Source organism: Ursus americanus, chromosome 6 (genome assembly GCF_024610735.1).
Source record: "Ursus americanus isolate L20-20 chromosome 6, mUrsAme1.1.p, whole genome shotgun sequence".
Taxonomy (NCBI): Eukaryota; Metazoa; Chordata; class Mammalia; order Carnivora; family Ursidae; genus Ursus; species Ursus americanus.
Genome location: NC_142132.1, coordinates 54,220,577 through 54,342,472, shown reverse-complemented (window position 1 = coordinate 54,342,472; position 121,896 = coordinate 54,220,577). Strand labels below are relative to the sequence as shown.

The window sequence follows — 121,896 nt, the reverse complement described above, 5'->3', positions numbered from 1 at the left end:
TTGAATTACTACCAATTAGACTTGTAGTATATTGGGGGGAGGTGAAGGGAGTTGGGACACCTAGGATCTCTTCTCAGCTCGATCCAGACCAGCATGTGACCTTGGCCAGGGCACATGGCCTCGGCGAGTCTGTTTCCGCACTTGGCATGCTTCCAGGGCCCTTACATCATGCCCCCTCTGACCCACCTCCTCTTGCACTACGAGCTTCCAAGGAGCAGAAGTCTCCTCTTGACCCCTGCACTCAGTGCCCTGTGCACTGGCACAGCCTGGGCGCCCCAAGATTGCGGACCCAGCAGGACAGGAGCTGAGCCTGCGCTGCACCCCAAGGCCCCGCCTCCACGGGAAAGCAGGCAGAGCGGCTGGGGGGCGGACTGCGAGGGGACAGGAGGTGAGTGTCTCGGGGCCAAGAGGGCGGGAGCTCCCCCTCCCCAAGCCCTGGCTTGAGCGAGCTGCCCAGTCGCCTCAGTCCTGTCTGCTGCGCCCCTGACTTGCCGCCGCCCCGTGGGCATCTCCCCAGCGCTGAGGGTCGCACCACCGCCAGGGGGTCCTGCACTTGAGCCCTGCCAAAAAGGGGCACTCCGAGGTGAGCCCCCACCTGGGCAGCAGGGTGGTCCAGGGCTCTGGGGGCAGCTGGATATGTCCCCCTCCCACCTGCTCCATCCCCCACACTGGGCCTCTGTCCAATAGCCTGATTCTCCTGCTGCCAGCCGGCCTGGAGGGGTGGCATGGGCCTGCTCTGTAAACCGGGAGTAAAGATAAAGTCATAGTTCAGGGCCATCTGCAGAGGCTCCCGGAGGTGCCAGGCTAGCTCTGGGGTGGGGGTACTACAGGCGGGGTGGGTCACGCACATACCACCACCCCCTTTTTGTCCTCCTCTGTGTTTCCTGCCCCCGGGCTGCTGCGCCTGGGCTCACTGAGAGCAGGGCTGTCCCCACACCCTCCAGCCCCAGGGGAGCCCAGGCTACACTAGCAGCTGCCGCAGTGTGCGGCACCTGCACCCGAGCCAGCCCCGCGGGCAGTGCTGTGCACACTTGCCTCATTTGGTGCTCGCAGCTCTACAGAGAGGGCACTGAGAGGCCCTGTCCCTTGCTTGAGGTCATGGCAACCCAGGTGAAGTTACCCTGAAGCTAATGAAGTGTAAGTTTCAGACCCTTCCAGGCCCCCCACCCTATTTTGTGTTTGTATGTTTGTATTTTCTTTTAACGGCTCCCTCCCCCAACAGCGTGAGTCTCAGGCCCCACAACAAGTGATCTCTCTTGGGTTCCTCCTCTGTCTGCTGTCCTCTGCCACGCTGCCCAGGTGTGTGTGTGTGTGTGCACATGCGTGCAAACCTGGCAGGGAGGGAAGGGCACCCAGACCTGGTCAAGGGGCTTCCATGACCACACTATGATTCTTGGCTTCCCGGTACTCCATACAGCCTGGCACCACCCCCCCATCACCCACCCCCTTTGCTTGCTGTGGAAGGAGCCAGCTTGGGCAGAGCCCTCCTGTGACCTGGGGCCTCTCTGTGGGGCTCAGTTTCCCTCATCGGAAGAAGGGGTGGTCATTACAGGGGTGACTACAGAAACCAGGAGGAAAGGCTATGGAGCAGAAGAAAGGCTCTGGAAAGCTGCTGGATCCTGCAGACCAGCCAGTGTCCTCCATTTGCCTGCATGCCCCTGCTCCCGTCAGCCCACACACCACGGTGCCCCGACGCCCCCTCTTTACAGCTGCCCACCCCAGTTCCCTTCCAGCTGCTGCATCTTCTCCTCACAGCCAAGTTGCTGATGGGTTCTGCCTCCCCACAATCCCTGCCCCCCGGGTCACTCTTCACCCCCAAGAGTGCTGTCCCCATGCACTGTGCCTGGGTTGCGGGACACGCTGCCCAGGTTCTAGCCCTCCTTGACCTCACACCAGCCTTTGGCACAGCTGAAACACTTCCCTACCCTTTGGGTTTTGTGCCACCCAGCTTCCCTTCCACCTCCCTGGTGATTCCTGCTCAGTCCCTGTCCCCAGCCTCCCTCCACCCCACCCCTACTCCGCTCTGATGGCTCGCCTCTCCTCCCACCTCTTGCTTCTCCTGGAGGCTTTAAAGCCCACCTGATACCCGTGGTGCCCTGCCCTTCTCTACCCCAGACCACTCCTCGGAGCCCAGGACCCTGATCCCCCGCCCACCTGCACATCTCGCCTGGGCTCCCTTGGGGCATCCTGAGCCCCTCCCCCCAATCCAAGACTGAGCTCTGCGTTCCTTCCCCACTGTTCCCACTTCACTCAAGCCCCTCCCTCGCCCCAGTTACTCCACCCTGATTCCTTCCACACCCCAGCATCCAATCCGATTCCAGCCCTGTTGGTTCTGCTTCCAAAATTGTCTCCAGAACCCTCTCTGCTGTCTGCTCCTCTCCATCTCCTCTGTCACCACCCTGGTCCCAGCCCCCGTCATCTCTCGCCTCGACAACTGCAGTGGCCTTCTTGCTGGTCTTCCTCCACTGCCCCCCGTAATCCACTCCTCTGGGGGGCTGCTGTCATAGAAGGGACTGCAGCACTTCCCTCATGAAGACCCTTGAGGATCAAATATGAGCTCCTGAAGCCCCCGCCCTGTGGGCCTCGTTGTTCTCTGGCTACACCAGCCTTCTCTCAGTTCCTGGGCTTTGATGAGCTTCTTCCCACCCCAGGGCCTTTGTCCCTGCTGTGCCCTCTGCCCGCAATGCCCTTTCTCCCACTCTGCCTGGCAGACACCTCTTCGGCTTTCAAGTCTTTGCTTAAATATGACCTCCTTAGGGAGGCCTCCCCCCACAACCCTGTCCAAAGATGAACCCCCCCCACTCCTTCCGAACACCCCATATATTTCCTTCAGAGCACTTACTGTCAGCTCTAGTTTCGTCTTTACTCATGGAGCTACTGGTTTATGTCTGCCCTGCCACCAGACTGTAAGCGCCCCCAGGGCTGTTGGCTTTCCCGTCTGTTACTCTGCATGTCTACACTTAGCACGTGCTAAGCACACCGTGGGCACCCCGGAGCTACCTGTTGTGAGGGAGGGGAGGAGAGGCTGGCGGCCGAGGCGGTCCTGTCGCCATCTGGCCAGCAGGTGGCCTCCCAGGACAGAGCTTCACCGGCGCTCCCGTCCAGGACCGCTCACCGGGTCCCAGCGGCTGAAATCTAAAAGGCGGGTATGGGAGCCCGCCTGCCCTCCACACTAAGACCGGTGGCTTCGTGTCACGGTTAGTTTTTAAGAGTTTTTTTTTTTTTTAAGATTTATTTATTTATTTGGGGGGGGCTGAGGGGAGAGAGGCAGAGGGAGAGGGAGAGAGAGAATCTCAAGCAGACTCCCCGCTGAGCGAGGAGCCTGACGCCAGCCCATCTCAACCCTGAGATGGAATCAAGAGCCGAGCGCCCAACTGACTGAGCCACCCAGGCGCCCCCCCACCCCTCCTTTTTTCGCCTCGTGGTTATTTGTGCCAACATCTCCTGCAGAGCTCTAGTGGCAACTTAAGCCAGAGATTGGATCTAACCCATTTTCCCCCTTGGTGACAGTACAGAGCTCCGGAACTAGTGGCTAGTGGGAAACAAGGGGACTCCGTCCTACGGAGAGGCCGTCCTCCTGGTGGTTAATGTGAAGACTTCGGAGCCCAGTTGCCTGGGTTCTCATCCTGGCTCTGTGGCTGACTCCTTGTGAGATCTGGGGCAAGTCAGTTCACCAACCTGTGGCTGCTTTTCTGTAAAAGTGAGACTAGTGCTTGCCTCATAGGGTCACCGTGAGACCGGAATGAGGAAATATGTGGAAAGTATTTAGAGCCATGCCTGGTGTGGAATGATCGCTCAGTGAAGGACAGCTCAATGGAACGATTCCTGACCCCCTGCTGGAACCCCCAACTGCAGGTGTGGGAGGCACTGCCCACCGTGGCCCTGGGCAGCCTCACGCACGCGCACACAGGGAAAAGTACAGCAACGGCACACAGCCCTCCCAGCCACAGCTCAGGCGGGCCGAGGTGCCTCCCTTTCCAGGACGGGGGAACCCAGCAGATGCCCTGTCACCCTCCTGGCACTGTGCCCCCTGCGCTCGGTGCCCCTGGCCTGACAGAACAGGTTGCCATGGCAGCGGGGGATGGGGCCTGCAGGGGGACAGTGGCTGGCCTTGGCCGAGCTCTCTGGCCTTTTAGAAGGGGCTGGCTTCCTGCCAAAGCACAGGCTCTCCTGCTGCCCAGACGTGCAGCTGGCTGGGGCAGCCATGGCCACACCCAGAGCCCACTCCAGTTCCCCCGCCCTGGGAACTGGGAGGCTGAGCCACCGCTCACCCTGGGCGTTGCCCCAGCCCCGGGCACATGCCCCTTTTGCCCATTCCTCACACTCTACTAGAAAGGTCTGGCGGGGGCCTTTCTCCTCTGCTCCCTGGTGAACCCCTCAGGAGTTCGGGTTGTGCCCAGCACAGAGTGGCCTGTCTGGCATGTTTGTGGGATGGCTGAAGACCCAAACAAAGGAATTCCCTCTCACCACCTCGAAGAGAGTAACGTTGCAAGACATAGTCTGACCTGCTCTAGAGATGGCCTGTCCAACCCACAAAGATTTATGAAGTGGCTACTGCTGTATGCCAGCCTTTGCTCTGGGCGGAGTCCAGATGTGAACCCGGATGGACATGTCGCTGCTCTCGTGGACTGACATCCTTGGAGGGGGGACGACTCGAACATCGGACGGTGATGGGTGCCGTGCCGGGGATTATCCAGGGCTCGGCAACAGTGAGGGACTGAGCGGTGGCTTCACGTGGGGTGGCAGGGAAGGCCGCTCCAAGAAGACTACTTTTGAGCAAAGGCCTAATCAGAAGGAAGGAAGGCCAGGAGGAAGAGCATTCTAGGAAGAGGGACCAGCCAGCGCAAAGCCCCTGAGGAGGTCCCGTGCTTGGCCCGTTGGAAGAACTCAAACAAGTTAGGCTGGAACTCAGTGGGTGAAGGGGCTGAGGGAGAGAACACAGTCCCAAGCTGATGCGCTTCCACAGACGTGTGCGTCCCTGTAACCCTTTCCCGGAGCAACAAGTGGAATGTACCCAGTGCCCCAGAAGGTTCCCTCAGCACCCCCCCACCCCAGTCGTTGTTGCCCCTCACCCAGAGGTGACCACTCTCTGACCTCGACCATCACAGGCTAGTGTGGCCGGTCCTAGGACTTCAGTTCGGTGGAGGACGTCTTCTCTTCTGCCACCTTCTCCTCTGCTCCTGGCTCCTCTCACTCACGGAGTCTGTGGGATTCACCCAGGGTATTGTGCGGGTAGTTATTCATTTTAGTTGCTGGGGTACTCCATCATGAGAGGACACCACAAGTTTTCATCTACTCTCCTCTGCGTGGCTATTGGAGCTGTCCCCAGGACTTTCTCAGCTGGGGTTGGCACTGGGGTCTCCTGGCCTTCATTGGCCTGATCGGTGCCCTGTGCTCCAGGGCTGGTACCAGGGAGAAGGGAGGGGAGAGGTGGCTTTGGGAACTTAGGGCCACCACCGTGGGGCTGTGTGGGGTCCTCGCCTCCCACACCCTAGTCTTCCTTCCTCAGAGCTGGACCTTGGGACCTTGAGGAGGCATTTGGTCTGGGTGTGGGGTAGGTGACGATTTTCTCCATTCCGTGGGCTGTCCTTTTAAAAAAGTTGTGGCAAAATACACATAATATAACATGGATCGTTTCAACCACTTTTAAGTGTATGGGACAGTGGCAGCAAGTACATCCGTACCGTGCAACCATCACCACCATCCATCTCCAGAACTTTCTCATTATCCCCCAATGGAACTCTCTACCCATTAAACACTGCCATGCAGAGGCTTTTGGAATAGTGGTTTTCCAAGGGGAGGCGGGAGGTGGCCTTCCCTGAGTAATCTGGGGGGAAGCCGAGAGGAAGTGAGAGAAGCTGGTACAAAGGGGTTTGCGGGGCAGCCAGGGCCCTGAGTGGAACACTCAGCATGCTCACCTCCAAGACCCTGCTGGGGTTTTCCTGACTCCCTGCACTGGGCTCTGGATTTCCTTCCTGCCCTCCCCAACCGCTCCTTCTCTCCCCCTACTGGCAGAGAGGGCATTTTAACCCCTTTGCTGCCTCATGCCTCCAGCAGCTCAGCACTGCACCCCCACAGGCTGGGAGGTGGCTGGTGGCCCCAGAAGGAGATTTGTCTAGAGGTTTCTAAACGTCGAATGTCAGCTAGGTGTGAGGTCAGAGCCGGGAGACCAGCTTCCTGGGGGGTAGGAGGCGTGCTGAGTGGTGAGAGAAAGAAGGGCCTCATTCTCTTCTTGACCCCCTTGGGGAGGAGCCTCCTGGGGGGTCTGGAGGTACAAAAATAGCTAAGGTTTCTTCTGGCTCTGGAGGTTCCCAGCAGCTTTGAAAGCCCTGGGGGTGTTAACAGCTGAAGACCCCCGGGGCTGGGGTATGAGATGGGTATTTCTCAAATATTTGAAAGAAAGAGGTACTTAGTAAAATGTGATCTGGTGGTCCCAGGGTGGGGGGAACAGGACCCGCTGAGGACTGAGGGGAGTGTCTGGGAAGTGGGTGTCAGATTCATGTTTGGAAAAAGAAGAAGGACATCCTGATGCCAGTCGCAGTTCTGCAGGGAACACTCCCTAGGGAGTGAGCTCACCGTCCCTGGGAGGATTACAGTCGGGTGGCAGTTTACTGGCTGGACACAGGGCTCTGGAGTGAGAGAGGGTTGGGGGCCATTGGGTGAGTTCCTCAACCTCTCTGTGCCTCTGTTTCTTCACAAAATAAGGATAGTAATGGGATATACTTTTCAAAAGTCAGGACGGAGGTCGTGGATATGAAGTTTGACACAGTGCGGAGCGCTTAGAAAGCACCCCGTGAAGGACGGGGTATCGTGGGGAGCATTCCTGGGTGAGGTGGGGGCTTCCGTTAAATCCTCACCAGGGATCCTTCTGCCCTGGTGTTCCATGGAGGGGAGCCATGGGGCTCATTCTGACAGAGTTCTGAGGTGTCTGAAGTTGGTCATCGGCCACCAGACAGGCAGCCTGTCCGCCTACTCACCACAGATGGGGTGTGAGGAGAGTGCCTCGTGTTTCTGTGTAAGACAAGAATTATTGATTCCATTTGACAGATGAGGCCAGAGAGGACCCTTGACTTGCCCAGTGTGGACGTGGTGAGGCAGGAGCTGGGCCAGGGGCTTGGGTCTCCAGAAGCCTGGCCAGGGCCCTGAACACCCGACCCATCTGAGCAGGGCGCTTTGGCTTTCCGCGGACCTAGAGGGGTTGCCTGACTGTCTGGCTGGGAACAGGGCTGCGTGAGGGGCACCAGGCAAGGTTTTGAAGGAAGCTTCCTTCAGACCTCAAGTGTGGGGTTCTCTGTCTTTGTCCCAGGAGAAGCCCCTGCCCAGGGCCTCTTGCGGATCTGCTGTCGTGGACAGAGCACAGCAGGGTTTGGCCTCAGGAGAGCCATCGTGAGATGAGTGACATCACCATCTGGGCCTCACTGCTTTGGGAGGTGGGAGTGGCAGCTGCGTCCCAGTTTGGCTGAGAATCACCGATGTGAGACATTCGAGAAAGCCCTTCATAACCCAAAAAGCATTTTCTAGACCTTGGCCCCAAGCTTGGCATATGGTAAGGACTCCGGATGACTTTCTTCCTTGTTTTCTCTGCCCGAATCACGTCTCGCAGTGGCGGCCGCTGCCGTGTGGTGGTTGCTGGGTGGGCCTGGCCAGTTCCCCACGAATTCGTGAGCTGCTAGTATATGCCTTGCCCTGGGCTGGAACACAGACGTGAACGCGGCCCGTTCCCCCGCCCTCGGGAGCCCACCGCCTAGCGCTGGAAGGGACAGGCGAGCCATGACCCATGGGTCACGCCGGGGCTGGTGGCCTGGCAGAGTGCTGCTCTGAACTGCCTTCCAGAGAACTGGCTGTGGGAGGCAGTAAGCTGACTGCCCCCGGTGGCACACCTTCAGGGCCCGCTGCTGCATTCACAAGCAGGCCACCAGCTCCGGGGCTGCTCCCTGACCGTCGCTGAGCCCAGCTGAAACACTAGCTGGACCACACTTGCCAGAAGGAGGACTGCTTTACCGGGCGGTCTTTGCTCCGGCCACCCCTCGGCCTGGCCATGATGCATTCAGGCCTGTGCGGGGTCTTGGGCTCTTCCTTCCCACCTTCCGTCCTGCACCCCCCCCTTCACAGGTATCAGGCCTGCAGGACACTCTGAATGCTCTCCCTCCTACTCCTGCCTCTCCACCCAGTCTTCCACAAGCATGGCCCCCGTAAGCCTCTTGCATGGCTAACTGCCTCGTGGTCTGCTTTCTAGTGGGTCATTACTGACGTCTGGTATAAAGTGGCACCCTCGCTTTGGATGGCAGGCCAGAGGGGGTCTCAGATGTCTCAGTCAGATTGCTGGAGCGCCGGGGCTGCCAGGTGTGGTGGGTAGAGAAAGGTGAGTTTTGAAGTCAGGCTGCTTGGTGTGAATCCCAGCTCTGCCCCCTTCCAGCTGTGTGCCCTGGGCAGCCTAGTTCACCTCCCCGAGCCTCAGTTTCCTCGTCTGCTAAAGGAGATGACTCCTGCCTCATGGGATGCAGGCAAGCCTTCAGTGAGTGCGTGTACACGGACTGTGACACAGAGGGAAGACTCAGTGTCTGTCCTTCTCTGTAGGAGGGACGACTGTGCAGAGGAGGGAGCAAGATGCCATTTCTGACTCTGCTGCGTCTAGCTCCAGAAAGCACCCTGGATTTGGGGGGGCTGCATGTGCTCCTCTGAGCCTTGGCCAGCACACTCTTTTTTTTTCCCCCCCAAGATTTTATTTATTTATTTAAGCGAGAGTAAGAAAGAATGAGCAAGAACATGAGCAGGTGTGGAGGGAGGACTCCCTGCTGAGCAGGGAGCCCCATGTGGGACTCGATCCCAGAACCCTGGGATCATGACCTGAACCGAAGGCAGACGCTTCACCGACCGAGCCACCCAGGCGCCCTGACCGGCATACTCTTAAAAGAGGAGTTGGCACCACCCGGCGCCCTATCAGCTGCAGGTGGGAATGTTGCATCGGTGCTGAGGGGTGGGGGAGGCCAGAATCCTAGCACAAGGGCAGGCGGCGGAGAGTTGGAATGGCCCATTGCCGCTGGAAGAGCGCCTCAGAGTTACCGGCCCAGTGGTTCCCAAACACCAGACAGGACTACAGCCTTAGAACCAGCCGGGGGCTTTCCCAGGCTCCGGGCCTGGAGACCCTAGCTTAGGACTGGAGTGGAGCCTAGGGGTCTGAGGTTGAACCGGTCTCTCTGGCGATTCAAATGCGCATACGGGCAGGCCGGGGGAACAGCTGACCAGTCCTGGCCCGAGCTTTACCCCTGACTGCCAGGACAGTGAATGCCTGTCTCAGATGGCCTGCGGGGGGTGCCTGGACGGGCCTTCCAGGCCAGCCGAGCTTCGGCGGCCTCCGGTGTCCGACAATATGCGTGGTGTGCCATTATGCTTCTGAGTTTGTTTTGGAGAGGAACAGGCTCTCATGAGCTGGCCTGTTTCCCTGTGGCTTTGAGCTGCCCAGGCCCACTGCTGGGCATCTCCAAGACAGCAAAGGGAGAGGGGGGTGGTGTCTGTCCTTTCTGAGAGGCCTAGTTCTAGGCCATCAGGGACAAAGGAGGAGACTGGGTCAGGTAGTGAGTTCCTGGTCTCTGGGAACAGTCAAGGGGAGGCAGGGACCACTACCTTTGGGGATTTCATACAGGGGATCATTCCCTGTCTGGCAGGGTACACTGACTGGCCCCTCAGCCTTTGTTCCTTTAAACTGCTCTTACTGCATCCTTTGTATGCTGATGCGGGCGGGGGTGAAATACTCCAGCAAAAGAGAAAAAAGAGACAACAGGAGATGAAGCAGGGACGGCAAAATCGTGACAGCTGTCCTATCCGGATGATGGGTACAGAGAGAGTGTACTAACTAGTCTCTGTTTTTGTGTATGTATAAAAGGTTCAGATTAAAAACTACAAAAGACTTAGTTATCAGAACGTGTCTAGATGCACAGGGTAAAAAAGTCTCCTGTACAGAAGGGTAGTGAGTGGAAGGCAAGTTGGTTGCCCTTCGTTGGGCCCCATTTCCCCTGCGAGCGCTGAGTCCCCTTCCCAGTGTCCCCTTCCTCAGCCTGCAGACACTGAGTGTGTGTATACAAATCTATGAGCTCACTTTTTAAAAAAATTATTTAAAAATAGATAACATATCCGTGTGGAACAAAATTCAAATGCACGGGAAGGTGTGCGGCAAAAAGCCTCCCTTCTGTCTGAGGCCCCAGCCACCCAATTTCCTGGAGACCACTGAAGTTACGGGTTTCTTACCTGTCCTTCAGAGACAGTGCGTGTGTGTTTATATATTCATATCCATTTTGCAGCTCCTAGAGTGTTAGAATATTAGAGATTCTGTCCTAAAATTTCTTCCCCTGGGTTCCCCCCCACTGCCTCCCCTCCATCCTTCTTCACTCAGCTGCAGAGTTGAGTAAATGGTTTTCCTGAATCCACAGCACCTTCTCATCTTTGACATATGCGAGGCTTTTCTCTTGGGTCGTTCTCTTTGTTTTATTTTCCCTTCATCTCATTCCTTTTTCTCGTAAGCGCCCATGGGCGTGTGTTTGAGAAATGTTTCACATGATGTACGTATCCTCACTTAAAAGGACTCTGGTGTTTTTCTGTGTATAAGCGTTGTTACTTTCCATCCATGGTATTACGTGGCCAGTCGAGCTCTGTTTCTTAGCTTATCCCAGATTACTGCATTTTCACCCTCGCTCCCCATTTCTGTGTGTATATCTGGATTGTTGGGTGTAACTCGCATAGGATTCCGTGGTTGGAATGCATGCAACTTACCCATTCCTCCGGAGATGGGCCCTGAGGCTGACCCCATGCCCGCACTGTCATGGACAACCCTGCCTTGACCGGCCATGTCCATGTCCACGTGTGGACCTCGCTCCCAGCTCCAGAGATCCTCTCCCATCAGCCCACATACGTCTGCCTCGTGTTTTAAGACATCGGCATGGTATTTCCTGTTTCTGGATGGGCAGAGTTTAGCTAGCCATCAACTCTCTGTCCGCAGACGTTTGGCTTGTTTGCAGTCGTTCACCACGGCGAAGCGTGAACACCCTCGTCCAGTTGTCAGTTTGTGCACGTGTACGGATGTGGGCGGAGCTCGGAGGTGGAGCCCCTGAAGTGGAGACTGTACGTTCGTCATTTGCATAGATGTTGTTGGAGAGTGTGACAGTGCCCCTTTCCTGTAGCCCCACCCCCACCCCGAAGCTGTCTTCTAGCACTAAGGTTCTTCGAGGCTCAGAGAGGGTGAGTGACCGGGCTGGGATGACACAGCTAGTGAGTGTTGTCACTGAGACTAGAGCCCAGGAGGCTGAGCCTGGGCTAGTGATCTTTCCCAGGCATCTGGCTGGTTCTTGTGTGTCTCGAGCTGCTTGGAGCCTGGAACCTTCCCTGTAAGTCTAGAAGCCTTGGTCTCTCCTCGAATGGGTCTGGTAAGCAAGCACTGCCCACAGGTCCAGTGAGGGGTCAGCCTGGGAGCTTGCCACACAAAGGTCCTGGGAAGACACCGTGTCAGGCCTCTGTAGCTCCCCTCACCCCTACCCCGCCCCCACCTCCCCTACAGCATCTTCATAAACGGCTCTGTCAGAGCAATGCATCCTTGGGAGCCCTAGCGGTGTTGCTTGGAGACAACTGGGCAACAGATCTGGGTTATTTAAAGGAGAGAGCGGGAGGGAGGGAAGGGGTGACAGCCTGTTTATTCAGGAGTGGATGATCTCTCTGCCGCAGGGTTTGGCAGACCCCCTCTCAAGCTCCCCCCACCTCCTGCCTCATTATTCCCAGTGTCCGGGGCCTGGGATTCTGCAGTGAGACCCAGCAGAAGGCCACTGGGAGCTCCCTTCTGATAGCAGTGGGGGCGGGGGAGTCGCTGAATGTTCTAGGGAGGCACCATGCAGGCGCTGGCTAGGGAAGGCAGAGGAGGGAGGACGGGAGGGCGGAGGAGCAAGGCCTCGGAGGGGCTCTTCTGGCGATGATAGGGGCCACAACTGCTACTATGAATTGAGCCTCCTCTCTGACAACTCATTTTTAGAGCTTTAAAAACACTGTCGAAGTAGATGCGACTCTTCCCATTTTATAGATATGGAAACAGAGGCTCAGAGGGGCGCAGGGACTTGCCTGGGGTCACACAGCTAACAAGTGGCAGAAACTGAATGAAAACTCAGGCCTGTCTGATGCCGAAGCTGGAACGAATTACTGTACGTGGCTAGAGTTGGCAGGGCCCTTGCAGGGCACCCACTGCATCCTGAGCTGACCTGGAAGGTCATGCTGAGTGTCCCCATCCCTGCTCCCCCAGCACCCGGGTCCCACTGCCCCCCTGCAGGAAACACCACACTGGGAAATGGTGTTTCCCTGGCTGCATCTCCCACAGGTCTGGGGGCACCTAGGGCGGGATGGGGTCTTGCTTATCTCTGTGCCCTGCGCCCAGGGTCAGGCGCATTGTAGGTACATAGAGAACATTGTCATAGGGAGCTCAGATGCCCAAGACAGGGTCCTCACTGTCACCCTGACGGCCCTGCAGAGCCCGAAGGACAGTGTCCTCCCCCGGAGCCTTCTCTGCCGCAGCTGGACAGACCTGGGCCCTTCAGCATTTCCCTGGGGCTGCGTTTCAGATCTGCACCCTCTTGCTGTCTTGCTGGGATCCAGCACCTTGGTTACTGGGCAGGCGTGGTCCGATCAGCTGGGAGCCCTTCAAAGCACAGGTAGAGTGGTGAAGGCCTCTGGGAGTGTGAGCATGGGGTATCTGGCCCTGTGTGGTCTGGGATGGCCCACTAGAAGGACGTTAACTCTTCAGTGCCCTAGCTTATAGACAGAGGACAGCTCAAACTGAGAGAGGCTGAATTCTGTTGAGTAGGGTGGGGGTAGGGAGGTGGGGGCCGAATGGGGAGGGACAAGCCAGGCGGGCGGTGCAGAGGGACAAGTCAACACATGCGTGGTCCTGGGCTTGTGCTGTAGTTGGCATTGTCCCCTCATCTTCCTCTGGACCCCACTGCAATGCTTCGTGCAGCTTATCACGACCTACCTTCAAACCCGGCCTCAGTAATTCCTCACAGTAACCACCGGCTCAGCTAAGTGTCATTGTTGTCCTTTTATAGATGGGCCACCAGAGGCTCAGAGGCCTCCATCATTTCTAAAGTAGCCCTGCAGTACCCTCTTCTAGACCCTTCTCTTGTGCTATTTTCTTCATAGCACGAGTCCCTCCAAAATGATCTTCCTTCTGTTTTTGTTTACATGTTTATCGTATCCCTCACCCCCACCTGACAAAAATGTCAGCCTCATGAAGGCAGGACTTTGTCTGCCTCATTCACGGCTCAGGGCCTACGACAGGGCTTGGTGTAGAGAAGGAGCTCTCTAAATGTTTGTTGACTGACTGACCGACTGACCAACTGACTGAATGAATGAAATATTTGTTGAATATTTCTCTCTTCTTCTGATGAAGCATTCTCTCTGTCCTTCTTGAGGAATGTTCTGGAGACAGAATGACCCTCCTCTCATATGTCCTGGGCAGTCTTCAGTCAGGCACTGAGTGGTACTGGGGGAAGGGAGGGGAGGTCCCCCTGCCCTTGGGGACAGCATTATCACACTGTAGATCACAGGTAAAATCAGTTTTGTGTACTGCAATCTGCAGAAACAAAAATAAACAGGACGGGATAGACTGGAAAGTATCAGGATGCATCACACACAGAAGGCTCGGCATTTTGAAACATGTTGTTGTGACACACACACGTTTTCATATCTCCGTGTAGCTGGTGGTCCCAACGTAAAATGTATTTCTTACTTTGAGTCTTGGTCACAAAAGTTGGAACCCGGTGTGTGAATCTCAGTCATGGGAGATGTCATCCTTGAACCTAGACCCGAGAGAGTACAGCCAATAAAATTAATGATCCTGCTGATAACTATGGTGCCAATTATTATTTTTTTAAAAGATTTTATTTATTAATTTGACATAGAGAGACAGCCAGCGAGAGAGGGAACACAAGCAGGGGGAGTGGGAGAGGAAGAAGCAGGCTCCCAGCGGAGAAGCCCGATGTGGGGCTCGATCCCAGAACGCCGGGACCACGCCCTGCGCCAAAGGCAGACGCTTAACAACTGAGCCACACAGGCGCCCCTATGATGCCAATTATTGAGCATGCTTCCTGTGCCAAGTAGGAGTGCTCAGGCCCAGGGCCCTGTGCAGAGGTGAGGGGGAAAGAGTCCAGGGCAGACAGAGATCCTGTCAGCAGGGAAGACTGCCTGGAGGAGGTGGAATGTGAACTCAGCCTTGAAGAACCCCTCTGCCCTGGCAGGTTCAGGGCTGGGTCAGAGTACAAGCTCAGGTGGTAGCAAGAGGTGCCATCAGTGAGCTCTGGCTGAGTGCCAGGCCCCCCTTCATTCCTCCAGACACTCCTGGGAGGCGGGAACCACTCGCACCAATTTACACATGAGGAAAATGAGACTCGAAAAATGTGGGGACTTTTAGGGTAGGGAACATTACAGAGGCTAGATCCAGGGCAAGTCTGTCCTGCTCAAAGCCCGTTGTGTGTAAGGCCTGGGCCGTACATGGAAGGGGTTCTGAATCGAAGAGGGGTACTGGGTCCTGGAGATGGGTCAGTGGGCCTGGAAGGCCTGACAGGCGCAGCAGGATCCCAGGCAGCTAGGGCAGGTGGAAATCGGTCTATGCTGGGACCCAGACAGCAGGTGTGTGGTGACCTGAGGCTCAGAGGACACCTGGCTCTGGGGGGAAGACCGCAGGCTCCAAGTCACCCACCCAGCCTGGAGGGTCCACGTAGGTCCCAGGTCACAACCAAAGCAGAGCCCTGGGGAACAAGGCTAGGTTGGCTCCCTGCCCTGGCTCTGTCCTTGCTTCGGGCCTAGCCTCCTGCGGCCTGTGGTGGGCTTGGCGGGGAGCGAGGAGCAGACAAGAGCAGGAGGGCCTGTTTCTCTTCTTTCATCAAGTCTCATCTTTGCTGGTTTGAACTCAGCTCCTCTGCCTTCTGGCAAGTCATTTGTGCCTGTCAGGAAATAATTCTTGGCTTGAGCATTCCTGTGAGGGAACTGGGGTTCCCACAGCGTATGTTTCTGTGCAGGGACTGGACGTGGGAGTTCTCTTCTAAGGGCACCAGCACCTCGCTTGCTTGGGCAGAGGGGGTTGTGGAGGCCACAGACAGTTCTAGAAGTGTGAGTAGTGGGGTTATTGGCTATTCTTTGTAGCTTTGGGCTGCGGTAGTGTGTCTGCTACACATATTCCCATATACACATGTGCTCACTTGTATGTCCACACTCGCACCCATTGGACACTTGTGCACACATGCATACCTTTATTCACATCTCTAAACATGTGCTCACACATGAGCAACATAAGCACATATGTATGCACACACACGTGCACGCATTTGTACAGGGCCACCCACGGGGCCCTGGCACTCTTTAGATGACGAGGTGACGTCCTGGGTGCTTATGCGTGTTGAATGTGGGGTGGTCATAGCACTGCTGGGGGTGCTGGCAGAGTGGGCTTAGGTCCTGAGCCCTCTAGTTTTTGAGGTCCTGTTCTGGAACCATTGATCCTTTTCCAGGGACTTTTGGGCTTCTGCTCTGAGCTTCCAGATCTCTCAGGAAGCTTCTGGGGCAGTTTGGGCTGAAAGAGTTGGCACACAGGATTCTTCCTTCCTGCTTTGGGCTGGGGAAAGAGCAGAGTGCGTTTTTTTCGTCGTACTTAGGGCTGCTCTGTGTCCCTTCCTTCTTCTCTCCCTCAGTAGTCAACCCTCTCTCCCTCCCAGGCCCAGGGTGGGCACATCTGGTCCTGAGCCTTTTTTGTGGTTGGGGGACCCCCAGCCCCGACCAGCAGGGACTTGGCAGAACCTCAGGGGCTGGGGGTGGGCTGATGAGGCTGGGCACTGTGGCTTGGATGGAGTCTCTGGCGTGACCCTGAAACACGGTCAGACCTCCAGCCCTTTACTTCTGGGGTCTACCAGCTGAGCCTTGGGGCTGTGATTGCTGGCTCTCCTGGGGACACCTCTGCCCTGGGCTTTTTTGCTTGATTCAACAAGAACACCTACAAATGAAGGAGTCTGGCACTGCACTGGGGGCCAAAAGACAGGTCAGAGTCAGAATTCTGTCTTCCAGGAGCTCAGTCTAGAGAAATGGACACAGACACAGCCCCCCGCATCTGCTGGACAGTGAGGGAGGGGGAGCAGCAGGTATGCAGATGTGTGTGTTTGTGTGCATGTCCACGAATGTGTGCGTGCATGTTTTCGTGTGCGTTCGTGCTAGTGCGGGGTGCGCACCCTTAATTTAGCACTGGCCTCAAGGGCGGCCGTACCCAGGAATGCAGCACACTCAGGACCGCAGGCAGGGGCATCAGTGGGGATCTGGCAGGGGGTGGGGTGAGTTACGGGGTTGTGGCAAGAGGAGGAAGGAAGGGAATGACGCCCAAGAATGGAGCCTACCACGCCAGCGCGCTAGCCCCAGGCATTAGGCACCCCAGCTCTCTGGCTTCTCTGCACCTCCTTGACGGTGGACAGGCCAGCTTATGGACGAGGAACTTGGAGATCAGAGAGCTTATGTTATGTTTCCCACACCACACAGCCAGTTTACTGTGGGCCAACCTGAGCCTAGCTTTGCCGGACTCTGAAGGCGGTCAGGAGTGCTTCCCCGGGCTGCTCCTGGACTTCCTCCGCCGTTCTGGCTCATCTTGGGTGGGGCGGAGGAAGGCCTGGAGCGGACGGCAAGTCTTCCCTGGGTCTCGGTTTCCTCATCCACTAAAACAGTACTTATTTCATAAAATCATCCAGGGGAATGAAGCATTTGAAACCTAGGTGCTGGAGACCTGATACGATAACCACCAACAGCGACCATTCCTTTTGTCCTCATTTATTCCCAGGGCTGATGGAGGGGCTGCGTGCCCCTCTGCCAGCCCAGCGCCCTCTGGCCGGACTTTGGAAAGGGGTGAGGCCAGCGCTGCCTTGGTCCTGGGGAGCCACGGCTCCCCCAACTCCCGCTCCAGCCCTGAGTGGGGGCGAGACAGGTAGTGGCAGGTGAGGAAGAAGGATTTCCCGAGTGTGGAGAGAGGGAGGAAGTGACTCACTAACCACAACAAAGCCAGTCTCTTCGAGAGGAAGCGGCGGCGAGAGAGTGAACGCACGTGGGTGCGGGCGGGGGCGTGCGAGCCGGGGGCCTGCGTGGGCTCTGGGGCGTCGGGAGCCGGAGCCGGGCCCCTAAGGGGCGGGGATCGCGCGCGTCGCCGCCGGCACTCAGGGGATGGGGGCGGAGGGTCCCCTCCCCTTCCGAAGTTTCTGCAACCCTGTTCCCTTTAAGCCTCAGGGCTGAGGGGCGTCCAGGGCTTGGGAGCAGCCCACGACGGAGCAGTCTGCTCTATGCCCGTCGACACTGGAGTGGCTGAGGCCCAGACGGGGCAGGCAATCGCCTAGCTCAGGCTGCACAGCGCCGTGAGACCTTTATTCAGGCTCCCCGATGCTCATCTGGGTCCCGTCGAGGCACGGCCGGGCTTTAAAAAGCAGAGAGGGGAGAGGGAAGCCCCGGGCCGCCGACCTCCCGGGGAGCTGGAGTCTGGGAGGGGGTGTGGCGTCGAGAGCATTTGCTTCTTTCTCCAGCCAGGGAGGCTGGATGGAGGGCTTGGGCATCTTCCAGAAGGAGCCGAACTAATGACAAGGGAAGAGGAACTGGCTTCTCAGGCAGTCTCCCCCGCCCCAAACTTTTCCTTCCAGCGGAGGGTGGGCGGGCAGAGGGAGGAAGCGGGGCCGGAGAAGGTGGGGCCAGCCGTTCCCTCTCCGCCCCGGAGCCGCGCCTCTGGGATGCCAATCCGGACGCGGCTTGGGTGAGTGTGTCTTTAAATCCGAGCCCCCCGCCCCCTCGCCGGCTGGGGCGGGGGCTCAGGCTGGCAGGGGGCGGGCGCGGTGATTGGCGGCCGGGCCGGGTCCGCCTCTCGGCGTGGGGGGCGCGGGGCGCCGGGAGCTGAGCTGCGCGCAGGGCTTGGGGCGCGCATCTTCCACCACCGGCGAGCGCGGGCTGAGGTTCTCCCGGCCTCGCCTCGTTGCGACCGGCCTCCCCGGCTCCGGAGCCGCCTCTGCCCACGGATGGGCTGGGGAAGTTGGGAGGAGCGAGCCGGAGCCCGCGCGGGGCGCGCCCAGCTGCTGCCTGACTTGGCGCCCGCAGTCCGGGCGCAGCGCGCCAGCCGCAGGAGCGCGGATGCCCCCCGGAGCCGCGGGCTGGCAGGTATCGATGCGTCCGGACCCGGGGCTGGCGATGGGAGGGCAGATCTGGAGTCCTCTGGGCATCTCTTTGCCTGGGGCTGCTCAGCCCACCCACTCCCCATCCCTGGCTGTGCACGCCTCCTGGGCTCCGGGAGAAGAGAGGTTCTGGGCTCCCATCCAAACCCGCACGGTATTGGTGCCTGGGAGGGAAGCGGGACCTCAATAAAGAGTGGGCGGTTATTGAGTCGTTTGCCTGGTGCTGGGCTATCTCCTCCCCCAAGGTTTCCCTCGCGCTGGGGTAAACGTGGGCTGGCGGCACCTCCACTCTTGGGGCTAGGCCTGGGGCACGGCCCCTGAGCCAGGCTCACTGCGCAGTTGGGAGGAGGGAAGCCCTCTCATGATCCACACTTGGGGTCCCTGGGCTCATCTTTAAGGGGCTTGAGGCCCATGGAACTCGTTACAGTTATGAGGTCCCAGGGGGCTCAGACTTTGATTCTGAGCCCCTCCGGCCCTCTCCCTCTGCAGACCTGGGTCTCCCCAGAGAATCCCTTTTCATCTTCAGAGGTTTTTCCTGAAGAGTCACTGACTTGTCAAAAAGCAGCGTGGGGTGTGGGAGACCTGCCACACCTGCCTCCAAAGTGCCCAGGATGGTTGGAACCTGTTCTTATCTCTTGGGGAGTCAGAGGTGGAAGAAAGCATCATGGCTTCAGGAAGCTTCTGGGATTCTTTACTCTCCCAGCCAAAGGTCTAGTTACCCCAACTCCCTGGCTTCGTGCAGAGCAGTCGGGCCCCCCACTGACTGAGCACCTCTTAAATGCCAGGCCCTGGGCTCTGCTGGGGAGGATGGGAGTGTGGGAGGACCAGGAGGGTGCTGTCCTCAGGTGGCTCAGCCCTATGGGGAATGCAAGACAAACATACAAAAAGTTTGCTGATACAGGCTTTCCATACCAGTCCCGGACTAATAATAGTGGAAATGCCAAGAGGCTCCACGTGATTAATTGCTAAATGAGTGATGTAGGCTGCCATCATTGGGGGGGCCTGGAATCCCGTTCTCAGGCAATCATGTGTATGTTTATTTTTTTTATTTTTTTTAAGATTTTAATTTTTTAAAATTTATTTGAAGAGATAGAGACAGCCCGTGAGAGAGGGAACACAAGCAGGGGGAGCGGGAGAGGAAGAAGCAGGCTCTCAGTGGAGGAGGCTGATGTGGGGCTCGATCCCATAACGCCGGGATCACACCCTGAGCCGAAGGCAGACGCTTAACGACTGCGCCACCCAGGCATATGTGTATGTTTAAATCTATTTAAAATGTTCCAGCACCATACCCCTCCCGTCCCTGTTACCCTGCTCCTAGTGAGGACCTGTCCACCTCCGTGGACAGGGAGCGGCAGGAGGGTTCAGGAGATTCTCATGCTTGTATGCGCCCCCAGCCCCACTCTCAGGTTTTTTTCCTGCTGGTAGATTTCTCAAGGACCCCATTTGGTTTTTGGAGTCAGGCCAAGCACGGGACTCCCCCCGCTTCCCTGGGGTCTCTGAGGTTTGAGGTCTAGGTCCAACCTTATAGGAGGTTCAGAGGCCAGCAGGGAGGAAGTCCTCACTTCATTTCTGAAGAGCCTCTATTTCTGGGGATGAGGTTGGAAGGCTGGAGGCCTGAACCAGGGTTTCCTGTGAACACAGACAGGCTGTCTGCCTTTGCTGGCCATCAGGTATTGAAGTTGGGGTGATGAAGGTGGTGGTGGGGAGGACAGGGCTGGCTTGATGCGGGTGGTCCCAGGGCAGCACTGACCTCACTCTGAGGTTCAGCTCTGCCCCCTCCCCCATCATCCCTGGCAGGTTTCTGCTTTTCTGGAACACTTTGTGGAGGTGGCGTTGTGCTCCTGGCCTTGGGCACTGTTCTGGGAGAGGGTGTTGCTGAGCTCACCCCATGGCCCGTGCCTGGCAGTGTGAGCACCTGTGTGAATATGCCCACCCGCCTCCAAGCAGTCGGCACACACAGGGCCACCCGGGCTCGGGTGGGGGATACTGGCGCGCACTGAGATGTGTGTGCTTGGGTCTAGCTGTGTGGGCAGACACACAGGGGAACCGGATGTCCATGTGAATGAAGACGGACACAGGAAGGCGCAATCAACCCAGGGGTACAGATGTGTGCAGGGGCAGACAGTGTGGACACCTAAACGTGTACCACACATGGGCCACAAACAGTATACAAGCAGATTACACTTTCCCGGGGACTCGAGCCTCCCCTCCCAAGAGGCAGATGTGTAATGGGCAGGCATGTGGGTGACCATCACAGACACGAGGCACAGAGTCACAAGGAAGTGGCTCGAGTACCTGGCTGACACAGAGCTGGCTGTGGGCTCCTGGGGGAAATGGACACATAGACCTGCGGAGTCACCTGACAGGAAGGCCAGGACATGGACAGAGGTGGGTTCCAAGATGTCGTCTGAGGTGTGCACTGCTCAATTATCCCTGTGACTCTGTGTGGCAGCAGGAAGTTTCCCGTATAGGGTGGTGGTGGTGCAGGTGATCTGTGGTGTGGCTTTGTTTCTATTCCCCCACTGAGGTTCGAAGGCCCCAAAGGGCTTGTTATTCTCTGTTTTACTCCGAGAGTCATTTGACCTCCCCACTCCCTAAATTAAAGGGCTGGGTGCATGCGCTAAGCACCAGCAGGGGCTCCTTGAACCTTTAAGTCTCATCTTCCTTGGGTTTCCAGAAGTTTCCTAAAGTGAGGCTGTGTGGCCTGGGTAGGGCAGGAACCTGGCTGGGGACTCTCCTTTTGAGCCCAAGCCTGAGGGTCTCTGGGGGAGAAGGGACCATTCTTTGTGTGTGTGTGTGTGTCTGTGTGTGTGTGTGTGTGTTAAGCTTATTTATTTTTTTTAGTAATCTCTGCATCCAACTTGGGGCTCAAACTCATGACCCTGAGATCAAGAGTCATAGGCTGTACCGACTGAGCCAGCCAGGTGCCCCAGGAAGGAACCATTCTTAGGGAAGAGAAAAGGCAGACATGCGGGGTGTGGTGGGGGTCTTTGATGAGACTATTGCCCTCAGGTGTGGACTGCCCCTCCCCTAAACCCTGGGCTTGGACAGGGAAGGGGGCCCCCACCTTCTGGCTGTTGTCACTTCTGCCCAACCTGGAGATTGGGAGGCAGCCCGGAGTCTAGACACAGCTTGACACTAACTCATTGCACGACCCTGGACAAGTTACTTCATGTCTGAATTAATTTACGTTTAGCATAAAACTCCTCATCTTTAAAATGGGACTAGTAACCCCTCACCCTTGAGGGTGTTTTAAGGGTTAAATGGGAGAAAATCAGTAGAAGGCATATGGCCCCAGGGTCTGGCACAGACCAAATACCGTCAGTGGAGCTTTGATTAGCTTTGATTACGAGCCTTCCCCTGTGGCCAGGAACCCCCAGAGCTGTGTGAGCAGACTGGTGCCTGGCCTTGGGCAGGCTGGGCAGGCAGGCACCTCTCACTGGAAAGCCGGAGGGCTTTGCCCTCACCCCTTGCCCACCAGCCACCCCTTAGTCCTGTGGGACCTTCACATGCAAAGTCAGGAAATGGCAGGCAGGGCGTATGGAGGCTTGGGGCTGCTGCCTGCCAGGCCTCTGGGAGGGGAGCCAGTGGTTTACTAAGAATAGCCCCAAATCATGGCTCTGCCTCCCAGCGGGCAGCTGTGTGCCTCCCCGGTACGGGCCAAGGTGCTTGCCGGCCCTTTTACGCTTCCTACAGCTGGTACTCAGCACAGGAGTGGGCCTGGGAGCAGCCGCCAAGGTCTGGGAAGAGGCTCTGCTGCTCTTCTTGGGTCTTTGGCTGGGACCTGGGGAAAGAGAAAGCCTGGGAAGCACTGGTCTTTCAAATCTCTGAGTTCCTCTTCCACTCAGAGCTTGTCAGCTGCTCCCTGAGCGTCTTCCTACCCACCGGTGGATCTGTAGTGCCTCAGAACTCTGGTTCTGGAACCATTACCACTAGGGTCTGAATTTCGGGTCCTACTCTCATTAGCTGTGTGCCCCTGGGCAGCTCACTTACCCTCTCTGTGCCTGATTCCTTGTGTAGCAGGGTTGATGATGATAACTCCCTTAGAGGGATGTCGCAACGATGACAGACGGTGGTGCATGGAGAGCCCTTGGGGTCGCATGCGGCTCCTAGTAAGGGTAGTAAGGGCTCAGTAACCCGCAGGAGCTGCCGTGATTACCATGATTACTACTTACTCCGCAGAGGGAGAGAGGTGTGAGGCCAGGCTGCTTGCACGGTGGCTCGTGGTAGGAAGACACCAGCACGCATGCGTCTCGATTGGGGTTCCTGGCCCTGGGTTCAGTATGAGGTGCAGGGGACCAAAGGTGAGTGAGACTGTGTCCCTGCTGGGTGACAGAGGCACATACGTACAGTATACCATACCCGCCTGGCACCTTCCCAAGGTCTGTGCTAGCTGTGGTGGGAGCTGGAGGGAGGGAGTGGCCTGCCTGGGGGTGGGGCGATATAGCAGGTGGGCTTTGAAGGATGGGTAAGAGCTTGCACTGGTGTGGGAAGGCTTTCCAAGCAGAAAGCGCAGCCCGTGCAGAGGGGTGACAGGTGGGTATGTCTAGGAACGTGAACAACTCTATGCACCTGGGGAGGGGACCCACACTTAGCATCTTGCCCTGTCAAGAAAGCCCTTGTATGCTGGGACCTTCTGTCCCTCCCACTCTGGCCTCGGAGGCGGCCCTGGTTTCCCTGTTAGGACGCAAGCTGGAGGCCCACCAGAATTCTGCGCCTCTCACTTCCCTTTTCGGAGTCACATTTGCTGTCCCCTCATTCTCCAGAGACCCTCCTACCTCTTAGCAATGCCTGCCAGCCCTCCCTGGGGGCCCTTGTTTTTGAGCTGGGGCTCCAGACTGCTCCTGCCCCAGGAACATGCCTATTTTTGCTCTTAGTTAAGATACCCATGGGTTAATAGGTCCCCCATCTTGGGAATGAACTGAAGCCTTGGAAAACTCCTTAGCTTTTCCTAAGGAGTGAATGTCTAATGGTGGAATTCTGGGACCTTGGGAAGTGTTTCCTATATTTCCTATAACTGACATGTGGAGTGGCTTGAGCTCTGAGGGGTGCCCGTTCTTGGCTGGGGTACTCTGATGAGAGAGACACAGGGCATCTGGGGTTACCTACATGCCCCAGGCAGGCAGCAGGGAGCCTCTGGGAACTGGGTGTGTCATGCTGACCCTGTGGGCTCCCAGGGAGCTAGGGCTTTTGGAAATTCCAGGAGGGAGGGTGTGGTGCTGGGAGCGCTGTGGGTCCACTGCTCGGCCTCCCGCCCTTGCCCATGAGGAACGGCCCCACTGCCAAGAGACTGGGTTGGCCCCACGCAGGAGGAGAGAGGTGGGTGCCCTCAGATGACCTGGGCCTTGCCAGCCTCTGCTGCCTGCGGAGCCCCAGGGCCGGCCTGCTGTGTGGCCTCTGTCCAGGCCTTCCCCAGAGTGCAGGACAGGGACCTTGGCTGGTTTGAAGATTGTTGGGTGTTTAGAAAGCACAGAGGGGAGTTTCCCTCTTCTTTTCTTTTCCTTTTCCTTTTCCGGGAACTGTAGACCCCATGACGAAATTAACCCTCTCCTGCCGGTCACAGAGTGACTGCTGTCCTGTAGTTACTGAGTCCTTCCTCCTGGGTTCCCTGAAGTGGGTGCTGACCTCTTAACTTTACGGGGCAGCCCTCCATCTGAGCCCCAGGGCCCTGGTTGGCAGGGCCTAGAAGACCTCATCCGGGCTGGATCTGATGGCGGCCCCCTCCCCACCTGCATCCCGGCCCAGCAGTTCTTCAGCCTCAGTTTGACCACTCGTTCAGTGGGCGTGCATGCCCCGTCCCCATGGCAACCCTGCCTTTGGATGGAGTCTCATGGGCTTTGGAGGTCTCCTGCAGGGGCCCTCTGCTGGCTCACTCCAAGGCCTGTTGGGAAGCTCTGGTTTCCAGATACCTCAGAGACAAGGGCCCCTGGAGATCGGTCCCCCGAGGTGCGGAGCCCTTGAGGGGGGTCCGGTGCAGGTCTCTCCTCTACTGGGCCCTGAGCCGGGCCTCAGGTGGATAAGCCCTGGACTGGCATTTCACTGCTGCCTTGGAGCCCAATTTCCCATCTGCAAAATGGGCATATTAATTTTGTCCTTCCCTCCCTCCCTAAAAAAATTTTTTTTATTAAGGTGATATTCACTTGACATAAATTATTTTCAAGTGTACATTTCAGTGGCCTGTACATTCACAGTGTCGTTCAACCACTGCCTCTGTCAAGTTCCAAAACACACTCATCACCCCAAGGGAAAACTCGGACCCGCTGAGCAACTAATTCCCATTCCCACCTCTGCCTTACTTTAGAAAAAAATTTTAAAAAAGATTTTATTTAGTTATTTGAGAGAGAGAGAGAGACAGTATGGGAGGGGCAGACAGAGAAGCAGACTTCCCGCAGAGCAAGGAGCCTGATGCGGGACTCGATCCCAGGACCCTGAGATCATGACCTGAGCCCAAGTCAGACACTTAACTGACTGGCCACCCAGGTGCCCCTTAAAAAGTTTTACGGAGGTATATGTACCATAGAATTTGTGCATTCTAAGTGCACAGCTGCGTGAGTGCTGGTAACTGCTAGGGACACGCAGCCAGCACCTCAGTCAAGTCAGAGCACTTCACCATCTGGAAGGTTCCTCGAGCTCCAGTGTAGCCAGTCACCACTCCCACCCCTGGGACCCGGCCCACGAAAGTCCTTTCTGTCAGTCTGGTTTTGCTTTTCTTAGATTGTCACATAAGTGGACTCGCGTCATAGGTAGTCTCCTGCTGGCTTCTGTGCTCCAGGTGGAGTTGAGATGTGTCCACACTGCAGGGCGTTTCGGCGGCGCCTGCCTTTTCGACTGCGGAGGAGTATTCCAGGGTGTGGGGGACTGCTTATCAGGTTCCCAGGGGCTGCTGCCCTCCCTGCTTTTGAAAATGCTGTCAATTAAAAAAGAATATAAAGTAATGATCTTTATGAAAGTTTCAAGTAGTAGCCTCCTACAGAGAGAGTAAAAATGGAACCTTCCCGCCCCACTTCCTATCTTCTCCAGAGATAACGCCGTCTGCAGTTTGCTGAGTATCCCTCGGTTCTTTCTTCTGTGCCTCTGTGTGAATTTGTGTAGTTTTGATTTGGGGATGTCAGTCACACTGGGGCCGTGGCCCTGGGGCTGCTTTTTCACTTATTAGCCATTGGTCTTGGGGAGGGTCCCGGCACTGCTGCTGGAGCTCTGTGCCCTTCCCCTGGCAGCTGTGGCGCTGAGAGCTGAGGGCCCAGAGATGGGGGCCTGGGCCACGTGAGCAGGTGTCCCTCTCCTCCTGGCTCCAAGCTGGGGCTCAGCCAGCCTTTGGGGAGACAGAATGAAGGCTTCCTGGAGGTGGGCCATTCAGATCAGGTTTCTGGAGGAGGGAGGCATTGGTACACAAGAGATCAGACCGTCCTCGGGGTGGGCGAGTGGGTAGCAGGGCATCTGGGTGGACGTGCATTCCCTGCTTCCGTCACTCCCGCCTCCCACTGGCAGCCAGCTGTAGGGGCTTCCTCTTCTGGGCTCCATGACCTGTCGCTGGAAGGTCTAGGCCCTAGGAGAGGGCGATTTGTTGGACGACTAAAGACGGACCCTGGAGGCCTTCCTTCTTGTTGCAGTGAAATTACACCTTGTCGAGGCGACAGGAACCTTGCCTCAGGTGTGCGGGTGGAGGGTGGGGATGTCTGTGGCCTCCTGAGAGAGAGGGGCCTCCTGTGCTCAGGTTTGCATGTGCCTGGCTCTACCTGACCCCGGCCAGTGGGGTCATGGAGGCTCTGCATCTGTATTGTCATGCTTCTTTCCTTGACCATTGCCATCCATGTATAAATGATTCACATTCCGTGCATACCTACTAACATTGGTGGTTTTCCTTGTTTTCAAGTTTTTCCTAGTTTAATAATTCAAAATAGTGTCTTACTGTTGTTGAATGACGTGAGCTCTGTGAGATGGGAATCTCGAGGTGTGTTCCAGGATGGGCTTGTCTTGTGACTTTGCGTTTCATGTCAGCTTCCTTCTCTGAGCCCTTGGGGACAGTTTAGGGGGAGGGAGAGGGGTGTGAGCCTGGGAGGGAAGCTAGCAACAGGTGGGTTTGCTGATTTCCCTGTGATTCTCCAGCTTAGTGCTGCTCAAACCTGGGTAACATGTGGACCCTTCCTCTTTTGAAAATAGCTTTCTGAGGGGTGCCTTAGTGGCTCAGTCAGTTAAGCATCTGCCTTCAGTTCAGGTTATGATCTCAGAGTCCAGGGATTGAGTCTCGCATCGGGCTCCCCGCTCAACAGGGAACCTGTTTCTTGCTCTCCCTCTATCTTTCCCCGCCGTTTGTTCTCTCTTGCTCTTTCTCTCTCTCTCAAATAAATAAATAAAATCTTAAAAAAGATATATACAAAACAAAAATAGTGTTTTGAGATAGACTTCACATGCCATACAATTCACTGATTTAAAGTGTACGATTCAGTAGCTTTTAGTGTATTTAAAGTCCTGCCTCTGTCACCGCTGATTACGTTTTCATCAACCCCCAAAAGATACTCTGTATCTATTAGTTGTCACTCCCCATCCCCAGCCCACTGATCTACTTTCGGTGTCTCTAGAGTCACTTCTTTCGGACATTTTGCATGGAATCATACAGTATGTGTTTTTTTTGTGGACCCCCTTTTAAAGTTTTTATTATTTATTTATTTACTTACTTAAAGAGTTTTATCTATCCATCAGAGAGAGAGAGAGAGCAAGCCTGAGTGGGGGGAAGGGGCTGAAAGAGGGAGAAGCAGACTCCCTGCTGAGCATAGAGCCCAATGTGGGACGCCCCTTGTGGACTCTCTTTTAAAAGAAAAAAAGAGGGGGCGCTTTGGTGGCTCAGTCCATTAAGCATCTGCCTTCAGCTCAGGTCATGATCCCGGGGTCCTGGGAATAGAGCCCTGCATCAGCTCTCTGCTCAGTGGGAGTTTACTTCTCCCTCTCCCTCTGTGCTTGCTCTCTCTCTCTCTCTCTCTCTCTTGCTCTCACAAGTAAATAAATAAATCTTTAAAAAAACAAGAGAAAAAAACCTTACTTGTTGATTTAAGTTTTCTTATTAGAATAATAACTTGAATGTGTACAAATATAAAACTAGATGTAAATGCCTTACATTTACGTGGTTTCTCCATAACCATGAGCTAAACATGAAATACCCGTAAAGCCAACCCATTGCAAATGAACAGTGTTAAGGTATTGGAAGGCTGTAAGCTGCACCTAATTTGCTAATGTTGGGCTGATAGTAGAGAGCTGGGTCTCTTCTGTTTCCCCTGCCTCTGTCACCTGAACTTGGTGTACAGAGTGGCATTAGTGATGCTGGCTGGTTGGCTGGTTTGGGGGTAATTCTGATCACTCATATTAGAGCCCAGACTGCCAGTGAGTTATCCCCAAGTGTCTGAGTCAGTAGTGCACCACTTGATATCTGGGAAGCTGGCTTGTTTGATTGAAGATAAGGGCGGAATAGTGGTGTTATCGAAATCTGCATGTAATGGCTCTTAAACCCACCTCCTGTGGGAATCAGGCATTTGGCATACACGGAGGTGGTCTTTGCTCCTCTCACACAGATGCTGTCAACACGGTCATGGTCCCTACCCCTGAGCTGCGGACCTTGGAACTGGGCACATCCAGGCTGCCGTGGGCTCTGTATGGGGTGGCTCCGTCCTCCACCCCACCCCCTCCTCTGCTGGGACCACCACCTTTGTTTGTGCCGTGTGCAATGATGTCATTTGGCCTTCACAGAAAAGGAACTCGATTGTAAACACAGAGGCAGACTTCAGCCCCAAATTGCACGGCGGTGCTTTCTTATGAGGGCATTCAGATGACCCAGCGAATGTGCTCATTGCCTTTTTTGTTTTGTTTTGTTTTTACAAATTGGGGTGAAATTCACATGACATGAGATCAACTGTTTTAAAGTGCGCCGTTAATTCAGCCGTATTTCGTCCTTTCACAATGTTGTGCAACCAACCATCACCTCTGTGCAATTCCAAACCATTTCTTAAAATTTTATTTTATTGTGCTAAGAGCTCTTAACAGGAGATCTACCTTCTTAATAAATTTTAAGTGTACAATACGTGATGACTATAGAGACAGTCTGTTGTCCAACAGATCTCTAGAATGTATTCATATGGCTTCACTGCAACTTCATGCCCGTGGATCACTAACCCTCACTTCCCCTCCCTCTGGCCCCTGGCAGCCACCGTTTCACGCTGCGAGCGTATGAATTTGACTATTTTAGATACCTCCTATAAATGGAATCTATCGTATTTGTCCTTCTGGGATTGGCTTATTTTACTTAGCATAGCGTTCTCAAGGCTCATCTACGTTGTGGCATATGGCAGAATTTCCTTCTTTCTTAAGACTGAACGCTCTTCTGTTGTACGTCTAGACCACGTCTTCTTTATCCATTCATCCGTCAGTGGGCACTGGGGCTCCTTTCACCTCTTGGCTGTTGTGAATAGTGCTGTAGCGAACACAAGTATGTTAATATAATCTCTTTGGGATCCTGATTTTAATTCTTTTGGGCAAATACCCGTAGAAGCACGATTGCTGGATCCTATGGCAATTCTATTTTAAATTTTTGGAGGAATTTTGGAACTATTTTCCAGAGCGTCTGTACCTCTTTACATTCGAGCCGACGGCGTGCAAGGGTTCCGGTTTCTCTACATCCTTGCTAACACTTGTCTTTTTTTTTTTTTAATAACAGCTGTCCTGACAGGCATGAGATGGCATCTCGTCATGTTTTGATTTGTATTTCCTTGATCAGTGATGCTGAACATCTAAAACATTTTCATTGCCCTGAAAGGAAACGCCGTATCTCTTAAGCAGTCCCTCGGATCCAGCCCAGCCCTGGCAACCACTCATCCGGGCGCTGTCTCTGTGAACTTACCTGTTGGATTACATGCTACGTGACTTTTTGTGTCTGGTTTGGAATCCTGTTATCAAGGTTCGTGTGTGTTGTAGCATGTAGCAGGCTTCATATTTTTTTATAGCTGAATAATGAAACCATTGTATGGAGAGACCACATTTTGTATATCCATGTATCCGTTCAGGGACATTTTGGAGTGTTTCCACCTTTTGGCTATTGTGAATGGTGCTGCTGTGAACATGGGTGTGCGAGCTTTTGTTTGGATACCTAGTTCTTTTGGGTATCTTCCAAGGAATGGCATTTCTGGGTCATATGGTAACCCTGCATTTAACTTTTGGGATTTGATATTCTGTATTTGGACAGTGGTGATGGTTGCACAGCATTGGGAATGTCCGAAATGCTACTGAATTGTACTTTAAAAGGGCGAATTTACAAGCGGGGCGCCCGGGTGGCTCAGTCGGTTGAACATCTGCCTTCAGCTAGGGTCCTGATCCTGGCGTCCTCCCCAGCGGGGAGCCTGCTTCTCCTTCTCCCCCGCCCCCACTCATGCTCTCTTGCTCTCTCTCTCTCTCAAATAAATAAATAAAATCATAAAAAAATAAAAGGGCGAATTTTATGGTATATGAATTAAATCCCAGTAAAAGAAAGAGAGAGAGCTCATGGATCCCAGAGCAGACATCCGTGGAGTCTGGATTGAGCTATCTTGCCAGTGCTGGAAAAGCCACCATCCTGCTTTGCCTCGTGGGGTTCTGCAGACTTCCTGAGTGGTGGGGACTCTGGGCCTCTGCCCCGTGGTCCTTGTTTGGGGTGATAGGTGGGAGCTATAGGAACCACATGGGCCAGCTTCCTGCCTGTCCACCTCCTTAGCTCATTGGCTTCTAAATGACAGGTGTTCACTGTAGAACCCAGTTCCCTCGGTTTCCCCACCCAGGAGCAGCCAGCCTTGGCCGTGGCCCAGGCTCTGTGGGCCGTGGAGCCGGTAGATGCACTGTGTCGACTTCTTCTCTGGATCCGCTTGGTCCCCCTCTGTCTGTCATACGGCTTTCCACATGGGCCTCCGGACCCGTTCGTCCTTCCTCGCGGGTCGCCAGGGCTGGCGGCTTGCTTCTAAGGTTGCGGGGGGTGGGCTTGGGGGCGACAGCGGGGCTCTCCTGACTGTCCAGGCCTCACTGCACACTTGTCTCCCCGGTCTGTCTCATCTCCGTTGTTTCGGCCAAACACCTGGGTCATCCATGGTTCCTCGGGTTCTCTCACGCTTCCGTAACGACGTGAGGGCGAGGCCCTATGGGCCTCGCCCTCACAGCAGATCTGGGGTGAGCCCTTTCCCCCTCCCCTTCCCCACACTGCTGGCTCAGCCCCTGGAGGCACTGGCCCTTCTGCAGGAGACTCCACACAGGTCTGTGGGCTTCCACCTTCGTTTCCCCCTTGTTCCCCAACACAGCAGCCAGGGTGAACGTGTTAGAACGTTAGAATGTGAATGTCATATCGAGGCGTTCCTCTTCCCCAGGGCTCTGGTGTCCTTACTGCAGCCTCCAGGACACCCCCATCTAATACCTACCCGCTCGCTCACACTGAGCCACCCACACCGCCTCAGGGCTCCCTCAGCACACTGGGAACACCTTCACCTCAGGGCCTTTGCATAGGCTGGCACCTCCATCTGGGATGCTTTTCCTCCAGAGAGCCACATAGCTTGCCGTGTGACTTCCTTCGGATCTTTACTCAAATGCGAAGCCTCCCTTAGATACCCTGTCTAAAATTTCCTGCCTCACCTCCATATCACTATCACCTCCCCATACACTATGCATTTTACTAATTTATAGAGTGTATTTCTGTGCCTTCAGCTAGCATGTATAAAGTAGGATTTTTGTCCCGTGTTGTCAGCTCCTAGAACAATTCCTCCCACATAGTAGGTGCCCCAGGAACATTCGTAGAATGTCTGCATGAAGAGGGAATGAATTGGCCCATTTTATAGGTGAGGAAGCTGAGTCTCAGGTGGACCGGAACCTCGTCTCTTGACTCCTGCCCAGTTCACTGCTGTTTTGCTGAGCCGTGATTTCTGCCTCCTCCTCCCTCTATCCCTGTTTCCAGGGAATGCCATGCTATACTGTGTGGGCTTGAGCCTTCAGAGCTCCCCTTAGGAAGCCCGCCAGGTCATTATGGGGGATATGGAAGGGACAGGGGTACCTCCTGGCATTCGTGCGGAAATGATGGTAACAGGCTCTCCCCGTTTAGTGAGTGCTCACTCTATGCAAGGACCGAGCTTAGCAGATTAGATGAATTTATTTCTCACTTATCTCACAGCATCCTGAGGGGGAGGAACTGTCATTGACCCCGCTCCACAGACAAGGAAGTGGAGAGATTTCACGTGGGGCAGAAAGGACAAAGATCAACCAGTGAAGCTGTGCGGAAAATGGCCCTCGTAAGCAATGCTGGTTGCTGGGCCAAATGCTACTGCCTTTTGGGACAGGAATATGGCAGAACCTTCTGTAGTTTTAGGTGCACATGCCCTTTTATTTGAGCCGTATGAATTTCGGTAGCCGGCCCTTAAGACGTAAACCATCAGGATGGAAGACTGTGCGCTCATTGCTGGAGACCACACTGTCTCCTTTCAGTTCCGTGTTCTTCCCCACCCCAGGGCATTTGCCCGTGCCGTCCCCTCTGCCTGGTGTGCCTTCTCCCATGGCCGAAACCTTCCCTGTCTTCCCTGGCATAGACCTTCTGGGTCCATAGTCCTTTCCCTACCTCCCGCATTTTCTATCTGAGCGTGTCAGTCCTTTGCAGCCCACATCATAATATAGACAATGTGTCATTATCTTACTTCTTTGCTGACTCCCTCCTCCCTCTCTCCCTCTCTTTTGTCTCTCTTGTTGGCGTGTCTGTTCCATGGAGGGGCAGGACTGTGCCCCTCTGGTGGACATGGTCAATACTTAGTAGCTGTTAGTCGAATGAGTACCTCATGAGATGGCCTGCCGTCAGTAAACAGACAGGGTTGGGAGTCTGTCTATGAACGTGAGGGGTGTTTGTGTTTTCTAGTTAAGGGAAAAAGCCTTGCTGGAGAGGACAGTTTTTAAGAGGCGGGCTCAGAGGAGGATGGGAAGGGCACAGACCTTTTCATTATGCATTGTCATCTGATTTGCACAGTAAGTACGAATACTTACGTAATAAAAAATCTAGCCAACAACAACAGTAAATTAGTAAAGGAAAAAAAAATGGGCCTGGTCAGAGGGAGCATCAGGATTTGAACGCTGGTCCTTCTGCCTCTCAGCCCATGTTGTTACCACAACCCAACCCATTCCACACGCAGGCTCCCAGCAGAGCCGCACTGCGGTCCTCAGAGGAAGACAGAGGAGTTATTAGCCGTTTGCATTTCGCTATGTAAATCGAGGTCTCATTTACGGACAGTAAAGCAGGGCACAGTTTGATGGATTGTTTCAGAGGTATCACCTGTGTGACCCCTACCTGGACCAAGGTAGAGAACATTTCCAATGCCCTGGAAGGTTCCCTGGGGCCTCTTGCCGGTCCGTTACCTGACCCCTACTCTCAAGTGTCCGTGCTGTGGAGTGCCTTCCCAAGGGGTTAGTCCTGCTTGCTCTTGAACTTCATGTAAATTCTGTGTGAACAGAACCATAGAACAGGAGCTGTTTTTATCTGGATTCTTCTGGCTTCTTTCTCTCAGCATCGATGGTAAGACTCACCGTGGTGCGGCAGGTCTCAGCGGGCGGTTCCTTTTTCATTGCTCTGTAGTATTCCATCATAGAGATATTCCACCTTGTGTCGGTTTTTCCCTGTAGATGGACTTTTGGCTTGTTTCCAGCTTTCGGTGATGGTGAAAAAAGCTGCTGCACCCTCCTGCTTATCTTTTGGTGGACACACACATGTCTGTAGGATGTATAGGCACTGGGTGGTGGGATAGAAGGCTCATTTTACCAAGAAGGAAGCTAAGGAGTCTTCAAAAGACCCAGAAGGGGAAGTGACTTGCCCAAGGTCACGCAGTGACTCATGGTGGAGCTCAGCCAATCTACCCACCCCCCAGGCCCTCTCTCCCCTGTTCCTACCCACCTCCCCCCCGCCCCCTGAGATGCCATCTGCCTCTCACTCCAGCCCATGGGTAGGGTGGTCAGGCAGAGGTCAGGGGGCCTCTGGAGGGCCATACTTCCAGGTCTCCTTACACTGGGCATGCCCACTGAGCAGGTCTTGCTCACACACCTCCTTCCCCATCCCTGGCGCTGGATGTGGTGGGTGGGCCACAGTTTGCCTTCCTTGGTCGTAGGTGCTGGGACTGATGAGGAGCCATTGTTACTCATTGGATGTTGGTGCCTGGGCTGGCCAGGCGCAGGCAGGGATTGGCGTGTGAGGGCTGCTGTGGTGTCTTTGGCCTGGGAGTGTGCGTATGTGTATGTGTGCGTGCACGCACAGGCAGGAGGTGTGAGGGGGCCCTGCATCTCGCACACTCACCGTGCTCCTGGTGGGTGCAGGAGTTTGGGGCTGCCTGGCTCAGACCCCGTGTTGCCCTGGAGGAGCGTGGCAGAGTGGCTCGGTCTGAGTTGGTGTCCTCCTGGCTCAGGGGCTGCCTCCTCCCAGCCCAGCCGGGCTCAGGAGGCAAGGTGTGTGCCTCTTTCCTCGGCACTTTGGCAATTTCCATGCCCGTCCCACCTCTTGACCCTGAACTATCCAAGGGCAGGGACAAAAATTAATATGGGCACCCCAAAACACTTTTTTTTTGAATGAGCCCTTCTTTTTTCATTGTGATAGCATATACATACCATAAAATGTCCCCTTGTAGCCATTTTTATTGTACAGGTCAGCAGCGCTACGTACATTCACGCTGTCGTGGAGCCATCACCACCACGTCCGGACCTTTTCCTCTTCTGAAACTGAACCTTGGTGCCATTAAACACTAACTCCCCATCACCCTCCCTCCCCCGACCCCCATCCTTCTATGTCCTGTCTCTGCGCATGTGACTACTCCAGTACCTCATGTGAGTGGAATCATACAGTATTTGTCCTTTCGTGTCTGCCTTAGTCAGACATTTAGCATAATAGCTTCGAGGTTCGTCTATGTTGTAGCATGTGTTCGAATTGCATTCCTTTTTTGAAGCTATAATTGTTCTTTTGAGCTTATTTTATTTATTTTTTATTTTATTTTATTTTTTAAAAAATATTTTATTTATTTGTGAGAGAATGAGAGCACGAGCGGGGTGGAGGAGGGGCAGAGGGCAAGGGAGAAGCAGACTCCCCGCTGAGCAAGGAGCCTGATGAGGGACTCGATCCCAGGACCCTGGGATCATGACCTGAGCTGAAGGCAGACATTTAACCAACTGAGCCACCCAGGTGCCCATGAGCGTATTTTAAAGGTACCTGAGCTCTTCAGGATGGAGCGAGGGTATTAGCTTGATGGTGGGAGTGGGAAGAGATAACATTTATTCACATTTACTAGGTGGCAGCCCTTTCCCTGTGTGGTCTCATGTAATCCTCACCACATCCTTATGAAGTAGGTTCCAATATTATCCTCATTTTACAGATAAGGGGATTAGGCTCAGAGAAGTTCAGTGACTTGGCCAAGGTCACACAGCGAGTCATCGGTCAGCCAGGATTGGATGCCAGGTCAGCCTGCCCGCACAGTCCATGCTCCGCAGTCCCACCCCCCTTGCAGTGCCCAGGCCGGGCTCAGAATCCTTTCCTTGAACCCTTGTCTGTCACCTCTCCGCAGCTGAGTGTGCAGCTGATCGGAGCCAGCTGGTGCTGGGGCGGCAATAGCAGCAGCCCCTCCACCCAGACTGGGTCCTCGTTCCCGGGCCCCAGCTTCTGTCGAAAGCCCCTTTATGAAGCGGCCTCCCTGGGCTCGGCCGGGGTCTGCAGGGCTGTGGTCCTCAGTGCCCCCAGCCCAAGGCTGGCAGGGGCTGTGGGGTCCAGGGTGGCTGACGGCAGGATGTCACTCTTGGCAGAACGTTCCCTGAACAAACAGCTACCAGGAGCTTCTGGATCAAGAGGATAGATAAACAGGAAGAGGGAGAAACTTAAAAATATTTTTCTTCCCCTGCTGTGCCCTGGTGTTTTCCCCCTGCCCTTCCCTTGGTCACGGGAGGTTTGAGATGCTGGATCTCTTCCCCTGCCAGAAGCTGCCCAGAGGCCTGGAGAGCCGCAGCAGGAGTGTTCTAGACTTTAGGGTTTCACGTTTTGTTTTGCCTGATGGGCCCGGATCAGCTTGGGTGTTAGGGGGCCCGAGTTTGAATCCTGGCTCTGCTCTTTCTTTGCCATGTGATCTAGGCCAGTCCACTCAGCCTGTCGGGGGTCCGCATGGCCATGAGACGTGGCCCCCGGGGGAGTTTGGAAGGACAGCGTAGCAGCGAGTGTTTGTTGCCCCCCAGCTGTGGGTGATCGGGTGCGTGTGCCCAAGCACTCTCTGAGTTAATCCTCAGAGCCCTCAGAGTAGGCAGGCATGGGCCTTGTCGTCGTCTGACACATGTTGAAGCCAAGAGAGGTTAAGTGTTTCTGTCAAGATCACACAGCCTGTGGTCGTGGCGTTAAGGCTAGAAATACAGCCTATGTCCTCAGCGCCCTGCTGTGTTATGGTCTGGCGTCCCGTACGTACCTTGGCACGCAGGACGGTGGGTACTATGAATTTCTTTCCCTCTCCATTACAGAAAAACCCAGTGTAGCTGGAGATGCTGGGTGATGGTGGTGAGGTGGGAGGAGGGGGGAGGCCTGCTGAGCTTTGGGCCCCAGTGGTCCCAGAGTAATAGCTAGCCCTTGCGGAGGTCATTTCTCCATGTGTTGCCTCTTCCATGCAGCCCTCTTAGGTTGACATGGCATCATCATGTAGCCCTACTATTGCCCCAGTGTGCGTAGTAGTCACCCCACAGAGCAACATCCTGACTCTCTGGCACAGTCCCTGAGGCAGCTGGGGTTCAGCCCAACCCCACCCCATCCTGTATTCTGGCCTCACAAGTACCTTACTACTTCTAGGAGGCTCTTTACAGTGCCAAGCATTTCTTTCTCCATGCTGTTTCCTCCATGTGGCATGCCCTTCTCGTCTGTCCAATGTTGCTCCTCCTTTAAGGCCCAGTTCAGTGGTCTCCTCTTCCAGGAGGCCTTCCCTGAGTTCCTGACCTTGAATTAACATCTGTGCAGCTCAGTGTAGAGGGAAAGGTCCTGGAGTCCCTATCTTGTGGTCAGCCTCTCTGAGCCTCAGTTTCCTTATCTGTGGATTGGGTATACCAGGAGTGGGGGAGAGGAGAAAGCATGGATTCTCTTGCCCTGGCTTGTGTGGCATTGGCTAGAGCCCAGGGGAGAATGGCCCTCTCAGGGTTAACTCCCTGCCATGCCAGGGACGGAAGCAAGGGCGACAGAGTGTAAAATGAAGTCACTTCCTTGCTGGGGGGTCTGCCATGTGCCTGGCCTTCTGCAGTAAATCCTGTTTCCTCCTTGGCCTCCGTGTGCCCACCCACTTCTGGCTCCCATGACCCTGAAGGTCCCCAGCAGGTGGGGCTCCCGGTGGAATGTTGGCCTGTCATTCATCCGGCGAGGTCACTTCCTGTCTGGATCAGCCACCCACCTTTCCTGCCTTGGCCTTCCACGTGGAGGTTTTGTGGGGATGATGGGCGTGGGTTCCCAGGGAGGCTACCTGAGGTCAAGTGCGGTGTCTAGGCTGCATGGTATGCTGGGGGTGCTGATGGCCAGGGAGGGTCCACGGGCGTCCCCCAGGGCTGTCACTCAGCTTCCTGGGCCCCCCCATTTCTTCTTCTGAGAAGCCTGGGGGAGCTTGTGTGTCGGATATGCTCTGGGCACTGCCTGGGTCAGGCTGGGACATCCATACCTCATTTAACCCTTTCCCCACCACAGGGAAACTGAGGCTCAGGAGATAGCCCACGCCTGTGGTGGGGCGTCAGGGCTGAGGTCTGCCCAGGTCTTGCTGATTCCGAGATCCTAGTGATTTTCATGGGAAGATGTTTAGCTTTCCATCAGTGACAACTCACGAACACCCAGTCCTCCGAGCTTTTCCTGTGGGGTCAGGGGCAATTTGGGCTGTAAGATTGGTACAGAACCAGGGTTGTTGCTGGCTGTGGCCATACTATGTAGTTCTGTGGTTTTTCCCTCTTTTTTCTATCAATAGTTTATGTTCATCATAGAAACATCAGAGAGGGGCGCCTGGGTGGCGCGGCTGGGTTAAGCGTCTGACTGTTGGTCTCGGCTCAGGTCATGATCTTAGGGTCCTGGGATTGAGCCCTGTGTTGGGCTCTCTGCTCAGTGGGGGGTCTGCTTGATACACACACACACACACACACACACACACACACACACACACACGTTCTCTCTCTCTGTCCCTCCTTCCCAGCGTGTGTGCACTCCCTCTTTCTGTCTCAGATAAATAAATCTTTTTTTTTTTTTAATAAAAGAAATGTCAGAGAAAACAAGGATATACAGGAAGATTAGAAGGACCATCTGTGACCCCACTTTCCAGCGATACCCACAGTTTACCATGCATGTTTTGATATTTATCCTTCCAGAAGTTTTTCCTGTGTGTATGTATGTTTGGGCACACCTGTGTATACTGTGTCTTTTTTTGGTAACTAAACACACAATAGATATTTTCCTATGTGAGTAAATCAACTGTTACATCTTGCTTTTGAAACTTTTCAGTTGGAGTTTAATGGGGTGGGGGTGGGGCAGAAAAGTAGGCACATCACAAGTATACACCCTGGTGATTATACGAAAGGGGCGCAGCCCTCACCGCCTCCCCCAGGCCAAGGAACAGAAGTCTCCCAGCACCCCGGGTTCCCTGCCCCTCATCGCTATCCCCTCCTTCCTGCTCCAAATGGGACGTCTTGTCCTACTTCCAACACCATAGATTAGTTCGGCCTGTGTTTGAGTTTTAGACGAACGGAATCAGACAGTATGGGTTTACGTTGGCTTCCTTCCCTCCACATTCTGTTAAGTGACGGTCATCCGACACTATCCATTTTAATGACTGCACACTGACGTCCGCGATACAGCGGACTTTGACCACTGTTGATGTGAAAGATGTTTTCAGGCTTTGTCTAAACTAAGCAAAGCTATATCGAACATTTCTGTGGCCATATCTCTGATTATTTCCTTTGAATCAGCTGATAGGAAAATCGCCAGATCAAAGGGTTGCGTGTTGTATTTTGGAATTATTGCCAGATTGGCCTCTACGGAGCAGCGCGAGGTGCGTCCTGCCAGGTGCTTTGGAGAGAGCCCGCCCCTGGCATCCACGCGGAATCTGGGTGTTTTCATGCTGTTGTATCTGTGACACCATGAGGGGCAAGATGGGGCATTTCATTGTTTCCAGTTTTTATTTTTATTTATTTATTTTTAAAAAAGATTTTATTTATTTATCTGACAGAGAGACAGCCAGCGAGAGAGGGAACACAAGCAGGGGGAGTGGGAGAGGAAGAAGCAGGCTCCCAGCAGAGGAACCCGATGCGGGGCTTGATCCCAGGACCCTGGGATCACGCCCTGAGCCAAAGGCAGATGTTTAACGACTGAGCCACCCAGGCGCCCCTGTTCCCAGTTTTTAAATTATGAGTTAGTTTGAACATCTTTTTCTCACATTTATTGTCCCTTTCTATTTCTTGGTTGGGTTTGGGGGTTTTTTTAGTCTCTTATATTCTCAAGATATACTTGTTTTCTGGTTTGAAAAAAGCTGCATTGACTATGATAAATGATAAAAAAATATGTCAAAAATATCTTTATGCGGTTTGCCATTTGCCATTGGCCTTTCAGCTTTGTGGTTTTTCTGTGTTGGTTAAATGTTGACCATTTTTTTTTTTTTAAAGATTTTGTTTATTTATTTGACAGAGATAGACAACCAGCGAGAGAGGGAACACAGCAGGGGGAGTGGGAAAGGAAGCTGCAGGCTCCCAGGGAAGGAGCCTGATGTGGGGCTCGATCCCATAACGCCCTGAGCTGAAGGCAGACGCCTAACTGCTGTGCCACCCAGGCGCCCCAAAAGTTGACCATTTTTTAAAAGATTTTTCTTTCTATGTAATCTGTAAACACAACATGGGGCTCGAACTCACAACCCTGAGATCAAGAGCTCCACCGACTAAGCCAGCCAGGCGGCCCAAAGCTGACTGTTTTTTATGTAGTCTGATCTACTGATGTTTAACTGTATGTCTTCCTAGCAGTTTGTATAGAAAGTTCTTTTCTGCCCCCAAATTCTCTTCTTTCACTTATGTGGTTTCCTTTTCAGTATGTCATTGTTCATCCTTCTGCACTTCCTCCAGGAGCATGATGTTAGGGGAGGGATGGTTTGGAGGGTGAGAGTATGCCCTTGGAAGCTCTCAGCCACCTCTGTGCCCTTGGGATGTTACGCAGACTCTGTGCCTCGGGGTCTGTGCTTGCAGGATGGGACTGATGCTAGTACACGCTAACCAAACGGTTTGTGGGACTTAAATCATAGCTATTTGCAAACTTTTTAGCTTCAGGCCTCCTTCCTTTACACTCTTAAAAATTAAAGACTCCATGGGGCGCCTGGGTGGCTCAGTCATTAAGCGTCTGTCTTCGGCTCAGGGAGTGATCCCGGAGTCCTGGGATCGAGCCGCGCATTGGGCTCCTCCACTGGGAGCCTGCTTCTTCCTCTCCCACTCCCCCTGCCTGTGTTCCCTCTCTTGCTGGCTGTCTTTCTCTCTGTCAAATAAATAAATAAAATCTTAAAAAAAAAATGAAAGACTCCAAAGACCTTCTGTTTATGTGCGTTATATACATAAATTGATATTTACCATATTAGAAAAACTGAATATATTTAAAAACATCGAGTATAAATTTATTTAAAAAATAATAGCAAACCCATTAGATGTTAACATACCTACGTTTGTTTTTTTCCCCTGGAATCTGAACTATGTTTCCCAAAACAAAATACAGTGGGAAGAGTGGTGTTGTATTGCAGTTTGCAAATCACTTTAAAGATTAAAAAAAATTGTAAGTAATCTCTACACTCAGCGTGGGGCTTCAACTTATGACCCCGAGATCAAGAGTCGCGTGCTGTACTGACCGAGCCGCCGGGCGCCCCTGAGATCACTTTCATGTCTGGTTTAGTAACAGACCCTTGGATTCTCATATCTGCTCCTGCATATTCAGTGTCGTGATATGTTCTTTTGATTGAAGTGTATGAGGAAAATCCAGCTTCACACAGATAAGTGGTTGGAAAAGGGAAGAATATTTTATTAGCCTCTGCATGTTTTCTTTTGAGACCACAAAAAAATTCAACATGTGATAGTGTCTTAAAGGTCATTTGAAACGTAGGCTCTGCAACCATATTAATGAATTTTTCATATTTCGTTACATTAAAATCCATCGGACCGTCTTGCACCCTGAATGGATCTTTGACACAGGCGTGATTTTGTAACATCGCGTATCGGTTGTTGGAAAAACAGTGGTTCGTGGAGTTATACAGATCTTCCAAGTGTGGACACATTTCGTTTCAGCAATATCCAGAAATTACAGATGTTCGTATCATCACCTGTATCATTGCAAAGTCTTCATGGTTTGGGGAGCTGCCAGGCTCACGACGGCTGATGCAAGTTTTCCAGAATTCGATTGTTTCCCTTAAAGCTCAACTTACATTGGCAATGATGATCCTTGAGAGGACAGGCTCACCTTGCTCATATTTGAGACAATCTCTGCCAGATACCCAAACCGGAATAACCGGTGTTTGTCTGTCTGTTGGTTGTTCTTTCTGTGAACAGAGAGGCTAGTTCAGCCGACAGCTCAGACAGGCTCACAGGTGCCTTTCCCCCAGACACCTGTCGCACCCCCAAGCAGCCCAGGTACACGCTCTGTGATGACACATGACACAGAATAGTAAAAAGACGTGTACTCAAGGGCTGAGCTTAGTGAAATTAGTTTTACTGCTTCATTAAAGACTTTTTTCTTAAAGACTTTATTTTTAAGTAATCTCTATACCCAGCGTGGGGCTCGAACCCATAACTCTGAGATCAAGAGTTGCACGCTCCATGCATTGATTGAGCCAGCCAGGTGCCCCTCATCAGAGACCTTCTGAAGTGACACTGGCGTATTTTGTCACTGTGCGTGACGGGCTGCCCGGCTGGGGGCCAGTGCCATGCCTCCTTCTGAGTCTCACCTGTGGCTTTTGCTCCATCAGTGTCCTCACTCATGGTGAGAGGGCGATGATACTTGGTGCTGTCCTGAGACTAGTCTTGACCTTGCGGAACCTGGAAGCTGCTGGGGACCTGGGCTCTGCGGAGCGTGCGGTGGAAACTGTGGGTTAGGTGGTAGGGGAACGGCCTTCGTGCAGGGCCTGGGCCTCTCTCGGGCTCCGGGACATTTTGCCCGCTGCCACAGTGATCCTCTCCCCGCTAACAAACCTGAAAGCGCACCTTGGGGTGGGGGGTGGAGATGTAAGCCACTTGGGGTTAGAAGTTTATCGTTTGTGATTTCAAATCCCGCTCAAGGTGCCAATGTGTTCCGTCCTCGGGAGTGAATGAGGAGTCCAGGGGACTTTTGAGGGGCCCCTTCTTGTCTCTCTGGGAGGCGAGGAGAGTGTGAGTCAACAGGAGAGACCCAGGGGTCTCAGCCAGACAACTCTCCTGCAGGCATGGGGTCTGTTTCTCAGACGGGGCCCTCAGAATCCCCCTTCCCCCTTCCTGGCCTGAAGGGGCCTCCACAGCCTCTGGCCTTCACGTCCCTCCCTCGTTAACCTTCTCTGCCGTGTGGGACCCAGGGGTCAGCGTCCTGCCCCAGGCCCCTTTTCCTTATGGTGGTTCAAACAGGGCTGCGTTCACAGAGCACCTGGTGTGCTCTGGGCCCCGGTCTAAAACCTGCCCGTGCTTTCTCATTGGTGCTCACAGCATGGACGCCCACAGAGCTGATCTTTTTTGTTGTTGTTCTTTAGAAATCTGTCCAGTTTTGTTCATTCAAGTGGCTACTTACTGCCAAGTACCGGGGTACCGTGGAAGGCCAGCCCCGGCCCCGGCCTGGTGGGCTTCATGGAGGGAGCAGCCCTGTGGGTTGTGGCCTGGGGGACGTGAAGGGGTTCCCTGGTTCGGGGGTGGGGTTAGCTAGGCAGAGAGAGCATGCGGGACAGGAAGCTGTGGAATGTGCCATCGCCTGGAGGGAGAGCTGGCTGCGTGGGACCCATGGAGAGCCGGCCCAGCCTTGTCCTTTATGGGTTATGGGAAGGATTTCCGAAGGCACAGTTTCTGCCTTGCATAGATTCTGGAACAGCCCAGCCCAAGCCCCGGCCTAGGAAGATGTACCTCTGCTTTATTGTTACTGTTATGGTTGTGAATTATTTGCAAAGGTCCCTTGACTTGTTTGTGCCAGGGACCGGGAGAATTTCGCTTTGGCTGGAGTGTTGAGAACTAGGGTAGGAGCTGGGGAGCACGAGGCTGGAAGGGGAGGCGGGGTCTGCTGGACAGAAGTCAGGGATCGCCGTGTAGCTCCTCCTGGAGTCTACACTGAACTTATGCTGCTCTGTCTGCTCTGCTTTGTTCTGTGGGGCAGCCAGCTCTTCCTGGTCAGGGTCTCTCCCGGCCCCCGGTGGATGTGCTCAGGGAGGCGGACGGGCAGGGAGTGGCAGAGGCGAGAGGTCAGAGACCCCTGGTCCTCGCCCTGCTGTCCACTGTCTCTGTGACTGTGGGCAGTTGTCTGGCCTACTCTGGACCTCAGTGTCCTCTTCTGTACAATGAGAGGAACAGACTGGGGACTGGCAGGTGCGTCTGACTCCGACTCTGGGATACCTGTTGGTGCACGAGGGGGATTGGCACTCTGCGTGCGTGTGTGTGTGTGCGTGCGTGCGTTGGCAGTGACAAGGCCCCTGCCCTGGGTGCGGACCTGCAGGTTTTCCCTTCCCCTCCCCCGCGCCCAGCTGTCCCCTGCCCCACGGTAGGGGACCCTGCAGCGTGGTGACTTCCGTCATGTTTGTTCTGCAGCTGAGACAGATGTTTCCGGCAGCTGGCCACTCAGCCTCCTGCCCTATTTTTAGCTCCATTGTTACCCGCCCCGGGCATCTGGCGGCCTGGGGTGCACATGACAGGCCGTGGCCCTGGAAGGGGTCCTCTCCTCGGGGTCCAGCTTGTTCTCTGCCTTCCACCGGGTCCCTGGTTTAAACTTCTCGCCATCTCTTGGGAACGTGAGGGTAGCGTTGGGAGAACTGGGAGAGGGTGGGTGGATGGTGCGAGAGAAAGAGCCCTGGCTGTGGAACCAGAGGCCTGGTTCTGCTCTGTCATGTAGTGAACTCTCTGAGGCCTCAGTGTTTCCATCTGCTGAATGGCACAGTGGCCCTGCGTCTGCCTCTCTCAGAGGGTTGTTCTGAAGCAGAAACGAGGTCGTGAACGTGAAATTAATTTAGGAAGATGACATTTGGAACCTACAGCTATGGTGGGTTAGGCTCTGTGGGGGTCCTGGGGGAGCACTGGGTCCAGAGGGGGGATGGAGCATGGACTTACCAAACGCCAGGCCGGGGAGCTTGGCCTGGGGTCCTGTAGGGCCCATGCTGCATGCTGGAGGGCTTGCAGGAAGAGGGGGCATTTCCACCGGGCGTTGATGGAGGGTGTGAGGTGGTGAGGGTGTAGATGGTGTTCCTGGCTGTGGGACCAGGGAGGACAGACGCGTGAGGGCAGGGAAAGGCTGGCTGTGTCCTGGGAGGTCCGAGCGTGAAGGGGCTTTGAGCATCTCTGGCCAGGAGCTCTGGAGCTGTCTCTCCCTACGAGCAGCCGCAGGGTGGGGCTGGGGGCCGGGGGCTCTGCGTCTCCCTTCCTGAGCCGGCGGCCAGCGTGGTGGCCCTGCTTCTGGCTGTATCGTACATGGGGCTGTATTGCACATTGGACTTTCATCAAGGATTGAAAGGGCTCAGCTGCTAAAATGTTTGAAAGCCTCCCATCCTGTCCAGCCCCCTCACTTTCCAGATGGCAATGAAGTGTGGCCAGAGAGGGCTGTGCTGAACTTGAGACCTTTCGGAAAGCCCAGGCTGGAGAGGAACCTCTCCTGGGGCTTTTGCTGCTCTATACCATAGGGCATCTGAGACCGGGGTTTGCTTGGAAGGTTGGGGATGTGGAGGTTAATAAGGGGTGCTGAGGGTGGGAAGGGGGATCTTGAATGCTGTGCAAGGGAGTCCAGCATTTCCAACGGAAAGCCACAGAAGTGGAAGGATGGGGACAGAACCCAGAATTGGGTCATGGATTTTTACAGCTCCTTGAAAGGATGCCTCAGGGCCCATGACATTATTGGAGGTCAGAAGTAGGGGTCCAGCCTAAAGTTTCACTGGCCCTTTGGGGCCCAGTCCCTGGAAGCGGTCATGTGAGTATGAGCAGGCCCAGGGCCCTGGGTGGGTCTCAGGAAACTAGGTTTCTGCTGACAATACCCAGATGGCCAACTTCCTGGAGCTGAGCAGGTGAGCATGTCCAGGTTCTCTTAACCCTGTTCTCCCCAGGTCCTCTCCACTGGCGTTTTGGTCCCCTCTCCCCCCAATCCCAAGCGCATGGAACCTGGAGATGGACGGTCCCTCTGACTCTTTCAGGAGCAGAATGACGCCCTCCCAGAGCTGACTGGACCCTCCCTGGGGAGTTTTACATCCCCCTCCTCTTGTCCTCCCTGAAAAATCGAACTGGCAGGGGCCCTCCCAACCAGATAACGCTTTCTTGTTTTCCAGAACAGCCCAGGAGGGCCACAGAGAGACTCCAGATGGGGAGACACCTGTAGTCTCTCTGCCTTTTTGGAACGATGGAGGCCAAGCCTCTATCTAGAGCATGGAACAGACATTTAGCTGCTTGGAACTTGGAACTTTCTGAATCTGTGCAGCTGAGAGCTGCTGGCCCACACTGTCTAGCAGTCGATGGCGCTCTAATGGTCTCCGGTGTGCGTCTCCTCAGCCACCCCGCGGGCCCTGGTGGCCGGAGACGATGTCGTCTGTATTCTGTGAACCTCCACACCCCAGCACGGGCTGGGCTCACAGGATCCTGGTGTTGCTCTGCCTGCCGCTTACGAGCAGGGAAACTTAACATTCTCCTGCAAGAGGGGAAAGCAGTAAGTCCTGTCTTGTTGCCATGTGGCGTGTGGTCACTGAGGGTCAAACCTAAAAATAATGGAGTGCATTAGTCAGGATTAGATCTGGCTGCGAGTAATAGGACAAGCCAAATAACAGTGGTTTACACAAGATGGAAGTTTATTTCTACGTCCTGTCCAAACCCAGAGCTTTGCAGCCCACGCCTGGGGTGGTGGTTCCACTCCGTGGATTCCTTGGGGGAACTTGACCTCTGCCATTTTGAGGGTGTGGCTTCACGTGCTCGTGGTTCAAGATGGTTGTGAAACTTCAGGCATCACATCTGTGTTCCAGACAGCAGGATGGAGGAAGGGAGGAAGGGGGGCTTATAGGGAAGATTCTGGAACTTGCCATGCGACACTGCCCCTTATGTTCCATGAGCTGGAACTGGTCACAGGTACCTCTAGGAGAGGTAGGGAGCGTGCTTCTACCTGGTTTGCTTAATACACATGGCAGGGAGGAAGGGGTGGAGGCATTGTGGGTATTTTGGTCAAACTCAAGGACACCCCCAGACTGAGAAGTAGGGTCAGCACTTCAGGGACTGTGGAGTCTCCCCCAGGGAGATTTCCGGGTGTGGGGGGGTCAGTCTCGACTTGGAATCAGAAAGCCACGTGCCCCAGGGCCAGCGAGACGGGGCAGAGAAGCTCTCTGGGGGTTAGGAGGCAGCCCAGTGGCAGCGGTCACGGTCAGCCTCTCCCGAGGGGGTCCGAGTCTGCCCTGAGAGTGTGGCCTGTGTCTGGGCTGCTGGGGCCTGAGGGAGAGGACAAACTCCCTCACCAGAGGGTGGCTGGGAGGCCAGGGGATTCACAGACTTGGGGACTCACAGACGTGGGGGCTGCAGGAGCTATGACAGAGGTGGGCAGGATGCCACATTGCAGGGCTGCCCCAGGGAGCCCTCGCCCACCCCTCGGGGCCAGGGAGGGCCCCAGGACTGGCCCCCTGCCACGGCGCCCTGTGCTTGCACAACGCTGCAGGAGAAACCAGAGATCTGCCCTTTTCTTCGGAACCCCTTGATTTTTCAGTACTGGCAGCTAATTAGAGTGGAAAATAACAAACCCGCAGGGATGGAGCCCGCGGCGCAGGCGACGGCTTTCGGCCTGTGAACTATGAACCTTCTCCCACTAGAGGAGAGATGCTTCCAGTATCTTCAGGGGGGAGAACCTGGGGGAAGGTGGGGAAGACTCGCTTCTTGTGAGGCAGCTTAACTTTTTAAAACTTTCGTTTAAAAAATGTTTCCATCCCCAGTTTTGTATTTGGAAACCTTTCTAGCCTACAGAAGAGCTGCGAGGTGGACATTTGTTCCATTTGCTCGACTCTCTGTCTCTCCGTCTCTCCACCGCCTGAAGGTGAGAGACATCAAGGTGCTTCCTCTCTAGACGCTTCAGCCTGGGTCTCCCAGGAGCACAGTATCCACAATCTCATCCCACCCAAGGAGTTAACTGAGTAATCCAACATGCAACCCACATTCAGAAGTTCCCACTTGCCCCAGAATGTTCATGACAATCTTTCCCCCCTTCCCCAGTCCAAGCTCCCGTAGACACAGAGCTTTCTGTCAGGCAGAGCTGACCTACAGGGGAGCTTCAGAGGTGGGGGGGCTCCCCAGGCCTGGAGGCAGACAACTAGGGGGGCCGGAAAGGAGCCTTTTCCTTCCTGAGGGTCCCAAATTCCAGGAGCCTCAAGGGCCATGCTGGAGCATGTGGTGACAAGTGTCAAGGCGTTGGCTGGCCGCAGAGCTGGCAGGAGCCCCTTCTGTATCCTCCGCCTGTTAGGGGAGCCGAGAGGGAGGCTAGCCACCCCCGCCCCCGTGTCTCCCAGCTCGGGCGCTCCATCTGCAGGGGGACCTGCTGCCCTTTGCCGGCCCCTACTTGCCACAGCTCCTCAGCTGGCTGCCCAGTCACTCTGCCCACTCCGTCCACTCCCGGCTCCAGGCCCACCCTAGAGTGTCATCTCAGGGGGTGACAAGGATGTCTTGTCCCTGCCAGAACTTGCACCCTCCAAGGCTCCCTGCTGTTTGCAGGCTGAAGCCCAGAACTCCGGCCCCTTGCACAGTGGCAATCCACCTGCCACGTGCGTGGTACTATTTCCAAACACGCCTCCTCCCGGTTTTCTTTTAGATCTTTTTGTTTTCAGTTTAGAAGAGAGGGAAAACATTTCAGAAACGTACAGTTTAGCGGATGAAGGTCTCCTGTGATCGCAGACCCCTGAAGGCTTTATTTTATATGCCGATCTCCTGTTTTCAAAAGAAGGAGGCTGAGGGATGGAGGTGGTGGAGGGAAGGTTTGGGTGACCCGCAGAGACGTGAGGTGATGTGCCACGCAGCAGGAGCCACGTGACTCTGCCTCCACCGAGCTGTGGGGCCTGGGGATATTCCTGTCGTTGGCCCTGCTTAGCTGCGTCCTCTTCTGCAAAGTGGGGGGGGTCATAAACGATGTCTCACTGCTTTTTAAGGTTGTTGACATTAGCAAAGACAAAAAACCCACAAAGACATGAAAACTCCCACAGGCTCTCTGAGTGGAGTGATTATCATGGGAACGTGGACGGCACGTGGGTGGCAGTAGGCGGCAGGCACTCGGGGGGGGGACAAAGCCACAGAGCTGGAGGGGCACAGTGGGGGGCGAGGGGGTGCCCGAGGTGAGAAGCTGTGACCTTTGTCCAACTCTGAAACCATTACCAATAACTCTACTTTAAAACAATATTCCCAAAGTCATCCTGTTCGTCGCCGGAAACTGAGAAGTGATGGGTGAGCAAAAGGAAAGTAAATATGTCCCTGGCGCCCCCACTCCGGAGTAAGTAAACATCCTCCCTGTCTTTTGTGCGTACTTGTTGTGGGGTGCTGCCCTTGTTGCCATCCTGCGGGCCAGGCAGGGTGGGGAGATAATGAGATGGAGCTGATTTGTTCCGTCATTATGTGTGCAGCCCCTCCCCTGAGCCAGGCAGCTGACGGAGCCAGGAAGGACACAGGATGGCCCCTGCCAGGAACAGCCTGCCGTGGAGGGGAATGGAGTGTTCCGTCTTGCCATGATCACAATGGGCTGTGGGTGCGGAGAGGCGGGGCGGTGGGTGTGTCGTCAGGGAGGGCTTCCTGGAGGCACTGGGCTTTAACCTCTAGGGGTGGGTGGAATGTGGGAGGGCGGGCAGGAGGGCAGTTCAGGTGTGAGGAAGATTGGGTGGGAGCGGCTTCCCCGTCACCTTCTCGTGAAGGACCGAGACCTGCTCCTTGGAGCCAGCTGTCTGCTCCTCTGTGAGGCCTAGAAGCTGCAGGTGCCTGGGGCTGGTCATACGCTCATCACGTAAATATTTCCTGAGCACCTGCTGGGCGCCATCCTGGAGCTGGGGCCATGATGTGGACCAGTCAGGCACTGTCCCAGCTTGGAGAGGGACGGGGGAGACGGAGGTGACACATAGAACCCCATCAGTGAGGCAGCTGGGAAATAAGAGGGCTCGTGGATGGACAGAGACTGTGGTGTGGGGTGCTGTGGGCGGACAGCGTCGCCAGAGGCTCAGAGAGGCCTCCCCGAGGAGGGACGTTTGAGCCAAGACCACAGGAAGGGGCAGCCAGGTGAACAAGCCGAAGAGTGTTCCAGGCAGAGGGGCGGTAGGTGCGCAGCCTTCATGAGCTGGCCTGGGCCTGGGGCGCTGGAAGAAGGAGGGGCCTGTGGCCTGTGGCCTGTGGCCGGAGTGTGGAGGCAAGGAGTACATGGGGTGAGGGAGGTCTGAGGGGCGGGACCCGCTCCGCAGGGGACGGGGCTGGATGTTGCAGTGTGACCTGACTCAGGGTTTTAAAGGATCTTCTGGCTGCTGCGGGAGGATGGATTGTTGGGGGATCAGGAGGGAAGGAGAGGAGCTGGTGGTCTGGACCGGGTGGTGGCAGAAGTGGGAGGGAGCTGGAGAGGCAAACCCATCCTTCTGTGGGCAGAGTTCCAGAGTGGGCAGAGGACTTGCCCAAGGCCACACAGAGCAGGGCTCTCTGGGTTTGTGATGACGGCCAGGAGCGGATGGCCTACGCTAAGTGGCCTACGGGCCCGAGTGAAATGGGGAGTTAGAACTGTGTGTTACCCCCACTCTGCCCTGTTGCTTGCTGGGGATGGGAGCCAGCGGACCTCTGAACCCACCTATTCCTCCGACCGTTCCTTTTATAGGCCTTGTCTGGGTGAGGCCCCCCCCCCCAGACTCATCAGGGAGGTTCAGATCCAGCAGCGGCAGGGAGGGGACGTGGGAAGGGGCGGGGCATGAGGATGGGGTCCCGGGGAGGGGAAGGGGAGTGAAGAGTCAGAGCCCCGGCTGTGTGTCAGGCTGGCTAGCTGTTGCTTTCTACACACTCACTGATTTCAGCCTCATACGGCCCAACTCAGGAGGCACAGGGACGCCCCTCGATTTAGAGGGGAAACTGACACCCGGAGAAGGTAAGCCACACACCCCGACTCACTAAGGAGTGGTGGAGACGACGGGAATCTGCCAGTCTTGGGCCCCAGAGCCCATGCTTCCCAGAGTCAGAGCCGCTGTGTCCCCGACTAGCTGCCAGGCCATTTGAGAGTCACTTCCAGCTTCCGTGAGTCCCTACTTTTCTATCTGGTGAGTGGGAATGCTGGCACTGGCTTCCCAGGGAGTCCCTGTGCCTGGAACAGGGTCATTAAGTTCTTACCTGCAGCAGGTGTGGGGCTGCACCCTGACGACCCCCTGCTGGCCGAGGGGTGCCTGCTGGACCACGGAGCAGGGAGACTCGTCAGCACTGTCCCGTAGAAATGTCACGTGGGCCACCTGCGTCACTTTGGTCACATTAAGAGTATGAAAAGAAATAGATGAACGTAATTTTAATAACGTTGTTTAGTCCAATATACCGACATAGAATCATTTTGACATGTACCAACATAAGAGATTGTTAATGGGGTATTTTACTTTTTTTGGTGCTAAGTCCTTGAAATCTGGGTGTGTTTTATACCTCTCACACGTCCTGGTGACCTTGCTGGACCGTAAGAGACGGGAAAGCCGTCTGCCAGGGTGGCTGTATGATCTTACACTTCAGCAGCCACGTCCGACACCCACTTTGTCCCCCATCCTCACCAGAGCTTCCTGGCGTTGGTCTCGTAACGTTTGTTCTTCTGCATTTCCCTGATGATGAATGGTGCCCGCTGTATATTTATATCCTTATTTGGCATTCCCATATTCCTTCAAATCTCTTGCCCATTTTTAAAAAAATATTTTATTTTTAAGTAACCTCTACACCCAACGTGGGGCTCGAACCTACAACCCCAAGATCAAGAGTCGTGCGCTCCACCGGCCGAGCCAGCCAGATGCCTCATCTTTTGGTCATTTTTCATTGGATTTCTTGTTAATTTGGTACCTATTTTTAAGAGTTGGCACCTCTCTCTCTCTCTCTCTCTCTCTTTTTTGTGGTCAAGATTAAACGAGATACTATATATGTCAAGGGCTTTGCACCCAGAGATCCACCCACTGGCCTTCCCGGCATGCAGTGAGGGTCACTGGCTATCTCAGGCTGCCCTTTAGACTCCCCCAACCCCAAATGCAGGGTGACCACACACCCTGATCTGGCTAGCGTAATTGCACACTCGTGCAAAATCTGCTCAACACCATCTCTCTGGGCTCACGACAGAATCTTCGCCTTTGCTCAGGCTAGAGGGGGCGTGGCCCAGCCAGGAAGCCTCGGCGTGGGAGGCAGGAGCTCTGGGTTTCAGTTCTGTCCTTGTGACTTGGAACACATCGCGTTCCCTCTCTGGGCCTCTTTTTCCTCATCTGTGGAAAGAAAGGGTTGGGCTTGCTGACCTCCAGGGGCGTAGCCCGCTCTGAAGCTGCTTTTGGGGGCCTGTGGTGACAGCTGTTTGTGGTGGTTCCTGGAGTCACATCTTTCCCTGAGGTGGGACTTGGGATTTTGCAGGAGGGCCTGGGATCCATCCTGGTGGGCAGGGAGGGAGGAGAAAGGAACGGGGCTGGGGTCAGTAGCTGACATGCAGCTTTCCGCTTCAGTCCTAAGAGCCCAACTCTGCTTTGGAAAAGTCCACAGGGTTTGCCAAGCCTGGAGGTCACGGCTGCTGCATTGGGACAGGGACAAAGAAGGTGGGGACTTGTGAGCTTTGGATTACAGATGGGGAAACTGAGTCCAGAATGGGGATGATCCAGTTCTACTGAGAACCGTATGAAAAGAAATGGACTTAGACTCACAAGGTGTTTTGGGCGGAGGCCTTAGGAGTCTGCTCCTGAACCTCTTGCCTGTCCTCCCTGCTCCAGCACCTTCTTGGCTTGAATGCTGCCATCGACGAGCAGCTCATTGCTCTGCAGCCTGAGCATTTGTGCTGTGGCTTCAGGCAGTCAGCCGATGAGCTGGAGCTCATGTTCCAGCTCCCAACGTTGAATCGTTCCTGGGGAATCAAGCTCACCTCTCTGCCACGGATTCCATAGGGCGGTTTCTTTTCTCTCAGGAACAACTGTGTGTGGAGGCAGGAGGATGCATGTCTCTGTGGGGGACTTCCTCAGACGCCATGATAGCTGTAGTCCAGATGATTCTGTGGCTTCTTAGCTGGTCGCTGAGGGCTTCTGTGGGTGAAATGGGGCCTGGAGTCCTGGATCCCTCCGTGGGAAACCGGGCACCTCTCTCCCTCTCTGGGAGGCTGTGTCTGGGGTGCTCTGGCGGAGAATGGAGTGGATGAGTGGGGATCCAAGAGGGAGGGAGAGGGGGTGTGGGGTGTGCTGTGGCTCTCAGGGTCAGCTGTGAAGAGGCAGGAAGGCGAACTGATGACGAGCAGTTGCCAACTGCTGCTGTCAGCCGTCCTCCTCTGAAAATGGACACAGTGAGGCCAGGACCTTATGGGTTTGTTGGGTGCTCTGAAGCGTTAACAAGCAGACGCAAACGAGAAGGTGAAAGGGACCTATGTTTGGTGGAGAACATTCTTCCCTCAAATTTGGGTTTTCTTTTTTTGTTTGCTTTTTTTTCTTTTTTGCACAGAGCTCCTCTAGCAATCTGGCAGAAACTCATGGATCCCCTTTCCAGAATGTTTTCAAGTGCCCAGACTATATGGGCTTACAGAGGAAGTAAGTTGTATTCGGAGAGCTATCGAAACACTAAAAAACAAATTGGAGATGTAGTATTACATGTCGTCCGTTGTTATTTTATGAACAAGATAACCTATGAGGTAAACTAAGGGTCAGTTTGATTTGGTAAAGACACATCAGTGACAAGGCTGTGGTCGCTCAGTTTGGATGGAGACGTTAAGCTGGAATGTGCCTTTGATGGACACATGCCCGCATGACAGACACCCAAGTGACTGTGATTGTCCTTTTGGGCTCTGGTGTTGAGAAGCCCAGTTTGCAGAAGGCACGGCAGCGTCCTTATAGTTCGCTTGGCACGGTGAGGATAGGCTTCATTCTGGGATCCTGAGGATTCACCTGCTCGTAAGGTCACTTGTGAGAACCTGGGGGCTCGGGACCACCAGGCGCACTGTTGCCCAAAGTTGGTCAGTCACGGCACCCCAGCGCCTGTGGGCAGGGCCCGGGGTCCCTGTGGCTTTAAAGGAGGGATGAGTGCAAGCCGTGTTTCCAGACACCTGTACCGTGGCAGGGGGGTATAACCCCCCCATGAGTTCCATGGCGACCACGTCCCAGGCTCTGCGGCACAGTGGGGACGACAGCCTTCACTCGTGGTTGGACGAAGTTCTGGACTAGCATAATCGTGTACAAACCATCCGGGCTCCGTGGACCGTTTCTTTCCGTCTGCCCACACCCCACCCCACCCTGCCCTCCCTATTCTCCCCCCAAGCAGAGGTTTGAGCACTAGGGACCCCACTAACACACCCCCACCTTGCTGACCACCTGCCCTGATAGTTGGGGTTTCAGGGGGCGATTTGCAGAGTGGGAGGCCTGGGGATCCCGGGGCTTCACCCTCCTCTAGACGGTTTGGAAGCCGATCAACTTTCAGAGGATGTCGTCCTTCCCCCAGCCTGTAGCCTGCAGCTGTGCACATGCGCATTGTCTCCCGGCTGCCCTGACAGGGCACCAGCTGGGGCCTGTTGGCGCCTGTGGAGCCCGTGAGAAATGGGGTGGCTGGAGATGGAGCTGTGGGGGCGTCAGCCGCAGCGCAGCCCGAAGGGCCCTTCCCGTGTCCTGTCCCTCAGGCCCTCATCGGGACAGCTACCCGTGCGCCTGTTCTTGGATGAGACTGTTCCCATCCATGCCTTCTTGGCCCAGGCTGCTGAGAGGGGTCTGGGGAACTTTGGTGAGTTGTGTTGGGGGCCTGCCAAAGCAGGTGAAGTGGAGAGAAGTTTCTGGCTCTGCTGTCGGCAGGCTGGGGCCTGCTGTGGAGCCCCTCATGCTCTCTGAGCAGCCTGTGTTTCTGTTCAGGAACAGAGGCTCATTCCGTCCTCCTTTGACAGAGACAGAAAGAGGGAGAGTGGGAGAGAGGGAGGGAGGGAGGGAGGGAGGGGGAAGTTGGGCGGGGTGTGAGGGGGCTCTTATAAACACAAGGTGTGCCTGTTGACGGAGCTGTCACATGGCTGCTGGGAGTTGTTGAGGATGACCAGGCAGGGCCGGAGGGAGAGAGCGAGCCCTTTCCAGACCGGAGAGGGACAGGGGCAGGTGGTGGTTTGGGGAGGTTTGAGGGGTGCTGGAGGAGTCTAGTCATTCGGTCTAGGAGGCTCTGGGGAGGGGGAGCCCGAGTGCTCAGGGCCCCGGGGGAGAGAAGGCACAGCGAGCTCAGACTTCACACTGACCCGCTGACCCCTGGCTGCCACCAGCTTCCGGAGGTGCTGCTGCTGGTTCCCAGAGTGGGGGTGGGGGGAGCACGGATGGCTGGAGCGGATCGTCCCGCCGTGTGGAGCAGCTCGCGCCAGGTTGACGGGCCGACGGCGGCCGAGGGAGATGTCGGGGCTAGGGACTGCTCCTCGCATCCTCCAGCAGCTCCTCGCTGCTCTTTGGCTGTTTCCCCAGACATTCCCTTACTCGTTCTCAATAGGCTTTAACTTTATTTCCCAGTGTTCAGAGGAGAAAAAGCAAAAGGAGAAGATACACGTGAACTCTGGTCTCATCACTTGGTGATAACTCACATCAGCATCTTGGTGTGTAACCCCCAGACTTTTCCCCTGACGCACTTTCATGAATTAGAATGGGATTGCAGCCTGTTCTTGCCTTGCAGCCTGCTCCTTCTGTCCCTGTGTCCTCGATGGCTTTCCAGATCCATCAGTATGATATTTTCAATGGCTGTTAACCTTTCACCTTAGAGAGGCCCCCACTTTATTCAGCAGAGCCGTTGTTGGCTGGGGGTGGTTCCTGGTGTTTTGCTATTGTAAACAACACTGCCAGCAGCAACACATCCTGGAGGCTGGTTTTTGCGGACATCCTTAAGTATTTCTGTGGGAGAGAGCCCACCGGGGGGATTGCTGCATCCACCAGGGCGCCCAGCCCGCCTTGTGCGGGACGGAAGCTTTGGCTGTTGATGGTGATATCGATGATGGTGATGCCAAGGTCAGGGGCCTGGTGCTTTCACTGAACCCTCGGATGTCCCCAGCCTCATTTCGTGACATTCGCGGCTAGACTGTCCTCCTGCATCCTGTTTCCATCCACATTTTCTCTCTCTTTTTAAAAAGACTGATTTATTATTTTTAGAGAGGGAGAGGAGAGGGAGAATCTCAGGCAGACGTCCTGTTGAGAGCATAGCCTGCCGCTGGGCTCGATCTCATAACTCTAAGATCATGACCTGAGTCGAAATCAAGTTGGACACTTAACTGAGTGAGCTGCCCCCCTCCCCCAGTCCCCACCGTCCATCCACATTCTTCCGAGCCAAGCCTGACTTCCCTCTGCACCTGCCGCAGGTCTTCCCTCTTCTCCCCTTCTGGGGGGCCCGGACTCCACGTGTCCTGACCCAGTCACTTAGAGCCCTAGGTCCTGACCTGGTGTGGACGGTTAACCCCTTCCTAATGGTCATATTTTTGCCAGAGGAGTGTAATTGTAAGGGGTCAGGGGCTGTGTCTTTATGTCTCTTTATGCCCGGAACCCTCCCAAAGCAGCAGCAAAGGGCCAGGCACACAGTAGGCGCTCAGTGAACTTGTGGGAGGTGGCAGACGTGCCCTCTGTCTCCAGCTACAGGCTGAGGTGCCCTTTCTGGGCCTCAGACTTGGCGTCTGGGCAGTGGGGGTGGAGGTGGGCTAGGTCCCTTCCTGCTGTGGATTTTCCCACCCCTTCCTCCACCACATGCCTTCTCATCTCACAGGTTTGGGGTCCTGAAGCTGCCAGCGGACTATGGGTACCACGGCCAGCACAGCCCAGCAGACGGTTTCGGCGGGCGCCCCCTTCGAGGGCCTCCAGGGTGGCGGCACGATGGACGGTCAGCACTCGCTCAGTGTCCACTCCTTCCAGACCACAGGCTTGCACAACAGTAAGGCCAAGTCCATCATCCCCAACAAAGTGGCCCCCGTCGTGATCACGTGAGTGGCGGGGGGTGGGTGTGTGTGTGACCGTGTCCCTGGAAGACATGGTTGGGGCGGCTGCCCGGAGGAGTGGTGGCATAGAGCACTTAGTCTACAAACCGCTTTCATAGATGAAGATACTGAGGCCCAGAGAGGTGAAGCAGTTTGTCTGGGGTAACACAGCAAGCGAGTGGCTGAGTGGGTCTCTGTTGTGGGTCTCTTAGCTCATGACCACAGGGCTAGGAAGCATGGAGAAGGAGGAGTGGCTGGAGGGGGGGACACCCTTTTGAAAATCATTTTTGGCTGAACATTTTCAAACGGATTTTATACACTTAGATGCATAAAATTTAGATTTTTATTTTTCACAACTGGTAATTATGGTTCGAAACTGAGGTTAATACCAGGTCGTGAAAGAGCTGTGGGCTGAAGAAGCTGGAAGCTCTCGGTCAACTCTCTTAGTTAGGTCCTCGAGGGACTTTCCTGGAGGGGGCTGAGGGTTGGTTCTGGCCCCCTAATTTGAGACACCTGGATACACTACATGCATTCAGAGGAAGAGGGTCCAGAGGGGGCTCTGCCACCCCGTGTGCCCTGTGGGTCAAGTGAAGGAGTGGGTGCTGGAAGCCAGAGCCCAGGAAGACAAGAGAGGCATTGGCTCTGTCTCCTGGTGAATCGGGAAGCCTCGTCTTACGTTGAATCTGCCTCTGGGCCCCTCCAGGATGCAGGAAGTAGGACGCAGGGAGCTAAGAAAGAACCATGTTCACACTTAGAAGTTGGGCAGAGACCCAGCAGCTGGGGCTCCCTGTGTAAGGAGACTTGGGGAGGGGAGTGATAAATCGGCCTGCTGGCTCTGCGGCCTGACAGGGGAATTAGAATCCTAATCCATTACTGTGCTCGTGATAAGGGGAAGAGAAGAAACGTTACAACAAGAGACTCGGTATGTAGTCTCTCTCCCAGAGCTGACACATCTAGGTTTGGTCCTTGAGGGCGGTGTTGGAGACACGCGTGCTGGGCCTTGCTCTGTGACCTCGGGCAAATCCCGTTCCCTCTCTGGGTCTCGTTTTTCTTATCAGATTACATGGGGATGACGTGCAAAATACTTACCCAGGTGGCGTGGCTCAGACCAGTCACGGGCCTGCTGTAGGAATCTGCCACCGTGGGACTGTGTGTGCCTTCTGGAGTCAGCATGAGCTCAGCACCCCTTGGGTTGTAGCATGTTTGGGGGGATGGGACCTTAGAGAGCATCCAACACTGGGTTTGGCAAATTGTATCCTGTGGACCAAATCCCACCTAGCGTCTGTTTTTGTAAATAAAGTTTTATCGGCACACTGCCACTCCTATTCATTTATATACTGTCTGCGGACACGTAACGCTTCACTAGCAGAGTTGGGGGCCCAGCGGAAACTGTACGGCCCTTAAGTCAAAAGTATTTACTGTCCAGTTCTTGGTATAAAAGGTTTGCTGACTCCTGATCGAATGCGTTTTAGATCAGATGTGAAAACTGGATCTAAATACACGTACTGAGCCTCTGGGGGTAGAGGGGTTTGTCCGCCGCATGGGGACACACAGAGGCTGAGCTGGTAGCGGGACCCCAAGTCTCTCGGCTCCTCGCTTAGTGCTCCCCTGCCCCCCTCATTCCGCTGCCCCCCCCTTGCCTAGGCGCAGTTCTTTTGTAAAGAGGAGCAGACACCAGGGCGCGAGTGTCTTCTTCACGGTTATAATCAGCACGGAAGCTTGTTGTGTCTTGAGCGTACAGACCCATCCTGGCGTAGCATCTGCAGAAATCTGGTTTTATACCTGTGGGTTTTGTTTGAAATGGCCCCGTGTGGAGGTAGCACTGCGACCAGTAAAAATAATTATATTAATAAGCGCTAACTGTGCCTGAGGCCCTTGGCTGAGCACTTCCCTTCAGCAGTGCCTTGAGTTCTCACAGCGGCCCTAGGAGGTGAGAATTACTGGAAAGGGAGCCGCAGAGAGAGTGAGTAACTCCAAAGCCATGAAGTTGCCGAGCGGTGGAGTTGGGTTCATGCCCAGGTCACGCAACCCCAACGCCTGTGTCCTGAGCCCCCTCCCTGTGCTGTGGGATTGTCAGTGTGGGATGGTTCTCAGAGACAATCTGATGCAAGGGTCCCCTGGGACCCAAGTTACCCTCGAATAGGAGGCCTTAAACAAGATCGAAGCTTCTCTGTACACAAGAGTCTGGGAGGTGCGCCAGGCTGGAATGGCCGCTCTGTGATCAGCCAGGCTCCTCCTCTCTTGTTTCCCCACCATCAGCAGCATCTACTTCTCGCCGTCACTTCTGGAAGCTAGCCAGGGAGAAGGAGAGAAAGTAGAAGGCATTCACCTTCCCTTTAAGGGAATGGCCCAGAAGTTGTACATATTATCACTCCTCCTCATAGCCCATTGGCCCAAACTTAATCACATGACAATCCTAGCTGCAAAGGAGGCTGGGAAATGTAGTCCTCAGCTGGATGGCCAAGTCACAATTCCAGGATTCTGTTGCTGAGGAAGAAGGGGAGGGTGGATATTGGGGACAGCAGGCTGTCTGCCACAGACGGGTAGCTGCATGGGCGTGGGTGGGCTGGCCCTGTTGTGGGGTCTGGTGAGGGCAGAGGGTACCCTGATCATGAAGGTTTCCTGACTCGGGCTTCATTCTTCCCTGGCAGGTACAACTGCAAGGAGGAGTTCCAGATCCATGAGGAGCTGCTCAAGGCCCATTACACGCTGGGCCGACTCTCAGATGCCACTCCTGAGCACTACCTGGTGCAGGTGAGGTCGGCCCGGCCCCTCCCTCCCCCTTCAGCCTCCCCCACCTTCCTCTGGTCCTCCTTCCTCACAGGGTCCCTCCTTCCTGCTTTCCCCACTTGCCCCTTCTCTCTACCCCCCTTTGGTGTCCTCACGCATTTCCTCTCACCCCCTGGTTTCCTGGGGCCGCACCCCCTGCCCTGTGGAGCCCCCTGCTTGTCTCTTCTGGCAGGTTCCTGCCTGGCCCCGGTCTGCCCACACCCCGCCCTCGGAGCAGCAGTGAGAACAGAGTCAGGGCCCCAGACGGCTCCCCCGAGCCAGGGGATCTCCAGCCCATTCTCTACACTCTAGAACTTCTCTGGCTTAGCTGTTTTTTCCCTCACATATTCCCTAGAAAGCCAGGTCCACACACGCAGATGACTTTCATTTTTCTTGTTCTCTGCTGTAGCCCGCGGCCCTAGAACAGTGCCCCAGAACCGTGAAGGTACTCAGTAAATAGTCAGCAAATGGATAATCGTGATTAAACTGTGCTTATCGAAAGAGTATCTGGGATTTTCTGGTGTCTGGAAGAACTGGTTCCATTTCTAATCTGTCAGGCAATGTGTGGGTCCTGTTGGAAGGGCATGGCCAGATGATGACTGAGCTCCCTTGTGCCCAGGAATGAATTCTCCTGGTGCCTCTTGCTCTCACCCTTTTACTCTGTCATTGCATCCATCACCCCCAGCTGGGGAGGGGAGAGCCCTGCTTGTCCTCCAAGCTTCAGGACCTCAGGAAGGGGCTAGTGCAGTTTTCCTCTAGCTGACTCCTGGGGCCCTGGCTGTGACTCCCTGCTTGGGCCCCTGCTCCAAGCCCTTCCTCTGGCCAAGGGAGACATTTGCCTTCTTCCTGGAGAGCTTCAGGCCCCACCCTAGAGCCAGCCTCACTTTCCTGCCCCTGAAGTGCCTCTCCCTGCTTTCTTTCCTCAAGGCCTGCCTCTGATGCCGCCTCCTACATGAAGCCTTCTCTGATTCCCCATCAGAAGGCGTTGTTTTTCCTTTCGCCATGCTAAATGACACTCTTCTTGGGACCACAGATGGTCACACATTTTGTTTGTTTTTTCCAAAAGCTTGTAGACAACTTGAAGACCATGTCCCTGCCCCATGTCTCTGCTCCCCATCCTCTGGGGCCTGGGACAGAGCTCCACTTATAGAAGATGTCCCGAGCCATCTGAGTAACCCCCTGTGGCTCTTCCCCTGCCAGGGACGCTACTTTCTGGTGCAGGACGTTGCGGAGAAGATGGATGTACTGGACACTGTGCGGAGCTGTGGGGCCCCCAACTTCCGGCAGGTTCAAGGTGGGCTCCCCGTGTTTGGCATGGGACAGCCCAGCCTCTCTGGATTCAGGCGGGTCCTCCAGAAACTCCAGAAGGATGGACACAGGGTAAGCAGGGCTGCTTCCGGGCAGGGTCTCTCCCCCCAAATCTGGCAAAGGGGCTCCTGGGAGGGGCCTGGCCACATGATGTGGGGACAGTACCTGGGGACGCAGACCAGGCTCTGCCAGGCCTTGAATGCCATGATGAGCATTGTGGTCGGCATGGTTGGGAAGTTCTGGGTCAATATTTTTTGCCCTGTCGTGTGTGGACATGGGGGCCTTGAGGTCAGTAGCCCCTTAAACACCCCACTTTGAGAACCTTGGAGAAGTGAGAAGGGCGACAAGTTGACAAGAGGGTCCAGGTCATAACAAGAGAAACACAGCATGATGACCACAGTGGACACAGATCCTTGCGTCAGCCCTATGAAGGCAGGGCAGTTACTCCTTTTTTTTTTTTTTTAAAGATTTTATTTATTTATTTGACAGAGAGAGAGACAGCCAGCCAGAGAGGGAACACAGGCAGGGGGAGTGGGAGAGGAAGAAGCAGGCTCCCAGTGGAGGAGCCTGATGCGGGGCTCGATCCCGGGGACCTGGGATCACGCCCTGAGCCGAAGGCAGATGCTTAACGACTGCGCCACCCAGGCGCCCCAGGGCAGTTACTCCTCCTACACAGAGGAGGAGACCGAGGCCCAGAGGGGAGGGGTGACACAGCTGAGGAGTGGTGTCCCGAGACCCAAACTAGGCATTCGGACTCTAAAGGCCTGCTTTTAATGACTCCTCTCTCCTGCCCGATGCCGAGGTGGGGTTTTGAGGGTCTGCAGGACAGGGGCTCAGGGTGGTCTGTGGTTGCAGGCTCAGTGTGGGCAGCCGGTCTGGTTCGACCTGGGGTTTAGCTGGAGAGTCTGAAGTGAACCAGAGTGGGGTGGGGTGTTAGCTCTGGGCGGATCCTGTTTCCCACCCTGACGGCAAGTTCCACAGGGAAGGGTCTGCCCACGTGTCTCTCTTTCTGTGTAAGGTGCTCAGTGAATGAAGGATGGCATGGTGGTGGCGGGCATTCATTTCTTCCCCCGGCGTTTATCAAGCACTTGATTTATGCGGCATTTTGTGCTCAGAAGGGTGGGGATGTAAAAACGATCAGGACACAGTTCTCCCTGTAAGGAACCTGTAGTCCACGAAGGGAGATATATTCACCGATCATGTTAGGGTGAAGCAGGAATTAACACCATGAGCTTCAGACAAGGGGCTGTTGGCCCCAAGAAGAGGGGGAGTCAGGAGCAGGTGACATTTGGATGGAGCTTTGCTTCTTGGGTAGGATTCATGTTGCAGGGACAGGGTGGGGGGGGCAGGCGCTCAAGGAGGGGGAGCAGTGTGCGCAAAGGCACAGCGGTGAGGCGGGAGGGCGGCTCTCTGCACTGGACAGTGGGGACGTCTGCTTCCCCCGCTGGCCCCTGGCAGGAGTGCATCATCTTCTGTGTGCGGGAGGAGCCCGTGCTGTTTCTGCGCGCTGAGGAAGACTTCGTGCCCTACACACCGCGAGATAAGCAGAATCTTCACGAGAACCTCCAGGGCCTGGGACCTGGGATCCAGGCAGAGAGCTTAGAGCTGGCCATCCGGAAAGAGGTGAGGGTCACTGGTGTGGGTGGATGCCCCCCTCCGTGGCAGGCCATGGGCAGCTGAGTTGGGACCGTAGCCCCCAGGCCAACTTTGCTCTCACCGGCCCATCCTCACCTGCTCCTCTGCCCTGCTTGGGCGAGTAGCTGGCTGCAAGGCCAGCTCACGGGAAGCCAGAGGAAGGACTTCCTATGCCCGGCTTCCTATGCCTATGCTCTGTTTGCTTCTGCCCCTTTCTCACCCTCGCCTCCTCCACACTCTGCACCCTATTTAGCAGGGCCCTGGTGGAGTGAAAGGAGCGTTAGACTAGGAGCCCCAACACGGAGGTCAGCCCTCTGTGAGCTTTGAGGCCCGGGCGAGTCCCTTCTCTTGATGGGCCTCCGTCCCTGAGGTGCCTCTGCTCTTCTCCTTCACAACCTGGGGGCCTGTCAAGGTTTCTGAGGCTGGTGACACACCAATGTCGTGTGCGTGGAGTGTGCGGTCACGGTGCCCCCAGAGGCTCCCACAGGCAGGAACCTGGCTGTCTCCCATCTCCCTTTGGGGCCTCGTCTCCTCTAGCGCCCAGCTGACTGAGCTTCCCCTGTCCTTGAGGCTGGTGGCTTAGCTGATTCCTGCTGCCCATAGGGCAGGACACTTCTCCCTTGCCCGAGCGTGGGCCGTGTCATCTCGTGCATAGGCGGCCGCCCTCGGACCACTGGCCGCCTCCATCCCATCAGGACTCTCAGGGCACAGAGCACCTCCGGCCAGGTGGTTCCCCGGGGGGAAGAGCAGCCTGTCCGCGGCCTCTGTGTGGTCTCCTGGCTCTAGAGCTCAGCCACGAGGGCCAACAGGGGCCTGCAGACCAGTCAGGGCCCTCCGGCCCCCACTCCTCCACGCAGGTCCACGACTTTGCCCGGCTGAGTGAGAACACGTACCACGTGTACCACAACATCGACCACCTGCTGGGGGAGCCCCACGCCGTGGCCGTCCGGGGCGAGGACGATGTGCACGTGACCGAGGAGGTGTACAAACGGCCCCTCTTCCTGCAGCCCACCTACAGGTACTGAGCGCCCGTCCGGCCTGGGGTCAGCAGATGACTCGGGCCGCGTGGACACCAGTGTGCTGGGCAGGGGTGCTCTCTGGCCCTGCTCCCCAGCCGTGGCCTCAGTGTCAACTGTCTGCAGGTTGGGCTGAGCTCCCCACACCCATCTCTCCCACAGGGATGCAGGGGTAGGGGGGTGCCCGGGCTGTGTGGCCCGCCTGATGGGTCTCTCCCCCTCACCTGGCAGGTACCACCGCCTGCCCCTGCCAGAGCAAGGGGCCCCCCTGGAAGCCCAGTTTGATGCCTTCGTGAATGTCCTCCGGGTAAGTCAGGGCAGGAGGGGGTGGTGGGAGCAGAGGAGGGACAGGACCCTGGAGAGCAGGTCGAGGTCTAGGCCCTGTCTCCATGGTGATACTCAGGGCCAGCGTGGCTCCTGGCTTTCCTCAGAGGAAGGTTTCCTTCTGTGTTGTGCAGGAGGTGGAATGCGTGTGCGTGTGTGTGTGCGTGTGTGTGTATCTCTGTGGAGGGGTGTCTTTGCACATTCTCTAATGACAGCCCAGCGCTGACGGTCTGAAGGCCTGGACTCTGGGCAGGCTCAGCTGCTAACTTGCTGTGTGATCTTGGACGAATCACCTGACCTCTCTAGACATCTAGGTACTGGGGCTAAAACGTTCTTATCCGTAGCTTCTTGAGCTGGTGTTTCCTGAGGACTGGTGCTGTTTCTTTCCCTTATTTAATTTGCGGGGGGCCACCTTATTTAATGTGCATCTCACAGGCTTGTCAAATACAGGCCTGTCCCCTCCGAGCAGTCTCACCCCCAGGACCAGCTGGTCGAGCTCCCCCAGGGCCTGGGAAGGAGGCAGGGCCGTGCTCCTCGGGGCAGGTGGAGCAGCCTGGGCTTTGAAGCTTGGTAAAAGCGGCTGAGCCACCCCTCTAGGCCCCCCTCGCCAGAGACTGCAGGCGCGGATGGGCCGATGTCATGACCCCCCTCCCCTGACTTGGTCCTGGCGGAGGGGTTTCCACGTCACACTGTTGCTGACGGTCATGGTCTTTCCCAGGAAACCCCCAGTCTGCTGCTGCTCCGAGATGCCCACGGGCCTCCCCCTGCGCTACTCTTCAGCTGCCAGACAGGCGTGGGCAGGACCAACCTGGGAATGACCCTGGGTACCCTCGTCCTGTTTCACCAGAGTGGGGCTGCCTCGAGGCCGGAGTGAGTGTCCCAAGGCGCCGCAGGGTTGAGGAGAGGAGGGGACAGGGCTGCCAGAATGCTGGGGACGCATCAGGAGCCCAGGGCCAGAGCTGGAGGTGGGGCATGTGGGGTTCATTTCCTGGGTTGCCACAGACTTGCTGAGTAATGTGGAAAAAGTCGCTTGACCTTTCTGGACCTCGGTTTCCCCACTGGCGAGAATACCCCTTGCTTCCCCCAACCTGAATGGGAAGGAAGACTTGGAGCCTGTAGTTAGTGTCCCTCAGCGGCCATGAGAATGGAAATGTCAACAGGGGGCAGTGGTAGAGGGCTTTGGGGGTACTGCCTCTGCTACTGACCCCTTCCTTGTCAGTGCTGTCCCCCTGCAGACCAAGCCCCTGCCCCTGGAGCAGCTCCAGCTGATCCAGAGCTTTCTCCACATGGTGCCTCAGGGGAGGAAGATGGTGGACGAGGTGAGCCAGGGGGCTGGGGGCAGGGGCAGTGGAGGGGCGCGCGCTCCTCCGCTGGTGGGGTCTCTTCCTCTCCTGCACTGCACCCTTCTTGACAAACCCGTCTTTCCCTTTTTCTTGCATCTCCGCTGTCTCTCCCCGGCCCTGCTCCCTCCCTGCTGCCCTCCCGGGCCTGGTCTCGGCCCCAGGTGGACAGAGCCATCACCACCTGTGCCGAGCTGCATGACCTGAAGGAGGTCGTCTTGGAACACCAGAGGACGCTGGAAGGCCCCCGGCCAGAGAGCCCAGCCCAGGTAAGTCCCGGACAGTGTCTGCTTTTGCCCGAGTCCTGCGACCTCATTTTGTTAGGCCTGTTGACTGGCTTCTTTCCGACCGACTGTTCCTGGTGGCTGCTTCTCCCGAGAAGAGAGGCATTCAGAGGAAGGAGAGATAGAGGAGCTGGGCCCTCAGGAAGGACGGACAAGGAAGAGGGGAAGTTTACTTTCTCTGGCCAGGTCCCCTCGCTGCAGAATAAACAGGATGGAGGAAGGGGCTGCTGGCGGGGGTGCCGGGGGCCTCTGGATCCAGAGACTTCCCAGACTGCTCCTGGCTCCCCCTCTGCGAATCAGTCCCTTGCTGTTTCGTTGGGTAGGCCAGGGTCTGGTCCAGCTCACTGCTTCTGGAAGAGTGATGGGCTCTGGGCTCTCTCAGCAGCCCCATCCCTCTGCTCTGGGGAGAGGCCTTGTCTTGATGGTGTTTGCGCAGTGGGTGGAAGGAATCTAAGGCCTGCAGAGGCTTTTTCTTCTTTGACACTTTAAAACAATATCTTTTAGAAGCAATAGCATACAGTACGGAAAATTGAGAAATTGGAGCAGGCAGAAAGTCACCCATCGTGCCAGCACGGCTGCCGGAGCGTTTGGGGCAGGCTTCCTCCCCTATGCTTTGTTTGTGATGTTCTTGTGTCGGGCGCCCGAGGGCCTGTTTGCGGCCTGCTTATAGCCCTTCTCCTCAGCCCCCCGAGCCATCCCTGCTTTTGTCATCGTGGTTCTTGCCGGCTGTGTGACTTCAGCCATCGTCGGCCTGCTAGGTTAAGACCCCATCTGACCTGACCACCTGGGGGCCGGTCCTGGCTCTGCCACCTACAGGTGTGTGGACGTGGGCCACCTGCTTCACTGCTCTGCACCTCAGTTTCCCCATTTGTAAAATAGAGCCACGAGTAATAACCACCCCACAGAGTTGTTGTGAGGATCAGCTGAGATAAGAGCCATGAAGGCCTTAGAAGGGAGCCTGGCACGGAGCAGGTGTCCCTGGGATGTCACCTGTCATGGTTTACTAACCAGGCCCCTCTGGTTGGACAGTCGAGTTGCTTCCAATTCCTCATCACTGTAAATTCTTTTGCATCAGCATAACTTCATGAAAATGAAGCTGTTGTGTATTTAGGATTTTCCCTTAGTCTAGATTAGAGGTTGGCCAACTGTGACCCATGGGCCAAATCCAAACCTCCACCTTGTTTTCGTGAATAAGTTTTATTGGAATGTGGTCTTGCCCATTCAGTTCAGCACCGTCTGTGGCTCTCTCACGCTGCAGTGGCCGAGTTGGGCAGGTAAAGCAGAGACCCTAGAATATTCTGCCTGGCCTTTTATAGAAACAGAAGTTAGCCGATCTCTGGCCTAGATTCCAAAAGATGGAGTTCAATGTAATCAAAGGGCATGACATTTCTCTCGGGCCGCTATGAATCGCACTTGCCCTCCAGAAGGTGACCCTCACCCAGCAGGTGAACCCTGAGATCCGAAGGTGGAGAGAGGGAACTTGGGATTCTCTGTGACAGCTCCTTACCCCCTGAGCAGCTGGGCTGGGGTTAGGACATTTGTTTGGGGATCCGGCTCTCCTTGCCATCAGCGGCCTGATTGAGCAAGTCAGCTCATTTCTCAGAACCTCTGTAAAGTAAGGATAAAAATCATGGCCCCCTTGGAGCACTGTTAGGAGGGTCTTTTTGTTCTCTTGTGGGGTGGGTCACAGTTCTTAAGGGAGGGCCTCTGGCTTAGAGAAGGGTATTTATATTCTTGCTTCCTCAACACGATTATGCATGGCCCTGCATGTGCACGGCTTGTTGCAAAGCGGGGGCGGGGGGGGGGTCCCGGCCTGTCTCTGGGCACAGCCCCGGTGGGCGAGGCGGTCCCTGTGCTGATAGCAGGGGCTCTGGGGTCGTCACCAACAGCTTCCCCTGGGCCATAGATTAATCGCGGCCAATGGGATAGTGTTAGATGCTGGGAAGAATTTCCAGCCTGGCAGAACTGTGTTATAAAGGGAGGGGTAGATTGTGTTCCAGGAATTTCTGAGGCTTAAATCCTGCCCTTTTCCGGGGATGGGGACCTGGTGGCCCCGGAGCCCTGTCTTTACCACCCACGCCCCCTCTCAGGGAAGCTGCAGCCAGCACGGTGTCCGGCAGAGGGCGCTGCAGAGCCTGGAGCGATACTTCTACCTGGTCCTGTTTAACTACTATCTGCACGAGCAGGTGGGGCTGGGGGTTGAGTGGAACCACGAGCCCTCCTCCCGGGCTCCCTCCTGCCCTGTCCCCCACACTGACTGGCATGGGGTTACCGAGGACCCCTGTGGAGCCGGGGAGGAGAGTGGGGATGTGTGTGTTGGTTCCAGAGGAAGGTGGGTGTGGGGTCATGGAAAGACTCTGATAGAGTTGGTGGTCCTAGAGCAGGTCATGCAAAGGGAGGGCCCACCTCTCTCTTCTCTGGGCCCCAGGGCCTGTCCTTAGCCGGGTCATCAGGGCCTGGAAGGATCTTGCTTTGGACCTCCTGGTCTTCTCTCCTCACCCCTTCTCCCTGTCCTGGACCATGATGGATGTCTCCTGGGGCTCCCCCACCACAGGGCCAGCTGGGAGAGTTTGGGATGGCCTCGTGCCCCTGAACTCCCGTCTCTCTCTGCCTCGGGCTGCAGTACCCGCTGGCCTTTGCCCTCAGTTTCAGCCGCTGGCTTTGTGCCCATCCCGAGCTGTACCGCCTGCCTGTGACACTGAGCTTAGCGGGGCCTGTGGCCCCTGGGGACCTCATCGCTAAGGGCTCTCTGGTGAGTGTGGCTGGCTGTCTGGGAAAGTGGGAATGGGTGTGGGCTGCCCCCGGGGCTGGTGGGCCCTTGATTCCTAAGGGCTTGGGTTAAACATTGCCCTCCTTCCCAGAAGACAAAGGGGCGATGGCCTTTGGGGCGGCGACTCTTCCTGGGAGTGACGTGGGGTGATCTCAGGCCCCAAGAAGCGTTTGCAGCTTTGGCCACTGCTGTCATTCCCTCTCCTCATTCTCAAACTCACATGCTCCGGGCAAGGAGGCAGGAGGCCTGGTTCTGATGTCTTTGCCACCGAGCTCTCATTGTCCTCATCTGGAGAGTGGGCACTCTGGCCTTTCTCCTTGCCGGGGAGGTGACGAAGTGCCAAGTATGCGAAAGTGCTTCGGAAACTGTAAAGGGCTGGGCCCTGCCCTCCCCTCCCCCACCTTGGGCCAGGCTCTGAATCTGTCAACTGCTGTGGGTCCCAGGCTGGCTGCTCTCCCCACAGGGGGCGGACGACCTCATCTCCCCAGACGCACTCAGCACCGTCAGAGAGATGGACGTGGCCAACTTCCGGCGGGTGCCCCGCATGCCCATCTATGGCACAGCTCAGCCCAGCGCCAAGGTGACCACCCCAGGGGCCCGAGGTCCACTCGTGGGTTGGGGCAGCGGTTGAGCCCTTTCACTGATGGCCCTCCTGTCTCCCCCCAGGCCCTGGGGAGTATCCTGGCCTACCTGACTGATGCCAAGAGGAAACTACGGCAGGTCGTATGGGTCAACCTGAGGGAGGAGGCCGTGCTGGAGTGTGATGGGCACACCCACAGTCTGCGGTGGCCTGGGCCGCCCATGGCCTCCGACCAGCTTGAGGTGAGGTCCTCCTGCCTTCCGCACACCCCTACCTTGGGGGCCTTCTGGGAAATTGGCCTGGGAGGGTCTTCGGAAGATCCCGTGCAGGCTCCTCTTGTAAGATGGAGAAACCGAGGCTCCAAGAGGAGCAGACTCAGGGAGTGGCTGAGTCACATCTCTATTTGGCCATCTCCCTGGCTCTGGGTTCCTGAGGCTCAGGAAGAGGCAGGGGTGAACATGAACGCCAGGACTGGTCCTGGCCATGGCAGGCTCTGGCCTTGCGGGGCTGGCCTGGAGGCTGCCTCAGTGGCCTGAGCCCTCTGTCCCCCTCCTCCAGAACCTGGAGTCCCAGCTGAAGGCCCACCTGAGTCTGCCTCTCCCAGGCACGGGGGGGCCACCGACCCGCAGGTTCCAGACGTGCCTCACCACGAAGGAGGTCTTCACCCAGCACCGTGGGGCCTACCCCGGCCTCACTTACCACCGCATCCCGCTGCCCGACTTCTGTGCCCCCTGCGAGCAGGTGAGGGCGCTGTGCGGGCTGGGCCTCTGGGGAGCCAGAGGAGGCCCTCTCCCGCCGCCCCCTCTGGCCTGGGCCTCGGCTGTGGGTGCAGCTCCCCCGAGGGACTGGGAGCTCGTTCCATGAGCCTTCAGATATGACCACGTGGTTCTTCGCTCCCTTCCGAGCGTCGTGTCTGCAGTGCGTGGACGCACCTGTGTGTTTCTTATGTGTTGTAGGTGTGCGTGGGGGGAGCGTACCCATGGTGTTTGCAGTGTGTGGGTGCCGTTGTGCAGTGTGTACGTGTGTGGTGGGTGTGTTGCTATGCAGTCTGGGATGTGCATCTTGTCTGTACCAGGGGCATGGGGCAGGCGTGTCCGGGGACTGTGTGGTGTGGTATGTGTGTAGGGGTTGTGGTGAGCTTGTGTGTGCCCCAGGCTGTTTGTGTGTTGTACGTGTGTTCTCTGTAGGATCGAGTCTTCGCAGGAGGCTATGTAGTTGGTGTGTCTGAAGGTCTGTGGATAGGTCTGTGGTGCGTGTGCCCAGCATGATTGCGTGCGGGGCGTTGATACATCAGTTGTTGGGTGATGTGTCTGTGCGGGGTGTGGTTCTGGGGGGGATGTGGGGGGACCTCTGATGTGCAGCCTGGAAGAGGCAGGGATGGGGGCTTGTAGTTCCTGCCGCCGTGGTTCTCGGTTCCCGTTGTTTGTCGCCCCCTGGTGGACCCATGCGGCAGTGACCGGCTGAGGTCTGACCCCTGCCCTCAGGCTGGGACCTGAGTTGGGTCCCTCTCAGGCAAGAGCCGGGGGGGGGGGGGGGGGGTGTCCCTGCGCAGCCCTGGAGGACACAGCACGTGGGAGTGGCATGCACATGCGTCGTGTCCTGCCTGGTGGAGGGTGTGTGTGTGCGTGTGCGTGCGTGTGCGTGCGTGTGTGCGTGCGCTCTCGCGTCTGGCCCGGGGCCTGGGGCAGGGGGCAGTGGCAGTCCCGTGGGTACCGCGGGGAGCTGAACTGTGAGCACGCAGGTTGTGGGGCTGACATAGGGCCCGGCCCGGCTGTCCCAGGAAAGCTGCTTTGGGGTTGCCACCTGGAGGGGTGGGCCGTGTCGGGAGTCTTCAGCCTGGAGTGCCCGCTGCCTGACTCAGACCCCGGTCCCCCCACCCAGGATTTTGACCGACTGCTCGAGGCTCTGCGGGCTGCCCTCGCCAAGGACCCGGGCACTGGCTTCGTGTTCAGCTGCCTCAGTGGCCAGGGCCGGACCACGACCGCCATGGTGGTGGCCGTGCTCGCCTTCTGGCACATGCAGGTATGTGTGGCCTGTCCCACGTAGACAGGGCAGGGTGGTGCTTGGCCCCTGGGACCCTGGCTGTGGCAGGAGCGTGTGGGGGACAGGGATGGTGCATGGCGTGGTCCCGGAGCCTCTCCCGCCAGTCCTGGGTTCCTCACGTGGGGGAGGGCGCCACCTGGACGGACGTGCTCCCTGTCCTAGCAGCTGTCCTCTCTCAGGGCTTCCCCGAGGTGGGCGAGGAGGAGCTCGTGAGTGTGCCTGATGCCAAGTTCACCAAGGGCGAGTTTGAGGTGAGTACACCCCAAGGGGCCCCCCGGGGACACCTGGGTGAGGGGAGAGGGCGAGTCTTGCCGGTAGGTCTGGGGGATCTTCAGAGCTCTTCTTAATTACGTCCGCATCGCAGTGCTCGCCTGCTCCCATTTCACAGATAAGCAAGCCAAAGCATGGTCAGCTTGGCTCTGGGCCCTGACAGATTTCTTGGAGAAGAGGGGGCTAGACTGAGCCCCCTCTGCTTGGCCCTGCCGCTGCTCTGTGCCCTGGGGGAGGCCCCTGGCCACATCTTGTCTGGGTGACGCTGAACAGCTGCCTCACAGGCGTCTGGGCTCCAGCTGTGGCTGGTGATCTTGCTGCCGGGCCGTGGCCTGTCCCACCCCACCCCTGTTTCAGTCCAGGGCACTGGGTGGACGGCCACTCACATTTCCGATTTAGTCACCCCTGTATTGTGTACCTGCCACATGTCATCACCCCTGACACCTTGCAAGTAGGCAGTGGGGTCCCTATCTTACAGAGGGGGGAATGTGGCGCTCAGAGCTGGCGTGCGGCTCTCTGGTGTTGGTGCTGTGGTCGGCTCCTGCCTCGTCGGCTGGCCTCATCACATTCCCCTCCCCTACTGTCCCTGCTGTCCTGTCACCCTGTCCTTTACGTGCTCCCTCAAACTTGCCAAACTCCCTCAGCTTCTTGGCCTTTGCCTATGCTGTTCCCTCTCTTGAAACTCCTCTCTTCCTTCTCCTTGCTGATTCGCTGATTCTTAGATTTTTATTTTTTTCACTGTGGTAAAATGTACATACTGTATAATTTACCATTTGCACCATGTTTAAGTGTACAGTTCTGTGGCACTGAGTACATTCACTTTGCCGTGCAACCATTACCGCCATCCGTCTCCAGAACTTTCTCTTGATTGTACACCGACCATACCCATAAAACAGGAACTCCCCATTCCTCCCTCCCCAGCTGCTGGTGACTACTGTTCTACTTTCTATCTCTATGGATTTGACTGTTCCTTATATGTCATACAAGTAGAATCACCCAGTCTTTGTCCTTTTTTGTCTGATCTATTTCATTTAGCAAAATGTACTCAAGATTCATCCACGTTGAGGGTCTATTAGCTTTCACTCCTTTTTCAGGCTGAGTAATACCCTGTTGTATGTACGGACCACGATTTGTTTATCCGCTCATCTGTTGGTGGACACTTGGGTCACTGTCACCTTTTGGTGATTATGAGTCATGCTGCTATGAACACGGGAGTATAAATACCTGTTCGGATATCTGCTTGCACTTTCAGAAGTGGAATTGCCAGATCATATTGGCAACCTGCTTAATTTTTAAACAACGGTCATGTTGTCTGTGGCAGTGGCGCCATTTTACGTATCCACCAGCAAAGCACCGGAGGTTAAGTTTCCCCACGTTTTTGCCAACCCTTGTTGTTTTCTGTTCTGGTGGTGGCCATCCTGGTGGATGTGAGGTGGTATCTCATTGTGGTTTTGAGTTGCATTTCCCCGATGACAAGTGAGGCTGAGCCTTGGGCTCGTTGGCTACCTGCATGTCTTCTATGAGGATAGGCCTGTTCAAGGTCGTTGCCCATTTTTGATTTGGTTTGTTTTGTTGTTGAGTGATGGGAATTTTTAAATATATTCTGGATCTCCATCCCTTATTAGAGATGTGATTTGCAAATACTTCCTTTCGTTCCACTGGTTGCCTTTTTATGCCGTTGATGGTGTCCTTTCTTTTGTGCCTGTGCTTCTGATGTCCTGTCCAAGAAGTCATTGCTACGGGCAACATCATGATGTTTTCCTGTTTTCTTCTATGAGTTTCATGGTTTTAGCACATGTTTAGGTCTTTGATCCATTTTGAGTTAAATTTGCACGTGACTATCCAATTTTTCCAGCACCACTTGTTGAGATGGGCCTTGACAAGGTGGCCCTTTGTGTGGGGTGAGCCTGTTGCTGGGGCTGGAGGCCCCACCAACCCCCCTTTGTTTTCTCTCTGCCCCCCCGGCCCCAGGTGGTGATGAAGGTGGTGCAGCTGCTGCCTGACGGGCACCGTGTGAAGAAGGAGGTGGATGCGGCCCTGGACATTGTCAGTGAGACCATGACGCCCATGCACTACCACCTGCGGGAGATCATCATCTGTACCTACCGCCAGGTGAGCCTTGCCCCGACTCAGGTGTCCCTCCCCCGTGCACAGTGAGGTGTGGTTCTGTTACTTTTTCACCTGGAAGTGACCTATGAGATGGAAACACACCCAGTCCCGGCTCCCCCGGCTTGATTTGGGAGTGCTTGGTGAGGTGTATGCGCCGCTGACATTCAGAGTATTTGACAGCTGTGGCAGCCCCAGGACCAGTCAGGGGTGTGGCCAGTCAGAACCAACACCCTGTCCCAGACCCCTGTGGTGGTAGGTGTTAACTCTTCAGGTTCTGGGTCGTGGGGACTGCTGCGGGTCCCGGGCAGGAGTCAGGTTGGTAGATGGGGCCACTCCAGGGGGTTGGCAGGCGAGCAGCAGGGCAGCCGTTCAGTCTTTTAATGACTGATGCCGCACGACTGCCCACTCAGGACCTGTGTACGTCTGTGCTGTCTGGGGGCTGGGACTGGCCTCCAGATTGACCTCCTCAGTTAAAAATTGTGTTTGGATAACTCATGAAATGCTAAAAATGAAAAGGTTCCCATAAATTACAAATTTTATGTAAAAATCCAGAATTTCAGCCTATTTAGAAAAAAATGTGCCTTTCCGTTAGTCTATGGGACTCTATCATACACAGATCTCCTGGCCCAGTCAGATGACTTGACATTACCTTCTGGTAACCAAGTTCACCCATCTCCATTCCAGAGGCCAGGATGCTGCTGACCTCAGCAGTGGGAGGATAGGGATCCCTGAACCCCATCCAGGGTTTCCTGGTGGTGGGAGTGGAGCAGAAGCAAGATATAGAGTCGTTCCCCAGTATGGCCACCAGGTGGCCTTAGTGAGCCAGGCCTGGGCCAAACTCTCAGAGAGGCTGAAGAGCAGAAGGCTTCTTCACTCTCTAATCCAGTCCTTTTCACCCCCGCAGCACACTAGTTTCACACGGGAGCTTTAAAACATTCCCATGCCTGACTTCCATCCATAGAGAGTCTCATTTAGTAGGTCTGCTTGGGGGCCAGCGTGTGGGTTTTTTGTTTTTAAAGTTCCCTAGGTGATTGCAATGCATAGTCAAGGTGGAGAAGCACCTGGTCTAAGCAGGAGCCCCCATTTGCGGTGAGTTTCAAGATCGCCTGCAGGGCCCGTTGCTGGGCTCCGTTCTGAGTTTCTGATTCCATAGGTCTGGAAAGCTCTGAGCTGATGCTGATGCTCCTGGTGGGGGGGCCACACTGGGGGATCTGCCGCAGTTGAGTCTCACCTCTTGCTGTCATCTTAATAACCACTTTATGGAGATAGAATTCACATGCCATACAACCCAGTTATTTAAAGTGTGTAATTCAACGGTTTTTGGTACATTCACAGAGCTGTGTAGCTATCACCGCAGCTAGGCACAGAACATTTTCATCACCCCATTTCGCCCTCCCCCAAACCTAGGCAACTGTGAATCTACTTTCTGCCTCTATGGATTTGCCTATTCTGGACATTTCATAGGAATGGAATCATACACTATGTGGTCCTTGTGACTGGCTTCTTTCACTCAGCATGATGTTTTCAGGTTTCATCCGTGTTCCAGCACAGATCATTACTTCCTTCCTTTTTGTGACTAACATTCTATTGCATGGATACGTCACATTCTGTTTTTGGTGTCATGCCTCATCTAAGGTCATGAGAATTTACCTCTAAGAGGTAAGTAGATTTCTTCTAAGATTTTATGGTTGTGACTCTTTATATTTAGTCTTTGATTCATCTTGAGTTAATTTTTATATATGGTGTGAGGTAGAGATCCAACTTCGTTCTCTTGCATGTAGATACCCAGTTGTCCCAGCACACGCGTTGAAAGGACAGTTCTTTCCCCATTGAACTGTTTAGGCACCTCTAAGAAAATCCATTGACTGTAAATATAAGGGCTTATTTCTGAGCTTTTAAATCCTGTTCCATTGATCTGTTTGTCTGTTCTATGCCAGTACTGTACCCATCTTAATTACCGTAGTATTGTAGTGGGTTTTGAAATTAGAAAATGAATTCTCCAAGTATGACTTCTTTTTCAGAACTTACTTTGGCTATTCTGAGTCCCTTGTATTTCCAAATGAATTTTAGGATTAGCTTGCTAATTTCTGAGAGAAAAAAAAAAGCCAACTGAGATTTTGATGCAGATCAGTTTGGGGAGTATTGCCATCTTAACGATAGTTACTCTTTTGATGCATGAACGTGAGATGTCTTTCCATTTATGTAGGACTTATTTGCTTTTTTACAACGTATTTTATAGTTTTCAGAGTGTGAGTTCTATGCTTTTTATATTAAATTTATTTGTAAGTAGCTTATTGCTTTTATGCTATTATAAATGGAGTTAATTTCTCAATTTCATTTTTTAGCTTGTTCATTGTTACTATATAGAGATACAGTTGATATTTGTATATTGATCTTCTATCTTGCAACCTTGCTAAACTAATTCATTAGTTTTAATACTTTCTTTAGTGAATTTCTTAGAATTTTCTATTTACAAGACCGTGTTGTATGCAAATAGAGATAGTTTTGCTTCTTTCTTTCTAATTTGGATGCCTTTTGTTTAATCGTCTTGCTTCATTGCCCTGGCTAGATCCTCCAGTGGAATGTTAGGTAAAAGTGGCTAGCGCAGACATCCTTGTCTCGTTCCTGATCTTAGGGGGAAAGCTCTCAGCCTTTCACATTAAATCTGATGTTAAGTGTGGCTTTTTCGTAGATACTCTTTGTCAGCTTGAGAAAGTTCCCTTCCATTCTTAGTTTATTGAGTGTTGTTTTTTTTTTCAGGAGGAGATGTTGAATGTTGTTAAATGTTTTTTCCATGTCTGTTGAGATGATTATCGTGGTTTTTGCCCTTTATTGTATTGACGTGGTATGTCATTTTAATTGAACTTTAGGTGTTAAACCAACCTTGTATTCTGGGATAAATCCTATTCGGTCATAGTGTGTGTCTTTTTACGTTGGTAGGTTTGGTTTGTTGAGGATTTTTGCATTGGACTCATAAGAGATCTTGGTTTCTTATGTCTTTGTTCGGTTTGCCATTAGGGTCCTGCTGGCCTCACAGAATGTGACTGTCTCACTTTTGCAGATGAGACCGAAACCTCGAGAAGGGAGAGGCCATCATATGTGCATTAGTCAGCTGAGGGTGCCACAGCGAAATACCACAAATGCATGGCTTAAACAACAGGAGTTTATTTTCTCATATTGTGGAGGCTGGAAAGTCCAAGATGAAGGTTCTGACTGGTTTGTTTCCTGTGAGCACTCTTGTCCTGCTTGCATATGGCCGCCTTCTCACTGTGTCCTCCCGTGTGCCTTCCCTGGGTGCCTGGATGTGAACAGATAGTGGGGAGGGAGAGAGAGAGGGAAGGGGCCATCTGGTATCTTTTCTTATAAGGATACTAATCTTAGAGGTCCTGAAACTACTGGTAGAGAACAAAGAGCGAGCTAAAAGCAACCTCAGGCCCAGCAGCTGGGATTTCACAAGCCAGTTTAAGAAAGGGAAGGCCCTTTCTAGGGTTGTCATTATAGAACCTTGCTAAATGTGTCCATTTGAGAGAAAGGAGGGAAGGAAGGAAAGAAAGAAGCAAAAATTTAAAAACCTGACTACTGTCTACGTGGTTGGCATTTCATAAAAGAAAGGATATTTTAGTACCAGGAAAGTAGAATAGACATGATCTCAGAGTAGAGAAGAGTTCTTGAAAAGATTTATGTTTCTGAGTTCCTATGGACCTGTGAAACCGATTATGGACCCAGATTTGGGAATCACAGCTTTTAGTGACCAGGTTGCTATGTCGTTTAGCCAGAAAGGCAGAATGTCTTTCCTCCAAGGTCACCCTGCACTTGACCTGGCCTGGCTAGACCCGGAGCGTGTGTCCTGCCTGAGGTCAGGATGGCCTGAGCTGCCCCAGCTGCCTCAAGATTAGAAGGGGCCTCCGGCCTGCTCCATGCATGCATGTGTATAGACTCTGGAATGCTGGATTGTTCTGGGCTGACTGGCAGAAGGAATGTGAATGTAGGAGTTGGAGGAGCCTGGGTTCCAACAGCAGTCTTCATCCTCTCTGACTGCCTGTGTCCCCACCTGCCAGGCCGGACCAATACTGCTTCCTGGCAGGGCTGTGTGTGGGAAGGACACCAGGGACCAGAAGGAAGTACAGGGCTGACACACGACAGGTGTTCAACTAATGGGAGAGCTCCGAGGATCACTGTAGGACCAGAGTATCCTGTGATGTCCCTGTAGCTTCAGAATCCCCACGGAGACCCTCAGATTTTAGTGCTAAAGGACTTACAGAGCATCGTCCCCTCTGTTGACAGGTGAGCTAGAGAGCGGGTTGTCTGGGGTCCCACGTGCGTTGGTGTCAGAGCAGGGCTGAGAGGCAAAGATTCTCACTCCCGGCCCCCAGCCTTGAAAAGGTGTTTCATACCACCCAGCACCTGGTCCGTGTTTAGATTTTCCGTGGGAGATTTTAGTCTCACAAAGCCTTTTTGTGGTTGGATCAGGATCCCAAGAAGAGCCACAGATCCCATGTGGCTGATGTGGCCCATGGAGTCTAGAGCTTCCCCCTCCTCTTCCCCTGAAGCGTCACCCTGGACGTAAGCGTCACCCCTGAAGCGTCACCCCGGGCTGCTTGCTTGGCATCTGCCATCCGGACCTGGCTAGTTGCACGCCTGGCTTTAAGTGAACTGCGTCACAGCTCCTCGCTTCCTGTCCATGGGCAGAGCCGGCGGCGTGATCCTATCCGGCTTGGTATTTGGCCGACATGGTCACGGGGGATGCTGTGGGCTGCCACGGGGGTACAGAAAGCCCCGTGGTCTCTTTTGTGACCTGACAGCTGCTGGCGCTTGTCCCCTGGATTCTTTATTTCACTGAGGTTTTGCAAAATGCTGAGAGGCTGGCTCTCTCCTTCCCTCTCCGTTAATGAACTGCAGTCATTCCAGAAAGATACGCCCCGTCGAGGTGTGGTGGAGGCAGGAAGGCAGGGCCAGAGCTTGGTTTTTCACTTGGCTTGCTCGTGTGCAAAGAAGGTTTGGGTGGTGCTTCTCTAAAGCCGAGGGGAAGGATGTTGGGTTTGGTGAGCCCTCAGGCTCCTCCAGACTCGGAAGAACCTGGAGTCTGTGATGAGGGGCTGGGTGGCCGGGGTGGCCTGGGAGAAGGAAGACGGAGGGGCTCCTGAGGGGAGGCTGGGAGTTGCTAGAGGCCAGTGCTGGAGGCCAGGGGACCCAGCCCCCACACGTCCCAACTCAGAAACAGCGTGGGAGGCGCTCCCACGAGGCTGACTGTACATTTTCTCATCCATGGTCTGGCTCAGTCCTTACCCTGTGTCTGTGCTTGAGGAAGGGCTGGCTGTACCATCACATTTGTGTTTACATTTGAGCAAGGGAGGCCCTGGGCTTGCCCAAGAACCCACCGCTGGTGGATGGCAGGAGGAGAGCGAGACCTCAGTCCCAGACCAGATCGGGCCTCTCCGCCAGGCCGCCCTGCTGCCTGGGTTGGAGGAGGCAGGTTCACCTCCCTCCCACCTCAAGCCCTGCTGCTGGGGGCGAACATCAGAACTAGAAGCCATGATCCGTGGCTTGTGTTCCCAGCCTGAGAAGGCCAGAGGACAGGAGCACGTTGCAGACTCGGGCCACAGGCACAGGGGGGATGGGACCAAAGCCGCACGCACATTCTCCACAGAGACAGGCCTTCCCCGGTACGGCTGCCTTGGCCCCCCTCTCTGCCTGGGCCTGACCCAGGCTCCCTGGCCTCTGCGGGTTGCAGCCCAGCGCTGTGTCCTCCGCTCTCTAGAGCGTCAGTGAGACTGAGCGGGGGCCTGACCAACCCTGCGTATGTGAGGGGCCAGAATGCTCAGGGCATTTTAAAAACCACCGCAAAAGGCAAAAGGAAAGAGAAAGCTCTTTGAACTAAGCCACTCTGTGAGGTTGTGATAGAGGTGACAAGGCTGGGTCCCAGGCTGAAGAGAAGGCTGGGCCCCAGGCTGAGGAGAATCCGGGATGGCCACCAGCCCACGGGGACACCATCTGGTGAATTAGTTGTTTCCTGCTGGGTCTGCAAAGGGAAAAATGTCTGTGACAGAAACCAAGGTCAGGGCTCTTGGAGGAAGTCCTGCTAGAATCATTAATGCCAGGGGCCTTTTCCTTAGCCTTGGCTGGTGATGTTAATTCTTAGTGTTCTGTGTTTAAAAGTCTTGTGTGTCTACCCGTCTGTCCCTTCAGAAAGAGTTTGAAGAAAAACTGAGATAAAAGTAGCCACACAGAGAGAAATAAAATGTCATTTGGTCTCGAATTGAGATTTCGTCTATAAATCTCTAACTGAGCAGTGCTTTTTGAGTTTTCTAAGACCTTACTCTTTTGTCTCCTTTGGTCCTCAGAGCAGCTGGTAAGGAGGGGATGGTAGGTTTTACGAGGCCATTTTACTGAGGAAGACACTGAGGCCTAATGACACGGTGATCAGCTTGAGGCAGGACCAGAACCTATCTCCCAACTCCTCGGCCTGTGTTCCTTTCCTCCCCGATGGCCATGACCCAGTTTTGTTGTGGTGGAAAAAGGAAGGGGCAGGTGAGGAAGCCACCAGGCCCTACCGCACGGGCTGCCCTGGGTTGGTGCAGAGTTGCCAAAAGGTCAGAGGTTCAGCTCGGTGCCCCCAAAGACTAAGGGTATTATCTTCAGAAAAATACAGAGTGAGACAGCTCCGGCTCTGAGCCCCAGGTGGGGTCCTTCTCCATCTCTCCATGACTCTGGCTTGGCCACAGTCGTTCCCTGGAGACCTCATTGCAGTAGGTAATGTGTCTCCAGGGCCCAGGCTGTGCAATTAGAGCAGCCCTGGAATGCTGCGAGCTGTCACATAAAATACAATGGAAGGAAAGGGCTGCTTCCCGAGGCTCTTTCATACCCAGCCCAAGATAGAGCCGGTGGGTGGATGAGCGGCTGCTCGCACAGTGTATGTGTTGTGTACATGCATGTGTGTGTTGTGTGCACGCGTGTATTGTGACATGCATGTGTGGTGTGCGCATGCAGGTGTGTGCATGTGTGCACATGCATGTGTCTGTTGTGTGCATGTGTTCTGCACACGCATGTGTGCGTGTATGTGTTGTGTGCATGTGTGTGTTGTGCACATGCATGTGCGTGCATGCGTGTGTTGTATGCATGTGTATGGGTTTGTGCACATGCATGTGTGTTGTGTGCATGCATGTGTGTGCATGCGTGTGTCCTGTGCATGCCTGTGTGTTGTATGCATGCATATGTGTTTGTGCACATGCATGTGTGTGCATGTGTGTGCATGCGTGTGTTGTGTGTGTCGTGCGCATGCATGTGTGTGTTGTATGCATGTGTATGGGTTTGTGCACATGCATGCGTGTGCATGTGTGTGTCCTGTGCATGCCTGTGTGTTGTATGCATGTATATGTGTTTGCGCACATGCATGTGTGTGCGTGTGTGCGCGTGTGTTGCACACATGCACGTGCGTACATATGTGTGTGTATGTGTAGGGCACATGTTCTCAGCAGCTGCGGCCTCTCTTGCTTTCCCCTCCTTCCCACCGTGTGGCTGAGCCGGAGCAGTCTCCGCCCTCCAGGGGGACTTCCTGCTTTACCCTGCAGCAAACGTGCCCTGAGCACCTCCGTGAGCGGGGCTTGTCCTAAGTGTGCATGCACCATCAGGCTTGGAACTTTCAGTGGTTCCAGAGGGGTCTCGATCTCAGCCTGTACACGCCCCATCAAGGAGAGCCTGCCCTTGTGCTCGCTGCTGACACTGTTAGCTTGTGGTTGTCACGGGGGGGGGGTGTGATTCTGCTGCTCATGTCTCCACACTGGGCCAGAGCTCATCTCTGAAACGCTGACTCCCAGACCTTGCCTTGCACAAGTAGGGCTCCACAGACATCTGTCTAGTGAGCAGACGAATGGGTGGAAGGTTGAATAAGTCATCATTTGATTAAATAGGAAAACTAACCGCTACCCTTCCTTATACCTTTTTGGTTTTTGTCCACATTGTTGGTCTGCCAGGAGAGGGCGCTCTTCTCCAGCCTCCCAAAAATGCCCAGGGTCTGAGCTGGAAACCCCGGAGTTCTAGCCAGGGCTCTGCTAGGAACTTCCCGCACAACCCTGGGTGAATTGCTTTGGCCTGCCTGGGCCTCTCCTTTCCCATCTGTCACCTGGGGTCATGGTTGCTTCTCCACCTGCCTGGAAGGGTGGCGGTGAGCACAGCCTGGGTACAAGGTGAAGTGGGAGTGGGGTGTGTAGGGTGCGGTGGGCAGGGGGGCTGGGAAACCTGGCCAACTTGCTAGCTTATGTGCAAGGCAGTGGGCTCCTGAGGACCGTGTCTTGGTACCGAATCCCAGAGCCAGGCCTAGGGGTAAATGATGTTTCTGGAATGAATGGCACACAGAGAAGCCCATGGTGCCAAGTTTAGTCCTTTCCTGCGTTGAAAGTACTGAATAAAATGTGTTCTTTGGGGGCGCCTGAGTGGCTCAGACAGTTAAGCGTCTGCCGTCGGCTCAGGTCATGATCCCAGGGTCCTGGGATCGGGCCTGTGTCAGGCTCTCTGCTCAGTGGGGAGCCCGCTTCTTCCTCTGCTTCTCCCCCTGCTTGTGCTTTCTCTCTCTCTTAAATAAATAAAGTCTTAAAAAAATGTTTTCTTTGGAAAACCGGCTACTTGTCTATGGGCCAAGGGGCATTTTCTCTCTTCTGGGGACTAGGTACAGAAAGCTTCCTTGTGCTTGAGGACAAGCCTGAGGACAGGCCTGAGGACGGAGTTTGCATGGATTCATAGAAAGCCCCTGGAAGTGGCTGGCACTGAGTGCTTGGGGCCAATGTCTGACGAGGGGTGGGTGGCACTGAACTTTGAGAAGGATGGTGGGGTCGGCGCTCTGGGACCTCGCCCTTAGAGACCAGCCATCTTTGAGGGCTGTCAGCTGCCTGCCCAGCTGGACGGCAGAGACCCCAGGCCATCCATGCTCATTCCTGTTGAGTGGGTCAGGGAAAGGGCAGCAGGCAGACTCCAATAATGGGGGTGTTGTCCGGCTTGGATTGGCTCGGGCCCTGAACCTGGCCTCCCTGGCTCTTCTTGTTTCTCTTCTTGGGCTCTGTTTGCCCACGGCCTGGGCTGCGTCCAGCTCTCCATGTGACTCCGGCATGTCAGTTCACCTCTTTGACCTCGGTCTCCCCTTCTGGTAAGCAGAAGGGTTGATGTAGGTAACCCCAGGCAGTCCATGAGGCAGGGCTTAATAAAAATGGGAGGTGGAAGTATCCGTAAGTCCCCAATTCGGCAGACGTTTCTTGTACGCCTCCTGGGGGCCAGGCACTGGGCTGGTTCTGAAGATGCCTCATGAACAGCACAGGGAACTTCCTGCCCTTGTGGAACCCGCTACTCCAGGGAGGGAGACACAGAAGGAACAAGATGCAAGGGAAAGTCACGTGTCAGGTCGTGATCCGTCTGTGGGGGTCAGGGGTTTCAGGTTTACATGGGGTCTGGGTCAGGAAGGGGCTTGATGAACAGGTGGCATTTAAATACAGACCTGAGTGGGTGAGTGGGGGAGCCATGCTGACATCCAGACCGAGGGATACGGCAAGTGCAAAGGCCCTGAGGTGAGGGCTTGCTGGTATGTTTGAGGGGCAGGAGAGGAGGTCAGAGGTTACAGGGGCAGGGGGCAGGGGGATGGGGCCTGCTCCGGGATTACTGGGATGATTACACAGATGTCAGCTTCTACTCTGAGTGCCAGTGAGGGTCTGTACAGTGGGTTGAGCAGAGGAGCCAACTTAAGGTTCTGACAGGCTCACTCTGGGGTTCTGCTGGGAATAGGCTGCAGGAGTGCGGTGAGGGGGGCCAGGGAGGCCAGCCAGGCGCTGTCACTGAGGTGAGGCGACTTGGCCTGAGGGGGTAAGAGGCGAGCAACAGCTGGGAGTGTTTGGAGTCGTGGACGAGATGCCCTGACTGCTTGGGTGTGGGGCTGAGAAGGGGCGAAGTTAGGGAGGGACGCCAGGTTTTGGCCTGAGCAGCAGGACGGATGGACACTAAGAGGGGCACACATGTGGACCACCGGGTTTTGAGGTTGTTCAGGAGGTTCGCCTGGGCCCTGCTTTGTGAGTTTGGAAAGCTGGATCGATACCTACCTGGAGTCCTCAAGCATGGCAGCATGCTTGGAGCTCTATTCAGCATGGAGTCTGGATTCCTGGGGGTGGGGGCGTGCACGTGGGGTCCCCAGTGTCCTGTCTGGACTCTAGATTCCTGATGGCATTGGAGGCATGAGACCGGCTGAGCTGGTCTGGGGAGTCGGTGCTCATCCTCCGGCCGGTACCTGCTGGATGCCCAGTGACATCGACGTTCAGGGTGGTGGGGAGCAGGGAAGATGTAAACCTCCTTATAATCTGGTGCCCGCCCCCAGGCTTGTTTTCCAGACTGATCGTTCCTTGGGGAGCAGAGGAGCTGGAGGGATGAGTGAAGCAGGGCCTTTCCAGGCAGGAGGAAGGTGGGGGGTTAAGGTATAGAGGCAGGGGTGAGGCAGGGGGTGTTTGAGCTTGATGATGGCGAAAGAGCCCAAGGCAGTTAGAGTTTGGTGTTTGGAATATGTGTCCCAGCTGGGAACTCTGACATTGGGCAGTTACTCAGCCTTGTCCAGCCCCATCTGCAAAATGGGTGCCCCTCTCGGAGATGTTTTAGGATCTAACACTCAGCTCTGGGTGTGACACGCTCAGCCTGGCAGGTGCAGATGGGAGACCCCAGACACACCTGGGGAGGCGCATCAGCCCTGCCTCAGTGGGTCTCCTCCATGTGGCCCAGGAAAGGGCAAAGCTTCCAGAGAGCCATCGCTGGCAGTGCTGGGCCCACGTGGACACTGGCCGACCGCAGGCCTCAGAGAGCCGAAATGCCCAGCACCCTGGCCACCGTTCCTAGGCCCCTTCTATTTTAGGGCGCAGTCCCAATGGATGAGGAAGCCTTGTCCAGCTCCACCTTAGCTAATGACAGCCTGGCCTGCCAGGCCATTTAAAAACAGCTCCACTATTTTTATCAACAGGAGGAGGCTGCCCTCACCTCCTCCCCAGACAGTGCCCACATAGGGTGATTTTAAGGAAACTGGGGCCTTGATAGAAAGATGGGTCATTGTCTCAAATCACAGACTATGATCGCACAGAATGTGCCCACGGAACCTTCTGGAGGGTGTCAGGTGTCACCTTAACTTGCGGTCCGAATTTAGAGCTAATTCTACGCTACCTTGCCAGTGGGGCTCGGAAGGAATCCCTCAGCCTGTCCACCCTGAATATTGCTCAGACGCAGTCCTCTCTGGTGTCTCTGGGAGCAGCAGGCCCCTGTCCCCATGGGAGTGGGGGCTTGGAGAGGATAGGGCTGAGGGCCAGCCCCAGAGCCGAGGGCTTTTCATGCCCACAGGGTATTTCTTGAGCGCTCTCTAATTCAAAGTAGTTTAAAATTGTTCTTGTCTGGTGGAACTGTGATGATTTTCTCTCCCCCTTTCTATGAAAATGTCCAATCAGCTCCAGGGATGGAGATGGGGAAGGCAGCAGGAGGGATGGGGTGGGGAGTGCCCCGTGCAGGGCAGCATGGAATGACCCTCCTTAGGGAGAGTGGGGTGGTGGTGTATTGGCCATACTTTGTCTCCAGGTGAAATCTTTTTTTTTTTTTTTTTTTTTTTGGTCCTCTAATTTCTAAAACAAAATTGCATTTTTTATTTTTTTTTGAGCACCTGCTTGGTTGATCCTTAAAACAAGAGGCTCCCTGCCTACCCTGCTCCTGCAGCAGCCCTGGGGCCGTTTCCACCCTCACCTCCTGCCAGAAGCCCTCACTGGCCCCTTGGCCTGTAGGATCAGGGCCTGGCTGGCCTTCCACACCCTATTCTGGGCCCTGGTCTCCCCCCTTGCCTCCTCCTCTGCGCCCCCTCCCCGTCAGTCTACCTTGGATACACCTCACGCTCTGACCCCTTCCTCCCCTTCTCAGGGCACCATTCTTCCCCCCCCCCCCCCACCTCAGATACTCCGGCCTCTCTGACACCCTCACTGGCCCGACTCCCTACCGTCTCGATCCCCTGACCCCGCGCTCTGGCTGCCCTGCTGGCTGTCCGGCCCGTGCGGGTTGCTGCGGGTGGGGCGCGTCCTCTGTGCTGCGGCTCTGTCCTGGTCCCTGGCTGCTGCGGCCGTCCATGGTGTACGGGGGCTTCCTCCTACCTTCCTACCTGAGCAATCCTACCTCCAGGAACATGGGAGCTGGGAGTTTAAATGGCAGGACTGGGCCTAGAGCCGTGTCTCGCAGGGAGTCAGAACAGTGGCCGTGGGCCCCTCGCCCATCCGGGGCCCCATCCGGTGCCACCTTCCAGCCCTGCCCCACCCCCAGCGCCCCAGAGCTGCTCCCGACTACGCGCTCACTCGGCCCCGGGAAGGCTACTACCTGAGGCAGACGTGAGAGGTGGGGGACCACACGCCCTGCAGACAGCCCCACTCCAGCTCCTGGTTCTTGGGGCTGTGGGTCATGTTACGTGGGGGGCAGGGGTCCCGCCCTGGGGCCTTCTCGCAGTGGCGCAGAGAAGATGCACTGGGCTGAGGTGTGCCGAGCTGGTGGCCCAGCTGTGGGGAGGCCGCCCTTCCTGGTGTCCGGGCCGCGGGGCGGCTGTGCCCTCCGAGGATGCTCCCGGCGCCTGAGGGCACAGCCCCTGGGCGAGTCTTCTTCCTGGAGCAGAGAGCTGCTGTGGATGGAGGCCTGGAGGGTGTGGGGTGAGGTGTGGCCTTCCCTCTCCTGGGCTCCCCCTCCAGGGCGGCCTGCACGTCTGTGGTGGGTCACAGGAACAACTCAGGCATGGTGGCATCGTGCCGCAGGGAAGCTGACCCTGTGTGCCTTGGGGTGCCCACCGATGCGCACCCTGAGAAAGCTTCAAGAGGACGCCCTCTAAGTCCCTTTCGTCCTGAGCATTAGCCCCCTGTGAGTCTTCTGTTCGGAGGTCACTCCACCCCTATGCCTTCAGTGACCCCCCAGAGCTAAAGACTTCACCCTGGCTGCAGAGTCCCCGGGGAGCGTCTCAGGCCCCTGACGCGTGGGCCCGTGCCTTGCAGGCTCTGCTCTGAGGGGTCTGGGCTGGGGCCCCGGCATGCACGTGCCAGGGTGGCAGGCTGGGCTAGAGGAGGGGGTGGGCTTCCACAGTTGGCTGCCAGCCTGGGTCCCCACCTGCTGGGCACCGTCCTCAGCCTCTGTGCCGCCCCACGGGCTGCTTGCTCTCTCCACGCCGAGCCCCGCTGGCACGCAGGCCCAGCCATGTCCCACGCTCTCTGGGAAGCCTGTCTCCGGTCATGTGCGATCCCTTCTCTCCCCAGCACGTTGCCCGGTGCCATTCTAGAAGGCACTCAGGATGGCTTGTTAAAAACACCGATGCCCCCCGAGCCAGCACACCTCCTTCTTCCCTCAGCCGCTGTGTTTTGTGTTGTGCCCCAGCCCTGGCGGCCTTTCTAGGAACTATTCCAGCCTTGGGGAAGGTGGGGCCTGGGCTGGAGCTGGAGGGCTGCATTCACCCCCTTCTGCCCCTGATCCTGAGCCATATGAGAAATGGGTAAGGAAGTCCGTTAAGGACCAGTTGGGGTCAGAGGCCAAGATGGGGGTCCCCCTCCCAGGAAGAGGGGCTATCACCTGCCTGTGAGCCTCTGGAGGCCGCAGAGCCCCGGCCGTGGTGGCCGAGGGGAGGCCGTGCTGTGTCCGCAGTCAGAGCCCCGATGGCTTGGCCTCCCCTGTAACCTGAGCCGCGGCCATGCCTTCTCGAATCCCTGGCTCCTGTCCCAGCCCTGGTGCTGTGCGTGTGTCTCTGTGTCCATCGTGTGGTGTGTCCGTGCGTGTGGGGGGGACAGACCCCGCACCGACCCCCAGCCCGTGCCCTCATCCTCCAGGCGAAAGCGGCCAAACGGGCGCAGGAGGCGGCGAGGCTGCGGCTGCGGAGCCTGCAGTACCTGGAGCGCTACGTGTACCTGGTGCTCTTCAACGCCTACCTCCACCTGCAGAGCGCTGAATCCTGGCAGCGGCCCTTCAGCTCCTGGATGCGGCAGGTGAGAGGCCACCCCGCGCGGCTCCCCCGTGGGCAGGGCTGTCGTGTGGCTCTACGGGAAGCTTCCACGAACGGGATTGTGTCTCGTTCAGTGTTGGGTGTCCTGTCCGGCGTCTGCACGTGGCCAGCCGCTGGGAGAAGTTGGAGGCGTGAATCAATGAGAAGGGAGAGGAGGGGTGCGGGGAGCAGCGCAGGGCCGTGTGCCAGGCTGGGCCCTGCTCTGGGCAACCCCAGGGCTGAGCCGACCTGGATGCTTCGTGCCCATGCTCGTGTTCGGCCCTCCCCTGTGCCCGCGTGGGGCAAGACAGTGTGGTGGCCTGGCCCCTGCCACCTTCCAGCCATGACCTGGGACAGGTGGACCCTTCCCTCTAGCTGTCCTCAGCACGATGGCGGAGATCGTCTTGACGCCGTCCCTGCTCCTGAGAACGTCGTGGTGGGGATCCACGAGATAAACCCGGTGTCGTGTGCTGGGCCGTGGGTCCGGTCTGCCGTACATGATGGCTGTTACTCTCCTGTCGGGGAGAACTTGTTCACGGTCAGCGGAGCTGGGTGGTTGGCTCCAGAGCCCACCATGTCTGGCCTAAGATGCCGCCCTCTCACTCCACCTCCACTGTCCTTGTCTCTGCTTGGCCTCCTGGTTCCTCTAGTTCTTCCTCCAGCTTGGCTGGTTTTAGGGGCAGAGCAGAGCTGCTGCCTTGGCACTTCTAGGTCAGGAGAGAGGCCTTCCCCCCTTGGCAACGTGGCCTATGATCACCCCTCCACTGGGATACTGGCCTCTCCTGGCCTTGCCAGCCTGTCCTGACGGTTCTCATCTAGACTCGAGGCTGGACTTAGCTCCCATGGGGCAGGTGGGCTGGAGAGTAGGACTGCTGACCCCAGCCAGAGTGGGTGCAGGAAGGGCACTGGGGCTTAGGCAGGTGTGCAGGTGGGGTCAGAGCTGCCAGGGAGTAGAGGCAGGGGGGCCGCTGCAGAGCCTCGTGGCTGCTGGGTGCTTGTGCTGAAGACAGCCTTAAGGGCGGTCCTCGCGAGGATGAGTGTTGAGTCAGGGGACCCAAGGCCACATTGGGGCCATCCTCTTGAGCAGGCCTAGGCTTGGCTTCCTCTTTGGACCCCTGGGTGCGATGGACGTCGTGGGGGACCTAGGACACTTGGGTTCTGCTTGGAGAGTGGACATTGGGGGAACCAGGGGCTGGGCTGGAGCTTGATCCCCTCCCGAGCTGAACCTAGGTGGTGCGTGTTGGGGGTTGTCCTGGAAGGAGAGAGCTGGTCCAGTCAGGAGTGTGGGCTCCAGCCTCAGGGGCCCTCAGTCCCTTCCTCCTGGGGATGCATGGAAGGTGGGGGTGAAGGTTGCCTCGGGACCTCTGGTCTGAGCGGAGCCTGCATCCTCCCCATCTCCTAGGATAGGGGGAGAGAAGGGAGCTGGTTGTTGAATGGGCGGCATCTCCCAGGCCCTGGGCCCCTGGGCCACAGGGCTGCGTGGAGCATGTCCAGGGAGGCCCCTGCCTGCCCACCTGAGGGAGGCCTGTGGTAGGCCTGCCTGGTCCACGGCTGGAACCCATAGCCACAGGACTCTCGCTGGCTCCCGCACCCACGCTGCCTTCTCTAGCCCTCCGTGGGGGTCCGGCTATAAGGCCCAGAGCTGCCGGGCCCGTGACCCCAAGAGTCTCAGTGGGAACATCAGGGCTGCGTGGGCCCTGGGGTACTTGGCTTCCTGTGCCGCGGTCCTCTTCCTTACTATCTGCTGGGTGCTTTCTGTGCTTCTGGAACCCCCGGCATCGTCCTGGGAGGTAGAGACTGTGTCCCAGGGATAAGGACGCTGAAGCTCGTGGTGGTGAAAGCGCAGACTTGCTGAGGTTGCTGAGCTGGTGGAGGGCAGTGCTGGGCGCCAGGCCCACTGTGTGTGCTGGAGCCCGGCTGAGGGGAGGGGGGCGGGGTGACATGGCAGGGGGCGGGTGACCTGATGACACCCTCCCTCCCTGGGACTACTGCCCCCAGCTCCGCTGTCTTCCCCAGGTGGCATCGAAGGCCGGAGTCTATGAGATCCTCAACCAGCTGGGCTTCCCCGAGCTCGAGAGCACGAGGGACCAGCCCTTCTCCAGGCTGCGCTGCCGGTGGCAGGAGCAGAGCTGCTGCCCCGAGCCCTCCGCCTCTGGGGACTTCCTGTAGGATGTGCTCCCCCCACACCCCGCCCCTGTCCACCCCCTCCTACGGGGCCCCATGCAGGCTGGGGGTTCTTCAGGTGCTCTTCACGAGGAGTGGTCCCGAGGAGCCCATGCCCCAGTTTCCCGGAGAGACTGGGGCGGGGTTGGGACCCTTTTTAAAAAAGAGCTTTTTATAGGACAAGTAGTGCACAGTTATACTTATGAACGACAGGCACCTCTAGGTGCCTCTAGACCTCCAGGAAGGCCCCGTGTGTGCCTTGCAAACTGCAGACGGCTTCCCAGGAGCTCAGCCCCCAAGCGGCCAAGCAAAGCTACTGGCCACGGCCAGTGCGTGCCATCCTCTCCCACCTCACAGCGGTCCTGACAGCCTGGGTGCAGAGCTGGTTTCCCTCTCTTGCTTTCTCTTACTCCCCTCCCTGCTTGGCCTCTCCCCTTTTGCTGCCCCTGGTCCCTGGGAAGAGGACAGGGCTCTTGTGGATTTGTCACCTCAACGGCAGCTTCACCCAGTTCCTTTGCCTCTCATGCCGCATCTCCAACCCCAAGAAGTACAAGTGCATGGCCTGCTGGGTCTGGCGGAGGCTCTGCCTCTCCTTCCTTCCCCCTCCCCCTCCCCTGGGGCTGGCAGGACTGCAGAGGTCCCAGAGGAGCTAGAAGGGAGGAGTCCCTCTCAGGAGGAAGGAGCTTCTAGAAGGTGGTTGCAGCCCTATGGAAGAGGCCTGCTCCATTTCCCAGGGAGCCAGGGCGGGCAGTGCTGAGGAAGCCCAGGCTCCCAGCAGCGGGTCCTTCTACACTTCTTCCCTACCCTGGCCGCCTGGATGGCCCCAGGTCCCCATCCATTGCAGCAGGAGACCTGAGGACGGCTGGGCGACCCTGAGTGAAGAGCAGAGCATGCGAGTGGGCTAAAGGGAGTTCTAGGCCATCCTGGCTGAGGACCCCTGAGCTTCCCTCCAGAGGGAGCAGAGGGGCCAAGGGTTATCAAGGGGGAGGCCTCGGGAGCAGCTCTGTCCCCACAGTGGGAAAGCTGCGGAGAGTGGTCGGCCCTGTGGAGGTGAGTCGTGTGGCTCTTTCTGTAGGGACCCCTGTCCACCAAAGCCCTGGGGCTGGCCGGTACAGAGGCTGCCCCCTGGACCTGGCTCGTGGCGGCCTGGGAGCCCTCCCTGGCTGGATGCATGTACTTGTGCAGAAAAACAGTGGACCCGTCTCTGGTCATGGGAGAAGAGGCCAGAGTTGCTCACATCTACTTAGTGGTGGAAACTGTTTGGCCATCTTGGCTGAAATCTTCTGCAAAACTACTGTATGTCTGTTCACTACGTTTTTGGATTTGTTTTTATTTTTATTTTTGCATGTGTTAAAAAGTTTTCATTTCTTTGCAGACAAGGTCTACATGAGGGGTCACAGATCAGGCTGAACTGGGAGGGATCCTCTGTGCTTTCACAGTTGGCCCGACTTTCAGCTGTGCTGGGACCATGGGCTGGTCACTTCGCCTCTCTGCCTCAGTTTCCCCATTTGTAAAATGGGAGAATAATACTTGCCTACCTACCTCACAGGGGTGTTGTGAGGACTCATTTGTGATTTTTTTTTTTGTACAGAGCTTTTGAGCATTAAAAATGGCTAAATGTGAAGTGTGTCTGCCTGCTGACGTCTGTAGTATGTTCTAGAACTGATGTGAGCTGTGGTCCTGGCTCCTTCAGAGTAATGGTGGGTGGGTAAGGGGAGTTGAAAGCACCGATTCTCAGAGAAGGTAGGTTTTTCCAGACATCCCTCTCCTCCTTCCCTCACATCCTTCATGCATGGCCGTCTCACTCTGGGTGCCCAGGGCTGTCATGCTGAGCCCCTCCTTGAAGAAAGCCACATAATAGGTGAATTCATGCTAAAGTGTGAAGGACTGTTGTGTTCAGGAACATGGAGCAAAATGGAATCTCAGGGGCTATGATGGAGGGCAGACCTCAGCCTCTACTCCCTCCTCTCACTCCTGCGGGATTTGCTTGGCCCCTTCCGGCCCCCAAATACTTGGACACAACGGCATTGAGAGGTTGGCGTGCAAAGTAGTGAGGAGAGTGAGGCAGAGGGCATAGACCCCAGGCTCCTCCCCACGCTCTCCCAGCGTTAGGGGAATGAGACCCTCTGGGTTGTATTTCCGAGGTCAGCTGGGGGTGTTCAGAATGGAACCCAGAGCCCCATGGGCTAGGGGTGGTGATCTTCCCAGCCTGGGAGGGAAGGCCTCCTGGGTTATCTCCCAGCGCGGCAGAGTCCAAGGCTGCCCCATGTGGCTTCTGAATGTCAGTGTAGACACCTGCATAGTGGTGTGTGTGTGTGCACACACGTGTGTGAGGGCACATCTCAGCCTGGGGTAAGAGGGGCTGGATGGTGTGTCCCCGGGGGTGTCCCCTCAGGCTCCCTGGGCCTGGCCAGCCTGTGGGAGGCCATCTGGCAGTTCCGTGCCCTCTGGTGCAGGGCGTCTCAAGACCGTTCAATGAGGGAAGACACAGGAAACCTTCAAACGGCCCCTGGCGCGCTGGAAACATGCGGTCAGTTTTAGCCAACTTTGCAGACTGTCTCTGCCAGGCCTTTTGGGTTGCTCAGGAATAGTCCCTCAGTTATCCAGGTCTGGTCATCGATGTGGAGACTTACCCACAGCTTCCAGAACTTTAGACATCACGGAGGCTCTCCCCCGCTCAGGTGCCCAGGCTGGGAGGTGTCATTTGGGACAGGGCCTCGGGTCTGCGTTTCCTTGCAGTCGAGGAGCCCGACGAGGTCACTCGGTTGAGCTGCGACCCTGTCCTCCCACTGCCCCCCCCCCCAAGGGCCTGGCACTTCAGCCAGCAGCCTCGATACGCCTGGCTCCCACTCCCTTACCCTGCGTTCTGTCCTAAAGGCTTCTGGGTCTTCCGGGGGTCCTGCCACAGCAGTTTGCCCCTGTGCTCAGACCAGACGGGCCTACGCTGGGACCCTGGCTGCCTTCGGGGTGTATGTGTGGGTGCTAATGAGCACAAGCTGGCTTCTGTATACAGGGGTGAGTGTGGAAGCTGGAGATGCCTGTGTGTGGGCTGTGGGCAGTGATTCAGTAGTCACACACGGGGCTGTGACAGGGACAGCCCCACCTTCCAGAGCCTGTGGTATTTCGGGGAAGAGTGAACGAGTCATTCGCACTGGGTATGGCGAGAACGGGGATGCCGCGGGCTGCCCGTAGACAGGACCAGTGAGGTCAGGTACAAGGTCCAGAGTTCAGCCCGGAGGAGCCTCCATTGCTCCTTTCTGACGGAGCTTCTAGAACAAGGAATCACTGAGGGCATGGACCCTGGGGGCATGGAGCCCGGGGACATGCTGGGCCTGGAGTCAGGCCACCTCACCATAAGACTCCCGGGGTTCAAATGGTCTGAGTTCTTCCTGACCCCGCTTACCCTCCCAGCCTTGACCAGACTCCAGGAATTGGCCCTATTCTGCGGAAGAAGGACCCCCAGAGGGGCTTTGGCTTCTCTGCTCGTCCCAAGAACCAGTTTAGGATGAGCTGGAAAACTGGAGCGCCTGCCCAGATGTTGCCTGACAGATCTTCCCTGCCGCGTCCAGCCCGGGGACCCCCAGCTTCCCTTGCACAGTCAGCACGGTTAGATCTGTACCTTGGTTTTACCTTGCAGAAGGCTATTTATCTTTTATTCCCATAAGCGAGGCATGATCAGCAGCTTGTTACGAAAATTCAACCAGTATCTTCATATCAGTATGAGCTCCCACCCCCACTCTCACCCTCTGGCTAGAGAAGGCACCCGTGTCCCTAGAGCAGCCCAGGACAGTTGGGCTTTCTCCTGGCTATGCTGTCCCTGGCTGTGGCATTCCCTGCCCGTTTGTGTGGCCACAGCTGAGACACACACCCTCTCTACTCCGGCAGCAAGCATGGTTTCAGCATGCGTACCCTGGCCGTGGAGATCGTGGGTGACTCACCTTGTGTCTCTGAGTCTCCAGTGCCTCAACTGTAAAGGCGGTTAAAATACTTATTCTGTAGGGCAAGGTCAGAGCTAATGTAGGGTGCCCAGGGCCGTGCCTTACACTCGGCAGGAATTCCTGCGGGAATCGTTTTTGTTCTCATGAGTTGGTTATTCTAAAACCTGGAGCCAAGGAGTCCAGCTGGGGTGTCACCAAAGTAGTGACAGGGACATGAGGAGGCTCCCTGAAAGTCGGGGAAGCTTGAGCCAGTAGGCAAGTAATGGCGGGAGTCGGAGGCCAGGGGGTGCCTCCAGCTGTCCGGGAGGAAGGGCTCCATCTGAGTCCCCTTCTCTCTTGGAGGAGCCAGTATGAGGGGACGAAGGCACTGCTCAGCGTCTCATGCAGCTGTTCTCTTAGGAAAGCCATGCGACTTCTCTAACGACCAGCGCAGGTGCGGGGCAGCCTGGCGTGAGGGGTGGTGGGTGGCAGGCCAGGGAGAAGCCTTGGGAAGGGCTGGAGCCCTGGGGGAGCTGACTGGAGAGCGTTTAAGTTTGTTGCAGTTGGATTAGGGCAGACAACCCGGCTTCCAGAAAATTTCCCTGCCTCTGCGCGGCCCAGGAGAGAGCTGCGTTGGGACAGGAAGCTCCAGGGGCCACCAGAGCTGGGCAGTTCCTGCCCATTGCAGTGTCTCTCCCAGCTGGCCACCTACCTTGGTTCTTCCCCCTGTGCTCGGCCCCAGAGCTCCTGGAGACACATGGCCGTGGGGGGCCCTTCCTTCTCTCTGTCTTTCCCCAACTATCAGACTTGCATCATGGTCTGAAGGCCCTCCCTGCCTTCTGTCGCCTCCCCCTGCATCCTTCACGGGGGGTTCCCCAAATACATCTCTCATACATCTAATCCCATCTTGGTGTCCGTCACTCTGAGGACCTGAACGACACCCCCTCACTCTTGTCTTGGCCTCTCTGAGCAGCGACTTTGTCCTGCTTCCTGGGGAAGGTCAACCTTCTCTGGCACTGCTCGGGGGAACATGACCCCCTGTCTCCAGCTTCATCTGTTTTTTATTGCCCTGCCCTCCCGTCTCAAGGGAGGGGCCGCTGGTCCTGGGGACTGTGGCCAGGGCACGGTTGTTCTGTGTTCCCTGTGGATAGAGGGATGGAGAAGACAGGAGGACAGAAGGAGTGGTCGCCCCCAAGTGTGCATATGGCAGTGCAAACCTCTGATTAATTTCTAAATAAAGGGCACGCCCATTTTCAAGGGTTTTGAGCCGCACCTCCAGTTCGAGTTCTAGAAGCGTCCTCCCTGCCGTCCTGAAGAGCAGGCCGTGAGCGTGCTCTTGCCCACCCTTGCCGGCGCGGCCTGCTCCGTTTTTAAGAAGTTCATGCCATTTCGTGGCTCAAAATAGGGTCTCCTACTTGTTTAATTTTGTATTTCTTTGAAATTGTTAGTAAGGTTGAACTTTATTTCATGTTTATTGGCCATTTGTATTTTCTCTTTTAGGAATTGTCTGTGCGTCCTTTGCTGACTTTTTCTTTGGGACGTTTGTCTTTTCCTTCTTGATTTGTGAAGATGGTAATGCTTGCTTTCCCATGTGTGTTGCATTATTTTTAGCTTTAAAATGTCATCAGACACACGTTTCCTTAGAGCCTGTCTTCTCCATCCTTCTATGCCCTCAGTCCACACTGCAGCCAAGCGGTTCTCAGATCAGTAACCTGTGTTTATTTTGTTATGTTCTGTATGAAAGTACTTTGTCAGCCTCTGTATCTGGCTTTGTTTAGAATCCTCATCTCAACCAACACTCCGACAATACCACAAGGTAGTATTATGCCCCCCATTTTATAGATCGGGACACCGAGGCCTGGAGAGTGTCTGATTCCAGGCCCTTGCTCATTTCGGAGGTGGGTGTAGGAGCCAGCAATATCAGGATCCTCTTTGCTACTAGAATCCTCTTTGACATTTGCAAGAATTGGAATCCTTCTGGAAGAGTGCCTTCGCTCTTTGTGGTTGGGTGGTGGAGGGGTTGAGGGGGACAGAACGATTTCTTTGAAAAACCCTCCCTCAAAGTCTTGTGGTTCTCAGACTCGATGCTCTTCAAACCCCTACGTGCTTTCAAGAGGTTCCCCTCGACACCCACAAGAAATGCTTGTTTCCTATGAGTCATATGACAGATTTACTGAGACCTGGGCCTTTTAAGTTTGACTTCATACCTTCTCTTAGTAGATTCTTTCTTTTTCCTACCGCCTGCTTATGTCACCCATGCACAAAGCCCATGGGACTGCATATCTACGCTCTCCCAAAATAATTGTCATTCTTGTCATTCTTTCTTTGAACTAAGTGAGGCCATCTTCTGGGCTGAATTAAACACCAACGGTTTATAACAATACCCACTTCCCCCTTCCCACCCTGACATTTGAGGTCACCAGTCTTTTTAACTTTTGCCAATCTGATGAGGAAAATAAAAGTAGTCTTACTTTTTTTTTTAAAGATTTTATTTATTTATTTGACAGAGAAACAGCCAGCGAGAGAGGGAACACAAGCAGGGGGAGTGGGAGAGGAAGAAGCAGGCTTCCAGCGGAGAAGCCCGATGTGGGGCTCGATCCCAGAACGCCGGGACCACGCCCTGAGCCGAAGGCAGACACTTAACGACTGCGCCACCCAGGCGCCCCTTACTTTTATCTTAATATGACTTTTCCGATTACCACTGAGATGGAACATCTTTTCATATGTTTATGGGCCCCTTGGATTTATTCTCTTATGGGTTTGTTTTTCTACCGGGTTGTCTTTCTTAAATTAACGGCATAAATGTTTAATACAATCTGTTTAATTCTTAGGTAGATAAATACATGACCAATTCTTTCACTCAGTCTATCTGGTCTTATAACTATTTTATTTTGTTTTATTTATTTATTTTTAAAATATTTATTTATTTGAGAGAGTGGGAGAGAGCGCGAGTTGGGGAAGGGGCAGGGGGGTGGAGAAACAGGCTCCCTGTTGAGCAGGGAGCCTGACTCCAGGCTGGATCCCAGGACCCCGAGATCACGACCTGAGCCGAAGGCAGATACTTAACCGACTGAGCCACCCAGACACTCCTGGCCATATGCTTTCATTTCTCTTGCTAGATACCTAGGAGGAGAGTGACTTACACGCTAGGTGTGTGTTGAACTTTTTAAGAAATTGCCAAGCTGTTTTCCAAACGGTGTGAGGGTTCCAGGGCTTCCACATCTTTACCAACACTTGGTATCGTCAGTCTCTAACTTGAGCTGTTCTGTAAGTATGTAGTGGATCTGTCCCCCCCCCCCCCCGCCCCAGGCACATTTTACATATGTAAGATTTCCAGTTCATTCTGTTTTGGGTTGAAGAAGCCTCATCTCTTTGAAGCTCTTCTTCTCTGAGGGCTGATTTGGTTAGCACTGTCTCCTTGGACGTTAGTGCTTGAGGGACTGGGGTGCTCGTCTTCCGTGTTGTTGGTGTTCCTCCGTGGTTGGTGAATTTTGGCTGTGCCTTCATCTTTGTCTTGAGATTTCAGACTATCCTATTGGTAAGATCTGTGCCTACTGGGTACAGGCTGAGCTGGCAGCTCTGGGGGAGGATGGGACGTGCAGGTGCCCGTGTGGGTCAGTGGCTGCCCTTTTGGCCGGGGTGCATATCTGCCACACGGTGCGGCCTGAAGGGCCCCACTCCCAGCTACTTTCTGGGGCACCCTCCACTGCTACCTTGACTTGACCCAGGCTACTTAGGGGGCCCAGGGAGAGTCAGACTCTCCAGCTGCCTCTGCTGGAATGTTCCAAGCCATGCCACGAGGGGGGCCCAGGCTTCATCCTGCTCCCCAGCTTGGCATCTCTGAGCCGGAAGCTTCCTTATAGCGGGTTCCTCCTCTCACAGAGGCATTTACCGGCACGGCTTGTGGGCGGCCATCTCCCTTGCGGGACCCATCCCCCTGGTCTTCTGTCTTTCAGGGACTCAGCAAGGTTTCTGACCTGTTCTTACTCCAAAACTGGCATAGAATTTTAAAACTGTACACTTTTTATGATATTTAAGGACTTTGGGTTAAAAAAGGGAAATCAGAGCATATCTTTAATCTTAATTTTTAAGATTTTTAAAAATTTATTTGAGAGAGAGTGAGGGAAAGCACCAGCAGGGGGAGGGGCAGAGGGAGAAGCAGGCTCCCCGCTGAGCAAGGAGCCCCATGTGGGACTCCATCCCAGGACCCTGGGATCATGACCTGAGCCAAAGGCAGATGCTCAACTGACTGAGCCACCCAGGCTCCCTTAACCTTAATTTTTAAATATGAATAATTTATGCTATGTGCCGGGCCCTGTGGCAGTTAGGGCCCCAGCAGAGAATGAACGGCTGCCTTAGCTTTGATTGTGATGAGAACTGAATGCAAGGACCATTTGCAGAGGCGTGAGTGGGGTGAAGGGTACCAGCTAGGACTGGTGAGGCGCCCAGGAGTTAGTACCGGGGCCAGTGGTAACCACCCCTGGACCCGAGGGAGCAAGGGGCAGCACGGCATTCCCTGAGGCTGCTACACATAGCTTTAGGGGACGCTGGGGACCATTTGCCAGGAACTGAGTTGTGGGGGGAGCAACCACGACCCGAGCAATGTCACGGAGCATAGGGCTGGTGGGGGCGGGGAGAGGCCCGACCTCTCTCCCCTCTCATCCGCCGATCTGTCAGTGCCTCCCTTTAACTGGAAAAGGTCCCAGCACCATGGTCTGGGGGCCAGGGGCCAGAGATGGGGAGTGGGGAGAGAGAGGAGCAGAGAATAGCCAGCACAGCCCTCTTCTAGGCCCTACGTGGACACCATCCCTCCAGTAGCTCCGCGTTTCACAAAGGAGGACACCGAGCACTCTTGGGTCTAGTGACTCCATGCTCGTTCCCACCTCCGGAATTCGCCTCCGCCCTTCCCTCGGCCCGGGGTGCCTCCTGTCCTTTCTCCAGCTCCTCGTGTGGCCTCCACGGGCAGCTTGCTTCGGGTCTCCGTCACATGGCATCGCCAGCGTCCGCGGGCACCTGCAGAAAGGGTGCTGGCTTCTCGAGCCCACGTTTCCCCCGACGTTTCATGGCAAATCCAAACCTTCAGGAAAGGTGAAAGAACTGTCTGGAGAACACCCATGTTTCCCCGGGCCCACTTCTCAAACGCACTTGTGCGCTCCTGGGCGTTCCCTGGTCTCTCCTCCGCTAACGCGCCCGCTGCGTAAGGGCAGGGCTGCGTAGGCTTGGGCTCTTGTCTCCGGGGTCTGGAAGAGCTCGGCACATGGAAGGTGACCGTAAATGTCTGACGCGTCAGGCCTTCACAGAGCATTTGGTGTTCGTGAGGGAAGGTGGACGGGGACGGTCACTGATGATGGAATGTCCGTGGTGGTTTCCAGACATCGGACCAGGGCGCTGCGCACCTTCTTTCACCAAAGCCTCACAGGTCAGGCGAGGCAGGGGTTTCCGTCTTTATTTTGCAGACTGAGGGAGGTTTCATCCTTTGTCCAAGGCTCCACGTGCATCCCAGAGGGAGCTGGCACTCAGGTCATCACGCTGCCCTCAGAGTGCCTGCGGGTAACGGCGGACACTGCCTCCTCCACCGATGGGAGGCTAGCTGGGGCTGCGGACCGTGGCCGATGCGTTTCCAAATATCCCAGGCCCTGGCAAGTCGCAGGTAGAATGACTCCTCTTTTTGAAAGAATGAATGAATGAGACTTTGGTGAATATTTTCTGACTCTTGGAACTTACTCCTGGACATCCCTTCACTCCTGGAATATGGTCTCTGAGGGAGCACGCACTTCTCCACAGACTCTTCACGTAGCAGATGGGGGCTCCATGGCTGGAGGGGCAATGCCTCGGCCAAGGTCACACAGGGAGCCAAGGGCAGAGCCAGCACGCTGACTTCCTGCCCAGGGCTCGCTCTTTTCCCTTCCTTTCGAGATCCACTGGGGCATCTAGATTGATATCAATCACTAACCCACAGCCCGAGATCCCAAAGAAACCGCGTTTCCTAAGAACCTCCCTGAGTCTGCAGGTGCCTAACCAGGCATGTGCTGATGGCACTTTCCTCCTTTCTCCTTCACGGAGAGTTTCAGGACTTCCAAGGCTTGAGGTTGCATGTAAGAGTGTGTTTATACACTTTTCTCAGGAAAGGATCCGGAGTTTACACTAGGCTCTCAAAGCAAATACAAAAACTGTGACCCCAAAAAGTGGGGGGGCCTCCCTTTTGTGTTCTTTCCAGTGGTTCCCCAACGTTTTGATTGTGGAGACAATAGAATTTTCAAAAGAGTATTAGCATGCAAAATTTTGCAAAGTAAACCCGTGAAAAAGAAATTAACCACTGTCACAACACTATCATATCATAAAAGGACATTTTAACCCCCCAAACCAAGGGCAGATTCTTGGGGTGGGGCGTAGTGACAGGTCTTCAAGTCGATAAAGGGGCTTTAACACACTGTCCCTGTCCTTATTTTGCTCCTTTGTCCTCGCCGGAAAATGTCAGTGTGGACCTGCCTTTGGAAGCCTCTCTCTGCACCTTCTGGACAGAGAGGCAGGGGCTTAGAGCTTGTGTTCTAGAAGCTGCAGGCCGTTCTGAAAGGCATCTGCCGGGGCTGGCTGGGCGCGGGCTCTGCTGGGTTCCTGGGTGGTGTTTCCAGCACGGCGGGTGTCAGTGACGCTTTCCTGGGCTTTCCAGCTGGGCGTGAACACAGGTATGTTTACGAGTTTCACAGTGGGAGGTGATGTCCTTGTCCATCGGGCTCAATTTCCTCTCAAGTATTTTGGGAGAGTATCTGGAGAATGCAGGCTCTGAGCGGCTGAAGCAACCTGCTGGCTCCATCCCCCTTGGAAGGGAAACCCTGGTGTGGGAGAGGGCTGAGGGGAGCCACGAAATCGCCAGGTAGAGGAGGCGGGGGCCATGTGTGATGACTCCCCCCTTCTGCTTGCCTGGGTCCCTCGCTCCCTGCTGCATGAGGCTACTGCCTTTCAGACAGGCCCTTGTCCCTCCTGCCTGGGATTCCCCGTCAGGCCAGCGTCAGCACCCTGGCTGGCGTTCTCCCCCGCTGGGCCCCTTCTCTCCTTGGCTGAGGACAGGCAGGAGGACCTGGCTTCATACAGAGATTTTTCTAGGGAAGCTTTGCTCAGGAGGAAAGTTGGTCCCCCGGGAGTGGGTTTCTGGGAGGGGAGGGGAGAGCCGTGGGCTGCGGACCTGGGTCCCTTTGTCTCCGTAAGTGGGCAGAGTCTCCATGAGTGAGTCCTAAGCCAACGGGCACTATCGGGCACGGGATATGTGCCTGATACGTGGCTCCAAAGGCCCCAGGCTCTGTGTCTGCATCTCAAATGGAGTGGATAATGCTCCCCTGCCCCAGATACCCTCTTTGAGCTCGGGCGGGACTCCCCAGCTGTCTGTGGAATCAGCAGCGGGACAGACACCCACCCATGAGCAGGGCCCCTTTCCGATGCTGCCGCGTCTGCCGTGTTTGCAGCTGCTCCCACGTGAGGTCCTTTCCCGCAGAAGCACACGTGTGATTTAGCGGTCAGTCCGGCCGGGTGACGCCTGAGGGGCTGGGTACTTGCTGGACAGGCAGTTGCTCGAGGCCACTTAGTGAGTAAGGGCAGAGCCCACCGCACACACCTGGTCTGGGAGGGCTTGGGGAATGCTCTTCGCTCCCGATGCTACTGATAAGGGCCCTTTTGCCCAGGTTTGTTGATACGACAAAGACAGTAAATGTTTTTAGAAATAGTTGGGGGCCTTAATTAGGGAAAAAAAATGACCAGATGGTCTGTATCACTGAACCTTCTCAGGGAAAGCCCTAGTATTAGTTTCAGATATGCTGGGGATGCTGGCCAAGGATAAGCAGTGTGCCCCGCTGGGGTCCCCGCAGCACCTGTTTCTCCAGGAGATACCAGATTCGGAGTCACAAGGAGTTACTCAGAGTTTATAAGCTAATTTGCACGGTTTGCTTAATCAGCACAGTTGCACAGTTTAAATGGTTTCCAAAGGACTTGAAAGCACTTTGGGTTCTTAACGAAGTTCTAGAATTCCCTGCCTTCTCATTTGCCTGTGAATTGGTTCTGCAAACCGTATTTTTGTTTTGTTTTTGAAATCACAAACAGATGTTTATGTTTAGACTGCCGGCTCCAGTTAAACACAGGCTTCTCTACTTCTCTGCCCAGTGTGCTCTGTCAGGGGTGGGAAGGGGGGTTCTGGCCAGGCCGGAGTCCTGTTCCCGGGGCTCTCCTCTGAGCTGCCTCCAGTGACTGGCTGCTCCCTTTACAGTCTCCTATGGGGGAGGGGGCGGCCCTGGGGAAGGAAGGGAGTGGGCTTCCAGGGCCAGTCTGCAAGGCTTCGAACCAGCCCTCATCCTGTCTTGCCTGCGGGGTCCCTGCCTACTGGCTGAGGAGGTCTGAGTGACGGAGAGGAGGGTCCGCATGCCCAGCTCCGTGCCCCACCCAGAGAATTGCTCAGCAAATGTGTGCTCCCTGCTTTTCCTTCACGCTTCCTGGAGTTCCCAATCCAGCCTTCCCTACCCTCTTCTGGGCCACAGGGTATGGCTCAGTGAGGGCCCCAGGGCAGGGAACTAGTACAGCCCTAGTTCTAGCCCCGGGAGAGCGCTACACAGCCTGTGGGAATCATCTCCAAATGCCAAGGAGAGCAGAGGGCATGGCCAAGGTCTTGGAGAACCTTGGGGTGCAGAATGGACCAGGGCGGGGGGGGGAGCCAGGGGGAAAAGGGGGTCCCCCCAATGGGAGGAAAGGAGAGATGTAGGGGGATGGGCACTGCGGCAGCCGAGGGGCTGATGCCCAGGGAGGGCAGACTGGGAGGGGAGGCCTGGGGGCCGTTGCAGGACGCATACTCTGGACCACTGGCCGCACGGCCCCTGGTTCGAATCTCACCCTTGCCAGCATAGTGGACAAGTCACCACACCTTCCTTAGTTTCAGTTTCCCTATGTGTGAAGTGGGGCTCTTAGGAAAATAAAATAAAATAATGCATATTTACACAGGCCTGCCCCACAGCGGGCACTTGAGACGTGGTAGATGAAGTAAAAAACAGAAACCCCTAGAGTCCCAGCCTCACCTTGACATTTGCTAGGCGTTTGTTTCTTATGCACTAAGCCTGAGGCCAGGGGCACCTCAACTGGCTCAGGTGGGCCCCTTTCTCCAAATATATCAGCTCCCTACGCCACCGTGGGGCAGCGGGGAGCCTGCTTCTCTACAAGGGGAAGCCCCAGAAGGTGAGGACGGAGGAACGAACGCATGGCTTTCCCTCCAGCCCAGCCCAGTCGCAGTGCTCCTTGCCTGCTTTCTCAGGAGCTAGGCTCCAGTGCTTGTCTCAGCCACCCCCGGCTCACAGTCCTTTAGGGGCAGAGAGGCACGTCAACACGTATTCACTCACCAGTGTTTATTGAGTGCCTGCTATATGCCAGGCGTGTGCGAGGGGCTGTGGAGCCAGGCAGAAGACAGAGTGACAGCACGCTAGGCAAGAGAATCTCGCCACCCAGGAACAGGTGCCCACCCGTTCAGCTTTCTCCCCCTGCCCCTGCCCGGTGCGACCCCATGCTCCGTAGGGGGAAGGCAGAGTAGGGGGCAGGGCTGGGCCCTTGGCACCTGGGAAAGCCTGGAGTGGCCATGGTCCCGCCCTGAGTGTGGGTCTCCCCGTGGCTGGACAGCTGAGCAGGATCCGTGTTCAAGTCCTGATTCGAACCCAGGAAGGTCAGGGCAGAGACTGGCAGAGAAGCTAGTGGCAGGCTGTGGAAACAATTTGGTGGTTTCTCAAAAGGTTAAACATAGAACAACCGTATGACCCAGCAATTCCACTCCTCGGTATATATCAAAAGAAATGAAAACAGGGGCTCAAACTCAAACAGATACTTGCACCCCAATGTTCATCGCAGCATTGTTCACAGTGGTCAAAGAGTGGAAACAACCCAGGTGTCTGTGGACGGATGACTGGATAAACAAAGTGATACGTGTGTAGGATGGAGTAGTATTCAGCTATAAAAGGAACGGAGTCCTGACACGTGCTGTAATGTGGCTGGATCTTGGAAACACTGTGCTTAGCGAGAGAAGCCAGGCACAGAAGACAAACTCTGTAGGAGCCCATTTGTACGAGGCACAGGCAAATTCATAGAGACAGAAAATAGAATAGGGGTTACAGAGGCTGGGGGGCGGGCGGAGGGGGAGTTACTGTTCGCTGGGCACAGAGTTTTTGTGGGATACTGGAAAGTTCCAAGCGTAAATCGGGGTGAGGCTTGTGCAACATTGGGAATGTATTTGAAGCCACTGAACTATGCACTTACAAATGGTTCAAGTGATAAATATTATGCTATGTATATTTTATAGACATTTCTAGAGAGCAAGTGGCGGCACAGAGAGATTCCTCCTCCTGCAGGCACCCCCCTAACGTGGGTCCCTTTAGCCACCCTGAGCCGTGGAGATGGTCCTGAAGCCTAGGAGGGGGAGACGGTGCAAACTGCGCTCTCGGCATCTCAGGAGCCCAACGGTGGCACGAGTGGAGAAGGTTCGGAACGAAGTGGGGGAAAGCCCTCAGCTCTCTGGGAGACAGCATTTCTAGGATGGGGATAACTCCATCCCCCTCTTGGTTGCTGGGCAGATTAAATGCACCAACACATGTCTGGTCCTCCGAACACTACAGTAAGCGCTCCAGAAATGTTGTCTGCTAGCGTTTCATGTGTGGTGTTGGTGAGGGGGAAAGAATGGAAGGGGAGAGGAAGGAAAGGCTGTGAGTCTCTCGATTCTTTCGGCTTGGAAAAATGCTTTACAGCATGGAATCACACCAAGTCCCCCTTTCCCCTGGGAGAGGGGTAGGCGTGGAGGGTATGATGTCCCCGCTGCATCACTGCCTCTGCCAGCGGCGGCGGGACCCTGGGCAAAGGTCCCCAGTCCTAGAGGGGCGGATTCCTGTGAATAGGGATGGGGGGGCGGGGCAGGAAGCAAAGTCATGTTCGGCTGGGGGCGGTCAACCTCATTGCAGGATTGTTGAGTCTCAGGGAGTTTGGGTTTCCCAGGGGAAAAGCCAGTGTCCTGCCAGAGAGCTGACGTCACTGCCCTTTTAAGAGGATGCTGGGAACCAGCTGTTGTGCAGACTCCCTGTGAGCCCAGATGTGCAGTGGGAGCCCCGCGGCACACAGATCCCAATACAGCCCGCAAAACAACAGCAGCTGTTGTGGGTCTGGCCGGCAGGGCTGTGTGTCTGGGCCTTTGGAAACAGAACGGCAAGCGGGGCTGGGCTTCTTCCCAGCTAGGGTAGGTGGTGCTCAGGGGGTGCGCCCAGGGGCACTGCGGGTGTTGGGGCCATCCGGCTGTGCCCAGTGAGGGCCAGTGCCCAGCCCCCTCCAGCTGGAAAGCGGTGCAGAAATCAGTGTCTAGCCCCTGTTTTATAGCTGAGAACCACGAGGTCCGCAGGGGAGGGGTGTTGCGTGATTGCAGCGTCCTGCACAGAACTAACTGAGGTTGAGACTCAATCTTGGATCGAAATCAAGGTTCATATGATCTGTCTCCGGCTAGTCTGGGTGAATGTGTGGCTGGGATCATTTCATTTGTGGCCAGTCCTTGGTGCTCTCGAGGGTCCTGCCTGTGATGGGGGTTGATCTCTTTTTGCGTGTGACACTAACCCTAACCATGTGGTGAGAATCTGAGCTGCGCCAGACCCGCTCCCCTCCCTGTCCTGCACTGTGCGAGGCCGGGCAGACCTCAGTCTGGCCCTGCCCGCGTGTGTTGCCGCTCGGGCTATGGAAGCCTTAGCTGGAAAAGGCCTCATCAGGCAGCAGGGTGGGGGGCGTGGAGAGGGATCCCATGAGCAGATTAAGGGGGTGGGTCTGCCCTTCTGGGGTCACAACTTGCCTAGGCCAAGTGGGCATCTGCCGTGCCCAGAGGAAGAGCTGCCCCCAGCTGGAACTGATTCAGTCGTGCCTGGGGCCTTTGAGAAGTGAGAGGCCTGGGTAGGTAAGAGTGAAGAGCCATCCGTCCCCGTCCACGAGAGGCTCTCATTGTCAGTGACAGAGAGGCGGTGGCCGGGCCAGCCCTTCCACCCGGCCGTGAGTGCTCCCTCTGTGGCAGCCTCCCAGAGGGAGGTGTGGGGGGCAGCCGTGGCTGGCTCTGGAGTCAGCCTGGTGGTCTTTCTGCCCAGCCATGTTGCAGACGGGACCAGAGATTTAGACACACCGAGCCCCTGATCCACTCGTAAGGCTGCACGCTCTGGGAAGACAGGTTTCTGTGTCACCTGACAGCTCACCTTTGGAGCCCGTCACAGGCGGGACAGCTACCTCTAGAGGTAATGAGCCCCCTGCCTGTGGGAGAGTTCAAGCACAGGCTGAAAGAGTCTTCGGTGGGTTCCATTCATTTATTTACCCAATACCCATCTAGTCACCCATTCAGTATTTTTCTTTTCTTTTTTTTTTTTAAAGATCTTATTCATTTATTTGACAGAGAGAGACAGCCAGCGAGAGAGGGAACACAAGCAGGGGGAGTGGGAGAGGAAGAAGCAGGCTCCCAGCGGAGGAGCCTGATGTGGGGCTCGATCCCAGAACGCTGGGATCACACCCTGAGCCGAAGGCAGACGCTCAACGACTGCGCTACCCAGGCGCCCCACCCATTCAGTATTTTTCAAGCAGCCAACTTACGCCAGGGGCTGGACTGTTGATTCCATGATGACTAGGATAGGAGAGCCCCGTGGCCTGACAGCGGGCTGTGACCTCGACCTGGAAACCAGGGAAGGCTTCCTGGAAGAACCTGTCTTGGAAGCTGAAGACTGAAGGTGGAGGAGGACTTCGGGTGGTGGAGAAAAGCTGCAGAAAGAGGAGGCGGCATGTGGGAAGGGCAAGAAAGATCATGCCCAGAGGAGGAGCGGGGAAGCTCTGTGAGGCAGGGCTTGGGGAGGGGCAGCTGAGAGTGAGGTCAGCATGTGGGTCGCATTAGGGGGTCTGAGCTTTATCCCGGGAGCCACAAGGAACCAGTGACGAGTTTTAAGCAGAGCAATGACATAGTCAGATGTGTGTCTTAGCTGGTGTTTCTAGAGGCAAACCTTGAGACAGGGGTTTACAAGCAGGTAGTTTTTGTGGGGGGTGATTCCAGAAAATACCAGTAGGGGAATGAGGGATTGAGACCGGAAAGGAGGCCAGCCAGGAGAGCATGTGTGGTCAAGCAAGTCACCGCTGTGGGCATGGGAGCTTCCCCCTGCAGGGGGACTCTGGGGGTCAGGATGGAATATGTCTGTCAGAGTTACCCCCCATGACAGGGCGGGAGCTGCAGTGTTTATGCGACACCCACCTCCCGTGGGCCATTGGGGGAAGGCTGCCTGGGATGGGGGGGCGTGGACACGCCGCCCTGGCTCTCCTGGCTTCCCCATGCGGCAGGTAGAACAGGCCTAGCTCAGGCCCTCAGGCAGAGACGTGGGGGCCGGCGCAGAGTGGGCCGAGGGAAGGCGGCAGGGTGCCGGCTCCACAGCGGCCATGGGCAGCAGACAGGAGCCCAGGGACCCGGGAGTAGCCCACAGCTCCCATGTCTGAGAGATGTTGCTGTGCCCCGGGGAGGCTGTGGTTATGAGCAGAAGGGGACAAATGTCGGGATGTGGAAATGCCCAGACCTGGGGGATTCAGGAGAGCTGTGGAGAGGCTGCCCAGCCTCCCAAGGCCATAAGGGCCCCTGCGCCTCCCTGAGGGCTCTCCCCACCCCCACACCACCTGTTCTCCAGCAGATCCCCCTCTGCAGCCTCCAGGGCAGTGGGGCTGTGCCCTGGAGACCACTCAGTGCGTTTGAAGGGAGAAGAAGGTGCTGTTTGAACTGCTTTAAAAAAAACCCAGACTGGGCTGTGCTCAGTGCCAGCTCCGAGTCCGAGGAGAGACCACTTGGACCTAGGGGGGCGATGAGAGAAAAGCAACGCAGCCTAGACCCCCAGCCTGAATGCCACGCCGCCCCCTGGACCTTCCTCCAAGTCCATATCTGTCTCCCCGTCAGACAGGCCGCCAGAGGGCAGGTGCCCTGCATGGCTAGTTTGCGGGACCTGCTTTACAGAAGGCGCTCCGGAACCATCTGCTCAAGGCTGGAAGCCGTGAATGGTCCCAGCCGTTCTGTGCTCCGTGCGCTTGGGAAGGGGAGGAAGTGCTGGGGCCAAGTGAGCAGCTTCTAAGGACGGATGGGGGTGGGAGGATGGTTGGGAAAGGGGACGGGAGTGTTGAAGCAGGGAGAGAGAAGATGGACGGTGTCATCAAGCCAGGGTTTTTATTTGCCAGAAAGAGAGGCCAAGTCTGGATAAAATCAGTAGAAAAAGAATGTAGCTGTAACCAGTGACCAAGGGGGGTGCTGTACTGACCCCCAGGTCCCTCCAGCCGAGCTGGGGTAACTCCGAGGTACGCGTTCTTCGTGTTCTTCGTTGGCTCTGGGGGCCCACAGTGGCGTCTTGCTGAATGGAGGGCCACCGTCCCTTTCCTGGCTCACTCCTCCTCTCCCCTGCTGGGCTTCCTGGGATTGCCTCTCACATAAATCACCTGTCTTCAAACCTTGGGCTCACCTCTGCTCCTGAAGGGACCCCACACCTGGGGCAGGTGTCTCCTACCGACAGACCGCATCACATGTCCTTTCCTAGTTGCAGGGGAGGTTGGGGAAGCAAGAGTCGGGGATTTTCAGCTGCTGGGGTGGGGGGAGCTCTGCTTTCCACCGGGACTCACAGGTACTGTTGTCATCGGGGCCCCTAACGGTCCTTTGGGGCTGTTACAACAAGATACCTCAGACCGGGTGACTTACAAACGGGAGAAATGCCTTCCTCTCAGTTCTGGAGGCTGGAAGCCCCAGGTCAAGGTGTCGGTGGATTTAGTGGGCCTGCTTTCTGTTTGTAGAGAGCACCTGCCCATGGGTCCTCCTATGGCGGAAGGGGCCTGGGATCCGTCTGGGGCCTCTTTTACAACGGCCCTCATCCCGCTCACATGCCCTCCCATAGCACCCCCCTCCTGAGGCAAATCACCTTGGGGGTTATGACTTCAGCCTATGAATTTTGAGGGGGCACAAACAGTCAGGCTATAGCTGAAGCCAATGGTATATTCAAATTGTAATAATTTCTGGAAGGATTGTTTATAAAGGTCTGTGTACAAAGGTGTGGAGGCTAGAGAGAAACACACGGGACAGTGCAGTAACTCAGGATTAGGACAACGGAGCTGCTGCCATCCCCGGGTCTGAAGGGGTGAGAGAGGGGGCAGTTGCCCAGAGAGAGACAGGCAGAGACCCCCTGGGGAGGAGCAGTGACCCAGCTAGACATGGCCACCTCACTGAGAGACCGGAGAGATGCGGACGCTCTAGTCTCTGAAATTCCACCCACCCCTCCGCCCCCGTCTCCTGCCCACTACAGACGGGTGCAGACAGATCAGCTCCTGGCCCGGAGCAGGGTGGGCCAGGGTGAGGACAGAACCTCAGGAGGGCCAGTGGAGGCCATGTGGCCCAGCAGGGAACTCCCCGAGCGAGCAAGGGGCCTCGGGCTGACAGTCTTCCGGTCTGTGCGGGGTGGAAGGGAAAATGTCACACCGGGTCTCGAATTAGGGCTGAGGGCGAGCTGTCCCTCAACAACACCTGCCCATTCCTCCTCCTCGGCCATCCCACACCTTTTGGCCCAAGGGCCTTTTTCTCTAGAGCCGTGTTGGTCTCTCCCAATGCTGGGGCTCAGAGACCTGGCTCTGCCGGTAACCTCTGCAACCGCAGTTACGCCCTCTGGGTCCCAGCTTCCCTAGATGGAAAGCCAGGAGGGGTAACAAGATGCCCTTTCAGTACCTGTTATGGAGCACTGACCTTCTAGAAAGGCTCGTGGCCCCCTTCCAAACAGTCTGAGAGGGGAGAAAAATGAAGAGTATCCTTCTGGGGAAACCAAGGCCCAGGGAACAAAGCGGTTGCTGGAGGTCACTGATCCTGCGAGCCCTTAAACAAGGCTCCCCTCTTTGGTCAGAGTGGTTCCCCGAGCCAGGCCTGCTTTCCCAGAGAGGTGCGGCCCACAGCCATGTTTATTTTCAATTAATGCAGCGGCCAGCGTGACCGTTCAAGATTTTTCTCGTGCTCTTGTTTGTGCCCGTGGCTGTGGAGGGAAAGGTGTAAGGACACTGGCTTCAACCAGCCTTGCAGGGCCAGCCAGTCCCTCCTGCCCGCTCAGGGTCAGTGTAATATGACTGCTGGGCTTTGGAGAGTACGGGTCCACACAAACCTCAAAGGCCTTAATTTGCAGAGAGTTTCAAAGAGAGGCAGGAAGCCAGGCCAGCAACTCCGAGCTGACGGCAGTGCCGCACAGCCCAATCCCGCCAGTTCTAGGAGTCTGCCCTAATCTCGCCACCCACCCCTGTGGGCCGGTGTCCCAAGCACGTGAAACAAAGACCATTTCATCTGATGGCAGAACCCGAGGCTCCGGGGCTGCATGCCAAGGCCAGGAAGCCTCAGACACCCGCTTGTTAGAGCCACTGCCTTCTCCCCTCCAACTGTGGGGGACCCAGGAGAGCTCTTCAGCCCGTCAGATGCGTTCTGTTGAAATGACGGCTTTCAAGCCTATGGCTCTGGATGGATTACGGCCTGCACACACATTCTCTTTGACTTGTACGTAGGTTTATTTTTACAAAGTGAACTGCATTGCCAACAAGTAGAGAAGTTAATTTGGGGTTTCTGGCTACTTTCAGAAATTCAAAGCCCTGCCAGCCTTCCTGCCTGGGAACGCTTGGCGGGGGCAGAGCTGCAGCCCCCCCCTTGAAAATCACGTGCCCTTCAGCTCACTAGAGTCCTCACCGTTCCCTGTGGCCACCTGGCTGGGAGCGGAATGCTGTTGCCTTTGACCCCCGAGTCTGTGCTGCTGTGTCTTGAATCAAGAGTTACGAGGGAAGTAAAATATTTTGGGTCCCACGTTTCCCACGAAAGTTGAAAGCGAGTCTGTTGATTCCCAGCCTGCTGCGGGGTGAGCCATCTGTCCTGCTGGGTAGGGTTGCTGATGTAGACGTTGGTCTCTGGGACCTTGTTTGGTCCCAGCCCTCTCCTCTGCCATGACCACCGCCACGACGGCCGCCATCACCGCACACGCATCAGTCCTCTGTCAGGCCGTGCACACACGGGGCAGGTCCAGATAGTCCTGGATTTGGCTGAGGGGCAAAGCTGGCTGGGCAAAGAAGAGAGAGCCAGCGGAGCGGCTGCGACAGGCAGGGTTAGACCCAGTGGGATGAAGAATTCCCCATGCTGGCAAGGGCTACGAGGGAAGGTCTTCAGCGACAGCAAGTTGCCTGGGAGGAAGGGCCTCCTGGCCTTCTGCCCAGCTCCTGACCCAGGCTGTGGCTGAGCTCATTTCTAGGGCTTGAGAACGTCAGAGAGCTAAGGCAGTTTGGACAGCGGACTCAGGGCTGACCTGTAAATTCAGCCATGTCATTGAAAAAAAAAAAGTAAGCCTCAGTTTTCCATCTGTCTAATGGGGATATGAGGATAGGTCCTGGCTCCCTCCGTGACACCCCCTTCGGTCCAGGCTGGGTCCCCCGGCCCTCTCAAGGCCCACTGCGCTCACCACACCGGCCCGCTCCGGTTTCCTGGAGGCGCCCCCAGAAGACCGTGGGGGGCATACTGCAGGCAGGTAGGCCCCTCCAGGTGAGGCAAGCACTTGGCCTGGTAGGAGAATCTCAGGTGACCATGGTTCAGGTGGCATCTCACCTCATGGGAGCCAGTCTGTGCTTTCTGGTCACAGGTGCCGAGGAGGTCGTCGTCCCAGCCATTGTCTTGGTCCCAGACCTGCACCCTCAGGGGCCCCCCCGTGGACAGGAGCACGTCCCCGAAGTCCAGCCGCATCATCCACTTGGGGTGGTTGTTGTTCCACACCGTGTTGGTTCTCAGCTCCTGGCCTCCGAAGAAGACTTTCAGATAGGCGTCTGTGGCGGTGAAGTGATCTCCCCACAGGTCTGCCGCCTGGAAGTTCATAACCTCCAAGCGGGCCAGGCCCCTCTGCCGGGGGCAGCAGTCCTGGTTGGTGGTCGCCGAGCTGTGGCACACACACTGGCATGGGTTGTGGGGGCTCTTCCGCTGTCCCGGGGGGCAGGGCCTGCTGCAGTCCTTCCAGCGGGCCCGGTCCATCACGTACTTGCTCACGGCCTGCCTGAGCGCCTCCCGCCGGGGGTCCTGGCTCTCCACGAGCACGTGCAGGGGTTCCAGGGTATAGTCCACCAGGCCGGGTCTGTCCAGCAGTGAGTTCATCCAGGCTGAGAACTGCTCTGGCCCGGCCTGGGTCCCAAACAGCAGGTCGCCCACGGAGGTGTGGTGGCCCCCGACTATTTGGGAAAAGCGTTCCTGGTAGGACTGGTGGAAGGAGGTCTCCATCTTGTGCTGCTTCTTCTTCTCCTCACAGGCCTTGAATTCTGATGACGAGCTGGCGCGGCCACTTATGCTGACCTGGGCCTCGACGGCCAGGCAGTCCTCCACCTCGTTGGCCGTGAGCCCGTCCAGGGCCAGCTCACAGGTGCGCAGGGCAGTGAGCACCGAGATCCGGCCGCCCAGCTCCACGGACCGGATGAAGTGGGTGCCGTAGCTGGAGATGAGCCTGAGGTAGTCAGCCTCTGTGGAGGTGTTGAAGCTGGGGGGCAGGTCGCTGAGGGCCCTCTGGAAGTTGGGGTGGAGTGGGGGAGAGTGTACCAGGTGAAAACTGAAAGGGGAGAGAAACATCAGATGGGCCAGCAGTGGTTCGTTTTCCCCATTCAGCCACCCCTCCAGGCTGCCTGAGAAAACATGTACATGACAGAAAGAGACCTTGAACCCAGGCGGCCTGGCTCCAAGCCCAAGCTCCGAACCGCCGAGCTGTCACGGAAACCCATTCCGTCCATTGCTCCTTGGTGACCTACGTATGCTGCATTTCTGCTTTTCCTTTGCAAAGTAAACTTTTCTCTTTCCTTTGTACTTTCTAGTTAGAAAAATGATGATACGACACTGATGGTGACCCTCTAGCTCTGGAACCCAGTCCTGTGGCCTTGTGCGTCTGTCCCCTAGATTGCGCTCCTGGCAGCTCTGGCCACAAGGCAGGAGGCGCCCTGTCGCACTGTGGGAGAAATCAGGGTGGGTGACTTGGGTCCTCCATGGAGACCATGTATTTCTGGGGTGTGGGACCCAGGACCCTGAGGAGAGGGGTGTGACTGCTGCTATCTAGCACTGTAGCCCAGCACAGAGCCTGATACAGGACAGACACGATTGTGGTCAAATGGGTGAATGAGGCCCAGTGATGGGAAGTCTCCTGCCAGGTCTCCTGCCCACAGGACAGAGGGGACGGGGCCCCCAGTAGATCCAAATGGTACCATGTTGGGGATCTCAGCACAGCCGTGCTTGCTTCTCCCCACCTGCTCTCTCCTGGGGCTCTTCCTGTTCAGGGGCCCCAGGGAGGAGGCCTGAGGGCACCGTGCCACCCAGTGTTCAGGAACCAGGGTTGTGTAGCCTGCTGGTGGACGCAGCCTCCGAGTCCCCACCCTGCCATCCCAGGGCTCCTGGAGCACGCCGAGTTTCCCAGCCCTTTCTCCGCGCCCCTCCAGCCCCCCGCCGTGCTCACCTGTAGAAGCGACATACCACCAAGTCAGTGGTGAACCTATACTGGTCCCGGTGGCTCTTGTGGGCAGCGAAGTTGGCCATCTCGGAGTGCGAGCCGGCCACGGTCACCTGCACATTGACGCTGGGTTTGGGAGACACATCCAGCCCCACCCGCCAGTCGTTGCGAATGTTGCTGGCCGCCTCCCTGGCCACGCCGTCGGTGGAGCTGGCCTTGGCCCTGACCACTTGGCGCTGGCAGCCTGAGCCCTGGGCGCGCCAGCCGGTCAGTGCCAGGGGCAGGCGCTGGAGGGCGTCCTCCTGCAGGGCATTCTGGCAGAGGGTGCAGGTGCCGTCGGGGCGCAGGAAGCTCTCTGTGTCCACTGGGAAGGAGCCCGAGCGCCTGAGCGTGGTCACGTCCACACCCTCCCCGGCCAGCGCCACGCCAGGTACGAACACGCGGTTGTTCCGGCACTCATTGCGGGTGGCCGTGCGGCAGGGTGCCGGGGTGGGCGTGGGCAGCAGCAGGAGGAGGAGGCCCGGGAGGAACAGGCGGGCGTCCATGGAGCTGCAGAGACGGGGGGCGGGGGGGGGTGTCTAGGCTCCGGAAGCTGTGGGCAGAGGTGTGGAGGGTGAACCATCATGGCATATGGAATGGAGGGGGAATGAGATACCTCGTAAGTCACTGAAAGTCAGAGCTGCAGTGGCCTGTACAGAGCTGGCCCATTCCCCACCTGTACAAGGGGGCCCAAGGATGGGAAGCGATTTGCCAAGGATGGGAGGAGCCCCTTGTTAGGATTTCATTATTTAAGGCCTTACGGGGATCCAGATTGATGGCTTTGTCCCCAGGATCACAACTGCTGCTGGTGGGGAAGGGGCTCTGCACACAGAAGAGGGGGCAGAGCACAGAAAGAGCAAATTTGGGGAGGGATCTGGGACTCTAGAGAAGCCTGGATTCTGGAGAGGTAGCATTTTGGGCCCCAGAAAAAGCCATGCTTTTCCCACCGCACCTCTCTCATTCTCTATCTGTCTGCCCGTCTCCCATGAAGCTCTTAACAGAATTGGGAAAGAAATAATGCGTTGCCCTTATAGTCCCCACCTTCCCGTTGGGGTCCGCTCTCTGAGCCTCACGGGAGAACAGCCACCCAAATTCCAGACTGGAAACTGCGCACATGCCTCTGTCCTTGCACCCGTGCAGGGAGGACTTCACGTTCCCTCTCCAGATCTCCTGGTGCCCGCGCCTCCTCGGCTATTCCCTGCCACGCCCTGCAGAGTTCCAGCAGCGCCGCGAGCCACCTGTTGCCTACTGTTGGGCAACCGTCGGCTAGAAATTTCTTCCCTATTTTGAGATGGCTCTGGAGCCTCACAGGGACCTGTTTCTAATCTGGAGTCTCCACACTCTACCCCTATCCAAACTGGACTCCTTGGAGCCCCGTCCCTTCCAGCACCTGCCAGGGACCGCAGCTTCTCTGCGACACGGGCGGCTGTGGGGAGCACGAACCCCTGCTTTCTAGCCTCACCCGAAGGACTGACTGGGTGGTGGGATTCCAGATGACACGCTGGCCCGGGGAAGTAAATAGGAGAAAGCCCTCGGGTCATCCCTCTTAGGAGGCCAGCATGGTGTGTAACCTTAATCCACAGAGCTCCCTCTCTATCCCGGTCCTCATCATCTGATCTCCCAGGGAGCTTGTTTCCAGCTTTCTTAAAGGCTTTCCCTGTCCGCATCTAAAGGGACCTTACAGACGATGCCTTATAACGTTTCCACTTTCTCTATGAGGACACGGAGGCCCGGAGCAGGCGTGAGGTCACCCATCGAGTCGGTGACAGAGCGCAGCCTCGGGTCACAGCACTTCCTGCTCCATCAGGCTCTTCCCCGATGGAGCAGCCCCACTCCCGGGCCTCTCTGTCCCCACCCAGGGGCTCGCAGCCTCCCCGACGCCCGCCTTCTCCCTACCTGGAGTCCTGTGCGGAGATGCCCTACACAGACATTCTCTCCCCAGAAGACGCTCCCGAAATGGTGGTGTCAGCCCCCAGCAGGCTCACCACACAGCTCATCACCCAGGCCACTGCTCACATCACTTCTGCTTCCTGCCCCGCCCCTCCAGCTGTGGTCGTGGTCCCCTCCGCTCTCCCCCTCCCACCAGCACCCATCCTGTCCTCACCTCCTCATCCGGCCCTTCTGACAGCCCTCCAGGAAGCAAAGCTGTGAGGGCCAGAGTCTCATCCCACAGCAGAGCTGCCTGGGGCACGGGGGCCTGGGCTGACAGGTGAGGCTTGGTGTGGCGCACACAGGGCCTGGGGACTTTGAGATTCAACTCTGGGGGTGATGAGCGGGCCAGCAAGGGCAATCCCCCTGCTTCTGATCTCCAGCACCACGTGTGTGAGACCTAAACGGTGGCACAGCTCAGGAGCTCACTGCCTGGGCTTGGGCCCGCTCGGTTAGGCTCTAGCTGTGTGGCCTGGCAAGCTCCTTTAGCCTCTCTGGGCTTCAGTTTTCTCAGCTAAAAAGGGGGATTGTAACAGCGTAGACCCTGCAGGTTGTGAAGAACGCGAGAGTTACTATGTGTGAGGTGCTTAGAACAGCCGTCTGGTTCTCAGCACGTGGGAACTTGGGAGACCATTCCCCCTCCCCAGGCCTCCCGGCCCACTTCCTACCCACACCTGCATCCCAGCCCCGCCCAGGCTCTGGACCCCAAACAACGTACCCCAGGTTTGGGTTCCTGTTCCCCCTTTTGTGAGGAGAACCAGTGGCCACACTGGTCCCCAGCCCCTCCCCAGCCCTGGCCTGAGGTTGCAGCCACACAGTGGGTGGGTGAACAAATGGGGAGCGAGATAGGGGTGGGACCAGAGGCCCAGGGTCTTCATCCTTTGTCTTACCTGAGGTCAGGGTGGGGTGAGGTTTCCATGGGTTGAGTGACTCACAGGGCAACTTCTGGGGGCCAAAATCACACTGGTTTGAGGTGAAGACAGCTGGGTAAGTGGGGGGCTGTTTTCAAGAGTTCACACTCCAACTGGTGTACGTGACGGGAACAGATAGCCACAGGCCCCAGACCACGTGTGACACCATGGGGTAGCTCATCCCTTGAGTCTGTGTCCCCCCGTGAGGGCCTTGCTCTTCCGGGAACAGGGACTTACGCTGCCTTCTGGGAACCCGGACACAACCTCCCCCCCGCTGTGCCCCCCTCCAGAAGTTTGCGGCCTCCTGACCCCCTTCTATCTGTCTGTGCCTGGTTTTGTCACGTGGGCGTGAACAGGATTTGGGCCATTGTTTGCATGGCAGCGCGAAGACGTACGTCAAGATCTTCGGCACTTTTCAGAGACTGTTCCCAGGTAAGAGCTCTGCGAGCATGAGTATTTCTGGAGCGGCATTCAGAGAAGTTCGTGTCATTTTTACAAAAATAAAAGGTAACCCGATTAAAATAGGTCGACACATCTCAACATCAGATTTTCAAAATGAAATTCAGTTTAAGTAGGGAGGAAAAGGCCATACGTGTCGAAGAGTGTTGATACCACCGCATGAATAAAATCACATCTCTGCGTTGAAGGAATGGATAGGGACACGCCATGTTTCTTTCAGGAACATAAAGCCTCGTTAGAATCTAGTCTGATTCAAAACATATCTGTTGAATGCCCATGTTACTGCTGCTGTCACCTTTAAAAATAAAAATCTCCTGTAAATAACTAAAAAAAACCCCAAAAGCAGCCGAGGCTGTGGGTTTAGTTCAGTAGAAAGAGACAGGTGAGGGAGAGGGAACAGGCGTAGACTGAGCTGTGTTGGAAACTTGCTTGTGGCTCTTGCTAGTGGAGTTGAAACTCCTTTCCAGGTGAGTGTGCTCGTCCATCACATCAGACAGAGGACCTCGGGCCTTCTGACAGTCCTGGATTCTGGACGAAATGTGCATTTAGCACTTGCCAGCGCCATGTGACATCGCTACCGTCCAAGGGATCCTGGTGGGGGCGGTCCGTTAAAGACGATGACATCGAGGTCTACGATGACCTTTTTCGGCCCCTGTGCCTGATGACAGCTGTTCTCTCCAGGTGACGCTAACACTTCAGAAGAGATTTACGCACACTTTTTCGTCCGAGACATAAGTTCTCACCGTGTGTTTGATGGCCAGATACCCTCTCTATGGTTTATGTCTAGTCCCTCTGTTGAAACAGAACCCACAGACCATTCACACATTTAACGTGTACAATTCAGGGCTGCCTTGGTGGCTCAGTTGTTGGGCGTCTGCCTTCGGCTCAGGGCGTGATCCTGGGGTCCTGGGATCGAGCCCCGCATCAGGCTCCCTGCTCAGCAGGGGAGTCTGCTTCTTCCTCTGCCCCTCCCCCTGGCTTGTGCTCTCTTTCTCTCTCTCAAAAAAAATAAACTGTACGGTTCAGTGGTTTTTAGTATATTCACAGAGTTGTGCACCCACCACCACGATCAATTTTCAAACATGTTCATCCCTCGAAAAAGAAACCCTTATCCATTAGTGCTCTTTTCACTAGACACTGGTCTACTTTCTGTCTCTATGGATGGAGGATAGAAAGTGTAGACATTTTGTATTAATGGACTCATGGAAGATGTGACCTTTGTGTCTGGCGTATTTCATGTAACATTGTATTTTCAAGGTTCACCCAGTTGTACCGTGTATCAGTCCTTCGTTCCCTTTCATGGCGGAATACCAGTCCCATTTTATTTGTTCATTAATTGTGGCCGTTTGGGTTGTTTCCACTTTTTGGCTGTTATGAATAATGCTGCTGTGAACATTTGTGTACAAGTTTTGTGTGGACGTGGCTTTTCATTTCTCTTGGATATATACCTGATCGTGGAATTGCCGGGTCACGGGGCAACTGTACACTTAACTTTTCAGGAGCTGTTTTCCTATGTGGTGGCACCATTTTACTTTCCCCCCAGCGGGGTAGGAGGGTTCTAACTTCTCCACATCGTTGTTATTACCGGACTTTTTAGTTACAGCCATTCTCGTAGATGTGACGTGGTATCTCAGGGTGGTTTTGATTCAGATTTCCCCAATGGCTAATGATGGGGAATTACTTATAGGTGTCGTATTCTTTTCATTTTACTTATAGGTCATTTGAATATGTTCTTCAGAGAAATGTCTATTCAAGTCCTTTGCCAATTTTTGAATTGGGTTGTCTTCTTGTTGATTTATACCAGTTCTTTATATATTTTGGATTCAAAACCCTTTTCAGATATATGATTTGCCAACATTTTCTCCTATTCTGGGTTATCTTTCACTCTCTTAAGAGTGTCCTTTGAAGCACAAAGCTTTTTTTTAACTTTAATGTAGTCCAAAGTATCTGTTTGTCCTTTTGTTGCTTATATTTTTAATGTCACACCTGAGAGCTCTTTGCCTAACCCGAATGAAGATTTACTCCTCTACTTTCTTCCGAGAGTCTCATCGTTTCACCTCTTACATGTAGGTCTATGATCAACCTAGAGTTTATTTTTGGAAAGGGGTCCAACTTCCTTCTTTTGCATGTGGATATGGATTCGTTGTCTATTCTCCTAAGGTTACTAAATATTTACCCTTGACAGGAAAGCTCCATGGATTCTCTACGCAGAATGCATGAGGAAAACGTTGATCCTGATTGCTTCTACTTACATACACTCAACCTACTCTATGCCCCACACGCGAACCATAATCAGAGAGGTCCTTCAACAAAACGGGGTGCAGACTGCAATGATCGTGCCTATTTTGAAAATACCACAAGCAGTCACGGTGGCATTGCCTTCATCCTGTGATTGTTCTTGGTTCCCTCTTCCTCTGGGGCTCTTCATGGAAACACCTGAGGAGTCTTTCCCCTTTTCCCATTCTGTGGGAACTGGTACCCCAGTTTTTGTACTCGGACCGATTTTTAACACTGAGCCCATATCTTCAGCAGTGATGGCTCTTTTCGATTTTCTGGCTTTTTTTTCTGGTATCAATTTTGGCAAGTTACATTTTTCTAGGAAAATTTCCAGTCTGTTTGAAATTTCACTGTTGTGGCCATGAAGTTATTTACGGTAGTCTCTCTCTCTCTCTCTCTCTCTTAGAAAAAAATATCTTTCTGAATTGGTTAGCAATGCCTCCTTTTTGATCACAAGTTTTTTTTTTTATCATTGTTTCTCTCTCTCTTTTTAGATCAGTCTTGCTAAAGATTTTTCTTTTTTTTTATTATTTTTTTCAAAGAACCTGTTTATTGATCCTCTCTATTGAATCATTATTTCCCATTTGATCAATTTCATTCTTACCTTTCATTTCCTTCCTTTTCCCCTTTTGGGCTCCTTCTATTGTTCTTTTACTAAATTTTTAAAAAAGATTTTATTTATTTATTTTAGAGAGAGACAGAGCGTGAGCAGGGAAAGAGGCAGAGGGAGAGAGAATCTGAAGCAGACTCCGTCCTGACCACAGAGCCCCACACAGGGCTCAATCCCACGGCCATGAGATCATGACTTGAACCGAAACCAAGAGCCATCCAGGCACCCCTTACTAACTTCTGTTAGGTCCTAAGCTCGTTAATTTTCATTTTTCTTCTTTTTTAATGTAAACACTTAAGGCTCTACATTGCCCTAAAAATCTTTTAAACTGCCTCTCTATAATTTTGGTAGGAAGTCTTTCTTCATTACTCCCTGGCTTCTTAACATTTTCCATACTATCACTTGGCTAGTGATTTCTAACACAGTCACACTGGAGCAGGACGTGTCTGGATGAAAGCCATTCTTCTACGCTGGTTGAAATTTTCTCTGTGGTTTACTAAATGCTTTCGTAAGTGTTCCTGTGTACGTGAGAAGAGTATCTGTTGGCTGATTTTTTGATGCAGGGTACTATGTTCAAACCTATGGTCTCTTGATATATTAATTACTAAGGAAATCGTGTTCAAATCTCACACTGTGAAGACAGATTGTCCAAGACCTATAGATTTCCTCCTGCAACGAGAGTTCTGTCAACTTTGGCTTTATCTGTTTGAGGCTATTTTATTAAACCAGGTTAGCATTGCTTTGTCTTCCCCGTGAATTAAATTCTTTCAACCATCCCAAATGATGCTTTCTCCCCCAAATATCAATTTCGTCTGATACTAATAGAGCTATTCCAATTTTCTTTTTTTAATATAATTATTTTTATTTGTGGTAAAATGCACCCAACCTGAGGTTTACCATCTTGACCATTGTTCAGTGTGCCAACCTTCTTTCGATTAGTCCTCCCAGGGAGATCTTCCGTCTTACTTTTAAATTCCCTTTGTTTTTATGTTTGGGGGGGTCTCTGTTAAACACAATTCTTTGGATTTTGTGATGTCGCCCAATCTGAGTAGCTGGCAGTGTAACTCTGCATTAAGTCCATTCACATTTACTGTTCTGGGAGATTTTATTTCTACCATGATCCTTTTGATCATTGTCCTGTTTTCCATGCTTTCTCCCCTCTTGTCCTGCTTTTTTCTTTTAAGGGTTTATCTATTTATTTGGGAGAGAGCACATGCAAGCAGCAGGGAAAGGGCTGAAGGAGACGGAGAAGCAGGCTCCCCCCTCCCGAGCAGAGAGCCGATCTGGGGCTCGGTCCCAGGACCCCGAGATCGTGACCTGAGCCGAAAGCAGACGCTTAACCCACTGAGCCACCCAGGCGCCCCTTCTCCTATCTTCTTTAAGATTGACGGAACTTTTAAAAAGTCACATTCTTCTCTCTGTACCTGTTGACATTTAGAGCCTTTCTGATTCTTTATTGGCTGCCCATAAAAACGTTAACGTGCGCTCTCAGCAAGGTCTACATTTTCTCGTTGTTCTCCTTCCTAGGGATTTTGTGACCTTAGAACACCGTTAACTAAAATCACCCTTTCTCATTCTCAGGGGTATTGTCGTCCGGGACTTGTGTTTGCTCTTACTTTTCCTGTGCTAACTTAGTCATCGGTGCTATTACTGGATACTGTCAACATTTGTTTATATTTATTCACACATTTGTCAATTTCTTTGCTCCTTAGTCTTTCATCTCCGAGCTCCCTTGCGTAGGGGGAGCACACCCGAAGTGTCTCTGGCAGCACCCACTCTCAGTTTCTGTTTGCTTGAAACATCTTTATTTCACCCTCGGTTTTGAATCATAATTTCAGCGAGTTGACACTTTGAAGTCCCTGCTGGTTGACACCTCTCGGCGCTTTGAGGTCATTTGCTGTTCCTGGCTTTCATGTTGCTGTTGTTTACCTGTTATTCTGTGTAGAGAATTCATCTATGGGGGGAGGAGGGACTGTTTCTAAGATCTTATCATTTTTGATCTTCTGAAAACTTACTACAAAGTATGTATCTAGATACGACTTTCTTTTTAATTTACCCTCTTTGGCATTTGTTCTTCCTGAATCTGAGGATTCAATCTTTCATCATTCTGGAAAGCATCTTGGCCATCATCCGTTCCCATATCCCATCTCCCTGGCTCTCTCTAGTTTTGCCTTGTGGAATGCCCGGCGGAAACGCAACAGGCCCCTCACGCTCTCCTCGTTGACTGTTATGCTCCATGGTTCCTACTTTTTGTGTGTCTGTGCTGTGTGCTCGTTGGTTTTCTTCCACTTTGTTCCAGGTCCCTAATGCTTGCTTTCCTTGTGTCTAGTCTGCGATTTAATCCATCCACTGACTTTTTAGATTAGCCCACGCATTTACCAAGATGCAAACATCCGAACAGTGTGAAACATACTTAGTGAATAACCTCACCCCTGCCCCATTCCCACTTACCTCTACGGGTGCTACTGTCTTTTTTCCTTTTTTAGTTTCTTTGGTGTCTTCTCAGAGTCGCCCCTCGCAGTACAAATATGAGTAAATACTAGTAAAAATATTTTCTTATTTTCTTCCTTTCTCACATAAAAGGAAACATGTTATACACCTTGCTTTGTGCTTTTATTTTGTTTTAAAATAGTATAGTTTTGGAAATCTTTCCTTATCAATATTAGGGAGTTTCCTCGTTCTCTTATTTTTCAAATGGTTGCATAGTATTTCATGACATAGATGAAACATAATTTATTTGACCAGCCTACTATTGATGGCCCTTCGAGTTATTTCCACTCTTTTGCTCTTACAAACAATATTGCAGTTGACCAACCCATACATAAGTCATTTGCTGGGTCAGAACATTATGAGTATTCAATTTTGTTGTGTATAACACGTACAAAAGTACATACACAAAGGAGCACTTGGGTGGCTCAGTAGATTAAGCATCTGACTCTTGATATCACTTCAGGTCTTGATCTCAGGGTCATGAGTTCAAACCCCACATTGGGCTCCATGCTGGGTTAGGAGCCTACATTAAAAAAAAATATATATATATATATATATGCACACACAATTTACATATTACACATGCATATCTATACATACTTTACATATATACATATATAGTGTATATATACATGCATATAGAATGTGTGTCTCTCTATACACACACACAGCAAACACTCTCCATAGGGTTGGCATTCAGTTTTCACTCTACCAGCAATGCTTGAGTGAATCGGTTTTCCCTCCATCTTACCTATAGAATGTGTGGTCTTCCAGAGTTTTCTTCAGTTAACTTTTACTTTCAGTAATTTATTTTTTATTTATAAGATCCCTGTTTCGCTCAGTTCCAAATTTATGATTACGTTTGCATTCTGTTCTGAATTCTGGGATTATGCGTTGTGATGATATTCTTTAAAAAGTTCTAAAACATTCGAACATACTTACTTAAGATTTCACATCTAGGCGTGCCCATGTCCAAAGACTTTGCTGCATGTGATTCTTTATCTTGTTGTATCAGTGGACTCTGCCCTCTTAGTGGCTTGCGTCCCGGAGCGTGTTGCCTGTGCTTTAGACTGTGTGCTCATGCTTGGTTGCTCTTTACCTGTGGGAATCCTGCAACGCCTGGGCTGAGAATATTCTTTCAAAGCAGATTTGTCCTTTGTTTTGTGAGGCACCTCCCAGCTTTACCCCCCCCCCCATTTATGTTCCTTTGTTGGCTTGGCACAGTTTGCCCCATACCAGTAGTGTAAATTTGAACCACAAATGGAGGGCAGGTAGGTCTGTGGTTCTTAGGTTTTAGGAGAGACCCTGTCCTTTTACTCAGATTTGAGACTGACACAAACAGGTGTCTTTCTTGATTCCTTTTCCTAGTAAATAGATCCTTTTTCTGGTCTGTGCTTTCATCGACATGATGAGCCCACGGGGAATATTGAAACTTTCTGTGGGATGATCTCAGCTTCCATTCCCCTCCCCCTCCCCCAAGACATTATTGCCTTTTACTTCTGTGGTCATTATAACTGGGGATCTGGTTTTCCTGGATTGGCATGTGCCTCAGGGCATCCACGGCCGGCCTTCTCTCTAGTTCTTACTTCAGTTTTGGACTCCTTGGGTTATTTCTCACTTATTTTCAATTTCAT

General features: G+C 55.0%; 2 protein-coding genes across 5 annotated transcripts; one reads left to right on the top strand and one right to left on the bottom strand.

Annotated features, from left to right (window-relative positions):
• Positions 1-259: 259 nt before the first annotated feature.
• PALD1 (phosphatase domain containing paladin 1) lies at positions 260-94,896 on the top strand. Of its 4 annotated transcripts, none has more exons than XM_045783373.2 (20): positions 260-388; positions 55,305-55,518; positions 58,164-58,266; positions 59,482-59,661; positions 61,048-61,212; positions 62,082-62,242; positions 62,472-62,547; positions 63,283-63,434; positions 63,784-63,883; positions 64,069-64,173; positions 66,279-66,374; positions 66,812-66,940; positions 67,422-67,538; positions 67,625-67,780; positions 68,097-68,279; positions 69,420-69,560; positions 69,761-69,832; positions 71,823-71,963; positions 85,802-85,957; positions 87,970-88,270. In XM_045783373.2, exons 2-20 carry the CDS (start codon positions 55,334-55,336, stop codon positions 88,120-88,122), a joined length of 2,571 nt encoding a protein of 856 aa, XP_045639329.2. In that variant the 5' UTR covers positions 260-388; positions 55,305-55,333; the 3' UTR covers positions 88,123-88,270. The 4 variants fall into 4 exon arrangements, with proteins under 4 accessions (XP_045639329.2, XP_087719181.1, XP_045639327.2 ...); XM_087863055.1 differs by lacking the exons at positions 260-388; positions 87,970-88,270 and adding exons at positions 17,902-18,192; positions 94,541-94,896; XM_045783371.2 differs by lacking the exon at positions 260-388 and adding an exon at positions 17,903-18,192.
• A 14,508-nt stretch (positions 94,897-109,404) lies between these two features.
• PRF1 (perforin 1) lies at positions 109,405-112,178 on the bottom strand. Its single transcript, XM_045783430.2, has 2 exons — positions 111,554-112,178; positions 109,405-110,662 (listed from the first exon to the last, which is right to left on the bottom strand). Exons 1-2 carry the CDS (start codon positions 112,090-112,092, stop codon positions 109,534-109,536), a joined length of 1,668 nt encoding a protein of 555 aa, XP_045639386.2. The 5' UTR covers positions 112,093-112,178; the 3' UTR covers positions 109,405-109,533.
• Between the last annotated feature and the right edge of the window lie 9,718 nt (positions 112,179-121,896).

What these genes read in the sequence shown, in the direction of transcription:
- PRF1 (XM_045783430.2), bottom strand. Translation starts at nt 112,092, where the DNA reads ATGGACGCCCGCCTGTTCCTCCCGGGCCTCCTCCTCCTGCTGCTGCCC. An exon ending in GTGGTATGTCGCTTCTACAG is followed by an intron (nt 110,663 to 111,553) that starts GTGAGCACGGCG and finishes CTCCCCTTTCAG; the next exon opens with TTTTCACCTGGTACACTCTC.
- PALD1 (XM_045783373.2), top strand. Translation starts at nt 55,334, where the DNA reads ATGGGTACCACGGCCAGCACAGCCCAGCAGACGGTTTCGGCGGGCGCC. An exon ending in AGCTGGCCATCCGGAAAGAG is followed by an intron (nt 61,213 to 62,081) that starts GTGAGGGTCACT and finishes TCCTCCACGCAG; the next exon opens with GTCCACGACTTTGCCCGGCT. An exon ending in ACTACTATCTGCACGAGCAG is followed by an intron (nt 66,375 to 66,811) that starts GTGGGGCTGGGG and finishes CTCGGGCTGCAG; the next exon opens with TACCCGCTGGCCTTTGCCCT.